A 144,179-nucleotide genomic window follows, 5' to 3' on the forward strand; every position below is an offset into this window, starting at 1 on the left:
GAATAACACAAAACAGAACAAAAGGCAATCAGACAAAACAAGACAAATGTCATGACCAACTGTAATGAAGAAAGTGGGAAAAATGCAAGTTTTAGGTGAATTACATGATCAGGGGTCACTACAGGAAATTCCTTTCATAACTCCCTAATGAAGGGTTTGCGGACCCATTTTCATAGAACTTTTTGTTATGTTTTGGTGTCAGGAATACGCCCCCACATTTATAGACACATACGAGATATATAGATACACCCTGTATATGGCGTAATTTTGATGCTTTCGAGCACCTCAGAGCATTGAAACTTGCTCAAGTTATAAGTAAGAGATTTTACAAAAAAATGACAATGCGATTTTTGACTGAAAATGGCCAAAATTTCACCCGTCATCCCCTTAAAAAGTACTGAAAGATGTGTAGGTACTATCAGAATTTTCAATGATTATTTTCTTCTCCACGACAACTTGCAGGTATTCTGCAGCTTAGTAGACTGGATATGAGGAATAAAATGACTTAAAATTTATAATGTAATGTAATATAAAGGGTATTTTTATGCGGTCTCCCTCATCCCTCCATCCCATCATCCAGCTGGAAATAGTATATTATTCTGAGTGAGACAGTAAGCAGTTTAATGGATTATTCTTCAAAAGGGCTTAGTTTTCCCTTCCTAGTGAAGTGATCAGTGACTGTTTGCAATGACCTCGGTGGGTAGGTTACCCTTTTGACTGTTGGTTTTGAACATATTCTATGTCGTTTATGAAAGGTGAAGTAATTAAAATTTCTCCGCAGTATGTCAGCACTGGCTGTATAAACATTTGGTATGTAGTGTTCAAAGTATTCCTAGAGCATCCCCATTTCTTTCCTGCTAGTCTTTTTAGAAGGGAAAATCTTTTACGAGCTTTTTCAGAAATGTATTTCAAATGGTTGCTCTATGTTAACTTACTATCGAAAATAACTCCAAGATATTTGGATTCATAAGTCCTAGGAAGGTGTTGGCCATTGTATTGGATATTGAATTCTCTTTCTTTTTTACCGAGTGAAAGTATGGAAAGTGAGTTGGCTGTGAAGGAGCTATTATGTTATATTTATGTAGGGAAGCATGTGCTTCAAGTTGTTTTCCTCTCAGAGTAATAATTCTTGAGTTCCATTTTGGGTTTTTACAATTGAAATCACCAGCATGAATGTAGTTTTTTGACATTTCATGAAGCAAATCTATATCATTGTCTAGAAGTTTCAGATTTGGAGAGTAATAGATAGCTCCTAATTGCAAGTTTGAGTTGTTTATTGGAATTTCTATGAATGTAGCTTCAAGATTTGTAAAGTTAGGTGTAGGTATATGACGGTGATATGAAGTTGATTTAACAGCTATAGCAGTGCCACCATAATGTCCTCGAGGTCCATCTGTGCGATATATTGTATAATTTCGGATTGTGAAACGTTGGTTGGCTGTTAGATGCGTCTCATTAATTAAAAATATGTATATGTCAAACTCTTCAAGGAAATCAGTTAGAATATCATAATCTCTTCTTACACCATCGGCATTCCAATAGGCTAGTTTCAGAGGTTTATTCACGGCTGTTTCCAAGATCAAGGATATCTATAAGACCTTCAATTAGTATTCCGATTTTTGTCAAAGTATTATTTTCTGATTTGATTTTTGACATTATACTTTTAAACTTCTGGATATAATTCCTAATATTTTTTGTAAAGTTCCAGATGTCTTGTAAGTCTTCTATTGTTGATGAATTTTCCCTTTGTTAAGCGTATCCTGATTGTGATTACTGTAGGGAGTTGGATTCCTATTTGGAAGACGCGGGAAGTCTTGGTTTCTAAGAATAAAATTATTAATGCTCTGTTCTCTTTTGTTTTGTATTCCCTGAGTATATTTTAGACATTTTGGACAGTTCTTGAAATTAGCTGTATGTTGAGTATTGCAATTTGCGCATTTGGGTATTGCTTCGGAGACTGCATCACAATTATATGTAAAATGTGCATTACCGCATTTCACACATTTTGGTTGGACGAAACAGGTGACAGCTTTGTGTCCAAAACCTCGGCACCTGAAACATTGGATTGGGCCTTGTAAACTTTTATAATCTTCTATGTTTAGTTTCAGATTAAAAAGCCCTGTTAGAGTATGGATGTCAGGGGTTCCTGGAGTTTGATATGTAGTGATAATCCATACTGGTATAGGTAGGGACACTAATTCTCCAGAAATGTCATCTATTATCTTTTTCTTCATTTGTTTGACACTTTGGACCGAAAATTTTTTCAAAACAAGTTCAGTTAGAATTGTATCACTTGATGTTTCTACAGGTAGACCTTTCGTAACTACTTTATGAACTTTAACTTGTCCATTAGGGAAGGTGTAGAATTCATAACTGTTCGCTTTCAAATAATTACCTATGTCATTATAATCGTCATTATTAGCAGCAAAGATTTTTAAGCCCTGTGGGCAGTATTGTGCATTGATTTCTTCTCGTAGAAATTGTTTTAGTTGTTTTGCAAAATCAAAATAATTCACTTTGGTCAATAAAATGATTGGTGGTGTTTCTTAGGTTTGGGTTGAGAAATTGTGTTTTTTGAAACTGCACATGTTGCGGGATTAATATTTCAAAATAATTCACTAAATGGTCAATAAAATGATTGGTGGTGGTTTCTTAGGTTTGGGTTGAAAAATTGTGTTTTTTGAAACTGCACATGTTGCGGGATTAATATTTCAAAATAATTCACTAAATGGTCAATAAAATGATTGGTGGTGGTTTCTTAGGTTTGGGTTGGGAAATTGTGTTTTTTGAAACTGCACATGTTGCGGGATTAATATTTGATGAAGTTGTAGATGTGCCGACGCAGGGTGTAGTGTTACTGATGGTATTACAACAGTCTGTGGGCGTGGCAGTAGTTAGTATTTGAAATTTGTAATGAGTTTGGATAGGTTTAGGATTCTTCATTGATGTTGCTATTTGTTTAGCAGCCTTTGTTTTTAATGTTTTCTTAGCTGGTGTGTATTCATCTGTTGATTTTCTGATTTTCATTTGTTTGATTGTTGAGTCATTGGAAAGAATAGATGGGTTCAGAACAAAATTATCATTATTAGTATTAGGCTGATTACTAATCTCCATATTTTCTGAATCGCAGTTTATTAATGCTATGTCACATAATGTGTTGAGATTATCATTTATTTCACAAGTGTCCAAGCTAGTAGATCTAGGATCTTTCATAGCTATCGCACAAACACAAACAAGGAAGAATTAAGAAAGAAGGAAAATACTTATGTAAAAACTAAGAAACTATAAACACTAATTCACAGGAAAGAATATGCTTCACTTTAGACACAGAACAAACAAACACTTTATCTAATTCAGAAATAACAGTCACTTTATCTAGTCTAGACAAAATATGCATTTGAATCAGACCGCCATTCAGAAAAAAAAAAAAAAACGTTATTCTTGTGAATCTGGAGTATTTTGCTACTTTGGCAGCAGATGTCTCTGATTAAAGGGAAGTGCCATCTATTACAAAAACATTTAACGATGAGTTCGCCAATCGCCATCTCGTGGAAGAAAAAAAAACGATGTTCATCTATTTATTAGTCAAGGATGTGCATTGCCAACATAAGAGGAGACATTGATAGATCTAAAATATTATGTCTAATAGCATCTCCCGTAGTTTTTTAATGTCATTATCTTTTGATTAATGAAAGTAATCGCGTTTCTGTATTTTCACTTATCTAATTTTCTTCCATTTTATCGTTAACGAAATTCCTTCACATTATTAGCGTTGGCAGCATTGTATCTAAGTTATCTTTCTACGTGGCAATTTTAGAGAAGTCGAAGTATCTTTTGTTATACCTTCGTTCTCAAATAGAATTAGTGTTTTGCTTATTTTCTTTGTGACATTTTATTATTCGCTTGCATTTTTCAGTAATACGTGAATTGTGAGATCGTAGAAATAATTTGTTAAACCGTATTGTTTTAGTAGTTGCTGCACTTCGTCTCTTCCTAACCTTCCAAGTAAGTATTTGGTCGATTAATAATATTAATGATTGTTGTCGCTTTCAGACAAAATATTTCGTGGATTATAAGATTGAAATGTACGAAATGATATTTAACAATTACATACATTGTAACATTAAAGGCAGTGGCGCAGTCAGGATTTTAAATATAGACAGCGGAGAGGGTGTTAAAATGAGACACATGCTTGCAAGAACACGACATTGCTTAAATCACGGCCGTTTACAGTCTATATTGTGAAAAAAGGTAAAATTTCAGTATGCGGATTCCTCACTGAATCTGTGTCTCAAAGCTCAAGTCCATACTACACACTAGTGACTAGCAACTAGGTGACTTGTAAACTACACACTAGAGAGCTTTGAACATGTATGCTTTACAGTGACTGTAGTATGCTTGAATCATGGCCTTCTTCACAGACTATTTTTCTAAAAAACCATGATATCACTGATGATAGCACTGAATTAAGAGGGCAGTGCCCTAATGCTGTTTCATTACGAGTTCTGTGGAAAGGATAAGGACCTAATATATTACAATATTTAAAACATCATAAAGAAAATATTAACAATTCCAATATTCAAAGTTAACGTTTTATCTACATTATATTTTTCATTATTTCACTTCCAAAGCATCTTTAGATATCATAACCCCAATTGCTGATGAGGTATCCATGTTTGTTTAGTGGACAAGTCAACAATCAAGCAAGCATTTTCGTTTACTAGCTACTACGAACTTGATTGCTATTCACTACGTAGCTTTGGATCGTAACTTCTGATGTCACATCCGTTTATTTAGTCAACAATCTACTTCACTTCAGCTGAAAATGCAGCTTTGAGACACGGCCTGACAATTGTATCTTAAAATACTAAAAAAAGAGCAGACTTGTCTGCGTTTGTCAAATGTGCATCATCATGTTTACGAAAAGGCACTTTTCAGTGCCAATAATTTATTTTGTGTGCACAAGGTTAGAATTTTTAAGTAAGAGGAAAAGGAAGGATTCCGTGTTCTGAAAGTACCTGTAAATTGCATTCTTTATTGCTGCTTGTATAATAACGTAAATATTAGCCATAAATTGCAAAACAAAAGCTTCACTAGCCCTCCGCCACTTTCCGTGGCTGCGCCAATGGGTAAACGCGAAACTGTTTCTGAATAAATATTTCTGCATCGGTTTGTACAAAAAACCTAAGCTACACCAAAAAAGCCACAATTCGTTTCTTTCTTATTTCTTCATTAGCTTCTGTGATATGTTTATATTTCTAGGTAATATTTGCAATTACCATGGACATGTACCGTATTTGTTTTACATAGGTACACATGAGAGAACTGGTTAAACATTTTGGATATCACCACTGCCTATCTGTATATTGTAATGCACTGTTTTAGCCTTCCCATTTTATAATTACCAGTATAATATGCGAGAGGTCCAGGAGGAATCACTAGGAAAGTGGTCATTTTTCGTATTGTTGCATCCTGGATCTTTCGAGTTTTATATTTGTAAAAAATAGGGGGAAGCTAGAATAGTGCAATAGAGTATAGATCTGGAGGTAAGTGTCGAACTATTTTTATGATGGAAGTATTTGTGGCTCCAAACTGAAAAGTGTTTATCACTATACCAATCAATCTTCTTAATGTATCCAGCTTTTTGCTGACAACATAAAGTCCACTTTAGTCCACTGTAGTCTATTGTTCTTGTTTGTTTGTTGTTTGTTTGTTTTTTGGGGCTAAACAAGTAACAAAGGGGTACCCACAGAAGCTGCATTAACACCAACGCAGTCCCACTATATTTTCCACTGCTTATTTTTATCAGTATATACATCTCACAGAAGCCATTGAAGGAAAAGAAAAATTGTGATTTATTTGGTGTAACTTTCAAATGTTAAAACGACCGAATTCTATATAGCGCCATGGAAAACAACATAGATTTACCAAATAGAGCCTAAAATATTTTATAATTGGCTAATGTAAGTTGTCAATATTCTCAGATAAAACATATATTTTACTAACACAGTAAATAGAAAACACCATAAAATTAGACTGTAATCCAATTTGGCACCTTATTCTGCATTGCATTCGCAGCACTGCAGAATATAATTGCTTCCTAATGTTTTTTTTTCTCTCTCGTACGGAGGAGGGTCCCGAAATCTTGCACTGCAGTCTGAGGTTTATTGTGCGTATCACTTCTATTGTGTGAAAGATTGGGTAGCTGAATGGTTGTGCTCTTGTACAAGTACAGCATGCTGCACCATGAAAAGAACCCGGGCTATGTTATGGATGATGAAGATGATACGTGAATTACTAAGAATTGATTGTCCAGTGTAGGATTGCACAATTACCGTCAGTTTTCTGCTATTTAGTTTCCGGAGAGGAATATCGAATGAAACTAGAACATCGCACAATTCTTTAGAAAATTCTGATTATTTATTCTGACTTTCTGCAATTTGTGTTAACATTACTGACTATGCTGATGATTATTTTTACATCATTCTCGATAGCAAGTTTGCTATTTGCAGCTAGGATGAGTGTGGAAATAAAAGTCTTCATGGAATGGAGAATATCATTATGTGTACCGAATTCAGTGTCACATGTGACTGAATCCTGGAAAATCCTAAAACTTTATGAAGGTTGTGTATTGTGTTTGTAAAGCGAGGAACAGCTGATTGGTTTGTGCAGCTTTCTCTCTCTAAAGCCTTGGGACTCTTCAAGGATTCAAGCTTACTGTCCGTTCTTGAATTGCTCTTGCATGAAAAATATATTCCATCCTACCTTTGCTGTAAATGAGCATGGCAAGTGAACTACAAAATAAATAAAATTCAATTATATTAAAGATAATTCAAAACAAAAATTCAAATTAGTATCAAAAGTGGCAAAAATGGGCAAGAATGTAGTACTAAAATTGAAAAAATTAACCTGAAAACGAAACAAATCCAAAAATGACGAAATTGATCTTAAGAACTGTGAGTCTTACAACCAGAAATCAATCATTAAGATTTATGGATTTATTAACAATGTCTGCAACTTCTTAGATTAAAAGTAACATGCTAGCAATGTCACGCCATGCTGATTATGGTATTGTTCTAACACTGCGGAGATGCCTTCTTTATCTTCTTCTTCTTCTTCTTCTTCTTCTTCTTCTTCTTCTTTCACTACCTCCTTATTGCCACCTAAGCAGCGTGGAGGGGTTGCCCCTGATCCATTTCTTATATTGATCCCGGTCAGCTGCAAGAAGTTTTATTTGTGCAATCGACTTCCCCTTTTTTTCGACCATCTCTTTGATAACTTCTTCCCACATTATTCTTGGCCTCCCTTTCGGGCGACTTCCTTGGGGTTTAGCTTCTGTGAACTGCCTTCCTTCCTTCCTCCATCCTTTGGACGTGTCCATACCACCTCAACTGCTGTTCTTCTATTCTTTTGACTACTGGTTCTTGTTACAATTCCTCTCTAAAGGTATGGTCACACGTCGCTACTTTTGCAGCGATGCAGTACAAAAAACTGCGCAACTCTCGTACTGTGATGTGTGAACAACGGTGCAACCCGAAAAGAAGCGGCTGCCGAACCTGCTGCCCGCTACTTTTCCATGCTGCGCGCAACTTAAAAGTAGTGACGTGTGAACAGGGTTCTCAGGGTTGCAGCCGCAGCATTTTTGATATCGGTTTTGTTGAAACTTTTGCTGCGGTCAGTGTTACCACCCAAATGTGCCAATGACACTTTTATTGTTTGGATGTATTTTAATGTTAAATGTGATGAAAATAAATTATTTGTAACAGTTATTAAATGCACAACACAATCTGAGCATATTTGCTGACGATATAATTCACTTTTCTAATTTTCTGTAGTGTAGTTTCAAACAGGAGGGTTGCCAACATTGATCACGTGAATATGCTGTTGGTTATCATTTAAGTGTAAAGGCGTTTTTAAAAGCTTTATAGTGAAAATAATGCCAATTTCTGAATACTAGTTAGGACAGGAAAGCAAATAATACATAAGTAAGCTTTCGCATGAGTTGATTAATAATGCGAACATAACCACAAAATGCATATTGAGAAGTCAACACGGAGATGGAAACCTGCAGCATGACTGCAGCTGCAAAAGTAGCGCCTTGTGTGTGAACAGACTCGCAACCTCCAGTTGCAACTTTTGCTGCACTCGGGTTGCGCAGCACGAAAAGTAGCGTGCAGCACTCTACTTTAGGCTTACGTGAGAACACGACACGCAACTTTTGCAGCTGCAGTACAAAAGTTGCGCAGCAAAAGTAGCGACGTGTGACTGTACCTTAATGCGTTCATTTCGTATTGGTCTCTCCTGGTTTTACCTGCTATTGTCCTTAGTACCTTCATCTGTACAGCATTCACCCTACTTAATTTTTTTTTGTTAAGACCCACCTCTCTCATCCATATATTAATATTGGTTCTATAATTGCTTTCTGAACCCTAGTCGTTGTTTTCTTTTCCAACTCTGACTTTCCAAATATAAATCAATGAATGCAATTGTCTGTGTAGTCATTTGTCTTGATCTAGGTAGAATGTGAACGCTTGTTTCTGTGATTTATAAGTATGTGTTGTCTTGTCTTAAGCTCTTGTGAAATTAAGGTTTAAACAATGTGTTTAACATAACTGATCATGTTACTGTCTTCGCGCTAAGAGTTGGCGCGTGGAGTAGATAGGCGGGACGAGGGAACTTAACGCTACACTCTGACCTGAAAACTTCGTCCACTTACTTGGCTACACGGGAACGGAACCAACATAAAAGATTCCGTATCTTCGGTGCTGTCGCTATGACTATCATTATCACATTTTTCAAAATTTCTGGAGTATGATATGTCCATGATAATCGTCTGTTTATGTTCCAGCCGTGTATATTAATTCGAATCTCTCAACAAAGCCATTAGCCCCACCGCCCCCATCCTGATGGACAACAATGAGTGTTCTGGACACATTTACGGTAGTCAAAACTCCCGTAACATTTTTGTCGTGCCAGAACTTGGGAAACGTTAAATTGGTAGGCCTATCTATCCGCATTTCGTCCAGATACAAAATCGGTTTTTCCACTTTCCTAAGCTTTCTTATTTGCTGTAGATATCTTCACGTATTCTAATTTACAGTGTTTTCCTCAATTTTTTTGCTGCACACTTCTTCCACCTGAAATCCTTTTTCTTCAGTATTCGTCTTAATGTTGTCTTTCATTTCAAATCAATTTTCTCTTGTAAAAGGGTAGACGTTTGTTGCAGCTTGGTACTATTTTTTACTTGTTATTTAAGACACTGTAATAACTACTAGCTTCTTCAGTGTCGATTGAATTGATGATGGCGAGATGGTATTTGGCGAAATGAAATCAAGGATTCGCCATAGATTACCTGACATTCGCCTTCCGCTTGGGAAAACCTCGGAAAAAACCCAACCAGGTAGTCAGCGCAAACGGGAATCGAACTCACTCCCGAGCACAACTGCAGATCAGCAGGCAAACGCGCTACCTCCTGAGTTACGCCGGTGGCCCTCTTTCTTTTTCAAATAAAAATTCTCAATTATATCTTTTTTTGTCAATCTCTCGTCGAAGTCATCTACATTTGTGTTTCGGTATTCTGGACGTTTACATTTTTTTTCTCCCTCAGGTGTCGACAACGCACTTTCTTCTGTGCAGTCTTTCATTTCATTCCTTATACGCTGTATTGTTCTTGTGGATAGATTAGAGTACTTTTCTACCTTTGCTGTAGGTTTCGTAAGAGGAATGCAAAGGCACAGTTGTTCTTTTTCTTCATCACAGAATTATTTTGCACTTCAATAATATTCCTTTCTTCGCTATAGATTGTCAATCCTTGTTTCCTCTTTGTCGACATATTTACAATAAACAGAAAACTGCTATAAACCTAAATAACAGTATACAATAACATAAATTCTATTAACTATATTATTATCAACACTATTAACACGAAAAGCAAAGGATAACTAAAGCAATACAAGATTTGTGGTATACAGAAAACAATTGTCTTGTTGAAACTAATAAAACGCTACAGTAAAAACCCCACTATTATTTTCACAAAGTCGCAAAGATTCATAGACACGTGCAGTAGATGTTTGTGAAACAGGAATATTGCAGTGAACAGCGAAGTGCGCATGCGCGACTGTTTCCCCTCCTCCCTGTCTAAGTACTTCAGCCGCCTTCTCCTGGCGTGACAACAGTACCTGCATGCATTAGCTATCGCCTCGTTGAATAGTGGCGAATTCTATTGCATAGTTTTACGGTATCTTTTGTTGACTCGCGGGGAAATTTGAATATACTTTTCTGGGGCAAATTGCATAGAGAATTAAACAGAATAATATTTAATTCTACATAATTTTAAGACATTTCCATTATTTCAGAAGATGATACATGATCGAAGCAGCGGAGTGGAGAGAGAGGGATGCCTCACAATATGGTGTCCGTTATAGGATCTGCACAGATATTTCAGGTCTCATACATTGGTTTATATAGAAAAGTACAATGAAAACAAAAGGGAGATGTAATGAATATAGTATCGCCTGGAATTTTACCCTGATGTCTTTCATTACATGTATATAATATCGATTCGAACATCGACCAGACACTCAAATTCGCATTGTTGGTGGTTTGAGTAGCAATCCAGATGCTACAAGAGCGATTCCGAAGATTATTGCTTTCTTGGAAGATCCGTCTATTTTCCCAACGACATCATCTGATATAGCTACAGAAACTGCCAAGCATTACATTCTGCCAAGAGTCCATAGGCCTGCTTATGTAAAAGATGATTGGCCCAGAGCAAAGCTAGAGTCATCGTTTGGTGCATTTATTCGTATACATTTGGAACTGTCACTACAAGATGGCTGTCTGTTATGGGGCTCAGGAGTAGTCCCCCCCCCCCTCCAGTCTTCAAAATCGAGTACTAAATTACTCCATAATGGCCGTCCAGAAATTTTCAATATGAAACGTTTAGGTTGTAGCTAAATATGTTTGGTGGCCTGGTTTTGGTGCATCAGCTGAGAGTATTGTTAAAACCTGTGCAGTTTGTCAGCTGCCACGACCAAAGCTGCCTAAGCAAACTGGCTCATCGTGGGGGAAAAGAACCCAAATTATATATTGGAGTGATAATGAATTGACTGGGCTGTTCCACAAACAAAACTTCCTAGTTTTAGTGGATGGTTTTTCAAGATGGGTGGAAGTTGTGCAGCTTAACTCTGCAAATGCCCAAGCCGTTATTGTGTCACTCAGACGCATTTTAGACACGCATGGATTGCCATCAACAGCAGTCACTGATAATGGCACACAATTTACTTCACTGGAATTCAATACGATCTTACAACGGAATGGAATTAAACATGTCACTACAGCCCCGTACAATCCATCTTCTAATGCATCAGTTGAACGCCAAGTTAGTGAAGTGGAGAACTCGTTGAGGAGGCTCTATCGGTCGTGGGAAGCTGGATTATCAAGATTCTTGCTGAGGCAACACACTGCCACGAATGTCAATGGATCTACACCAGGGGAGCTGCTTATGGGAAGGATCAGATCAAACCAAATGGTTTCCATAATAATAATAATAATAATAATAATAATAATAATAATAATAATAACAATAATAATAATAATATTATTGACAAACTGTCAGTGGAGTGTCAAGCTGCTTCACAATGGGTTGAATAATTATGAATAGTAGGAAGATTATGCACATTACGCTTAACATACAGAAGGCAGTCGAGAATAAACATTGACGGTAATGTAAGTGTTATGCTCTGACCTGGATTCCAACCCACGACATAGTATTGATTTACAATTATCAATATCAAGTGTAGAAAACTCCATGTTTGTGTTGTTTGTTGTTTTCCCTGGTTACCATGGAGCTATTGATCAAGTATTAATGAATGTGTGGAAAAGTGGCACATGGGCAGTATTATATTTCTATATTGTTGCGAGAAAAACATTCTGAGAAATGAGGGCGACAAGCGAGCCATATACGAACACTACGATGGCTTTCCTCCCCATACATGATAATGACATGAGATTTGAGGCTTTCGAATTCGAGTTCAGCTGCCTCTAATAAACCTGAGCACAGGTTGATAACCCGAAAATATTCCCTAGAAAGGAGTCGTTGATGTTTCTAGTAGCCAGAGACATTGCCAGTCCTGGTGTTTGTGATACGACCTGCTTAACAAAATGTGTATCAGCTCTGCCAGAGGTGACATCTGCATGTCATTCCGTCTGTACCGGTATCTATGTTGTTTGCTTTCATCACAATTTGCTGGATGGCAACTTCTTGTTTCCATGGTTAGCTACCCAAGCTGCTCATTTCCAGAACAGATGAAGGTGAACTGATTGGTGCCATCTGTCCGCTCTTAGGTAACAATTCTGTTTTTTTTTTTTTCTTAAGCATTATGGTCACCATACTAGAGATTTTAATAGGTAAACCTGTGGACCGTGTACCCATTAATGCATAGTCTTACTTACAGTCTACATCAAAATCCGTAGCACTTATTTTCTACTTTCCTTCACATTTATTTGCATTTCTGTCTTCCTCCGTGACATGTTTCACTGTTCATCCAGCCAGGATTCAGTCGCGTCACAGACTTAATGGCTTATTTATTGATCATGCTCCAAAGCCTGCTACAGCAATCACGTGACCTTGCGTTGTGGGCTGTGGTTGGGAATCCCGTAGCTGTTTGCTGCATTGCGGGCTTGGCTCTTGAAGTATTTGACAGCTTCTTTGCTATCCAGTGTTTGTAACGCATCTTATTGTGTTTCATAGTAAGTGGGGTTGATATTGGTAAGTTATGTATCCTGCAGCAATTCTTTGCATTCCCTTATTGAAACAATAGTTGCAAGGTCAACTTTATTATCCTTCTTACTTACATTTTGTATAGTTACCATATCTCTTTACCACAGGAATGAGTTACAAACCAGGTCTGTCAAACGCCACAAATCTGCCTCATTTCCTCTGATTCACGATTAGGCCTAGATGTAGCCTAATCATTAAAAACTTGGTAGTTTCCTCATTTCAGATAATATTTAAAAATTTTTGAGTTCATTAAAGATAGCACACTTACTATATTTTTTTTTCTGAGATTTATATTCTGTCAATAAACGAACAACCAAAGTTATCAGTAATTTGTCGGCAGACTGTTGCACGCTTTCAGTAACACAGAAGAGGAAACAGTCTGGATTTGTACACGAAATATACTGTATCTCTCAAAATGTAATTGCTAACATATCTCACTTCACTTGTAAATTGTTCAGTTTAAGTATAGCGTACGTGTAAATTACTTGTGTTCAAGTTCTCATAAAAGCTGTGTGTGTGATGCAGTGAATTCTGGTTCTAGTTTCCTGATTCGTCAGTTTCGTTGCCTTGGCAGCTTCAGCATTCCCCTGCGCACTTCTTTCCAGTCTTGTAACTCTCCACGTTTCCTTGCAGAGTAAGTATAAATATCAGTGCTGAAGTCGTATTTCAAGCTACTGTGAGGATTTTCTTTAATATACAGATATAATTCTAAACCTAATGCATGGACTAAGTGTGATCAAACAAAATTAGACGTAGTCTGTACATTTCATTGTCATAATAGTTAAAGTTCGACTATATTAATTATTTTGTAGTTTTTTTTTTTTCTAATTTTCAGATGTATAATAGTGTTTGCATTTCAATAATGGATTTTAATTTTCTTGTATCATAATTCTTTCACTAAAAGACAGTCGACTAGATTTTGCTGCTTTTGTCGCAGTTGTTGCCTGGTTCTTCTAGGAGTAAAGCATTTAATGTATTAGGCATAATATTTCAACTCTTATTATTATTATTATTATTATTATTATTATTATTATTATTATTATTATTATTATTATTATTATTAATATTAATATTATTACCGGTTCTGTATGGTTGTGAAACTTGAATTCTCACTTTGAGAGAGGAACATAGGTTAAGGGTGCTTGAGAATAAGGTTCTTAGGAAAATATTTGGGGCTAAGCGGGATGAAGTTACAGGAGAATGGAGAAAGTTACACAACACAGAACTGCACGCATTGTATTCTTCACCTTACATAATTAGGAACATAAAATCCAGACGTTTGAGATGGGCAGGGCATGTAGCACGTATGGGCGAATCCAGAAATGCATATGGAGTGTTAGTTGGGAGACCGGAGGGAAAAAGACCTTTGGGGAGGCCGAGGCATAGATGGAAGGATTATATTAAAATGGATTTGAGGGAGGTGGGATATGATGATAGAGACTGGATTAATCTTGCACAGGATAGGGACCGATGGCGGGCTTATGTGAGGGCGGCAATGAACCTTCTGGTTCCTTAAAAGCCATTTGTAAGTAAGTATTATTATTATTATTATTATTATTATTATTATTATTATTATTATTATTATTATTATTATTATTATTATTATTACACAGTACATACAGCAAACTGAAATTGTCGACTAATGATGTGTAGACATTCCAATTATTTATTAACAAACTATTGTTGAAGTTTATTTATGCACCTCCTAGCGGTAGTTTTTATAAACTAAATTTTCTTTTAAGAACTATTCTGCATAAAAAGTCGAGCCTATAATGAAGGTAATTAAGAAGCGAGTATGGATATTTATGAAACGAGCGCAAGCGAGTTTCATAATTTTCATATGAGCTTCTTAATTACCATTATAGGCGAGTTTCATACGACTTTTTATGCTCGACCATATTTCTAACTTCATATTATTAATTTTTGAGCAATGTCCCGTATGTTGTGAGATGTGCGCAGACGCGAAAGTATTGATTTTTTCCGAAGAACAGATGTCCACATTGACCTTGCTAGGCCATAAGAACCTACACAGATAACATTGAAATTAAATTAGACATTGAAAAACGAGATGACAAATTGAATTTATTTGAATATTATTTACAATTAACGCTAATTATTATAGTAACAGAACATAACCTTCTGCGACAGTATTGGATTTCCAGCCTCCGTGACTTTTCGCTAATTCTCTTTCTATTGCATATCCGAGAATAATCGATACTTGCGGTTTTATAATGGTAGAAAGCTGACCTGTCATTGGCTGAACAGTTGTAACCTGAGTCGTCATTGGCTGAAAGACCTGACCTTTAATGAGTAGGTGTACTTTAATGATATGCATTAAAGGTCTGCTACCAGGTGTATAATTACTACATTTCGGCATGGTCGAGCATAAAATCTATTAAATGTATTGAAGTGCGCATGATTCTTAATTCATACAAGAGCTTGTCAATGACATCCCTCATACTTCGAGTCATTGTAAACTGCAGCTGATTTCATCAGTGCTTATAACAACTTTTCTTTCAATTAATCCAGAGATGGGCACCAAGATCGAATTCTACTCTCTCACGGGGAGCCATATGACTTCTCTTCAACCCCTTTCTTCCCCGCTGAACACCGCGCAGCATTGATTCCGTGATGGAAAATACTAAGCGTCCCCGTTTAGAGTTTGGATTCGCTCCCGGTGCCCAGCCCTGAATTAATCAATGCTGATGAGCTCACCGGATATCAAAACTGGTGAATGTGAAGAATTGCAGCTGTCAGGTTTGTGATTGCTTGCCCTGTGTAGGACTTGATGGACGACAGGGGTGCAATAAGAAGTTAACAGAAAATCAGCAATGTTGGCACATTTTGTAATGCCTAACGGGCTTGCCAAAAGATCAAACATATTACACATAGGCTTAATCTAATTAATGGCAAAAAACAGTGTATTAAAACACATAATTACTTTAAGATTTTATGTAATTTCACATTACGTGACATGGATTTTCGAATGCCATTTTGAACTATCCAAATTCGCTTTTTGATAATTGTACAGGCCGTCTCGAACAGGACGGTACCGCTATTTTACTAAGTCCCGGTAATACAATCGTTTCAGTAAAAATATCACTTATAACAATTTTTAAGGTTAAAATATGCTTAAATATTGGTCAGTCATAACCTAAATTCACTTTTCCTTTATCTCTGGATTGCTACACATTACTTTAATGAATGAAAAATGCTTGAATTTTCAGAATTTTTATAGTATAATAGAGTTTATTCTCTGTCTGCCAGGAAGAAAAGCATCCGTAGCAAAGAATATCTTCTATTATGAATATGATAAAATGATCGAAAAATAAATTCCTATCAAGCAGGGTTGAAGTAATTAGAGCTAGTCTATGCTAACTGTAAGACAAAATTGTGACGTGGAGTGTGATAGGTTTTATGACAAGATGCTGAAAGATCGAAATTTGTAACAAAGTACAATGATCTGGAAAACACTCAAGATAATGATCGTGATCAAATGAAGTCCACGTTGTATATGAATCCAAAGTTTTGTGTGTCCTGTCAAAATTGTCGATTTGAAGTTAAAATAATGAATCCTACAATGTCTTTAATTGAATACCAGCCTAGAAGAAGATTGTAACCCTCATTTCTCTTAAGTTGACTTTTTCGTGATTAAGTTGTTAATGATGCGCTATGTGTAATGCTTGTGCTCGTGTTAAAATCAGCACACATGTCTGATTGTCAGCCTTGCTCTAAAAAATTATAAGTATATACAGTACTATGTGCTTTTCCTCATTTTTGAAGAATTTCGCATTTGCTGGTTACAACCTTGTTCTGGGCGGCTATTCAATTTTTGTAAAGGAAGGATGAAATGGAATTCTATTAATATTATTTCTATATTGTAATCCAATTATTATGCAGAAGGATTTTATTAGACAAAATATTTTAATCTTATTTTTTTTTTTTTTTTTAAGAATATAAGCTTTTATACAACCTTTCATAATAGCTTTTTGTCATTTATTTACAGTTATTTTTGATTTCGTGTTGTATTATTTTATTCCGATTTTTATCATTTTATCGTTTTTCATCGTTTCATTTCTTTTTTAATATTTGATTTTGTTTTTAAATTTTTGTTCTTCATTATTTTATTAGGTTTTTTTTCTCTCGTTTTTCCATCATTGCATTTCTTTCCTTATTATTTAGATTTCGTATTTTATTATTCTATTACGTTTCTATTAAGTTATATCGTTTTTAATACTACATTTAGTTTTTATTTACGATCTTTGTCATTTTTTTTTTTTTTTTTCGTTTTCTACTATTTTCTGTCGGTCTTTATTATTTCATTTCGGTTTTTATTACCGTATTCAGTTTTTTATTATTTTCTTTTTCTTGCATTATTTTATTTCGTTTTTTAATATTTTATTTTTGTCCTATTATTTTATTTCGCTTTTTAATATTTTGTTTTTGTCCTATTATGCCCTTTGACACCGGTAGAAAACTTTTTTCCTTTTTAAGTATGTTTTTATTAAAAGTTCCAGGTCAACTTTGACCCTTGATTTTACAAAAATATGATTATACAAATTGAAATATAAATAGGCTATGTTCAAGAAAATTTATTAATAAGACCATCAAGACGGAGGTATTTGTCTGAATTTATGTTATGTCTCTTAGTAAAGGGTTGGCATGAAGAAGTAGCTTATTCCTGTATGTAGTCTGTATATTTTGAATATGGTCAACCAGGGAGGGTATATGAAGTTCATAGTAGAGTTTGACATTGTGCGGGAGGTAGTGTGCACCAGTGATTGTTCTGCAGACAGCTCCTGTAAGATAAATGTTTGTCTAGAATCATTCAGAAAATTATTTTAAATGTACGTTCAAATTCCGAGATTTTTTTCATTATACGCAAGAAATATTTTTGTGTTGTGTTTTTTGTGTTTTATACTATGTAACATCATTTTTGTATCTAGTACACATTTTTCAAGTATTACGATAAATTTTCAATCTCTAGTGTGTTGTAATTTTATCAGTAGCTGTGATAAATTAAAAAAAAAAACGTTTTTTTCGTAAAAAATTCAATTCACTTTCCCCGGAAAATAGTACGTGATGGGGAAATTTGGATTTTAAATTCAGATTTAGGATACACATATTAGTAATATTCACCTATTTTTAGTTCGGAGCAAGACAAGAGGTAAAAATTAAATTCCGAAACAGTGTTTTTAGAAGATTGGATGAGATAGTTCAAATTGTTATTATTTTTTTAATTCTTCTTGGATTTTGATGCAGTATCGGACTTCATGGGTCCCCGACTGCACTATTATGTTGTTCCTTGTGTTGTTAGTTCACAGAATCTCTTCTTCGCACAAATTCGAAGACGTCAATGTCCCTGAAAATGTTTGGAAATTTGTTTGTGCTTCCTTACACTGTATCACAAGACCACCAGTGAGATTATTCGGCATTTCGTACTGTCTGAAGTCCTCTACATTATAGTCCCCAATTCTTTTAATGAAATAATTTGGGCTTCTTTGAAGTCTATTGTAAAACTTCCTTATAATTTTGATAAAAACTGCACGTATATATGGCATAGTGAGTTCTTAATGTATTTGAGATGTTCTAGTAAACCAGTCAGACTCATGAATCAGTATAGAGCTTTGTTTTGTGCAACCTGTAGTGGTTTAAAAGCAATGCTGTTCAAATAGCTCCAGGAAGGTACAGCATTGTTATTCTTGTGGATCTGGAGTATTTTGCCCCTATGGCAGCAGATGTCTCTGGTTCAAGACACTGTACTGCCATCTATTACAGGAACATCGAACGATGTGGTGTGTGAGTCCGCCATCTTGTGGAAGAAAAAAAGCCGATATGCGGCTATTTATTAGTCAATGTGCATTGCCAATATAAGGGCAGATAATAATAGATATATAAAATATTATCACTAATAGCGTCTCCTGTAACATTTTAATGCCTTGCACTTTTGATTAATGAAAAATAATCACGTTTCAGTCCTTCCACTTATCTAGTTTTCTTCCATTTCATCTTTATGGAAATTACTTTACATTATTAGCGTTGGCAGCATTGTATCTAAGTTTTGTGTACGTGGCAATTGTAGGGAAGAGGAAGTTTATGTTATTATTCGTTGTCAAATAGACTAGTGTTTTATTTTCATTCTGACATTTTATTTGTCGCTTTTGTTTTCCAATAATACGTGGATTGTTGTGATATCATATAAATAATTAGTTAAACCGTTTTGTTTTAGTAGTTACTGTATTTTGTGTCTTCCTAACCTTCCAAGTAAGTATTTGGTCGATCTTAATATTAACGATTCTTGCTGTTTTCAGAGAAAATATTTCTTGGATTATAAGATTGAAGTGTACGAAATAATATTTAACAATTTCTTGCATTGTAACGTTAAAGGCAGTGGATTTTAATTAGGGACAGAGGAGAGGGTGCTAAAATGAGACACATGCTTCCAAGAACACGACACTGCTTAAATCAAGGCCGTTTACAGCCTATATTGTGAATCAATCTTCCTTAGGCCTATTTGATTGCCATGACAGGATATTGCTAATACACACAACAAAGCCAAGAAGGTAATTTGCTAGGAGACGTCGTTGCATATAGATCACTTTTACACTAAACCGAACCTTAGTGTATACAACGTATACTAAAACACTAACGTAACCTGTTACGGATTAAGGTAAAGGTAGGTTAGTTTAGGGTTTTACTATATCTTGTAAAAACAAATTTAGGTTCAGTGTAAAAATGGTCTATATGCAAGGACGTCTCGTAGCAAATTACCTCGCTGGTTGTATAATACTGTGAATATTACCCATAAATTGAGAAACAAAAGTTTCATTAGCCAAACCACTCCTCTCCGTGGCTGCGCCAATGGGTAAACGCAAAACTGTGTTTGAATAATTATTTCTGCGTTGATTTCTCGGGGGGGGGGGGAACATCTAAGCTAGGGCTACACCAAAGAAGGCACATTTTTTATTTCATTACCTTATGTGAGATGTTTATATAGTGATTAAATACGTGGTTTTAGTTTGCAGCCACAAATAGGCTACTTTGAACATAAAATTCGTTTCATACATAGGCCTGTTTCCCTATTTATATCCTATTGTAATGCACTGTTTTAGCCCTCCTCCTCTCTTGTTATAGTTACTAATATAATATGCGAGGGGTCCAGGACGAATTACTAGGAAAGTGGTCATTTTTCATATTGTATCCTGGACCTCTTGAGTGTTACATTTGTAAGAAATAGGAGGGGGAAAACTAGAACAGTGCATTAGAATATATAAAGGTAATTTGCTAGGATACGTCGTTGCATATAGACCACTTTTACACTATACCTAACCTTAGTGTATACGACGTATACCAAAACATTAACCAAACCTAACGTAACCTGTCACAGATTAAGGAAAAGGTTAGGTTAGGTTAGGTTAGTGTTTTAGTATATCTTGCGAAAACAAATTTTAGGTTTAGTGTAAAAGTGGTCTACATGCAGCGACGTCTCCTAGCAAATTACCAATATAAGTTACAGGTAAGTGTCAACTATTTTTATGGTGAAAATATTTGTGGCTGCAAATTAAAACCACGTGTTTGTCACTATATACATCACACAGAAGCCAACGAAGAAAAGAAAAATTGTAACTTATTAGGTGTAACTTTCAAATGCTAAAAAAAAACGAATTCTATATAACGTCATGGAAAACAACGTAGACGTAGCAAATGGCGCCTACCGATATTTTATAGCTGGCTAATTTAAGTTGCCAATATTCCCAGATAAAACATATATTTTACTAACACATACTAAATAGAAAATGACATAAAATCACACTATTTCAATTTGCCGTCTCATTCTGCATTGCATTCGCAGCACTGCAGAATATAATTTCTTAAGTCTCTGTCTCTCTCTCTCTCTCTCTCTCTCTCTCTCTCTCTCTCTCTCTCTCTCTCTCTCTGCAGCCTGAGGTTTATTGTGCTTATCACTTCTATTCTGTGAATGATTGGGTAGCCGAATGGCTGTGCTCTTGCACAAGTACAGCATGCTGTATCATGAACAACCAGTCTATGTTATGGATTATGAAGATGATATGTGAATTACTAAGAATTGATTGTCCGCTGTTGCATTGCACAATTACCGTCAGTTTTGTGTTATTTAATTTCCAAGAGGAATATCCAATGAATCTAGAACATCGCACAATTCTTTGAAAAATTCTGATGAGTTACTGTGACTTGTTACAGTTTGTGGTAATGTTACTGACTGTGCTGATGATTACTTTTCAACTTCATTCTCGATAGCAAGTTTGCTATTTGTTGCTAAGATGAGGAGTGTGGAAATAAAACTCATCATGCAATGGAGAATATCGTTATCTGAACAGAATTTACAGAATCCTGGAAAGTCCTGATACTTTATGAAGTTTGTGGGCATTCTATTTGTAAAATAAGAAACAGGTGATTGATTTGTACAGTTTTCTCTCTCTAAATCCTTGGGACTGTTCAAGGAATCAAGCTTATCGTCTGTTCTTGAATTGCTCTTCCATGAAAAATATATTCCATCCTGCCCTAGCTGTAAATGAGGACGGCAAGTGAAGTACAAAATAAAATAAAATTCAATTATGTTAAATTTAAGTGAAAACAAAAATTGAAAGTAATATCAAAAGTCGCAAAAATGGCCAAGAATGTACTACCAAAATTGAAAAAAATTAGCCTAAAAACGAAACAGTCCAAAAGTGACGAAATTGATCTTAAAAACTGTGAGTCTTACAACTAGATATCAATCATTAGGATTTATGTACTTATCAACAAAGTCTGCAAATTCTTAGATTAAAAGTAAAATGTTACCAACGTCAGCCCGTGCTGATTATGGTATTGTTCTAACACTGCTGACAGTGCAACATGTGTAATGAGCAACTGTTGTTTTCCACGGACATGAAATTTGTTGCAACTCTCTATAATTATGTCAAGTTTGTACTGAATTGCAAATAAAGAAAATGAGTAGTAAATGTTAAAGTAACCTAGAAGCGATTCATCTAAAAGTGGAAATGTGTCTAATCTTCTCCCTTCCGTGATATTCTGAGGATAAACATTGGTATTTGTCAGTCAGTGAAGCTGTATTATTTTTCTAATCTAATATTTTGAGAACGAATTTTTACGGTATTGCTAACATATTTGAGCAACACGAATTACTTGATGGACAGATATAACTTTGAAAGCTGCATTGCACCCATTCATTACAGTTTCTGTAAGATCATTGGAGTACGTGTTAACGGAAGTGACTTTTGAATAGTATTTGTAGGTTTCACTGTTTTCTTGCTTTCTGGTGTGCAGGATGGCTAAACCGAATCCTATTCCCGACCTCAAGCAGCGTGTGAAGACCCTGGAGGGACAGGTTCGTCTGCTGCTTCCTCTAATAGAGGAGGTGAGGGTCCTCAAGGAGAGGTTGGACTCGCGGTCCCTGCATGGCCTGGAGGCAAGGAAGGAAGAGGAAAAAGTAGGGAGCAGCAACAACATTGAGGAGCTGAAGGAGGAATTGAAGCTGAGAGAGGGGGAATTAAGAGAAACACAGGCTGAACTGGAAAAGCTGAAAGAAGAATCGGAAAGGGTAAGAGATCCGCTGTTGCCATATTTACAGATACTGCTGAACAACTTATATTAGATCACAGTTAAGGTTTTATTCCACAGAACTATTTGCTACTACCAGACATTCAGAAAATGGGTGACGACGAAAATTGAAAAATATTTAAGACAAATTTGTAGCCATGTATATAATGCGAAAGATAGAATTAGAAATGTTGTGTTGTTTAGTGCAATACATTCAGTAGTTGGTTGTGAGTTATTCTGTTTCTCATCGTACTGCCACCTTACTGACTGAGCTACGTCTGAACCTGATTCCTTTGTGGTTACAGGAGAAAGTAGAGCTGAGGCAGAAATATGAAGGAGAGCACCAGTTGCGGCTCCAGCAGGAAAAAGTAAGTGATGAGCTGTTACCATGGTTACAGTAATTGGACAGTTAAGGGTACATTAAAGGCTGGAGCAGTAAGCACGAAAAACTTTAAAATAGGCAGACATGCAGACGCTAAGGTGTGTTCAAATAGGCACTTAATTGAATGATAAATATGAGTACTACATTATATATCACAATGTAGTGACAGTAATATTACTGGCAATATCTGAAAGCCTTTATCCAAACATTATATGTTGGTAGCTGTTGTGTCATTTCCTGATGCTGTATACCGGCCATCAGCTTGATTCCTTCATGAAACCTGTTGCTTCAAGTCAGACTATCTCCTAACCAGCTGAGCTTTCTCTAATCCAGAATTGTTTATATTACAGAGTTACCAGGATCAGCTGGGGAAGCTGAGACAAGAACTGGAGGCTGGGCGGGAGATGAGGCGCCAGCTGGAAGAAGTAAGTGTGAGCTGTTACCATGGTTACAGTTTGTACGTGTGTATTTATTTACACTGCAAGTGGGCAGCACCCAGTGGCAGTGGTATACACAATATAAACAATACACAATAAAATTACAATTTACAATACAATTATACAATACACAACACAATTATAGGGGAGAGGTGCCTTATTTGTACCATTTTACACATTTTATTTTTTCTAATTTTAACTGACAAATGTTGAATCATTTCAATAGCGACATCTTAATTCCTGGTATGTGGGGAGGATTTTCCTAAAAAGAAAAGTTTACTTCAAGTTAACATAAAGTCATGACGTTCAGTTTTCTAAATGTCTGCAATGCGTACAAATTAGGCAACTGGTTTCCTAAATTGTGCCACATACATCAGGGCATCAAAGTTCTTGCTGAGGATGGTGTGTCCATCAAGCAATAGCAATACTGGCCTTTCTTTGGGAGGATGGACGGAGGAAATGAATTGTTGCATTCATTTGACGAACAATTCAGAGTTGATGTAGCCAGTTTCTGAAACTGTAATAAAAATGACGTGTGGAGCACCAACAGACAGATCATATTCATGGGAGGAACATATTGACCAGATGCACTGGCACATCGTTGTATTCACTCCTTTTTCCGCTCGATATCACACCCACTTCTTTCTTGCCTTTCCTCGCTACGATTTTCTGTGTCTTCTTCTGCACTGTGGAGAAGCCACTTTCGTCCACATTGAAAATTCTCGTGGATGCCAATTTGTATCTTTCACTGTTTTCCAGCAGATCGAAGAATTCATAGACGCGTTCCTTGTTGTACTCTTTCGCTCGAGCCATGGATGTTGCCTCTGTCTGCCTACACAATTTGGGATGCCTCTTCAGATAGGCTGTGCATAATACCATTTCTTCAATGCTTGGTCCTTCTCACGATTGAAATTAAGTGGCAGTCCATTTCTCTGAGCTACATCAAAAGCAAGTTTCCTAACATCTGTTGGAGTTAATCCAAATATCATTTATTCAAACTTTAGAATGTGATTTTCAAGTTCATTTTCAATTTCTGCCGAAAACACTGCGGTTCTTCCAAACGATTTAACATCTCCAATAGCATTTACGTTTTTGTTTTTCGCATGTTTTAGTATTGTAGGCTTAGGCACATTGTACATTCGGGCACATTCATTTATTGCATGATCGCCATTCATATATGCAGCAACAGCAAGATTTTTGCCATTCTGGAATTAATGTAAAATGCAATTATAATTTGTTACAAAGGAAGAAACTTAAAAACGCCAGAACATGAAATGTGGAAATTATTCGATTAAATTCTAAATGCATAATTTATCGTGTTTATGCTATTTTGTCACTAATTTTTATTATTTGTAATGAACGTCTGACATGACTATTTTAAATTCAGAATTGAATGTGTTTTATTTCCTAAAATAAAAATTATAGTATTATATTCATATTAGAATGATTAGAAGTTAATAAATTATAATTGCTGACTTAAATTAGGTATATTTTTCTTCATACGTCACTATAATTTCATACTTACATTTATAATGAAAGTTCCCTATATTGTACCGGTACGTTATAGGAAACTGAAGCCGGTACAAAATACGCAACCTCGCCATGTTTTCTTTGTTAAATTCTTGCTGCTTAACGGTTCCTAACAGAAGTCAGTAACTTAATGACAGTTACAATATATAAATGTAGTTTTAAATAATATATAGCATTGTGGACTTCCACTTGGCTTTCGGAAGTAATTGTTGTAGCCAGGTAGCGCAGAAACTAGATTGAAACTACCTAAACCAAGTTTTCTCACTTCACAACCCACAGCCTTCGTCTCTCATAAAATGACATATTTGTAGATGTAGTTCACAATGTGTGACGTAGATGGCAACACTTATCAAGGAACTAATTTTCAAGACGATGGTACAATTTAGGCAACGGTACAAATTACGCAACTCTCCCCTACAATACTTAATACAGTTATAAGTTATACACAACACAATAAGAATGCTACTATACTACGTTGGCTTCTCTAACCGAGCCGTTATGTCTACCCATGCTTTCTGACCTAGATGTGCTCTATACAGTGACGTTATTCCACTTTTCCTACGTCTGTTCTCCAAAGTGTCCCATTTAAGTTCTTTTATCGTATCGTTTCTGTCCTCTCTTTTACCTTTAACCTTTACGAGGGATTTTACGAGCTCCATTCAGTCTTTGCTTTTTTTAGTAATGATAAAAGGAATATTAGTTATAATATTATTAGTATTATAAAATCATCGTCATCATCATCATCATCATAGTCATGTTTCTAGTCCAGTTATCAGCATCTGAGGTTCTTCTCAACCAGATTTGTTTTTAATTACAGAGTAAGGAGGAAGCACTGCGGGCTCTGCGAGAAGAACTGCAAGCGAAGGGGGAGGAACTGAAGGAAATGGCGGACGAACTGCAAGCGGAGCGCCAGAAGACAGCAGTAAGTGTGAGCTGTTGCCATGGTTACAGTTACTGAGCAATGATTGATACAAACTGTTACAACAGAGATTGCGACCAGCTGCACTTGGAGAGCAAACTTAATTTGAGTTTTCAGACTAGAACTGCCACTACCACCATTATTAGTACTGCCATTACTACTGTCACTATTACTGACATTCATGTTGTTATGGCTACTGTCAGTACTACTGACATTACTGTATTTATGGCTACTGTCACTACTACTGACATTACTGTATTTATGGCTACTGTCACTACTACTCACATTACTGTAGTTATTGCTACTGTCACTACTACTACCATCAGCTTCACTCAGCCTAGTGAACTGTCACCTAGCTGACTGAGCTTCCTCTGACCAGATTGTTTTGTCTGCTGCAGGAGCTCAGAGCTGCGGCTGAGGTCGGGCCCAACCTGCAGCAGAAGGACAGCCAAGGCAGGACTGAGCTACACCGGGCAGCGGAGCGGGGGGACACACACAGGGTGCAGCTGCTCCTGGATGCAGGCAGCCCGGTGAACGCCGAGGATCATTATGGCTGCACGCCCTTGCGGCTGGCTGCAGAGGAAGGCCGCCAGGATGCGTGCAGGGCGCTGCTGGCTGCCGGGGCGCGGCCGGATGTGAAGGGAGGACCATTTGGCTGCACTGCTCTGCATGTGGCTGCACTCAATGGGTACCCTGCAGTGTGTGAGCTGCTGCTGGCAGCTGGGGCGCGGCCCAACGAGCGTGATGATGCAGACCAGTGGACTGCACTGCACTGTGCAGCATGGGGTGGCCGCGCCCCAGTGGTGCAGCTGCTGTTGCAGCATGGCGCTGAGCGGGGGGCGAGGGATAAGCAGGGACGGACGGCCCTGGACCTGGCGTGTGAGAACAGGCGCACAGAAGTGGCGGCCATGCTGCAGGGCTGAGCAGGCGCAGTGCTGCCAACACGACAGCAATACCATTATACCACAGTAATCAGCGGGAATGTGTTGTGTTGGCATCACTGCTCTGCATGTAATGCTGTTACTTCATTGCTCTAGGCTGTCGTTACTCTCGTGTTGTGTGGCTTTGTTGTGGTTGGAGCTTGACACGCCACTGATACCTTGTGAATATTATTATTATTATTATTATTATTATTATTATCATTATTATTATTATTATTATTATTATTATTATTATTATTACTGTAATCAATAGTCGATTGTCTTTATGATTATTGTTCAAATTTCTGTGCTCAGTGTCCAAATAAAATATGTTAAAATTGTTTATGTTGGTATCACTGTTTGTCTAAAGCATACTGGATTGTTGTTATTCTGATACGCCACTGATCCATCAGCATCTCATCTGCACTATTTCAAGCACAGTAAGTATGTCGCCTCGTCCTGTCCGATGACCTTGATACGCCACTGACTGCCGTTACTGCTCCTGTTCCTCACACGCACATCAATACTGCGGCTAATTTTTATGCCTATATTTATTCGCAATATGAGAAGAAAACATTTCCGTTGGCATCACTGTTTCTACACGAACTCGACATCCTCCCCTACAAACTTGTATTAATTAAGTCCATAAAATACGCCACTGATAACTTCAAAGACTGACATGGAAAGAGGATAACTTATCTACTAGGCCTAACAAAGCCCTACCAGTAGTAAACGGCGTTTCCCTGTACATCCCTGTCTACGGAATCAAACATTTACATTTATAATACAGAACATTGAACACCCCTGAGATATTGTTGGCTATTCAGTGATCGTACATAGTTTACATAATTAACATCAGACGTAATTCAGCCTAATTATTGTTTCCATTCACCTCCACTGCCGACGTCAGTATGTGGTACGGACATCCGCTTCTTCCGTGTGTCCCCCTCCCCCCAACTTCCACTGTCAATCGGTGTAGTCCTGATTAACACGAGAATAAATCTGGGATTGAAAAATGACGGTTTTGAAGAAACTTTGTTCTGCAACAAGTTAGCCTGTTCGCAAAATATTAGGCCTATGTTAGACATGGCAACTTCCTATAGCCTACGTATGTTTTCGAGGTAAACTTCCAGTTTGCAATGTGGTACGCCTGTAACTTCTGTTCTATGATATCTCACTAAAGAGTTCCCTTACTTGCTATAATGCTATAAATCGTGTTGAACATGTTTATTATTTAAAAGATACTTATAAACAGAACAGACTACAGTCCGCCACTGCACAGCCCAACACACCGTCCTTCCACCAGCTCCTTCCAGTGGTTGTGGCTTCCTTATTTTCAGTCGTAGCGTACCACGTCTGCATAAGGCCACAAGCGGAGAGAGGAAGACGACGACCAACGAAAGATGTTCATATAAGAGGCTGGATTAAATCGGAAGGCCTACTTACTTACTTACTTACTTTCAAGGGCTTGCTTGTGCAATTTCGTGACGTTGGGTTTCCGCATAATCAGTATGAAGAATTCCGTTAAAAATTTAGGGAAACTGGTTCTGTAGAGAATAAAAGCAGCGACATCAGACAGCGTGTAGAGTACTTACAAATAGCTTTTAAACAACCCGGAGGTTCATTGCAGACCTCACATAAGCCCGCCATCAGTCCCTATCCTCAGCAATATTAATCCAGGCCTTATCATATCCCACCTGTCTCAAATCCAATTTTAATATTATCCTCCCTTCTAAGTCTCGTCCTCCCCAAAAGTCTTTCTCCCCCAGGCTCAGTTGTCCCACTAACTTGTACGCGTTTCAGTATTCGTGCATAGGCCATGGTACGTGCTACATGCTCTGCCCTGTCTAACGTCTGGATTTAATACTCCTAATTATTTTGTTTGAAGATTACAATGCACGTATTTCTGCTTTGCATACCTTTCTCTATTCTGCTGTAACTTTATCCCTCTTATCCCCAAATTTTTTCATAAGCCTTATTCTCAAACATACTTTAAAAAATCCTATCAGAATCACATATTTTTGTTTCTGAGACAAACAAAAATTCTTTTTCGTTCCTCGGTGTATAATCAAACGAGCAATTGTTATGCTGAACAGAAATGCTTCAGTCCTGCATTTCCTTTGCGGCTGGCCTGGTTGCTACGTGAAACCGTTTTCATGTGTCTGACAGTCAGCCCCGCATCCTGATCTAGTACCAACGTCATTCAGAGCGGAATTATTCAGGGCGCCTTAAAGTTAGATAACCCATCTTACGCATGTGAAGGCAGGATGTATCCTTGGAAGGCGGAGTTACGTTAGTCCAGGCCTATGTATGTTTAGTCAGCAGTTCGAAGGGACGTTTGATGCTTATGAGTGAAAGCAATAAAGCATCACTCATGAGGCAACTAAGTCAGGAGATGGTAGGTTATGGTGGACAGGACGATTATGCTGTGTCATGTGAAGTTTAAATCTGAACTTAACCGAAGTCCCAGACCATGAACGAAAACGGGAACAGTTCCCTGAAGAATTGGCTTTCAAAATGGAAAGTTGTTTAGATTTGTAAATATTGACTAGAAAAATATGATTTTTTTTACAAATTTTCAGACTTTTTTTTAAATAAAGTTCAACAATTTAGGACATAAGAAAATTGAATAAAGGTGAATCTACAACATGACAGTGTTAACTGAATTATGTGGTAAACATTTCACGCAGAAGTGCATAATGTGTTGAGGAAAAGGGCGTATAAACGATTAAAAAAATTGAAGAAATCGCGTTTAAACTAACATGTTATTAACAAAAATATACACGTAATATATAGCTTATTAAAAGCTGCTGTAAAACAGTAGTTGACTGTATTAATCGGTTTAATTTACGGCGGTTTACAATTGCTATGGTTACCTAGCGTCTGAATGAGATGAAGGTGATAATGCCAGCCAGATGCACGCCGAACGTTACCCAGCATTTCGTCGTTGATTTTATCAAACCTGCTATGTGACAGACACTACATAATTTTTCAGAAGAGAAAAAATTAATTAAAAATAACCAATGAGCCTACATAAGAATATGAAATAATTTGGTAGAAAACGTTGGTGACTATGCTGAACACAAATGCCATCATAAAGGTTCAGTGTAGTCCTATTGACATTTAATTAATTGTTTCTTCATCAAGGAAAATTATTTTCTGTACTGCCACATAGCAGGGTTCATAAAATCAGCGATCGTTTGTGCTTAGCGGATTGAAGAAAACGTGAGAAAGATCCTCAACCAGGTAACTTGTCTCATCCTGGATTTGAACTCGTGCCTGCTAGTTTCATTGTCACACATACTGTTACTTCACAGCGGTGGACAATATAAAAGCACTCTGGGCAAAGAAATTCACAAAATTCCGATCCCCGCGGAAAGTTGATATCAACCCAAAAAGCGGCAAGGATTTTACATTTTTCCTCCGCCAGCATTTGTACGGAAATACCTCCGGCTAGAAGGATCTGGATGGACGCAGACAATAACGGGTCCTTGATCCCTATCCATAACACCAAGGGTTCAACTCAACTCTCAGTGGATTAGCTTCGAAGACTCCGGAAATGTTCGGATATCCTTCAAAATTTGTCTGTAGACAATTGATAAAAATTAAATCAAGAAATAGCGACGGATTGTCCATATTATATCTGTCCCTTCTTCATAATGAAGTCTCCAATACGGTTGGCGCTCCAACCACCCATTAAGGCTACTCGAAAATGGGCACCATGACCCCAATGTTTTCTTAACCGTCAATATCTGGGAACCAGGCGTCGCAGTAAGGCGTTCTTGACACCCCTGGACGTACTGGGGGAAATAAATTCACAAGTCCGATCCAGGACTAAAGTTGATTTGTCAAAAAAATCAGGCATTTACGTAATAGTTTTCTGTGTAGGGGCAGTTCTTTGACTGCAAACCCAGCATTCTCCAATCTTTCCTATTTTCTGCCTTCCTCTTAGTCTCCGCATATGATCCATATATCTTGATGTCGTCTATCATCCGATATCTTCAGTTCCTTTTCACCCAGTGACCCAATGTTTCTAATATGTTACCTAAAGTTTTTAGTTATATTTCTATTTCTATTCTTTCATTTCTTACAAGATGTCTTCCATCATTTTTATCATGTAGGCTAGTAAGTCTTGTGTTTGCCATAAAGTGCCATCCTTGCTTAGGATGTTTCCATATTAAATCACTGGACACGCATACAAGCACTGTTATATTTTAATTACGAATTCAGTCATGTCTATGAAATAGACCTAGGGCCTACCGGCGGTGTAGATGTAATTTGTTTTGTGGGGAGGGGGGCATAATTTTGTCATGTAGTCCTACAATTTCCATAAAAAATTCGAATTATGGAAACAAATTAAATATATAGCAAGTCCTATTAGACTTTGGACGTAGATTATTTTGAAACATTATTTTAAATCAGTCATGCCGTTTAGCGCACGACGGTGCTTTCCCCTCTGTTCACCCCCTCCACGAAATGTGACGTAAGCAGGGGACCTGCCAGCAGTCGCGGACTATAGCCTGTCAATCACGTCGTGCATCATTGCACCTGGTATAATAACAACCTGTGGCGTTGCTTGAACATGTCCAGTGCTCTGTTTCGCGTCGAGTGGGAGGAAGAATTCATTTTTGAGCTTCATGAAGATAAACCATGTTTTTAATATGTTCTAAAACGTTGAATGTACTATCAAGGTACAATATCAACATAAATTTCAGGAGTAGCCATTACCAAGAATATGGTACTAGTCTGTCAGGTACACAATGGAAAAGAAAACTCCATGAACTAAACAAGACTTTCTATAGTAGCAAAACACGTGACCAGCAGGAAATTTCACCCGTCAATATTCTGCGTGCTAGCTATAGAGTTGCGAAACTGATAGCTGAAAACACCAAGCCCTTTTCAGATGGAGAATTCGCAAAAGGCTTATTTGAAACCGTAGCAGAGGAGATTTGTCCCATTATGATTAATTCATTTAAAATACTTAGCCTAGGAAGAACGATAGTATAGTGTCCAGAATAGCAGAAATCAACTCCGACATAGAAGACCAATTAAGATCTATGATAAAAGGTCTTACGTGGTACGCATTAGCCTTACACGAGTGCACTGATATTAAGCGTACAGCACAATTAGTTATATATTTTAGGTAGACAATGAATTAAATGTATTTGAAGAATTCCTGGATCTACTACTCATAAAGGGACACACGTCAGGTGAAGATATTTTTGAGGCACTGCACATGGTTGCTTGCAAGTATGAACAATCGTGGGAGAAATTGGTATCATTAACAACGGACGGAGCACCCTCTATGATAGGTCACTCTCGTGGATTATTTCTGAATGAAATAGGGATATCTAGAAATTCTGTCAAAATGGTACACTGTATTATTCACAGAGAAGCACTAGGTTCAAAATCAGCAAATTCAGCGAACGTAATGTCAGTAGTGGTAAAAGCTCTTAATTTAATTAAAGCTAATTCACTGCGGCATCGACAATTTCAAGAATATTTACACGACATATGTTGTGATTATGACGATTTAACTTACTACTCCCAAGTCCGGTGGCTAAGCAGGGGTCATATGCTTCATCGCTTCTACAATATTCGTGCGGAAGTAGACCCCTTCTTAAAGGGACACAATATTGCCATCCCCGAAATATCCGATAGCGAGTGGAGTTTGGATCTTGCCTTCTTAATGGATTTGTGTAATCATTTAATTCGGTTAAATAGAGCTCTACAAGGGAAAAACCGCTCCATCGTGGATATGGCAGATGCCAGTAGGTCCTTTATGGGTAAACTGAAGCTATGGTTGCATCAGCTGCAGAAGGCAGAATTACATCATCTTCAATCATTAGTAAACCAAAAGGTTAATTTATTACGAAATACCAACCTGTTCTGGAAATGATTTTTTCTGAGTTTGAAACCAGGTTTCATGACATCAATGAAATGAATGTGGAAATGATAATATTTGAAAATCCATTTGCAGTCAAACCAAAGAAGCTCCACTGAACTGTCAGCTAGAGATCATTGACATGCAGAATAATACACGGATACGAAGCAGTGGAAAACTAGGGATAGAATTATGGAGACTAATTGATAAATATTTGTATCCTAATCTGAAGAATCTCGCCTCTCGTATGTTAGACATGTTTGAAGAAACCCATGTTTGCGAGCAGTTCTTCTCAGTTATGAATAACAATAAGAACAACAGAAGATCGAGGATAAGTGATTCTAACCTAGTTGCAACATTGCGTGTACGTGTTAGTAAATTACAGCCCGATATTGACCGGCTCGCAGCTGCAAAGACCCCCATATCACCACCAGAGAAAACAGAATAATTGTATTGATATGCTATAGTCTTAATATTGTTGTATTACATTTACGTACTACAAATACACATAAAGTTTGTAAACATTATTACGATTCGTACATGACATTGAGTGTCCGCCACTGAAGCCATTCCTTGTAGCATAGCTTGTCAGATCAGAGCAGGTACGGTACCTGGGAAGTACTGGTGGGGGGAGCCTGGGCATTTCTATTTCCCCTTCATCGACACCACTGTTTTAAATGTTAGCCCCTAATTATTGTGAAGTTGTGTGATAAGTAATCCATTAGAAAATGCCCAACTCTGATAAAAAGGAAGTAAACGATAGGCTATGTTTTATATAGGCCTAAAGTTCTTTGGTCGCTACCGTTATGTTCTATGTTTTGTCTTTTTCCTTTGAAGAAATGTATGATCTTGGAAATTGTTACGCACTGAATATTAACAATACTTAGACTGATAAACAATGAACCAAAACCTGTACTATGAAACAGATTAGGGCTTAATTAAACTAACGCTAAACAAATAGATCAATGAACACATAAAACACGAAACAACACGTTCAGTGCTGACTTGAAACTGATTCTGATTCTAAATTCGTTGTTGTAATGTTTTGAAACAGACAAAAAGAGCATTCGTGTAGTGTGATTGTTACAATTGTTTCTATTTTATTAATTCAATTCGCTATAATCTTTCAGTATTTTTCACATTCTGTTGAACATATAAAATACCGGTGCTGGTAACCTGGAATAAGGGTATGACAGTTGGCTCCAACTCCTGAATGAAACTCCGAGAATACAATGAATAACAATAAACACAGAATTCAATTCTGCTATAATCTTTCAGTATTTTTCACATTGTGTTGAACGTATAAAATACCGGTGCTGGTAACCAGGAATAGCGTAGGCCAAACGAAAGTGCACCTCGAATTCTCAACATTTTCTCGTATTAAATGTAATAAAAAAATACATATCCGCGAATAAGTTCTAGATCTATTTAAATAATTATATATAGATGCTATAAATATTTTTTTGTAATTTTTATTTTATTCCATTGTTGTTAATTTTTAAAATACATCTCTGTGCATTTACTTTTCTAGGCCCTAGGGGCTAGATGGAACAACACCGAAATACGAGCTTTGCTCATAAGTAGACTTCGTGGAATTGCCACGAGAATTGTAAGGTTTACTACGCGCGCGGTATAGACTGTATGAGAAGGGGGCGTGCAACGGATGGAGTATGCCTCTGATGTAAACACTGAGCAGTATACTGCTGTTACGATAAAACCTGTATCCTGCATTCAAGAAATATAATGAATGATCATTGAAGTAAGAAATGTCTAAACATATAAATACACAATTATTTTGTAGTAAGATATATTAACTCTTAAAATTTAATGTAATATACTCACATCATCCTTGAATATGTGCATTGCAGTGAAGAGTTACGTACATTTTGAGCGACTGCAAAGTGAACCTCCTCCGATGGTCACTTAAACAGTTTTTGTATTGGGAAAATGTACATTCGACATCACACGATGTCATAGGTGCATATTTGAAGAACGGAAAGTCACTACTTTTTAGTACACCAACTTCAGACGTCTTGTCGTGACCTGATAGTACATCATTTATAATACGAAGTTGTGAATAGACAGAATTTATAGCAATAATGTTTCTCAACTTACATTTCACTTTTTCTGAAATTAGTGAATTTTTATTTTGGATAACGGTTTGTGATACTTCATCCACTATATTAAGGGCTTCTGAGAGTTGTAGTTTAGACGATTCTAACAGGGTGATGCTTTTGGACACGATTTTAAAATCAGAATCAATGAACAGATTATCTTCCAATAGCTCTTCAGAAGGCAATGATTTTACAGCTGCAACAGCGGAACTGTCTGTGCTATCCAATTCATCAATTACCTCCATTATTTTGCCGTAATGTTCTGCATAATAATTAACAGCATCCAACCACGTTTTCCAACGGGTCAAGACTGGCTGCGGGGGTAAGGGTATTCCAGGGGTAATTGTTTGGAACAGCAACACTCTCACTGTAGCTTGTTTGATTGAATTCTTGTCTGCACTGAACAAATGTTAAGCTTTGACTATTCCAACCACGGTAATAAAAAATCAAGTTCTTACATAGGTACACATTAGCTGTAGCTGCTCTATTTGGACCGGTCACATCTCTTAACATGAACTGCTTATACTACGAGACCGGGCGGTCGCTCACCTCCTCTATACTACCGTACATCGGCAACCTGATTGCATGCTGCGTGTGGCAATGCAACGAATTCTACTCATAAGTCTTCCAGTGATCCTAATTGTTTATGTTCCTTATAATTCAGTATATAAAGGCGTACATATCTGTTGTATATACAAAATAACAAATGCTTATATTCACAGTCGAAATTCAGCGCCGCCTGGCATATCCTACAATAATGTAGTCTGCAGCCCTGTATCTAGAACAGGGTTCTGTCACGTGCTGTAATCTACGACAGGGGAGCACAGCTTTACTTGCCTCCCGATGAAGCCATGCTGCGGATTCCATAGCACTTAAAATTCGTCGTCTTCGGCGGGGTTCGAACCCGCATCCTGCTTGTAGCACAGTGACGACGTTCCAGTGTTATTATCTGCAATAAAAGTAACATAGTCCGCCATATTGTTTATTTTCCACGTGTAAGTCTGGCGTTGGGCTGCGGAGGAGTCCTCGTATATTCTAGAATGCCATGTCGGCCAAATTGCGCATTTTATCCCTCTGCACTGCATCAGCGTGCGGGATGAGTTGCTCATTTGTCTTGTTTCTGTGCGGGCTGGGGAGTTTCTATATCCCTGGATGGGAGTCGAATGTGGAAATTTTAGCTGAGGCAGATATAGTTGTGTTTTATATTATTACTACAACTTGTTTATAGCCTATGTGAGATGTAAAAGGGAATTGAATACATGTATTTAACATGAATAATAAATAAAAATAAGGCCTACATCTTTGAAACTCTTTCCTATTGTATGTTCGTTAGGAGAAAGCAGGGGAAGGGGTGCAATAAGAGAGTATGCTACCGAAGCAGTGGTTGTTGTTACACAACTAGACACGCGACTAAGGAAGCAGCGTTGCAACATCTAATAGATTACGTCAGTTAAACGTCCACTTACGGCGGTCTCTGTTGTCCACGTTCACTGGCGGGTTAATAATAATAATAATAATAATAATAATAATAATAATAATAATAGGGCCTAATAATAATAATAATAATAATAATACAGCCGTGAGACGATCTTTCAACGTTGAAAACTCTGTAGTCATAAATCGTCTCCCAAAATCCTACCTGTAGTTGCAGTCATTTCCAAATGTATGGGAATCTATCTCTGTGAATTAAATTATAAAATATTAGTGTTAAACGACGGAATGTAGATTAGTTACGGAAACATGTATGAATCGTCTGAGGGGGAACGATCTGATCTGAGTTTGTATCTCTGAGTTATGGTGTGGGTTTGACCATTGTTGTTGTTGACATCGAATTCCATATCTGCAATACACATAATTTCCTGGCATTCGCTCTGGACACGATAACAAGTTCTTGACTTGTGGTACCAGTCACGTGATTTATCTCTACTGATATCTTATTAATATTTATTTTAAAATGAAGGTCATTACGTTATCTTAGCGTTACATTGCAACTTTATTTAATAATAACATTAATCATAATAATAATCCTTTCTCCTATTTGCTGTGTTCAAACGCCACTTGTATGATCCACTCTTCCTTGCTTGTGTAAGCTGTCTGACAGCTTTATCTGGCTGTTTGTTAACCGGTAGATAAGGAACTATATAACTCCTCAGAAGCAGGGCTGCATCACTACTCATTCTCGATTTCAACCAAGTGGTTTTTGGTTCGAACTTCTTCACTTTTCTCGCCGTGTACAAAGTCTGTGGACGATTGTGTTCGGAATTGACCAGAACTCCGTCACTGTTGGTAGCACCGTTCTTCGTTTCGCTCAGTGTTAACATAACTTCATTTTCAATTCACAAGGTAAGTTCTGGCTGTGTAACAACAGCTTCTTCTTCTTCTTCTTCTTCATATAGGCTAACAACAGTGTGGAACTGACAAAGAATGGCGGCTGGAATTCCTGCTTCTCCCATTTCTCCAGCTCCGAAAATAGAAGCACCAAGTCACAAAGCCACTCTCGATCTCTAAGCAGGACGCTTCGGAAGCATAAAATATTTCAGCTCCGAGAATGTATTTTCCTTTTAATTTCAGTTACCATGGAAACACTGAGCTGTGGACTAAACCTTCTACATATTCATACATTTATTCCTCCAAACATACTCTACATTCCCGCTATTTGAGCAGTTGAAGAATGACGTCACGGAAGGTAGATGCTAATCGGCTCACTGTATCAGCCGTCTGTTGTGTGTTAATAACCGGCCTGCCTCGGAGTCGAACCCGGTGTGCAGAGAAGGAACCCCTCCGAACATTGCCCCCTCCACCAACGCTGTGTACAGGGAAATGTGTCAGAGGCTGGGCTGCTGGAGGTCGATTAATCAAGATTAAATCTAGCATATTTAGAGTGACGCTTGTCCATAAATATTGAAGAAATGTTTATAGTCTGAAATATTGCATACTTTGTGTAACTGTTTGGCAAAAATCTATTTATTTAGTTAAATATTTGCCTCCATGTCATACGAAAATGAAGCTCATATGAAACCATTTAATGGAAAATTTCATATCCTGAATGCTTTCAAAATTCAATATTGTCCTATTATTTGACTAATTCTGGATCAAAAAAATTCAAGAATCCCTCGAGTTTGGAAAAGCATTTCTTAATTTGTTATAACATTTGCAAGACAAATAAGTTCTTAGTCTATGATTGCCACCAAACCAAAAGTGAAAAATTGAAAATGGTGACAGCTTTTGAATATAGAGTTCAGATTTGAGAAGATATATTCTCTAGCGCAGACACATTTATAACATTAATAGTTTTTTTTTAATTTATAATTACTAGCAATTTTTTATTTTCATTTTTAACGTTTTTTTGTCTTTATGTTTCTAAATGTATTTAATAAGACATTTTTGTTTTATTTCGTAAATCTTTTCACGACCCCCTCAGCTCTTTACACGACCCACAGTGTGTCACGACCCCCACTTTGATAACCAGTGTGTGTAGTTTTTAGTGTAACTATGCAAGTAATTGTATGTCTGTAAAGAGTTATTTTTTCAGTTTGCATAGCAAGATAAGAAATTAAATGTTTTGCGGAATCCTGTTAACAAATGCAAGTTAATTGAAGCTAAGGAACGGGCATATTTTAAATATTGTTGTACTCAATCTTGAGGCCTTACTCATATTTGTAGCATATAATAATTAAATAGACAAGTTGGAACCTCATACGTTACACCATAAGACATCAGCCATGTGTTAACTAAGCCAGGAGATAATGGGGTAGGTTGTCCAGTTCATTTCCCCTCCATTGCATACATCGCTGACTAGCTACATATTACACTAGTCAGACTTCAGATGCATACAAACAATTGTTCTTCCTCTGACACATATCGTCAAGTGAGATGTACCGCCTGATAATAGATGCAGCCTACATATCAGCCAGAACCTCAATCAGAGGTGGTAGTTAAATATATCGTTTTATATTATTTAATATAAACTACTTCATCAACGAATCCCGGCTTCACACCACAAAAAATTGCTCTAAATTGATCATGACCAAGTCTCCAGTATTTTTCTGATCAGAAATTGTTCGCCCTATTTTTCTAACATAAATATTAGCCTACTTAAGGTCGATATGCAATAATGCATTTCGTATTCTCTTCAATTTTTTATAAACGTTTTAAATTGATCGGCAAGGAAGCATAACTTAACAGAATAGTTCTTTTTTTAGTCACCTAGCGTGTTTATGTCACGATGAGTTGGCAATGCTGTCATTAAATCGTGTTGTAGGACGATGTTATGTTTGTGAGAAAACAGTAGGCCATATCTGCTCCGAACGTAAGAAAAATTGTTCAGTATTTGTAAGGTAGTCAATAAACATCATTAAATATAGGCCTGCGAAATAAGAATTTAGATCTGTTTGTGACTATCCACCTATGCATGGGAAGGAAGCTAACCTAGCCATGTCACCGTGATATTCTGAAACTAATAGGCTAAAGTACCTAGGCATGCAGATGAGTACAAGTTGTGCACAGCTGAAGCTGTATTTGAGCGAAGGCAAGCTCTTGCAAGGAAGCTGCGTCCTTCACAGCCACAATCCAACTCATTCTTTGCACATTCATTGCATCCTGAAGCGAATATGAACTAGGGTTACGTTTCACTGCAAGGTCACAAGAGAATACAAATTATATTTAAGGATAATTAATGGTTGTTATGGAGTCGTATTTTTTGCTTGGGCTGTGCAGGATGACAAATATTGTTTCAATTGCTGAGCTGAAGGATCTAGTCAAGACGCTGGAGGAGGAAGTCCTGCCACTCGTTGAGGAGGTGAAGAACCTCAATGAGGTGCAGGACGGGATATCCTCAATCGACTTGGAAGCAGGGAAGGAGGACAAAGGAGCGGAGAAGAACAAGGAATCTGAGGGGATGGGAGTTGTGAACACGAAGGAGAAGGAACTGCTAGGCAAACAGGAAGAACTCATAAAACTGCACAAACAATTAGAAAAGGTAAGAGATCGTCAGTTGTCTGTAGTTACCATAGCTACAGCTAGAGGAACGTAAATTAATGACGATTATTTTTTGAGCAGTGGTTAAGGTTTCTTTTGACATATTTTTTACGCAGACTATATTCCATTCAGAGAGTGAGTGACCTGAAAGCTGAAGAGAAGGCAAGACCATATCTGTAGCCATTGAATCTTCTAAATCCTCCCACACCACACACGGGACTGATGCCTGATTCGATTTGCGTTATTTCGTGTTCGAATGAAAGTGAGAGATGAAATAAATTTACTAATATACACGCGATTCATTATTAAGTATCAATTCTGTGGTGTTTGGGTAAAGGGACATAAGTCATAAAAATGAGTTCGGAGATAAATGAAAATTAAACTTGGAACGCTTATTACAAATAATTTCCTACACAAATAAAACACATCAACTGCTAGTATTCTTTGATTTTTTCCACATCCACTTGTATAATTTAACTTGTGTGTTCATCTGGGGAACAAAATTCCACCTGGACAAAAAGTGACTTAGGCCTGTACCCCTTTACCCGAAAGCCACAGAATTATTCCATAAAGCTGATCTACTTATTTTTATTACTTATATGAGGCGTGTAGTTGCAAAACCAGATACATCACATTTTTTCGAAAATGAGTTAATGTTATATTTCATATCTTCATAATCTAGGTCAGGAAGCATGGGTAGACATAACGGCTCGGTTAGAAAAGCCAACGTACTATGGTAGGAACGATCATGATTTTAAAATCAAATGTAGGAAACAGAAAACGGATGTAGGTAAATTCTCATTTTTAAATAGAACTATAAATGATTGGAATGACCTACCTGCAGCGGTCTTTGAGGGCTGTCCTTCCTTAAGGAGATTCAAGAATAACTTAAAAAGTTGTGTATAAAGTGCAAATTAAAATTAACGTGACATTTAATATTTAATTTTTTAAGGTGACATGTATTTATTTAGCCTGACGAATTACTTCCTTGGTTTGAATTGTAAATTATTTAAAAATGGCGTGTAAGAGGGCCTTAGATTAGAAATGATTACCAGATGTAGTTCTGTTTATAAGTATGCATAAGGGTGTAATTATTTGTCTTATTTGAACTGTTGTATCAGTGAAGTGAGGTGAGTCAGTGAAGTTATGGTTTTACAGTGCAGTGAATAGTTCCGATCAGTGATAATTTATAGCGTCAATGAAATGTGTTCTATAGTGTCAGTGAAATGTGTTATAGGGCGTCAGTGAAATTTGTCCTTAAAGTGTCAGTGAAATGCGTCATAGTGCCACTACAGTGAGTGAGATGAGAGTAAAGTGAAAGACTATTGAAACTTATGTAGGGCCTATACATATGTAGGTTGTATTGTAAAATTAGGTTATTTTATGTTTTATTATTAATTGTAATTATTGTGTTAAACTGTATTGTGTATTTTTATTGTATTGTGTATATAATTGTAATGTGTATTGTATAATTGTATTGTGTATTGTTTATATTGTGTGTATCACTGCCACCGGGTGCTTGCCCACTTGCAGTGTAAATAAATACATAAAAATAAATACATACATAATGATTCTACAACTGCTATAGCACTGTAATGCTCCAAAGCCAGATACATCACATGGATTTGTATGATCAAAGAATAGTATTGGTTGCAAATCCTTGGTTCCTTGCAAACGTTTTTCCTTCATACTGAAAAATTATGTTTTAGTGATATATCTGATTTTGCAACTAAACGCTTCATATGAGTTGATCGTTTTCTGTATTTCTCAAAATAATATTTATATATCATGATAATTTTCATTGGTCTAATTAACGTCAACATAGATGGCAATGGGTCTACTAAAAAAATTTTCGTCGTGCACATCCACGCTATACTTTAAATTGGCTTGGAGTGATTTATTAATGAATGTATTCAAGACTAATTTAGGAATATATTAGACGAATTTTTCTCGCACTGAAAACGGATGCTCCCTGGACCAAATCATCCCATTTAATTATCTAAATACAATAGCATTTAAAAACATTTTAAAAGATTTATTCTTGCTCCTTGGTCAAAAATGATCCCGTTCTAATTATTTCAATGCAATTGGAACTAAGAAACGTATTAAAATAATTAATCTTGCACCAAATTCCGATGCGCCCTGGACCAAGTGATGATATTTTAATAACTTCGTAGATTTTTATGTTATTTTATGAAGTTGTTATGACTGATATCCCCGTTAACTGCTTCTTATTTATAATAGTAGGCCATCATACAAGGACTCGCGGTCAAAGGGATGAAGGTCAGTGTTTTGGATGGCCCACAAGCCACGAGTCGTGCTAAAGATGTTGCTTTGCTAATTATTCAGTATGCAGTGTTGTGTACTATATGGAACTCTTACTTAATAAATTCGGCCATATAACTTTGGCAATGCTCACATCGTGTCTCGCAAATTGAAAGGACAGGGACCTCTCAAATTGCAGATTAGATTTCACATGCTTTGTCATCGAACAACAGATGACGGCGTCTTGCATCCTAACGGCAAACACCAGCCAACTCCTCCTCGCCCCGTTCCGTGATCAATTGATCAATCTCAGCCCCCCCCCCTCGCGTATGTGGTACCGGTACCTAAGAAGTTACGTCCAATTTCGGCTTCCCCTTCAAAATTTTCTAGAGCTCCTTCAGGGGAGCAGCGTAACCCGGAGTGAGACTAGTGGCCAACAGGCTTGGAGCTCACATATTTAGTTTTGTACAGCCCCCAACCCCTTGCAAGGACGCGTTTTGCGTACCTTTTAAATTTTCCTCCCAATTCTCCTTCGATTTTTCGATTCGACATAGTGTCTCTCTTCTTTTACAGAGTGGCGTGTTAAAATGTTGAGTTTATTTTCAAAGATATAAGTACTTTTTTCCCGTATGCATGTGGTATGGGAAGGTATCGATGTTTCATCCATACTTTCAAAAGTTCAAAGTCCACCCACGGTGCATTTTTTATACAGGTCACACTCATTTTATAGTGGTTTTCTTTTCATTTGTTTATTGTGTGTGTTATTCCGTATTAGTTCATAATCAGACACTTCTTTCTGTCAAACTTTAACCTAGCTGAGTGACAGCTAGTCTGAACCTGTCTTTATTACAGTTACAGGACGAAGAACTGAAGCAGCTGAGACTGGAACACGAGGAGGAGAAAAGGTTTTTGCTCCAGGAGGAAGAAGTAAGTGATGAGCTGTTACCATGGTTACACTTATCAGAGGCATTCCTGAGCTCTATTCATTCAATGGGTAGTTGTGGTTGTGGTGTTGGTGCTTTTAACAATGCATAATGATCAGCATCATCATTATGATTGTTGTCACTTTGCCTTCATGAAATCTTGTGCTTCTACTCAAACTATCACCACGCTGAGCTTCCGCTGAAATAATTTTCTTGTTACAGTTTAAAGACAGAAAGATAGAAAGACTGGAAAATGATTTGATAGAGTACGAGTACCGGCTGCAACAGAAAATAGTAAGTATTGAACAGTTGCCATGGTTACATTTACTAGAGCGATTCCTTGAAATTCAGTCACTAATTAAATTACATAGTTAAGTACAATTAGTTTAATATGTGACAGAGGTGATCTTATTTGAAATACTGTATAGGCTACCATATCATCATTTTTACCAAAGTCACCATCAGCATCTGTATGGTAATCATCATTGTTACCTGGTTTCTTTTTACAATCTTATGCTTGTAGACAATGTAACTTAACTTCCTCTGAACCAATTCATCTTGATTACAGTGTATAGAGGAAGATGTGGAAAATCTCAGAGAAGAACTGGAAACGGTAAGTGACAAGCTGTTACCATGGTTACAGTTAAGAGAGTGTTTGTGTTGATTTCTTTCACTCACTGAGCACACAGTTTTTCGTGCCAAGTAGATGAACTCTAAGTTCATTTTCCGATCATTATTTCCATAATCGTCGTTGTAGTAGTTTTCCCTGTGAGCCTTTTGAATCAATGAGGAAGAAAATGAGGGGGAAAAGCTGAAAGGAACAAGAGTGCTGATCCTTTCTTTTAGCAGTTGTAGCAGAATGTTTGCAGATTTGAGGCGTTCAGAGCTAAAGTGGATCAGATCCATGAGACATAGTTTTGAGATAATAGGACTTAAAGTTAACTTGCTCTAGTGGATTATCTAATTTCACTAGTAATAATTTTATTGCTCCATTCTCAAATTCTAGATTTATAAAATACTAGTCGTACCCGTGCGCTCCGCTGCACCCGTTAGAAATAAATATAAAGTAATTACATAATTAAAATAGGACATTTGATCCAGGGAATATTCGTGTTTGATAGAAGGATAAATCGTTTAATATGTTACTTAATTTAAATTATATTTAAATAATTAAAATGGAATCATTTTGGTCCAGAGAGCACTCATTTGGTGCAATGACAATTCCTTTAACATGTTTCTTAATTTTTATTACATGCAACCATAGTTTAATGAAGATTGACATCATTTAGATTTAATGTGTATACTTTATTTTACTTGTTAGATGTTTCCATTGCATTATGGTAATAACTTAACTTTAACTCTTGTTTTCTATGTATTCAGTAAATGGCGCTTGGCCCACTATGGTTCTGATCCCTTCAAATAACTTAAATAACTTAAATTATATTATATTATATTATATTATATTATATTATATTATATTATATTATATTATATTATATTATATTATATTATATTATATTATATTATATAAAAAGTGTGTTGATAACGGATGTACCCCGATAAGTAAGTTTTCAATTTGTTATGGGGGGCTCTTGAATCTCAGGAGGAACAAATTTTATTTTACAACAGGGCAACATAATCTGCTTGGCTCATTACCCAAATTTTTTTTGCATTGCATTTAATGCATATGTATTTTATGTATTTTAACTCGATTCAATTGAGCATAGTTAAAATTTGGATTATAAAATAATGAAATGCTAAGCTAACATATTATTACTGCATACTAAATCAATACACTCTCGTTGTTCGTTAATTCTCTGAGATAAACATTATTTTAAGAAATACAGGAAACGAATACACAGAATAGCCTATCAAGTTTTCTGTGCATAAGAAGCTATTTTAATCTTACTGTCCTCAATTCACTCAGAAGTTACTGTAATAACATTATAGCATTATGTCCATACAGAGAAACTACACTTTCCAATGGTGAAATAATAATTAATTACACAAATCGGTTAATTTAGTTTCCGATATTGCTTCATACAAACACAGAAACATTTTCTGTAGGCTATGATTCATAGCTTTCGATTGTTGTAGACCAAGGCCCCTTATAGACGAAGTAATTTGTTTTTTAATTCATTACACGGCCTTAAATGGCAGTTATTTTAATTTTAAAACTCATTTATCTCATTAAATATCAGTCCTATCAAAATTTTTCAAAGAATAAAACTTATCGGAAATGCTTTTTAAATAAATGTTTGTTATGTAACATTTTTAATAAAAATAAATAATAAGCGAGATATTTCGATCTATTTAATTCAGGCCCCCTTATAACCCCCCTTTTAAATAATGTATTTTGAATGCCATAAAGCCTATAATCTAAGTTACAACCAACTTAATTTATATTCCAATTTTCATCGAAATCCGTTCAGCCATTATCGCGTGAAAAGGTAACAAACATACAGATAGACAGACAGACAGACAGACAGACAGACAGACAGACAGACATACAAACAAAAATTTCAAAAAAGCGATTTTCGGTTTCAGGGTGGTCAATTGTATACATATGTTAGGACCAATTATTTTTGGAAAATCGAAAATTACCAAAAAATTTCGGCTACAGATTTATTATTAGTACTAGCCGTACCCGTGCGCTCCGCTGCACCCGTTAGAAATAAATATAAAGTAATTACATAATTAAAATAGGACATTTGATCCAGGGAACGTTCGTGTTTGATAGAAGGATAAATCGTTTAATATGTTACTTAATTTAAATTGCATCCAAACAATTAAAATGCGATCATTTTGGTCCAGAGACACTCATTTGGTGCAATGACAATTCCTTTAACATGTTTCTTAATTGTTATTACATGCAACTATAGTTTAATGAAGATTGACATCATTTAGATTTAATGTGTATATTTTATTTTACTTGTTATAGGTTTCCATTGAATTATGGTAATAACTTAATTTTAACCCTTGTTTTCTACGTATTCAGTAAATGGCGCTTGGCCCACTATGGTTCTGAACCCTTCAAATAACTTAAATTATATTATAAAAAAATTACATATTATATTATATTATATTATATTATATTATATTATATTATATTATATTATATTATATCAGAAGTTACTGTAATAACATTATAGCATTATGTCCATATAGAGAAACTACACTTTCCAATGATGAAATAATAATTAATTATACAAATCGGTTAATTTAGCTTCCGATATTACTTCATTCAAACACAGAAACATTCTCTGTAGGCTATGTTTCATAGGTTTCGATTGTTGCTGTCCAAGGCCCCTTAAAGACGAAGTCATTTGTTTTTTAATTCATTACACGGCCTTAGATGGCAGTTATTCTAATTTTAAAACTCATTTATCTCATTAAATATCAGCCCTATTAAAATTTTTCAAGGAATAAAACTTATCGCAAATTATTTTTAAAGAAACTTTTGTTATGTAACATTTTGCACCAAAATCAATAATAAGCGAGATATTTTGATTTATTTAATTCAGGCCCCCTTATAACCCCCCTTTTAAATAATGTATTTTGAATGCCATATAGCCTAAAATCTAAGTTACAACGAACTTAATTTATATTCCAATTTTCATCGAAATCCGTTCAGCCATTATCGCGTGAAAAGGTAACAAACATACAGATAGACAGACAGACAGACAGACATACAAACAAAAATTTCAAAAAAGCGATTTTCGGTTTCAGGGTGGTTAATTATATATGTTATGACCAATTATTTTTGGAAAATCGAAAATTACCAGAAAAATTTCGGCTACGGATTTATTATTAGTATAGATAGATAAACAATTGTGGTGTTAATTGATGCAACGCTTTGGTGACTTGATCCACTATGCTCAGAACATCGTGAACAAATAATCTGAGCCGAAAGTGACTGGTGTTACCTACCGCGAATGCTTGGAATTAAGACTTGATCCATTACTGCTCAGAAAAAATCCAACTTCAGATAATCCGAAAATGAATTAAACTCAATTTATCCAAATTTGTGACTTGATCCACTTTAGCTCTGAACGCCTCATTTACTGAGGCAACGGAAGTAGTGCAAACAACACATCTCTGAAGAATGTTAAGTCGGCACCTATTTTGTTCCTCATTCGTGCGGCTTGGTTGTAATAGAAGGAAAGAAGTAAATTGATCGAAGCTGTGACTTCCTACAACTACTGCTACAGGATCTTTGGAAACGGACAGGGTGCAGGTATTAGGTTCCAGCTCTTGGGCGTTCAAATATTCAGAATTTTAGAATCAAATGGGTAAATATTCTGCTACCCACGCTCGAGAACCGGGTTCACACACTGACAAGTTCATATGGAATTTGTGATTAACAAAATTTGGAAATATAATTAGAAAATACAACCCACCTTCTAAAAATAATAATCACTTTATCATGACTTACAATCATTCATTTTCTGTATACATAGAAAACGAAGTATAACTAGCCTACTTACTTTGAACCGATTGTGCAGTTACTTTCCGAAAATCGGACAATGTGAATTCGTCACTTATCCGCACACACTACTGAACATTTAGGACATGCTGAGTGTGAATCTTGGAAAATAATAATAACAATAATAATAATAATAATAATAATAATGATACAATTACGAGTAAAATATAAATAAGAATAATGCTTTATGTATTTTTGTATAATTAAGACCGTAAGCCATTCCATGGTAAGAATAAACATGAGTATATAGTATATATTGGACTTTTTTTAGTATATACTCTTCTTAATAAGAATAAAAACATTTGAGTACCTACTCATTTTTGATTACATACTCATAACATGGAAGCATAGTAGAATATACTCAAGTGTCCATCTTGTACAGAATATATACTCAAGCTTGATAAGAATAAAAGCTAGTATATTCTCATATTTATAAGTTCGTTCTCATGTTATTCTGAGTATGGTTTGTAACAGGCTCAATTCTGAATATTTGTTGATTTGTGTTCAGTTTAAAGTTAAATAAAAAAAAAATGGCAGAATTTATGAACGATGTAGTACCTCACGGAAAAAATATAGAAAAAGACGTGAACTTCAGAAGCCTTTAACGCTTCACAAAAGTGAATGTGAAAAAAGGTTAAACACGTATTTGTTATTCATAAAAAAAACATAACCTATAAAAATATGAACAGCTATCAAATTATAAGGTTAGATTGTATTGTTAAATATAATTAACAATTACAGTTTACTTTGTAAAATTTGAATTGCAATATATATATATATATATATATATATATATATATATATATATATATAAAACCCTCTATAATAAAAAACAGAATTAGCATAACTGGAATTCTACAAATGAATTGTAATCTCTATCCAACATCCTGTAATGACGATTTCCCAGTACTATTTTCTTGTTTCCTGTTTATTAATGTCACTTATCTTATTCTCTCTCTCTTTCATGTTTATTTATTTATTCATTTATTTACTTATTTATTTGTTTATTTAATTAATTAATTAATTAGTTTATTTATTTACTTATTTATTTATTTATTTATTTATTTATTTATTTATTTATTTATTTATTTATTTATTTATTTATTTATTTATTTATAAAAAGCAAAACACAAACTACTACAGTATGCGGATAGCATGTGAAAGTCTATAAAAAAAACTGAGCATCACGGTGCAATGTGGTCAAAGAGCATAGGTAACACGAGTACATACTAACTTTTAAACGATCAAAAAGGCTGTAGAGATGAGTATATATTCGGGTTAGGTAGAATGTCTTTATTCTTACGAATATGAGTATATTCTAGTGGTTACGAGTATATAATCACAGGAAGTGCTCATACTCAAAAGTATAAACCTTGAGAAAGTACTTAAGCTTTATTCTTACTACTCATTATCTTTAACTCCACCCAAGGATGGAAAATCTGCAGTCAGCTGGAGGCACTTTAAGAATCGTCTAGAAGCAACTTCGTTATGTTTTCAGACTACGTTGAGCTGTTGCAGGTAAGCCTACCAGCGGCATTTGTATTGCTAGTGATATTACTACCCCTAGTGCTGCCACTTGTACTGCTACTGTGATTGAGTTACTATTGATATTACTACCTTTACCGCTGTTACTACTATTCATATTACTGCCATTACTACTGCTTCTTGTACTGCTACTGTTATTACAACTGATATCAATCATTACTGCTACTGTCAGTTATATTGTTACTACTACTGATATTAGTGTTTCTACTTCTGTCACTCGTACTGTTGCTATTACTATCTACAACTGATATTACTGACATTATTACTACTGCCATCTGTACTGCTACTGTTATTACTACTTTTGTTACTGCCATTTGTACATCCTCGGTTACTGCTACTGATGCTATAGACTACTATTGTTCCTTGTATTGATAGTTACTACTACTGATAATGCTGTCAATAGTATCACTGTCACTTGGTCTACTACTGTTATTACTATTGGTATTACACCCATTAGCGTCGACTGGGATACTTTACACATTTCTAGAAAAATGGTGTATAACAGTTTTAATAATGGCACACACTTCAGTCTACCACACATACGTGCTGTTGTCACATAGAATCAGTTCCACGGAGTTGCTACACATTGTCTGTAATGTGCTGCCTTCTAAACATTTTTCTAGAAATGTGTAAAGTTACCCCCCTTGTGTAAAGTATACCCGGTTGACTACTGATACTTGTAAGACTCATCATGAAGATCCATGGATCATCACGATATTTTACTTATCATTTTAGGAAGACGTGTAGAAAACCATAGGCAGGATGGTGGTCTCAGTTTAGTCTCATTTACATTGACTTCCGGTAAAATTGTGCCTTCCTTGGAGAAGTTCTTTGATGTTGATATGAGGATGGAGAACCAAGCCTTGAGTCTAGTCCAGTGCCGGAAATCTACGTGATTATAGAATAGGATCCTGCTTACAGGTGGTTAGTCTGCCTGGGTGGTCTGCTGATACAGGTGAACTGGGTTGCGTCTTATGTGAAAACCTCTGTCTAAATATTAAGTAAACGTTGGTAGCTGTTGTCTGTATTCCCAATGCTGCATATCGGGCCATCGGCTTTTCTTTCATGGAACATGTTGCTTCTGGTCGTACTGTGACCTAACTAATCGATCTTTCTCTAACCCAGATTTGTTTTTATTACAGAAACACAAGAAAGAGCAAACAGAGCTCACACAAGATATAGACGCCGAGAGACGGATGAACCGACGGGAAGCCGAAGTAAGTGTGATCTGTTGCCTCGTCATTCGTCGTCATCATCATCATCATCATTATCATCATCATCATCATCATCATCTCTATCGAAAAGTTAAAGTGTGATTTATATGGCGCTGCTTTCATTTGCTTTGAACAAGCTTCTTTAATGGCCGCCATTTCGCTGACAAATTTTTTCAAAGAAGCTGCTTATGTCTTTCGCTAGTGTCTTATTTTGAATTTTTAGAGATTAAAGTATAGGCTCTCTGACAAGTTGAACGCGTCCGACCTTAACGCCCCCTGAAAGCGGTAGGTTAGTTGATTTTACCAGCAGCAGCTACAAAAGAAGCGGCGTGCCAGGACTTCAGCGAATGAATCAGAGAGCGGCTGGCAAACAGATCAGCTTTCTGCGCATGCGTGAGACTATCAGATAGCGACCTGATTACAAGCCACATTTTGATAAGACGCACGTGCAACGAGATGTGTCGTGTCTTTGCTCTTATTAATTCTTATTAATTCAACATTAGTAGAACCTAAATATCTCACATCTGCTGGTCTAAAGCATAGCATAAATTTTGGCCCTCGTTTGTACAATGCTTTAACTAAATTACACCCAGAACTTCTAACATGTAACTCACTAACATATAACAAGAAAATTAGAAACGTGTTAATATCTTCAATTTGATTAAATAAATTTATAGCCTAGCCTGTGTATGAATTAATCAACCTATATTATATTTGTATTCTATAATTTTGAAATATATATTAATCCTACTTTTCACGTGCGATATTATTCTTCTCTAGTATTAATATTATATTATATAATTCCATTGCCGATGTAATTATATTTTAGTTCCTATTTTATTTTACCTATTTATTTATATTATTATTATTTTTTATTTTAATATTATATCTGAACTGCGACCGAGCACGAGCGCTGCTCATTCGGTCTCAAATTTTGTTAATACTACTGTATCTTCTTTTTATATTGCTTGTATTATTTTATTTCTATTTCTCTTTGTTTGTTTTGTAATTATATTTCTTTATTCTGTATATTTGAATTTGGGACCTCGATTGCTAGTTACATAAAAGCAGAGGTGTCATTTAGGGACAGCAGGGGGAATTATGCCCCCCCCCCCTCAGAGGTTAAGATTAAAAAGTCATTAACTAGTATTACAAAAGAAAAAAACTGTGAGGATTGCACTTTTAATATTAATAAAACAATATTTCACTTTTCTAAACTCTTAAGGAATAAAGAGGAAATCAGCACCGTCTAATTTTTTACAAACTAGCGAATTTTTCAGTCAGAAATTCGCTCCAGGAATGGGTCAAGGCGGCGACAAACGAAGCAAGGGAGTAGCGTTAAGGGCTGCACAGCGTAAATCTCGCTTAAGTGACACAAAGTCGAGGACTATGACAAGGTTAGAGTGGATTAGGTGATGGGATGGCTAAGGGTACGTACAAGACGGATCCTGGCTGGTAGCTGGTAGTCTGACTGGTTACCTTGCTGGAAGAAATACCTAAACGTTAGGCAATGGGAACGTCCAAGACGAAGAGTGTTCTGTCGATTGCTACCTAGCCTGTTAGCCCGCTGGTAGCTGGCAGAATGGATCTCATTTTTTCCAGCTACCTGCGATCTAAATGCCTTTACTGTGCATCCATCGTGAGAGTCCGTGCACACTTCCCCACGTGCTAAGCGCCTACTGCTACTCATTTCGAAGCGTATAATGGATTATGAAAGATTAATTTCAAATATTTACAATGTTTGGAACCAGGCTCATCCCCACCACAAAACCTAGGCTATATCTTTTTGTGAAATAGTGAGATGAAGTAGAATTTTAAATGGATACAAATAAACATAAATGTAGCCGCTTCACATACTATAAAGGCTCTTGGGGGGCGTAGAGATAATGTTCCATGCTTTCTTGACCTCTGCACTACAATGAGGTGGTGTGAAATGCATATCAATAATGAGTAAATTTCGGAATGAAAAATTGATGTTTTACAGTAGGTGACGATTTTAGAAACTTCAGATAACTATCGGTGCTGACTTTTGGCAATTAATGCAGATTATTTTATCAAAGTTCTGTTTGCGTTCGAATAAACTAAATGAGATATAGTGAAAGGGTTTTATTGTGACAGAAAACGCTTTGCAGAAAACTGGAATTATTTACATTGTTATTTCTGCACTTAAAGTGTCAAAATATCTAAGCTACGTTTAGGAGATCCCGAAGACCAATACAGTCCATCCTGACAATTTTGAAAATTGTTATTTTTAAGACAATTTTGAAAAGCGGAGTAAGTTCAGATACACTGACAAAGAAGCTTCTTTTTGATCACACTGGTTTTCTGCCCAGCGACCAACTAGCCTACGAGCGACGAGCTCAATAACAAGCTAGGCTTCGTCTTGTACGTATCCGTAGAGTGGGTTAGGTGAGGGGATAGCTAAGTGACAGGAGGCAGAGGACTGCAGCAAGGTTAGAGAAGGGAAATGGCATTGCTCTCCCACTTACCTGCATTAAAGCTGTAATACAAAATAAGCATCAAAGTAGAAATTGAATGCTTAAGTTTTTTATTTTATTTTATTTTATTGGGTTATTTTACGACGCTGTATCAACATCTAGGTTATTTAGCGTCTGAATGATATGAAGGTGATAATGCCGGTGAAATGAGTCCGGGGTCCAGCACCGAAAGTTACCCAGCATTTACTCGTATTGGTAAATGCTTAAGTACAGTTGTTCTTTGGTGAATTGTCCGAAGTCAGGTCTGAAACTCACAAGTGAAGCCAAGAAGGCACCAGCTATGAGGCAACTAAGTCGGGAGATAATGGGATAGTGTGGCCAGTTCCTTTCCCCCTTCATTACATACATCGCCGACTAGCTACATATTCCACTAGTCAGACTTCAGATGCATACAAACAATTGTTCTTCCTCTGACACATATCGTTAAATCAGATGTACTGCCTGATAATTATAATAGATGTACATATCAATCATAACCTCAATCAGAGGTTTATGTTTTAGTAAACCAATCAAAAATGGTTGAGCTGTAAAAGTAATTTTGTGTCGCATGACATAACTGCTCACAAGTAGGCCTATATAATTTCCTGAGGATCTTCTTCAGTATTGAAAAATGTCCCGAGTCCTAGGAAGTGAACTCTCTCTAACAGAATGTAATTAGCAATATACCCAGCCTGCTGTGGATTATGTACTGGGGAAGTAGATGATCCGTCCCCCTTTTCTTTTATCTCTAATTGTGAAAATGTTGATTACGTACTGGGAGAACAGGTCTAGATCAGTGGTTCCCAAAGTATGGGTCGCGACGGCCTAGGGTTCAAGTAAAGAGTTGACGGAGGTCGCAAGATGATATATAAAATAAAGCGAAAAAATGCCTCATTAACACACATTTATGTTCTACTTGGAAACATAAACACAACATTGCACGCAACAAAAATAAATATTTCAGTTGTTATAATGTGAAAAATATTGAATGCAATAAGTGTGGCTGTTTTCAGAAAGTAGCTTCTCAAAGACAAAGAGATTTCTCGCTTTTGTTTTGATGGCAGTGATAGACAAGATATTTATTTTGCATAAATGCGAGGTTGTGAATATTACCAAAAATGTACTACCTTCTTTTGCAAGGTCGATGTATTCTTGCATTCTCTTGCTCCAAAACTCTTCAGCGTTCTGTTCTGTAGGCATATTTTCAACATTCCATAATGCAATCATAGTCTTCCGCCCAAGGGCAGGTTTTTCACTGCAAACCCAGCATTCTCCAATATTTCCTATATAAGTTACTACTTTCGTGTTATTCTCCGCAAACGATCCATAAATCTTCATGTCGTCCAAGATCATCTTATATCTTCTTCTCTCACGTATTTTCTCCCGTTCACCATTCCCTCCAGTGCATCCTTCAGTAGGCAGATTCTTCTCAGCCAGTGACCCAGTGAATTCCTTTTCCTCTTCCTGATCAGTTTCAGCATCATTCTTCCTTCACCCACTTTTTGTAGCACAGCTTCATTTCTTATTCTGTCTGTCCATTTCACACACTCCATTCTTCTCCATATCCACATTTCAAATGCTTCAAGTCGGTTCCTTTCACTTTGTGGTAATGTCCATGTTTCTACCCAGTTCAGTGCCAAATTCTACACAAAGCACCTCTATAATCTCTTTCTTAGTTTTTTTCCAGAGGTCCACAGAAGATGCTTCTTTTTCTATTAAAAGCTTTCTTTGCCATTGCTATCCTCCTTTTGACTTCCTGGCAGCAGCTCATGTTACTGCTTATAGTACACCCCAAAGTATTTGAAGCTGTCCACTTGTTTTATTGGCTGATTTCGAATTTTCACATTTCATTTGAATGAGTCTTTCCTGTATAGAATATCAGCCAGTTGAATGCAATTCTCTAAAGTCGGTTTCGTTAACCACCTGCGACTCGTTTTTTTTTTTTCAGTTTCTGCAGTAAGGTACTGAATAATATGTTGTTTAAAAAGTGCAAAAGTAATTGTTTGTCCACAAAAACAAACTCAGTATTTGTCGTACCAAACTGTATGTAGTTAAATGTTTTATGAGTTCTTCAATGCACTGCAATTAAATTTACTTTTGTGAAGTAATGTCGACCAGAATTCAAGTTTCCTTATAAATGTGTTGATTTTATCTCTGGCCGTTGTTACGCTTGTCTACATCTTGGCCTTACAATCTACTAGTATTGGATGTGTCTGAGTGTTTGAAAGATGCAGGCCTATCAGCGAAGAACGACAGTACAAGAAGCCAAAGGAAATTGGAAAATAGCTTTGCATATTCCGATTTCTCGTCTTGAAGGTACCGGTACATTGAAAGTTGTGTGATATCCTCTGGTATTGAGTAAAATTGTCATTTTTTGGTTTCGCTTTTCGAACGGGGTTAAGTAGGCCTATCGGTACAGTAATAGGGAGTCGCAAACAAAAGTCCTGCCCAAAAATGGTTTATGCCACCGAAACGTTTGGGAACCTTTATTTTAGATTATCTATGGTCCATTTATTTTAGAGTTTACCATGGGGTTTACGTATTGGGAGGGTATTTGGTCCATGGCCCAAGCATCAAAACTCAGATTATACAGGGTGATTCATGAGGATTTACCGTCCCTTACGGAGCTTATTTCCGAAGACATTCTGAGCAAAATAAGTCATATAAACATTTGTCTAATCTCAATATTTTCAGAGTTAGGGGAGAGTCGGGTAGTATCGGACATCGGGTAGTATCGGACAGTGCGTTTCTTTCAGCTACCACCATATGGTAGTACCTGAATGACATGGTTACGTTTCTCTATGCGACATCACAGAAACGTAACCATGTCAATCATGTATTATCATCGTGTGGTAGATGAAAGAAACTCACTGTCCGATATTACCCGATGTCCGATACTACACGACTCTCCCCTACACTAATTTGAAGTTGTTTGTAAAATAATTACCATTGTTCTAGAGTTTTAAGGATAAAAGAATTTTCCAGAAAAAGAATGAATTATTCAGGAGTATCATTTCCTTAATTAACTAGTATTCCGAAGCTAAAAATGTGTTGTGAATTCTATAGTTGCTTCGTACAGAATTTTTTTTTTTCCATTAATAACTACAAAATTACATTTTCTTATGCATTTATCACAACAATTCATATAGTGTACATTAAAATGCGTAATGAAACTGTAAAGAATGAAGTTCCTAAAGTCATATGATTCGTAACAATTCTTGTGATAAGTGCGTAAGAATGATGTCATTTTTAGTTAAACATTGAAAAACAAAATCTGTACAACCCATCTGACAACACATTGTTAGCTTCATAACACTAGCCAATTAAAGAAATGATACTTCTGAATAGTTCATTCTCTGTTTGTAATATTCTTTTACCCTTAAAACTAAATAAAAAAAAGTTATTTTACGAACAACTTCAAATTAATGTGACTTTGAAAATATTGAGATTAGGACAAATGTTTATATGACAATTTTGCTCAGAATGTCTTCGGAAATAAGCTCCTTGACGGTAAATCTTCGTGAATCACCCTGTAGGCTATACTGGTAGGCTATGTAGTTGATCTATGACCCATTTCTTATGAGTTCATTATGAAAATCCAGATGTTCCGGGAGATAACCGGTTTATTTTAGAACTAATCTTAATTTTTTTTATCATTTAGACATTTCGCTAGCCCGCGCTACGAGCGTGCTAAACTAGCCCCGGCTATCGACTGATTACTTGTACAGGATTCATATCATATCATATCGCTAACACTGGTTTATGAATACGAAAAACGTTAGTTCGCTGATCATCCACCGGAAGCCCGCGCTAAGAATGTCTATGAATATAACCCTTAACGTTTGCAGCTGTTGTCTGTATGCCGGATGATGTATCGTATACCGGGCAATCAGTTTTCTTCCTTCATGAAACCCGCTGTTTCAAGTCAACGTCACCTAACTGAGCTTTCTGTAACCCACAATTGTTTTTATTACAGAAATACGAGAATCAGCTGGCCAACCTCAGACAAGAACTGGAAGCTGAGCGGGAGATGAGGCGCCAGTTGGAAGATGTAAGTGTGAGCTGTTACCATGGTTACAGTTGCGAGGGGGCTTACGAAGCTCCATGCAGTCACTGCATACGCTATGTCTGTGTTCAGTATAGCCCCATATCAAGTAATAATAATAACAACCATCATCATCATCATGGTAGTCATGTTTCTAGTCAAGTTATCACACATCCACCTGAGTTTCCTCTGAACCAGATTTGTTCTTAATTATAGAGTAAAGAGGAAGAACTTGGATTACTGAGAACAGAAGTTGAAGCAAAAGACAAGGAATTGAAGGATATGGCAGAGGACCTGCTAGCAGAGCGCCAGAGGGATGCTGTAAGTGTCAGCTGTTGCCATAGCTACAGTTACTTACTAGATGATTATCAGTAACGAAAAAAAACACAAACTGTCACAACTCAGATTGCGACCTGCTGTAGCTGGAGAACAAACAATTTCAGTTTTCACAATACTACTACTACTACTACTACTACTACTAATACTACTGCTACTACTACTGCTACTACTACTACTACTGCTACTACTGCTACTGCTGATATTACTATAGTTATCGCTACTGTTACTGACATTACTGTAGTTATCGGTTCTACTACTACTGACATTACTGTAGTTATCGCTACTGTTACTGACATTACTGTAGTTATCGGTTCTACTACTACTGACATTACTGTAGTTATCGCTACTGTTACTGACATTACTGTAGTTATCGCTACTGTTACTGACATTACTGTAGTTATCGGTTCTACTACTACTGACATTACTGTAGTTATCGCTACTGTTACTGACATTACTGTAGTTATCGCTACTGTTACTGACATTACTGTAGTTATCGGTTCTACTACTACTGACATTACTGTAGTTATCGCTACTGTTACTGACATTACTGTAGTTATCGCTACTGTTACTGACATTACTGTAGTTATCGGTTCTACTACTACTGACATTACTGTAGTTATCGCTACTGTTACTGACATTACTGTAGTTATCGCTACTGTTACTGACATTACTGTAGTTATCGGTTCTACTATTACTGACATTACTGTAGTTATCGCTACTGTTACTGACATTACTGTAGTTATCGCTACTGTTACTGACATTACTGTAGTTATCGGTTCTACTACTACTGACATTACTGTAGTTATCGCTACTGTTACTGACATTACTGTAGTTATCGGTTCTACTACTACTGCTGATATTACTGTAGTTATCGGTTCTACTACTACTGACATTACTGTAGTTATCGGTTCTATTACTACTGCTGATATTACTGTAGTTATCGGTTCTACTACTACTGACATTACTGTAGTTATCGGTTCTATTACTACTGCTGATACTACTGTAGTTATCGCTACTGTTACTGACATTACTGTAGTTATTGGTTCTATTACTACTACTGATACTACTGTAGTTATCGGTTCTACTACTACTGTTGATATTACTATAGTTATAGCTACTATTAGTGATATTACTGCAGTTATCGGTTCTATTGCTACTACTGATACTATTGCAACTGTTACTCCTGCTGTCGCTACTGTTATTCTTACTGAAGTTATTGCTGTTATCGCTACTGATATTACTGTAATTATTGATGATATTAAGTTCCTTACTACTGCTAATGTTACTGTAGTTATCGCTACTGTTCCTGATACTAACATTTCTGTAGTTATCGCTATTATTACTAGTGGTGATATTATTGTATCTATTGCTATTTTTGCTGTTACTGACATTACTGCCATTATCCTTACTATTACTACTACTGATATAACTAGTTTTTGCTACTATTACTGCTATCAACATGACTGCAGTTATCACTACTAGTGACATTGCTGTATATGTCGCTACTGTTTTTACAACTGTCACACTAGTCTATGTTTATCGCTACTGGTACATTTATATAGGCCTACGCATTTTTATAACAGGTTTAATTTGCAGTTTTTTTATTGTGTTATTCTGCCCTAGTTTATTATTGGGAACTTATTTCTGTCAAACTGGAACCTAGCTCACTGAAAGTTAGTCTGAACCCGCCTTTGTTACACTTACAGAACAAAGAAATCAAGCAGCTGACACAGGAACACGAGGAGGAGAAAAAGTCGTGGCTCCAGGAGGAGGCAGTAAGTGATGAGCTGTTACCATGGTTACACTTATCAGAGGCATTCCCGAGCTCTTTTCGTTCAATGTGTAGGGTCTACTTGTGGTTATAGTTTTGGTGCTTTTAACATTGCATAATCATCATCATTATGATAGTTGTCACTTTGCCTTCATGAAGTCTTGTGTTTTTACTCAAACTATCACCACGCTGAGCTTCCGCTGAAGTAATTTTCTTGTTACAGTTTAAAGACAGAAAGATGGAAAGACTGGAAAATGATTTGATAGAGTGCGAGTACAGGCTGCAATGCAAAATAGTAAGTGATGAACTGTTTCCAGAGCTATTCCTTGAGATCCAGTTAGTAATTAAATTACATAGTTAAGTACAATCTTAGTTCTATTGCATAGTAATATATGATAGAGGTGCTCTTGTTTTAAATATAGGCTACTATATCATCATTATTACCAATATCATCATCACCATCTGTATCGTAGTCATCATTGTTTCCTGGTTTCCATTTACTCTCTTAAGCATCCAGGCAATGTAACTTCGCTTCCTCTGAATCAGTTTGTTTTGATTGCAGTGTATAGAGGAAGATCTGGCAAATCTCAGAGATGAACTGGAAGAGAAGTGGCGCCAGCAGGAAGCGGTAAGTGATAAGTTGTTACCATGGTTACAGTTAGGAGAGAGTTTCTGTTGATTCCATTCAGTGACTGCACGCATAGTTTTGTGTGCTGAGTAGATCAACATCTTTTTCATTTTCCGATCATTATTTCCATAATCGTTGTTGTAGTGGTTTTCCCTGTGAACCCTGTGACTCAATGAGGAAGAAAATGAGGGGGAAAAGCTAAAAGGAACAAGAGTGCTGGTCCTTGCTCATAGCAGTTGTAGCAGAATGTTTGCAGATTTAATGAATGTCACCAACAACAGAAGAAGTGCAAACAACACATCCCTGAAGAATGTTAAGTCGGCACGAATGTTGTTCTTTACTCGTGCGACTTGGATGTAATAGAAGGGGAGAAGTAAATTGTTCGAAGGTAGGCTATGACTTGCTACAACTACTGCTACAGGATCTTTGAAAACGCACAGATTGTAGGTATTAGGTTCCAGTATGTTGTCTTGAAAATAATTTAGAATTTCAGAGTAAAGCGAATAAATACTCTGATACTCAGGCCGGAGAACCGGGTTCTCACTCTGACAACTTCATCTGCAATTTGTGATGAATGAAATTTGGAAATATAATTACAAATTACAGCCTACGCTTTGCTTCCAAAATTGATAAGCAGTTTATCATGACTTACAATTATTTATTTCCTGTATACATAGAATTTCATACTTACTATCAACGCCGATTGTGCAGTTACTTAATAGAAAATTTGCCAGAGTAAATTCCTGGCACTTAATTGAATGATAAATATGGGTACTCCATTACATATCACAATGTAGCGACAGTAACCGCACTGGCAATATCTGAAAGACGAAAATGGCGATGGCTAAGTGACGGGAGGCCGAGGACAGCGAGAAAGTTTGAATGGGTTAGGTGAGGGGCTAGCTGAAGTGTGATTTATATGGTGCTGCTTGTATTTGCTTTGAACAAGCTTCCTTATTCGCTGGCCAATTTGTCAGAAAAATTTTTTAATGAAGCTGCTTATTTATTTCACTAGCGTCTTATTTCGAATTCCCATTGACTGAAATACGCTCAATGACAAGTTGAACGTGTGCAACATTAATGCTCAGTGAAAGCGATAAGCCGGTTGATTTTACTAGCAGCTTCCAAAGAAATGGGATGTCAGGACTTCAGGGAATGAATCTCTGAACATCTGGCGAATACATCTGCCTTCAGTGCAGGCATTTGCAGTGGTATGGCCTTTGTCTAAGAAGCAAGTGTGGCATGATGTGTTGTCCTTGTCCTGTGCAATTGGGTCTTTCTATACTGGTTCCTTAAAAAGCAAAGTTTATGTCCCCCAAGTTTAACATGAAAAGAAATAGTTCACAAATTTGCTGCTAATGAAAAATATGTCAGAACTGTTATTAAAATATTCCACTCTTATAAACAGTTAAGAAATAAAAGAGGCGATAGGACCGTGTAAATGTTTATGAACTAGCGAATTTTCCAGCCAGATATTCATTCTGGAAAAGCATCAAGGTGCGACAGAAGAAGCTAGGAAGTAGCGTTAAAAGCAGCAACATATAAATCATACTTAAGTGACAGGAGTCCAAGGACAGTGACTAGTATAGAGTTGATTAGATGAGGGAAAAGCTAATCACGAAAATGTGGATTACTTACATGGCGGGCAGGTCTAAACCAATGGTTCTCAAAGAATGGGTCGCGACGCCTTGGGTTGTCATGTTAAGAGCCAAGGGATGGATTATAAAATAAAATAACAATGGCTTATTAACACACATTTATGTTGTATTTGAGGAAGACATTGTGAAATAATTAACGACGATTTTTAAATGCAACCAAACCTGAACTTTAAATTCCCGAACATAAAAGATTCACGTTCTACCACTTCACATCTCAACGGCTCATTTAATACAATAGAATGAATGAATTTTTTGTGTGAAGTGATGTCAACCAGAAATCAAGTTTCCTTGCAAATCTGTTGCTTCTAGCTTGGGCTGTTATTATTATTATTATTATTATTATTATTATTATTATTATTATTATTATTATTATTATTATGTTAACATCTTGGCCTTGCAAACCACAATTCAAAGTGTTTGAAAGATATATCAATAAGGAAGGCACGTCTAAGAAGCAAAATGGAATAAATTGGAAAGTATTATAAATTATCGTATTATTATAAATCTAATAAAATCAATCCAAAGCTTATATGAAGAAACCAAAATAGTAATAAAAGCAGATGAAAAAAGTCAGAAGAAATTTTAATAAATCAAGGAGTTAGACAAGGGTGCAGTCTATCGCCCACTCTTTTTAATATATATATATATATATATAGACGACATTATGAAACAGTGGAAAATGTTAACACTCAAAGGCCTTAGATTGAATAATGACACAAGTATTAACAATTTAATTTTCTCTGACGATTTAATCTTACTACATTATGACGAAGATTTATTGCAATTGGCTGCCCATAAATTAAATGAAATATGTAAAGATTATAATCTCAAAATTTCGATAAATAAAACAAAGGTGAAGGCTTTTAGTGGAAGAAACCCTCTACGCGCAAAAATAATCATTGATGACCAAATGATTGAACAAGTATCCCACTATAAATATTTAGGATGTGATATTAGCTATGGATATGATAAGGATATTGAATATAAAATCAATCAGTTCCAAGCTATTTGTGGCACAATAAATAGAACGTTGAATAATAAAGCCCACAAACAAACAAAATTAAAATTCTATAAAACAATGGCAGTTCCTGCCCTCCTATATGGGAGTGAATCTTGGATTACCACTACTAAACATGAAAGTAATATTCAGGCAGCTGAGATGAAGTTTATAAGGAGAGTAAAGGGGTGTACTAGAATGGACCAGATAAGAAACGAGGATATCCGTGAAGAACTGCAAATCTACTCCATAAATAAAAGATAACTAACAATAAGGAACAATGGAAAGAACATATAGAAAGAATGGCAGAGAGTAGATTACCAAAGAGAATAAAAAACTACTTCTCAAGAGGAAGAAGAGATGTTGGACATCCTCGGAAGAGATGGTCCTATATCTATTAGTGAAGACGGAACAGGCAATTAATGCCTAAACCAGGAAGTGAAGAAGAAGAAGATTAATTATTACTATTATTATTATTAATTGTATATTTTATTAATTGTGTTTATTATTGTCTTTATTGAGTGTAATTTGTTATCATTGCCACCGGGTATATACCCATTGCAGTGTGAATAAATACTTACTGTTACTTACTTACTTACAAATGGCTTTTAAGGAACCCGAAGGTTCATTGCCGCCCTCACATAAGCCCGCCAGCGGTCCCTATCCTGTGCAAGATTAATCCAGTCTCTATCATCACACCCCATCTCCCTCAAATCCATTTTAATATTATCCTCCCATCTACGTCTCGGCCTCCCTAAACGTCTTCTTCCCTCCGGTCTCCCAACTAACACTCTATATGCATTTCTGGATTCGCCCATACGTGCTACATGCCCTGCCCATCTCAAACGTCTCGATTTTATGTTCCTAATTATGTCAGGTGAAGAATACAATGCGTGCAGTTCTGTGTTGTGTAACTTTCTCCATTCTCCTGTAACTTCATCCCGCTTAGCCCCAAATATTTTCCTTAGCACCTTATTCTCAAACACCCTGAACCTATGTTCCTCTCTCAGAGTGAGAGTCCAAGTTTCACAACCATACAGAAGAACCGGTAATATAACTGTTTTATAAATTCTAACTTTCAGATTTTTGGACAGCAGACTGGATGATAAGAGCTTCTCAACCGAATAATAACACGCATTTCCCATATTTATTCTGCGTTTAATTTCCTCCCGAGTGTCATTTATATTTCTTACTGTTGCTCCAAGATATTTGAATTTTTCCACCTCTTCGGAGGATAAATCTCCAATTTTTATATTTGCATTTCGTACAATATTCTGGTCACGAGACATAATCATATACTTTGTCTTTTCGGGATTTACTTCCAGACCGATCGCTCTACTTGCTTCAAGTAAAATTTCCGTGTTTTCCCTAATCGTTTGTGTACATACACATATTCTGGTTTTCCATCTCGCAGGTACGATACATTACAAGTTGGCTGTTATAGACTTGTTTTCAGTAAAATCATTTTTTTTTTTTCGATTGTGTAGGGACTTTTTTTGAGGTTCTATCTGAAAGCCTTTATCCAAACATCATACGTTCGTAGCTGTTGTCTCATTTCCTGATGCTGTATACCGGCCATCAGCTTGATTCCTTCATGAAGTCTGTTGCTTCAAGTCAGACTATCACCTAACTAGCTGAGCTGTCTATAATCCAGAATTGTTTATATTACAGAGTTACCAGGATCAGCTGGGGAAGCTGAGACAAGAACTGGAGGCTGAGCGGGAGATGAGGTGTCAGCTGGAAGAAGTAAGTGTGAGCTGTTACCATGGTTACAGTTACGAGGGAGTTTACCAGCTCCACTCAGTCATTGTACATTTTAATAACGATAAAAACAATAGGCCTAATTGTTATAATATTATTATGATTACTATTATAAAATCATCATCCTCATCATCATCATCATCATCATCATCATCATCATCATAGTCATGTTTCTAGTCCAGTTATCAGCATCTGAGGTTCTTCTCAACCAGATTTGTTTTTAATTACAGAGTAAGGAGGAAGCACTGCGGGCTCTGCGAGAAGAACTGCAAGCGAAGAGGGAGGAACTGAAGAAAACGGCGGACGAACTGCAAGCGGAGCGCCAGAAGACAGCAGTAAGTGTGAGCTGTTGCTATGGTTACAGTTACTGAGCAATGATTGATACAAACTGTTACAACACAGATTGCGACCAGCTGCAGTTGGAGAGAAAACTTAATTTCAGTTTTCAGACTAGAACTGCCACTACCACCATTATTAGTACTGCCATTACTACTGTCACTATTACTGACATTCATGTTGTTATGGCTACTGTCACTACTTCTGACATTACTGCAATTATGGCTACTGTCACTACTACTGACATTACTGTATTTATGGCTACTGTCACTACTACTCACATTACTGTAGTTATGGCTACTGTCACTACTACTGACATTACTGTATTTATGGCTACTGTCACTACTACTCACATTACTGTAGTTATGGCTACTGTCACTACTAGACTACTACCATCAGCTTCACTCAGCCTAGTGAACTGTCACCTAGCTGACTGAGCTTCCTCTGACCAGATTGTTTTGTCTGCTGCAGGAGCTCAGAGCTGCGGCTGAGGTCGGGGCCAACCTGGAGCACAAGGACAGACAAGGCAGGACTGAGCTACACCGGGCAGCGAAGCGAGGGGACACACACAGGGTGCAGCTGCTCCTGGATGCAGGCAGCCCGGTGAACGCCGTGGATCATTATGGCCGCACGCCCTTGTGGCTGGCTGCAGAGCAAGGCCGCCAGGATGCGTGCAGGGCGCTGCTGGCTGCCGGGGCGCGGCTGGATGTGAAGGGAGGACGAACTGGCTGCACTGCTCTGCATGTGGCTGCACTCAATGGGCGCCGTGCAGTGTGTGAGCTGCTGCTGGCAGCTGGGGCGCGGCCCAACGAGCCTGATGATACAAACCAGTGGACTGCACTTCACCGTGCAGCATATAACGGCCACGCCCCAGTGGTGCAGCTGCTGTTGCAGCATTGCGCAGAGCGGGGGGCGAGGGATCGGCAGGAACGGACGGCCCTGGACCTGGCGCGGCAGGGCGGGTACACAGAAGTGGCGGCCATGCTGCAGGACTGAGCAGGCGCAGTGCTGCCAACACGACAGCAATACCATTATACCACAGTAACCAGCGGGAATGTGTTGTGTTGGCATCACTGCTCTGCGTGTAATGCTGATACTTTATTGCTCTAGGCTGTCGTTACTCTCGTGTTGTGTGGCTTTGTTGTGGTTGGAACTTGACACGCCACTGATACCTTGTGAATATTATTATTATTATTATTATTATTATTATTATTATTATTATTATTGTGATCAATAGTGAATTGTCTTTCTTTATTGTTGAAATTGCTGTAGGGTAAACATTGGTAATTTCGTGATAATTTCATGAAAACTAATTTAAAATGCAAATGTGTAAATATATCCTTATTCCGATTTTTTCATCTAAAAGACGATAACTTGCTGTACAAATATGGAGACATAAAAGATGGATACGTTTTTGAATATGTGCAAAAACCACTTTTACAACTTAAGCTGAAAGGTTGATTATTTCGTGATAACCTTGGTAATTTCGTGATATCGCATTGATAATTTCGTGAGAGGTAGAAGAATTGTGGAAAAATTCATTAAAGTCAAATGAAATTCTCATTTATTGTTACAAGACTTCAAACATAGTAATTCCGTCTAATATTCATAGCAAGAAAACATAGAAATACATATCAACACATAATAAGAATGAAATAAAAGTAAAAATTGAAACTGAAAAGGGATCTTCTTTGCCCTGAAAGGGTGAACACTTTTATTACGGACTTTACTATATCCTATATTACTAAGGTAACTCCAAAAGTAATGCATAACATTTGTTTAAAAATTATATTTTTATCCTACAGCTTTGCTATTTTCACAGAATGTAGACGCATCCTTAAGGAACAAAATGTCACTTTTCCACATAATCCCTGTCCCTTTCAACTGCCTTACGTCACCTAGGAACGAGGGCCTGTAGACCAGCACGGTAAAAGTCTGGACCAACACGTCTGAGCCACTCTTTAGCAGCGTGCAAAAGGGAGTCATCTTCTAACCTCGTTTCGCGAAGGGATCCTTCAGTTTACCAAAGAGATGGTAATCGCACGGTGCCAGTTCAGGACTGTAAGGCGGATGTTTCAGTGTTGTCTATCCGAATTTTCTGATCTGGTCTGTGGTCTTGTGACTGACATATGGCTGTGCGTTGTCGTGTAATAGCTTCTCCCAATGTCGTCGAACACGACTCAGTCGAACTTGAAGTTTCTTGAGAGTTGCAACATACCTGTCACAATTAATGGTGGTTCCGTGTGGCATGATGTCCACAAGCAAAAGTCCTTCTGATTCGAAAAACACAGTAGCCATAACGTTTCTTGGCGAAGGTGTACTTTTGAATTTCTATTTCTTTGGTGAATTTGCATGATGCCACTCCATTGTCTGCCTCTGTCTCCGGTCCAAAATGGTGGAGCCATGTTCCATCTTCTGTCACAATTCTTGCAAGTCATCTAGCACTTATCATTGACACTTAGCATGATAACAAATCAAACAGAAGCTACACTGAACCCATTGCGTCTCCGTTTTCTTTTTTGTTATCACATCTTGTCTTCAGATTTCTAAAATTCCTATTGTAATACATTTTATACTATTTTAAAAATTGTAACACTTAATGTTGAACAAAATTTCGCCTCAAACAGCTAAGATTTCTATCAGTAAAGCTAAGCCTATATGGCGACTGCAGATGTAACTTATCTAAAATTTCAAAAACATTTCCTAAAATTTCATGAAGATACAACAAATCTTTGTACCAAATATCATATGCTTACATTTAGTAATAAGCCTTTAATGCAATTACAAACATCCACAAAATTTGTACGCCTGAGAAGTCGACGCAAACTTGCTCTCTCCAAACATAAAAGCTCACTGAAGCAACTACAATAGTCACACAAAGCTTAGCTGTATGTTTCTGGAAACTGGACAACATATGCAATCCCTTGGCGGAAATTTGGATCTCGTAACACCATTGGTTAGTTCACAAAAGAGCAAAAAAAAAAAGTATCACGAAATAACCACTGCCACGAAATTACCAATGTTTACCCTACACAATATCCAAATAAAAATATGTTATAATTGTTTATGTTGGTATCACTGTTTGTCTAAAACATACAGGATTGTTATTGTGATACGCCACTGATCCATCAGCATCTCATCTGGACTATTTCAAGCACAGTAAGTATGTCGCCTCGCCCTGTCCGATGACCTTGATACGCCACTGACTGCCATTATTGCTCCTGTTCCCTACACGCACATCAATACTGCGGCTAATTTTTATGCCTATATTTAATCGCCATATGAGAAGAAAAGCATTTCCGTTGGCATCACTGGTCCTGCACGAACTCGACATCCACGCCTGTAAACTTGTCTTGATTACGTCCATAAAGTACGCCACTGATAACTTCAAAGACTCGACCACGGTTTACCGTCCTGTACTTTGTGACCGCCATATTGTGAAAGGGGTAAGCGCGAAGTTAGAATTTATATCTCCTGATATGGGAAGGGGGGGCAAACTTGCCTACTAGGCCTAAAATACCCCTATCAATATGCAAAGGCGTTTCCATGTACACCCCTGCCTACGAAACCAAACTTTTACACATTTTATAATACAAATTTTATAAAACAGAACACCCCTGAGATATTGTTTGGTATTCAGTGGTCATACATAGCTTACATAGGCCTAATTAACATCAGACGTAATTGAGCCTGATTTATTCTTTCCATTAACCTCCACTGCCGACGTCAGTATCCGGTACGGACATCAGTTTCTTCCGTGTGTGTGGGTTTTTTCCCCCACCCCCACTCTCAATCTGTGTAGCCCTACACAACACGAGAAAATCTGAGAATGAAAAACCACGGTTTTGAAGGAACTTAGTCCTGTAGCTAACAAGTTAGGCCTTATTTGCAAAATATTAGACCTATGTTAGACAAAGTGTCTACCTATAGTCTGCGTAGCATGCAGTTTTACGTCCTGAAATTCTGGGTGTTTCCTAACTTACTTACTTACTGGCTTTTAAGGAACCCGGAGGTTCATTGCCGCCCTCACATAAGCCCGCCATTGGTCCCTATCCTGAGCAAGATTAATCCAGTCTCTACCATCATATCCCACCTCCCTCAAATCCATTTTAATATCTTCCCATCTACGTCTCGGCCTCCCTAAAGGTCTTTTTCCCTCCGGCCTCCCACCTAACACTCTATACGCATTTCTGGATTCGCCCATACGTGCTACGTGCCCTGTCCATCTCAAACGTCTGGATTTAATGTTCCTAATTATGTCAGGTGAAGAATACAATGCGTGCAGTTCTGTGTTGTGTAACTTTCTCCATTCTCCTGTAACTTCATCCCTCTTAGCCCAATATATTTTCTTAAGAGCCATATTCTCGAAACCTCTGTTTCTCTCTCCAAGTTTCACAACCATACTGAGCAACCGGTAAAATAAAGGTTATCCAGTACATTAAATTTTTATCGCAAGTGAATCATAAATCTGTTACTATTGTAAGCTTACTCAATTTCCTAACATCAACAGACTAAACGCCATGTCTCTGTATTTCTGTATGTTGATATTGAATATAGCATGTACAAAACTTAGAAAATGGGTGTGCATAATGACAGGAAAACGTGTTTAACTGATTCAGAAAAATAAAATGAATCAATGAATAATTTCGAGGGAAAAATTGTTCCGGAGCCGGGTATCGAACCCGGGACCTTTGGTTTAACGTACCAACGCTCTACCACTGAGCTACTCGGGAACTCTAACCGACACCGATCCAATTTTTCCCTCTACATCCACAGACCTCAAAGTGGGCTGACAACCGTCAGGCAACCAACTTCGAGTTCACACTAACTCCGTGTGACTTAAATTGCGGTTTTCATGTACATCATTCTTGATTTGCATAATACACGTCACTGTTCGTTAACAGAAAACCGCAATTTAAGTCACACGGAGTTAGTGTGAACTCGAAGTTGGTTGCCTGACGGTTGTCAGCCCACTTTGAGGTCTGTGGATGTAGAGGGAAAAATTGGATCGGTGTCGGTTAGAGTTCCCGAGTAGCTCAGTGGTAGAGCGTTGGTACGTTAAACCAAAGGTCCCGGGTTCGATACCCGGCTCCGGAACAATTTTTCCCTCGAAATTATTCAAATCAACTTTTCATGGAGTTATACCTGAAATCTTGATTTGCAAAATGAATCAATATTTATAATTAACCAAAATTGTATACAATACAAGCAGTGAAGTAATTTGGAAGTAAACATTTACTAAAACATGCTACTGCAAAGTTGTGAGTCACTTGCTGTATTGACGCATAACACGGTCCACATTATTTTGGGCTGTTATTTGTTGTGTTGTACTCATTTAATTCCCTAAAGCTGCTTAGCAAATGGGAAAAGCCAGCCTTTATGCAATTACCCGCATTACAGCTGTGGTGAAGAAGTTGCCTAATAAACAAGGCGATATTCAAGTACAGTAAGTTAGCGATTCACAGAGTCTGATTGTGACGGTTAACATTGGTGACTGACACACCGTGAACATAGAGGCTCTGGTCCTTACTTCGAATGGTTCTGTGTAGGTCTTCCTCAGTATGCGACGCAAAGAGAAAGTATATGACGTGTAATAATTTTTCCAGAAATATACAGTTTTACCATTCGTAACTCGTCTGTCTGTGTACAGCGATTTCTACTAAACTATTGGACGGATTTTGTTCATATTCAGTATCTACGAGTCAATTTATTAGGGAATGATGTACATGAAATATAATAATTTTACTACTAGTCTATCTGTGTACAGCGATTTCTACTAAACTATTGGACGGATTTTGTTCATATTCAGTATCTACGAGTCAATTTATCAGGGAATGATGTACATGAAATATAATAATTTTAGTACTAGTCTCTCTGTGTACAGCGATTTCTACTAAACTATTGGACGGATTTTGTTCATATTCAGTATCTACGAGTCAATTTATCAGGGAATGATGTACATGAAATATAATAATTTTAGTACTAGTCTGTCTGTGTACAGCGATTTCTACTAAACTATTGGACGGATTTTGTTCATATTCAGTATCTACGAGTCAATTTATCAGGGAATGATGTACATGAAATATAATAATTTTAGTACTAGTCTGTCTGTGTACAGCGATTTCTACTAAACTATTGGACGGATTTTGTTCATATTCAGTATCTACGAGTCAATTTATCAGGGAATGATGTACATGAAATATAATAATTTTAGTACTAGTCTGTCTGTGTACAGCGATTTCTACTAAACTATTGGACGGATTTTGTTCATATTCAGTATCTACGAGTCAATTTATCAGAGAATTATGTACATGAAATATAATAATTTTAGTACTAGTCTGTCTGTGTACAGCGATTTCTACTAAACTATTGGACGGATTTTGTTCATATTCAGTATCTACGAGTCAATTTATCAGGGAATGATGTACATGAAATATAATAATTTTAGTACTAGTCTGTCTGTGTACAGCGATTTCTACTAAACTATTGGACGGATTTTGTTCATATTCTGTATCTACGAGTCAATTTATCTTGGAATGATGTGCATAAAAATATAATACACTAATGCAAATTACGTGGTATGTAGTAGATTATTATTGGAATAAAAAATGGGCAATTGTGCTCTAGTTGAAGAATCGTAAAATGGTTTCATTTTTTGTGATTTGTTTTTATATTACATACAATAAACTAACAATGGGACAGATTGCGAATAATAATAATAATAATAATAATAATAATAATAATAATAATAATGGTAATAATAATAATAATAATAATAATAATAATAATAATAACTTTATTGAGTTTTTTAATACAAATTTAATTTTTTTTATTTTATTATTACCTCTTTCGCAAGAAAGCCAAAGCTTGAGGCCGGGAGTGAAAAGGAAAATTAAAAATATACACATTAACCGCATCATGTTAATAAAAAGATATAACCAGAGCTTGTTACAAAATTAAATACTATTAATTACATTACAAAAATGCGAGCAAAATTCTAAAGAATTATGGCCAGTTTGTCCAAGTAATGTTTAATTTTGCTTAATGAATGTTAAATTAACAGTCTGTTTATTTTTAACGCTTTGTTAATGTATTTTCCATTTGTTCAACATAATTTTGTTAAGATAACCAACACTTAACTATAACGTCTGTTAGCACTATTTTAACTACTCAACAGCAGCTGGTAATGATTCTACACATGTAAGGTAATTTTTGATTGGCTAAAATTAATCTTTAAATTCTATATTATAGAGTGAGTCACGAAACTTGCATAAAATGACAACCTGTTATAGTAGGCCACGCTCCATAAACAAACAGTTGACAAATGAAAGTTGTAGGTGCCGTGCTGAGTAATAATTACAAAGTAAGGTTATATTTCCTCATTGCTATGATGCATAGGAAATACGAAAGAAATAAAATAACACTGATGTATTTAAACAGTCCAAAGTATTTTTTAAATGTTATATTACCAGTCATATGCTAAACATTCCCCACAGAGAGACACAAAATATTAATTTCGCAACTTCTGTTCGAACAGCTGTGGAGACATCGGCCATATTTAACTAACTGTTAAGCGAGTTAACTGCCCGAAATCCTACATTTAAAATTAACAAACTGTTAACAATCTGTTAAACCAAACTGGTGTTGAAAACATACAATTTTCTTAATTAACAAACTGTTTAGAGTTTAACAGTCGTTAAATTTTCTAACAATACTTGGAAAAACCGGCCATTAATTTTTTATTTTTACAAATGTTTGCAAAAATAATTTGTTTACAAAATTATTCTCTAATGTTAGATGAGGATAATTATTAGACTTAATAAAAGCAGGCTATTGTATAATCTTTTACCGACATTAGAGGTAATATGCCTCAGACGAGATTCGGTATTACACTTAGGTTCCATTAGTGAGAGAGAAATAGCATAGCAGGGTGTCAAGGTTGTCTACTGGTGGTTGTGGCATGCCTGTGCTATTGTAGCTCGCCACTACCCCGTCAGCGCAACCCTTGCTCTGAAACTGGAGTAACTACTCCGCCTTCAGTATTTGTACTCGTACAATAATACCTTGTGCATATGGCGCTATTATATATTGTGACAGCCACCTCGAGACTCGAACACGCATCCCGCAAGAGTCGCGCGGGAGTCGACACGGGCTCCACGGAGCACTGGGGGGGAGGAGAGGAGAGGAGAAACGGCGGCATTCTGGGCCGCGGGAGAGAGGGGAAGTAGCAGCTGGTGACTGAGCGGAGAAATCCAGTGAAGTCTGGGCGTCTGTGGATTGTTCGCGAGATCGCGAACTCTCCAGAAACTATGGTTTGGGTTATAAAAGAAGAGACGCGAGTGAACTTGAGTAGTAGTTAGTCAGTCAGTCAGTAAGCCAGCGTTGTTACAGGCAGATTTGGACAGTAAGCGAGTTAGTTTTGTGTAGCAGTGAAGCCAGCTTCGAGACCAGAGCGCGACTTGAATTGTGTCCGTAACTATGGAGCCTGAAGTCCGGAGTTCGAGTGCAGTGGACCGCAGTTGGGGAACCTGAGTTCGAAGTTCAGCGGATCGTCTCTGAAGGTCTGGGGTTCGAGATTCTGTGAACGCGAGTGACTGAGCTAGAAGAACTAGCCAAGACAAACGAGCTGTGAACTGAGAACTGACAGTTCTGTGTTGTAAATAGTGCTTTGTGAATATTAGTTAAGATTAACAGTTCATTGTTGTCCGTAATAGTCCAAGTAAATTGTCATTGTCGTCGGTGGAGTGCACTAACGAATACTGTGTTACTGTGTGGAGTGGAAATCCCATTGTTGACGGGAGTGGAATTAAATTGTAGAAAGTGAAGAGTTATTGTTGAGATAATAAAATTACATTGTTGTCTAGTAATAAAAATTTACAATATTTTGATACTGACTGGGAAAAGCTATTCTACATGAAAATTTTGTTAGGTAGATAAGTTAGGTTTTTCTGTGTAATCAAATACTACAAGTAAATAAATATATAATATAATATAATATAATATAATATAATATAATATAATATAATACGGTGTGGTGTGGTGTCTACTCCAAAATCGGCGGAAGTCGCTCAACGCTCGTTTCACCCGAATATTCGTTCAGTGGGCGGTGGATACTCTACATTGACCTTATTCTGTCTTTCCATTTCACACACTCCATTCTTCTCAATATTCACATTTCAAATGCTTCTAGTCGCTTCTCTTCACTTCGTCGTAATGTCCATGTTCCTGCTCCATACAATACCACACCCCACACAAAGCACTTCACTCGTCTCCTTCTTAGTTCTTTCTCCAGAGGTCCGCAGAAGATGTTCCTTTTCCTATTAAAAGCTTCCTTTGTCATTGCTATTCTACTTTTCACTTCCTGGCAGCAGCTCATGTTACTAAAATATTGATGCTGAAAAATTAATATAAGAGGTTTTTACAGAAGTACTCGTTTTCAGCATTGTTGATAACGAAAAACTGTTTTGGGATGCTGTATTGATAGTGTATAGGGATATTTACTACACTGTTTGGTGAATTTTATTCAGATTCAATATTTGAGTTAATTTTTCTGGGAATGACGAACATGAAATACAATTATTATTATTATTATTATTATTATTATTATTATTATTATTATTATTATTATTATTATTATTACACTGAACAACCAATCTAAATAATTTGTTTTCCAATCTGCAGGAAACAGGTGGTTTTGTACAGAGCTGCACAGCATTCTGTGAGGTAAGTTATCGGGAGGACAACTGGCCAACACTCGTCACCACAGTCTACTGGGAGTTGAAATGACGTAAGTTACTGAATAATTTAGCAAAGTAGCTACAGTAACTGATAATCTGTTATTATAATATATACTGCTCTCTTAAATTGACTGAGCATATTGGGAATTCAATCAATGGCTTTCCCAAAACACGCTATGAAATGTTTCATCTTATAAAACAATTTTTGTCTCTGAAAGGATGCTAAAACAAGCGAAATTGTATTAAACTTTTTTGTTGGAAATGCCTCTGAGAATAACCTCCTGAAATTGACATTACTTACGGTCCACCCTGTATAGTGGTTCATTACAATAATTTTGTTTTTCTTACAGAACTCGAACACAAATTTAATTCTATCCACAGATTTATTTAGAATCGGGTTTTGTGTCTGAAATATCGCCAACAAGTGTTCATTGCTTAAATGAGACCTGCTGTCTGAATTGAAGGGTTCAGAACCATAGTGGGCCAAGCGCCATTTACTGGAGACGTAGAAAACAAGGGTTAAAATGAAGTTATTACCATAATTCAATGGAAACATATAGCAAGTAATATAAAGTATACACATTAAAACTAAATGATATGTCAATCTTCATTAAAATATGGTATTCACTTAACTTTAACTCTTGCTTTCTCCGTTTTTAATAAATGGCGCTTGGCCCACTATGGCTCTGAACCCTTCAATTGACACATTTCATTAAAGGAAACTATTTCTTTACGTAGATAAGTAGAGCTTCATAGTGTTTGTGGAACGTTTCGACTGACATTTTTTCTTTTCCAAAATTAATCTCTTCCTAGGGACAGATGACTTGAGTTGTCGTTATAAACATTTTTAACGAATTCGTATTTCATGACACATTATGTCCCATGCGACATAACTAGTTACAGGTAGGTTGCTATCAATGGGCCATTAAAAGAAATCTTATATAATGTCATCGAATGAAGTAATATTTATTTCCTTTTTCAAGTAAACTTAAATATTGCCTTCTGTATTTCACTACGCTACAAATAGAAGTTATAAGTATTCGATGTTAATGAAATATTTGGAAAATGAAGATAAGCATCATCGGCCCAATGAAGGAGACTGGTTTCCTTCATTGGGCCAGGTAGTTTCCATGAATGGGCTGCAGAATAATATTGTTAAATAACAACCCACATCTAAATAAATGCCAATATACAGTATCTTCGGCATTAATAGGAGTAGTGTGTTGGTAATTGGAACCACAGAACATGAATTCGATCTCAAGCAAGACCACTAGGGCACTTTAAAAATCTTCAGATATTTCATTAACACAAGAAAACGAAATACATCATTGTTAGTTTGTAATCAGGCTAAGGCCGTCAGCATTTCTATCTCAAATGATTTACGATCTTACAGAAATAAAAAGAAAACACTTTAGGCCCTATTTGTTCTATAGTGTGATTAAACAAAACTAAAACATTTCAAAATAACCATAGTTTAAAGGCTAATCAAACAAAACAACAATTTATATACACCGAAAACAAATCATATCAAAACAATTGAATAGCATTATTTAACTCTAAACTCTATCCTTCTTCTCTCGTTGGCTGACCAAATAAAAAACTGAAAAAGTTGAAAAAGGACGTGCAACGAAACCCATGAATTCAGTTTTGTTTATAGCAGTTAAAATGAGATAAAACAAAACTTTTATCAAATATTGTCACACTTTAGTCACAGTTTTCGCAATAGAACACTTTGGCTCCTTTTGTAACACCAGCACAATTCTCATGAACCCACTCGTTACATGACAGACAGTGAATCATATCTTCTTTTATGCCATTGCAACAGATGCCACAATACCATGACTCCTTGTTAGAATTACATCTCGTTGAACCATTTGAAGAAAAGTACAGTTTGGTTTGGGCTGACTTCTCCAGTGCAGAATTTTCAAGACGTCTCCTTCTAGTTGTTTGCTTTTTACCACTTCCAGTATCTGCTTGTACGGACTACTCGTGATCATTATCATTTTCTCAGCTTTATTTGCATTTCTTTCGAGAGAAATTTTGTTTGATATAGGAGAGATTTCACCTAAGGAAACTTGCCATTTTGGTACCAATGTTGCTGGATCAACTGGAAGGGATTCTACACTATCTTAATTTCCAGATGCTATTGCTCCCTTCTTCTGGAATCTTGGTATTAGGCCTATTTGGTTCTGGAATTTCTTCATTGACAAGCTCAATTGTACAAGCTTCCATAACGGGAACATAATTTGTTTCAAACTGCATCGCTGCCACAAAATGCCAATTTTGGAACACATCCCAATTGACTCGTCAAACTCCTATTTTTTCAAATTCATTCACTGCAGTCCCTATTGTTGACGCCAGTCCATACGCTTTACCAGGCAGTCGTGGAATATCAAAATGGGTAACAACTTGAGGTTTGCTTATTCAAGTGCTTAAAACACGACACGTCCGGTGACTGCGACCTAAGAGTAGTGTGTCCTGGAAGTGCCAGCATGATGACTCCATTCTCTCGAGCAATATCTAGAGCATCGAGATTTCTGGTGTGAGTTGAATGTCCATCGGGAAGAAGCAAGACTTCTCTTTCCTTTGAAGGAAGGACAGTATCGATGAAATGCCTTAACCACCTCACAAATACATCTTTGTTAATGTGTCCACTTTCAGGATTATCAGCAAAAATTGTTCCAGATGGAGCTCCATTTTCTAACCTTTACCCAGAACGCGAACGTTTGTAGATGGTCAGTGGTGGAACATACTGACACGCAGCACTTGTGCAGCAAATTGGAGTAGTGGTGGAACCTCTTTCTCCACTGCTCTTTTACCTTTGAAGGCGAGCACCTTTCTAGGTTTCTTTTACACAGTTGATAAACCAATCTCAACAACGTTGAATACTCGCGTTGAATCGAGTTGGTTTACATCAACAATTTTCTGAAAGGTGTCAAAAAAGTGCCTTACGCTTTCTTTATCAAACCGCTTAGCTCGAGCAAAAGAGGTCGACTCTGGTTGACGAAAGTTAAGTTAAGGACGTCTCCTCTTAAATGCATAATACCATTTCTTTCCGGCCATTCTCCTTTCTTTACTGAATCTATGAAGGATTTCGTTCCTGTCTACTATATCAAATGCTAGCAAGCGCAGTTCTCTGGATGTAATACCAACATAAATTCATCAGATAATATGAGCAACAAGTTCATTTTCCACTTCTGCGGGAAGGTCGCTATGCTATCTATAATTTTTTTATCTTCAACAGCAAAACAATTCTTGCCCGCTAAATGTCTTTGTAATGTTACCCTGAGCACACTATATGTTCTGGCAGCCTCATTGGGGATCATCAGTGCGGTTTTCGGCGTAATAGATCGACTATTGATCAGATTTTTTGTATTCGGCAGATAATGGAGAAAAAATGGGAGTATAAGGGTACAGTACATCAGTTATTCATAGATTTCAAAAAGGCATATGACTCGGTTAAGAGGGAAGTATTATATGATATTCTTATTGAATTTGGTATTCCCAAGAAACTAGTTCGATTAATTAAAATGTGTCTCAGTGAAACATACAGCAGAGTCCGTATAGGTCAGTTTCTATCTGATCCTTTTCCAATTCACTGCGGGCTAAAGCAGGGAGATGCACTATCACCTTTACTTTTTAACTTCGCTCTAGAATATGCCATTAGGAAAGTTCAGGATAACAGGCAGGGTTTGGAATTGAACGGGCTACATCAGCTTCTTGTCTATGCAGATGACGTGAATATGTTAGGAGGAAATACACAAACGGTTAGGGAAAACACGGAAATTTTACTTGAAGCAAGTAAAGCGATCGGTTTGGAAGTAAATCCCGAAAAGACAAAGTATATGATTATGTCTCGTGACCAGAATATTGTACGAAATGGAAATATAAATATTGGAGATTTATCCTTCGAAGAGGTGGAAAAATTCAAATATCTTGGAGCAACAGTAACAAATATAAATGACACTCGGGAGGAAATTAAACGCAGAATAAATATGGGAAATGCGTGTTATTATTCGGTTGAGAAGCTCTTATCATCCAGTCTGCTGTCCAAAAATCTGAAAGTTAGAATTTATAAAACAGTTATATTACCGGTTCTTCTATATGGCTGTGAAACTTGGACTCTCACTCTGAGAGAGGAACATAGGTTAAGGGTGTTTGAGAATAAGGTGCTTAGGAAAATATTTGGGTCTAAGCGGGATGAAGTTACAGGAGATTGGAGAAAGTTACACAACACAGAACTGCACGCATTGTATTCTTCACCTGACATAATTAGGAACATTAAATCCAGACGTTTGAGATGGGCAGGGCATGTAGCACGTATGGGCGAATCCAGAAATGCATATAGAGTGTTAGTTGGGAGACCGGAGGGAAAAAGACCTTTAGGGAGGCCGAGACGTAGATGGGAGGATAATATTAAAATGGATTTGAGGGAGGTGGGGTATGATGATAGAGACTGGCTTAATCTTGCACAGGATAGGAACCGATGGCGGGCTTATGTGAGGGCGGCAATGAACCTTCGGGTTCCTTAAAAGCCATTTGTAAGTAAGTAAGTAAGCCTCATTGACACCCATGTCATCATTTCGTACTGCAGCTAAAGCACGACTCATATCATCTTCCTGCCACTGACCAAATTTCATTTTTGACAGCATCTAGTAAAGAAAACATATATATTTATAATATATGAATATATAACTAATCATTCGTTTACATTATACACGTATTAAACCAGCTAGCACGGCTCTTTGTTATCTAATTTGAAACAGTAATTACGAAAGTGCGCCCGGGTACGGTTTTCATCATTGGGCCACTAGCCCATTCATAGCAACACGGAGTGGCTCATTGAAGGCAACTGGCACTGCATCGTTTAACATGATCCTGTCTCCTTTCATAGTAACTAAATTTATAATGTAAATATGACTAAATAACGAGAATTCACCGCACTTTCAGACACTGTCTGTAGAAATTGATAAAGTATTAATATTTGACAGAAATGCTTCCTTCATTACATGAGTAAATTAGAAGAATAACAACGTGAAAATCTTACCTTCTTTCACTGCTGCTCTGGGTCTGCGTCCAGCAACTCGCAACTAATATGGCGACACTTTGGCAACCCGAAGTACACTAAACAGCCACCAGAGTGTGCCTTTTGTCAATACATATGGAGATGTCGAGCCGGCCTGGGCCTAGGACTAGTCGCTGTACTGAGAGGCACGGTATGACTAAAACCACTTTTTTCGGTATCAGTAATGCTGCATGCTACTTACTGACGGATTTGTTTTGTTTTCCTGTCCCACATATCTAGAGTCACTCGCTATTCTTTTCCATCCACCATATTGTTACTCATCAGCCTCCATTTAACTCCTAACCTCCAGCCTCTATTGTTTTACTCTCCTCCCCAGCTGTCTGATCAGAGCAAATGCAACTTTTCGTTTTGCAAATGTATTTCACAATGTTACATTTGTTGGGATGAAATTTCTGCACATCTGATGGACTGAATTTTGGTTTTGTTCTTTATTATTTGTATAGCTTAACGAAAATTTTGAATAGCTTAACGAAAATAAGTTTGTAAATTGAACTAATTTGATTCTATATGTTTGCATAGCTTGGCTGATGAATTGTATATGCTTTTAAAATGATTACTAGTCTGTGTAGCTCTACTGATGAATTGTATATAGACCTACTGTAAATTGAATGGTAATATGTATAGCTCAACTGATGAATTGTATATGCTGTAAATTGTATAGTAGTCTGTATAGCTCAACTGATGAATTATTTATGATTATAAATTGAATTAATCTACTTGATATTAATTGCACAAATTTGTATAGCTTAATGAAAGTATGCTTGTAAATTAAATTATTCTGCTTACTTTGTATTGTATATGTTTGTATAGTTTTGGCCGATGAATTGTATATGCTTTAAATTGAATAGTAATCTGTATAGCTCTATTGATAAATTGTTTGTGTTTGTAATTTGAAGTAGTTTGCATGATATGTATTATCAATTTCTGTATATCACAACTAGTTGAATTGTTTATGCCTTAAATTTAATTAACTTACTTGTTTTGTATTATACATATAGCTCAACTGATGAATGATCGCTTGCGTTTGTAAATTTAATAATCTGATTGGCTATGTATTGTATACTTTTAGTAGAGCCATCGATGTAGCTCAGTCGGCAGACTCGCTGGGCTGCTGATCCGGAACTGCGTTCGGGCTTGGGTTGGATCTCCCTTTGGTCTTTGGTTTCTTCCGAGGTTTTCCCCAGAATAGCTCTCTGATATTACTTACCTTCTTCCCGTACATTTTTCAGTCTCGTGTGGAATAATCATAACGTGAAAAACGTGCTGTATAATTATTTATAATTTCTCTTAACTGACAGGCTGATTGGAATGGTGTGTGTGAAATGCTAAGTAGTGAAATGTATGACTATTTGGAGCAGAAATTATAAATAACTTTTTTAAAAGTACGAGATTGTTTCACCGACATATTTTGGAGTGTAATTTGAAACACTGTGATATTATGATGCAATTTCTATTACATGGGCTTGCTATTACTGCATTTGGAATGTAATAATATTAGAACAATATTAAAATATAATTAAATAGTTTTTTAATATTGTAGTAAACTGGGGTAAACTTAATATGCGGGAAAATTTGACCACAAAAAAAGAAAGAATTCATTTCTGATTGTGACCAAGAATAAATTATAAAAATTAAGTTCTTAAGAAACGGGGAAGAAATAATTAACATTAAAAACATATACAGTGCATTTGATATCATGATTTGAATTTTTTGTGATCAAATTTACCCCATTTGTCAAGTTTACCTCAGTTTACTGTAGTTAGAAATTTAATATATTAACTCTATGTATATAACACAGAATCAAATATTGTAAATGGGAAAAATAATAGGCCTATCTCTTATATAGTTATATAATACCGGTACCAATATATTTTAGTTTTACAGAATGAAATATTAGCAGGATAACACTCTTATCATCTATGAATTTTAAGAATTTAATAAGTAAAAAGTAGATTTATTATTTCGCTTTAAGAATGTTTATGTTGGTACACTATACTGATGATATAAGAGAAACATTGGTGGCAGTAGAAGAAGGGAATGTTGGCGAAAATGTGAAAATCAGTGGAAATTATCGCAACAAGAAATCTAATCCAGAAATCTGGCTTGATTAAACATTTTTTTGGGTCAGTCATAAACAGAAATTTTTATGTAGGCAATAGTTTTTGTGAATTTTTTTTATTTTTATATTATTAAAGTTGTCTTATTTTGGACAAAGAAAAAGAGAAAATCTTTGACAAAATATATAAATTTATACTGTATGCTTGTACCTCATGTTCACAGAAATAAATCAAAGTAATTTGTAATATTTTTTCAACCTCATTCACAAAATTCCATTTTTCTCCATTTTATAAAAATAAAGTGTTGGTTGACACGTTTTTCCGTTCGTGTCCTCAATTTCGTTTTTTTTTTATTACAGGTACTTCTTCTTACATACATCTTTGCTCATTACAACTCTATTTTTACATACTTTGTCGTAAAGTCCATTGTAATGCAGGCAACCAAGCATCGCATCATGGATTTTTACATATGGGGACATTTGAAAGCAATTGTGTATTGAATATCTATTAAAAACACTGAAATTCTTCGCCAGTGTTTTGAAGAAAGACGTCAGCAGATACCACAGACACCGGGAATATGGAAGAGAGTAAAACAATCAATGATGCAGCGCTTAGAAGTCTGTATTAGAACTGATGGTGGTTATTTTGAGCACAGTCTATAAAATTATGCATGAACTTTGTGAACAAAGATGTAAAACTAAGTTGTAATAAGCAAATATGCATGCCTGTGATCTAAAAGTCCGGTACCTCTAATTTAAAAAAACAAAGCGTAATTGACTAGACATTACATTACTTTTTCTCTTGCTTTAGGTAATCCATTCACTCCTTAAAGGATATTAGTTAAAACAACCTTTATACCGGGTGTTTCAGAATTCAACCGAAGAAATGCAAGGGGTTGTGGAGAGGTTTTAGATAGGGAACTAGGGTTCTGCGTGTTCAAACTCGCACCTAATTGCGTGAAATATGTTTTGAGCCAGTACACCACTGATTGAACTCTTGGAATAAAAAGAACTACCACAAAGGGACTCGAACTTACTCCCTTTTGATGTATTGAACAGATTCAGTAATGTCTATGACTAATATTCAATGGACTCGTTGTTTAAAATTTCGTGAAGAAATTTATTTGATGTATGATAGCCGGTTCCGCTAATTGCGTGAAGAACTTTTCTTTGAACACCAGCAAAGTTTACACATCAATTTTTTATTAAACGCTGGAAATGCATAACGTATTCTTTATCTGCTTAGCGTAGTGTAAAAGTTACATTTGGACACGAGTGACTGAAGAAATGGCACAACTGAACTCATCGGCGAACTGAAATATTGTACACTGACGTTCAAAGATAGCTGATCCTACTAATCGATAGTGATCGATAATTTGTTGGTGTAAATGTGGATTCTTTAGTTATTACTTTTATGAATAGATGGCGAAGATAATAGTCACTGTTGCCAATCGTAGATAAATATACCAGCATTATAGAATTCAACTTTTCATCCCACTCCGCTGATTGTAAATAGTACTGACTTCGGCTGGAAACCGCTGATATTGTCTATTATAAGAATAATTTATGCTTAATCTACATAATCATTTTCCCTGACACTTTTTAACGTCTCTCAATAATGGTGCCACTTATTGAGAACAAGCGGAACTCTTTCAAAGTTTGTCAATTTTTCATATCTTAGTTCTTACTTATCCCGTGGTGAGAAAGTTCTCTTACACGATCATAAAATCGTAGGTCGGGCACCATTGAACGTCAGTGCACCATATATTTCACTAAAGAAAAATTATAACAATATGGTAGCAACCTTCGTTAACCAAGAAACTAGTAAAGCAAAGTTCATGTTGCACTGACACTATTACCTTGTACGTACTCATATAATTTCAAAATTTTTAAATTAGGTAAAATAATCCTATTTATTTCTAAATCTAATATTAATAGTATGAATAGGTTTGTGCACCCCTGAGTGCGTTCAGGAGTTGAGGCTAGTAAATTTACTGTACTATGCGAGAGGGTCGAATGCAAAGGAGTGGATATTAGAATTGGGTCAACTTCCGCCTTAATATTTCATTACGATTATTTGTATGTATGTGGAATTTCGAAGACAGACAGACAGAAATGTTGAACAGTTGCATTAGAAATTATTTTCAATAACTTATACACATATTTAAAGCTATTCATCACCCTATATTATAATAAACCTTTGTTAATGTTCCTGATCAGCGATATCTACGTAATTTCCGTCTGTAATCTCATTGGCTGAACCGAATGATTTGCCGTTACTACGTGTTGCTGAACGCTGGACTCCATTTAGTCCAACGTACGTCGTAGAGGAGAGCGGACGGTCCTGGGTTTGGTAAGGTGGCTGTTGAGTTTCCAGCTTGTAACAGTGTATCGTTCAGGTGGAGTTGAAGCATAACTTCTAGGTGAAATCTAATTTTTAATTAAGCGAAAATAAATAGAAAGCAATAATAGCTGTAACTTTGAATCGCGTCAGATATTTTCTGTTATTATTTAAACAAAGTTCTTGATAGTTGCGGTAACGATAGTTTAACAGAATAAAATATTAGAAATTATATACGATATGAATAAGCTATTTTAAATATGTTTTTATTTGAAGTAATTTTCCATTACCGAAGAATACGTCCATTTATTGTAGAGAACCACTGGACGCTAGACTATTCCGGAAAATTGTGTTATCTCGACATGCAATATTTTACTCGGGGATCCATTTTGTTAAACGACATTTTCTGCAGCCATATCAGTTTTTTTGTATTCGGACTGAAAACAAAGCGACGCTAGTTAAATACGCCATTGAAGAATGGGGTTCCCGGTATTTCATATTGTTCGGGTAGGATTGTGTTAAATATCTTAGCCTCGAACGTCTTTTTCGACGCATGGAAAGAGGAAGGAAGTAAATTAAATTGATTAAAGAGATTGGTCTTAAATGTTTGAATGTAACTGGAAATTTTATCATGGTTTTTAAATGGTTAAAATGTCCACCATTCTGTGCAAATGGTGAAAGTGCAGTAAAATAGTTGGAAAAATGTATGTAGCATGTAGAAACTAATTTGGTGAAGGTATTCTGAATGTTAGCCATTTTGTGTTCGTGTGTTGGATAAAATTAACCGTAGTGTGTGGAGGTTTAGTAAGTTGTTAAAAAAAAAAAGCTTGGTGATGGAAAAATTACAACCTACTGCACTTCTGCCATTATAAAAATTGCGTCGAAATTTTTTGACTTAAAAATGATTCGTATTTTTTTTTTTTCGTTATTGCTAAATGATAATTCATATAAAATTAAATAGAAATAATAGCCAATCTTTTTTTTTAATTTATGTACTCATCGATTTCTAAATTTGAAATTAACTTAAACGTTTAATTTCTCAAGTTTTTAAATATTTGTCGTCTGTTCCAGGCAGAAAACCACTCACCTATTCAAAGTACAAATATTGGAGCAAAATTAAATATCTTTAGTCGTACTTTCTACAGAAAATGTTTTAATTACTGCAAAATTATTTTCCAGGACGCATTTGACTACTCTCGGTGTACTTCCTGGATGCAATATTGGACGTCTCTAAATTCCCCTCGTCTTCGAGAGATGACGGGCAGCTGAAGCCAAGATGGTTAGCAATTCATGTATAGCTTTCTCTTCACTATATAGAATGAGGGATAAAATACAATCGTGGAATAAAATCGATTAGAACGTTTTAAGCACGTCATAGGAATAGCAGTAGTCCGATGTGGCCAACCAACGTGTTGTAGAATAATGGAACTTAGAAAAACGTTTATATTGAAATAAAGATTTTAGGAAAAATTCACAGGCTGAATTCTTAAGGCACATTTCGGTACGCGCTTCTCCGTTTGCAATTAAAAAAATACAGTATGGGTATCAAATCCCAATTCTCTGGTTTGATTTCTTTGTCGCACCTTCGGCAGCAGGATTCACAAAGGAGTATTTTAACTCTTAAATAAACTTTTCAGGGATCTTAATTTTTTGTTGGTTATTTAATGATGCTGTTTCAACTACTAGGTTATTTAGCGTCGGTGAGATTGGTGATAGCGAGATGAGGTCGAGGATACGCCATAGATCACCTGGCATTCACCTTACGGTTGGAGAAAACCTCGGAAAAACCTTAATTCTCAGCTTTCCCTTCGCCTCATGAGTTCGAGAACAATCGAGACGTTCTACGTCGTTCTGTTCCCCAGAATAGTCTGTAACGTCGAAGTCTTCGTATTTTCTAAGTAACGTCATTGAATATCTTGTCTTGTAGAGAAAGTGGGGTTGTGTCAATGAGTGTACTCTTAAATTTAATTTAGAGAACATTTAATTCTTTATTGATCCATGACATCTTTAACGAAAAGGGTCTGTATACCTGAATGCGTTCAAACGCTGGGTTTGAGTATATCCGCATTTCCGCGCTTCTGAGGAGTTGGAGTAGCCTAAAGTGCCCAGTTGTAATTCGTAGCTACGTTCTCACTACGTGATGAAATTGAGCAATCACATCGTGATAAAAGTGTGTAATCTGGACAAAAACTTGATCAGTGATGACCCGAAAGCCACAGCGTGGTATAGTGGTTACAAAAACATTTAAGAAGTTAACAGGTGGTTCTGCATGTAAACTCTTGTGTGCCTCACTTTTAATTTGTATCTCTTAGTATAAGATTAATTATAGGCTAATGAAATTATTGGAAATGGATTTACTAGTCTGAGACTGTTCTTACTTATACTCAAAGTGCCTACGTGTTTGTTCATAGCACGTACTTCACGTAATTTCCGTCTACAAGGCTCTGGCTGAAGTACGTGGCCTGCCATTAGTGCAGTTGCTGAAATATGTTGGTGCACGTACCCACTGGAGCAGAGCGTGTGATCCGGAATTCAGTAAGGTAAGGACTTGATCATATCTTTAGGCTTGTTTCTTATATTTAAATGTAAATTCTGAATCTTTCATGAAGACAGCTGTTCTCTACAGTAATCTCACTAGAGGTTTTGCTTTATGTAGAGAAAATAAAAACTTCGGTGGGATTTAATTGACTATCACACGATTAAAAGAAAGTATATAAAGATTAGAAGAAATAAATTATTCTGATACAATAAATTAATATTAATTGACTTACTAAAATTCTATTTCACAAATGTTAACGGTAAACAAGTGACGATCGCAAAGCATGTTTTACAATAATGTAAAGAATTTGCAGTTTGAAATGTTGGCAAGCAAAGAAACAAATTATAGGGAGGTGATAAAAACAGAAGTATATAAAGATTAGAAGAAATAAAGTAGGCCTACCATAATACAATAAAACATTAACTTACTAAAATACCAGATTGTCTTAAAATGTATTATTATACCATCTCATTATTATAAGTATTCCGCTAGATGGCAGTAGTGTGCTATGAGCTGTCCTCTTGTTACCAGTTGTCAAGTACAGTGAACTGTATGGACAATTACTGATTCAGTTCCATTTTTATTAAAACAGTTGCATCCCACTTCAATTATCAATATATATTAAACAATCTCTGATACGTGACTATCCATAATCTCATACAGCAGAAGCTAGAACTTAACCTAACTAATATAAGCAAGATAAATGATAGAAAAGTTTTAATTAAAAACGAAATAAACATGAATAATTTTAAATGGTAGAGTTATTGAAAGTACAATGTTGGTAAACAAAGTAACAATGTTAGGGAGCTGATAAAAACAAATGTTAGGGAGGTGATAAAAATTGTAGGTTGAAACACATGGATACATACCGTTTATTGGTCAAAATTAGTATGAAGAAGTAAAAGTGTAAGTCGGAAGAAATTTCAAAATTATAATGTATATTACAAGGATGTCTGATTTAGAAACTCAGAATCTAACAATTTTTTGGTGAATAATGAGCTAGGTTACACCATATGATAGCACGTCTAAAGTCACCAGGATAGTCTAGAAAATGAGGGCACTCTTAGAAACGGGGTGTGAACAATGTCCAAACTATGTCGGCAGCTAGTCCAAATTCTCTTCTGTTCCACAGCATAATTCCGATAGCAGATTTCTACGCCAATAGTACAAAACATCCTCGTTATTTAGTCCATATTTCAGCGCTACAAACGTAAGGAGGGGATTTGTCATTACACGAATAAGGCTTGCTAAACATTTCACCTTCGCCTCTGAGAAAGGGGCTAAGCACCTCTGACTTTCGGTGCTTGGCCCAGTGACCTCAGAACTAAAAGTTATTGGGTCCTGTCTTTTACCTAAATAATCAGTCACCAAGCCCTCCCCAACTTTATCAAAATCTTCGGTATATTCTTATTACAGATAATGCTTAAATATTCCTACTCCTTTTGTACCAGTCATTGATTTGCTCTTTTCGTCTTTCAGATGTTGTCTCTACTTCCGCGCCTGTTACGAAGAAGTCCAAAGGGGAATTTTCAGCTCGCTGATGTAAGTCGTTAGTGATTTATAATGACGCAGTAGAACTTACCATTCAATAATTTTTCCCGTTCTGTAACCAAATGAACATCAGGCTAAATGTGACATGGATTGGTCTTAACAATAAACAACCAATATCACAACTTGAACATTTGGAACCCATATGATTGAGGTGATATATCATAAAATCGGAAGTATAAAGATCTGTCCAAAATTATTTATTTTTTTTTTAGTAAATGTATTTCTACTGACAGAGTTAAGGCCATAAAGCTCTCTCTTCCACTCGGCCAGTATAAGATCAATAGCAATAAAATAGCACAAATACAGGAACATTATACAATTAATAATAATGGCAATAATAATAATAATAATAATAATAATAATAATAATAATAAAATGGAAACAAGTTTACGTAGATGTAATTCTAAAATTGGAACAATTATAGTAATGTGAATTGAATTAATTGTTAAAATAATAACGAAAATTGATATGTTAAAATTAAAAAATTATGTACTTCAAAAAATTATATTTTAGGAAAGCTCACAGTCTAAGCAGTCTATATGACAACCGGGTTTTGAAATTAGTAAATGTCTGACAGCCCCTTAAGGTATGACGTAGGGAGTTCCAATGACGAGAAATTGAAACGGTGAATGAAGAAGAGTATCAGGAAGTGTTATGATGAGGTATACCCAATGTACCGGTGATCTGAGATCAAGTATTTAGGTTATGGTTGGAGCATAAATACACAAGACGACATAACTTGGGATTGAGATGCGCAGAATTTTAAATAGAAGAGAAAGACAGTGTAAAGTTCTGCGATCGTTGAGCCGGAGTCAAGATAAAGATTCGAAAAATTTGAAATGGTATCGTCGGACATTGCGCACGTAACTTATACACACATTATGAACACGTTGTAATTTGTTCGAGAGTCAGTTGCTTATGAAACCAGTTCAAATTTAAATTTTTAAGCGTTGACTTGAATTCAGGTAAATGAATTTGCATCTACTAAAAGATTATCGATGATGAATTAGAAAGCAGTGTTGGTATATCTGCATTATTTCTTATAGACTTGGGTTACGATCTCGGAGACGTGCTACTCTGGCTACAGGTACATACGGCACTGACCGCCGGTGTTTACGCCACTGACGACTCGGTTAAGACACAGTTCCTATCTTCGCTATACTCTATACTTTACAGACGCTGACTTCACAGGACAAACGTCTCTGACCGCTGGTAAGGGCGCCAATGGCCGTTGTGACGTGCGCCATCCTTCGGGACGTGCGCCAATGTCCGTCGTGAATAAGCGCCCCTGACCCTTTGGCTATGCGCCTCTATTCCGCCGGTGTATGCGTCACTGATCACGCGGTTATGAGACACCGACTACAGGTGCATACGCCGATGTCTGCTGACATGGGCCTCTGTCCGCCGGTTTATGCGCCACTGACAGACAGCTATGAGTCACTTATTACTGGCTCAAATGCCTTTGACTTTCGGAGACAGGCCCCCTGTCCGCTGGGTGCTTACATCGTGGTTTAGCAAACAAGGGCGTCCAACCTTTAAGGTGTGTCAATGTTCGCAGTGTGTTTGTGCCGTTGAGCGGATAAGCGCCACAGATTCCTGTCTTCCCTGCCCTTCAGATACGTCGAGGTTATGCGCCACTGGCCTCGCGGCTATAATCCTCTTTTCCTTATCCTTGGACAACGCATTATAAACGGGGTTATGCGCTGCAGAATGCCCGGACATGAACCACTGACTTTCAGGACACGCGCCTCTGCCCCTCGCCACTCACCTGACAACGACAACGCGACTGTAAGCTACTGATCACACAGTTATGAACCACTGATCTCTGGGGTGGACATCGGTACCGTACATGCGTCGCTGACTTTCTGGTTATGAATAACTGACTTCACAGGACAAACGTCTCTGACTGCTGGTAAGGGCGCCAATGGCCGTAGTGACGGCGCCATCCTTCGGGACGTGCGCCAATGTCCGTCGTGAATAAGCGCCCCTGACCCTTTGGCTATGCGCCTCTATTCCGCCGGTGTATGCGTCACTGATCACGCGGTTATGAGACGCCGACTACAGGTGCATACGCCGATGTCTGCTGACATGGGCCTCTGTCCGCCGGTTTATGCGCCACTGACTGACGGCTATGAGCCACTTATTTCTGGTTCAAAGTCTTTGACTTTCGTAGACAGGACCCCTGTCCGCTTGGTGCTTACATCGTTATTAGCAAACAAGGGCGTCCAACCTTTAAGGTGTGTCAAGGTTCGCAGTGTGTTTGCGCCGTTAAGCGGTTAAGTGCCACACATCCTGTCTTCCCTGTCATTCAGAGACGTCGAGGTTATGCGCCACTGACCTTCGGGATATGCGCCTCTGTCCCCTCGTACACGCGCCACTGACCTCGCGGCTATCCACTTCTCTTATCCCTAGACAAGGCATCAGGCGTCGGGGTCATGCCTTTGACTACGACCCGCGCACCTCTGACGTTGGGACGATGAGGCTAAGCGCCTCTGATGATGGCAATACGCGTCTTTGACGATGGGGATACGAACCTTTGATTTGGGGCTACGGGCCGCTGACCTTGTTCGTAAGCGCCGCTGTATCACGGGCTATGCGGCTGAGACCCGGGACTATGTAGCGCCTCTGGTCACGGTGGATGGCGTTTCGCCTCACAAACACCGGGTAAGCGCGGGGTACCCGGGAGAAGCGCATCTAGCATTCGGAACAAGCGCCTCTGGGTTCAAGGACAAGCCCCTCTGGCTCTGGGTCATCGGCTCCACTCCTGGTTCATACGCCTCCTACTCTTTGTGCGCGCGACTCTGACGTGGTGCACGCGACTCTGACATCGACTTTGACATGGTGCACGCGACTCCGATATGGTGCACGACCTCAACTATGCATGTACAAGTCTCGCCCCGCTGACCTTGGGACAACGCGTTTCTGACGATGGTGCTAAGAGCCCCTACACGCCCCCTACGAACAACTGACTTTTGGACTACACGACGTTGCCTTTGCCTTGTATGTCATTAGTGATTTATAACGGAGCAGTAAAACTTATCATTCAATCATTTTTCTCGTTCTGTATCCAAATGAATATCAGGATAAATGTGAGATAAACTGATATTAACAATTTATAACCAATGTCAAATCTTGAACTTTTCGAACCCATAATATGATAGAAGTGAAATAACAGAAAACCCAAAATTATAAAACCAGTTCAAATTGAGATATCTGGGTGTTCACACAAATTCATGTAAACGGATTAGAATCTACTAAAAGATTGTCGATTATGAATTATAAAGCACAGCGTTGTTGTCTACATAATTTTATAGACCTGGCTTGCTTGGGTTACGTTCGACGCTGACCTCGGAGACGTGCTATTCTGACTACAGGTACAGACATAGCCGCTGTCTGTTGACATCTGTTATTACGAGTTTTCTTGACATTTAAAAATGAAATTCACGTGTAAACGTACGCTCTGGGTTACGGTGAAAGACGGCGATAGAGTTGTAACACAATACTTCCTACACAAAATGAACACTGCACATAGTCACTTGTATATCACATATTACGAGTATAATGGGGGAAAAAGTAAAAGCACTTACAAATAAAAAGAGACGAAAACGACGGCAAAAATCCAGTTACATTCCTATGAAAATGGGGGCACTATACTACACGAACTGAAGAGGGAGAACCCGTGTTTGTGCCCCACGGCCGGGGTTTAAGTACCTGTAATAACCTACTTCCCCCAAAAGTTACCCTTTTTAATGCGTTAAAGTCACTTGGGTGGAAGGTCGCGTCCACTTGTGTTCTGCTGCTCTAGAATATTTTCAGTTATCTTAAAGTTTGTTTTGATTAACCGTCACTCTTGGCTAAGTTTTTAATACATAAACCTTCCATTTATAGCGAATAATGAAAACCAAATAAGAAATTTAAATATTAATTTTTAATTATTCGTATTTTAATTTCATTTATTATTTAAATATACAGGATACAGAATATGATTACAAGAGTAGAAATAGAAATAAAATATTACAATCAATATAAAAACAGGATTCAATACTATTAACAAAATTTGAGGACCGAATGAGCAGCGCTCGTGTTCGGTTTCAGTTCAGATATATTATGAATATAATAGGAGTGCAGAAAATAAAATAAGAACTAAAACTAAATTATAGTTACACTGAAATTACATAATATATTTTATTAATATAACAGAAATACAGAAAATAAAATAAAATAGAAACTAAATTAAAATTATAGCTACATTGAAATTACATAATATAATATTAACATAGACAAGAATAATATCGTACATGAATAAAGTAGGACAATTTATGAAAAATATATATTCCAAAATTGTAGAATATAAATATAATATTGGCTGATTAATTCATGCACATAGGCTAGAAATTTATTTGATCAAATTGATAACATTAACACGTTTCTAATTTTCTTGTTACATATTAGAAGCTCTGGGTGTAATTTAGCTAAAGAATTACAGAAGAATTTAAATAAACTTTTGAAAATCAATTGGCCACGTTTCTTTGTCAGTATGACTCAAGGAAAATGTAGAAGAGGTTTATTATTTTATTGTGGGTATAGAGGGAACTTGACGACAAATTTATAGTTCCGTTAAATTTTTAGACAACTACAAAAAATAAATTGGTCAACACTTCACATTTGTCAATGGTAAAAGTGCAGTAGATTAGTCTGTGCATGACAAAACTTTTCTGGCCAATTAGTGAACAGTGTCTTAATGTTAGTCCATGTCTGTGCGGTGTGTCAGTGTTGTAGTTATGGTTGAGCAGTGTTGTTAAAATATTGGTGGTGGAAGTTATTCTAGAAATAGATTTTGAAAATCAGCTGAGTTGTAGATGTGATCCATATCTTCTTCGTAATTAAATGTGTGGTGGTGGTGGTGGTGGTGGTGGTGGTGGTGGTGGTGGTGGTGGTGGTGGTGGTGGTGGTGGTGGTGGAGGAGGAGGAAAATACTTACCATATTGCATTTTTATCATTATGAATTGTGACTTTTAAGTTTTATAGCCCACGTATATGCGACTGTTAAATTTTTTGTTTACGAAAACTTGAGTTTACACTTAATTTTTGCTGGAATATATTATGTATTTATTCTCCCTGCAAATTTGTAAATACCCGGTAGCAGTGGTAACTAATTACACTCAATAATGACAATTAATAATAAACACAATTAATAAAAATATAATTAATAACAATTAATACAAATAATAATTAATAGCAATAATAATAATAATAATAGTAATAATAATAACAATAATAATAATGAGCATCCTAAATTAAATGAAGCACGATCACTTAAAATAACATTTAAAGTAAATCTAATTTGTCTCAACCCTAAGTTCGAATTAAAACCCACGAGTATGATATGTTCATACCTGCACAAGTACTTTTCAGCACTACACTCATTTCGCTGTCAACTCACTCACTGGACTGGAAATACGACACATTTCACTGATACTACCCTGATTTCACTAACTTCAAAAACATTTCTCTGATCAAATACTTCAAACTGCCACTATGAACTATAAATCTTCCCTGACACAACACACTTCTTCACTGTTATAACATTTCAAATAACAAATCATCAATTATACCCTTTAAATAGTGTGTATAATATACTGCCGTCTATTAGTGAAGTCCTTAAGCTTATTTTTAAATTCACTTTTGGTTATAGTAAAGCCTTTAGTAAGTCTGCAGGTAAAGCATTCCAGTCCCTGATAGTACGATTGAGAAAAGAAAACTTTCCAATGTCCGTCCTCTGTCTTCTTTCCCTCAATTTGTATAGGTGGTCAGAAATAAACAAAATCTCACTCAAATTATATTCTAAAATAATACATATTATGTAATAAAAATGTATCTTAAATTGAAATTCAAGATTACCGCTAATCCGACGGGAGCTTCCCATTAGAGAACACATTAATGGAAAATGTACAAAACTGGTTTGTGGTCGAGATGGATGACAAGTTTAATTTCAAAATTTTACATGTTTAGGTAACTTGTGCAAATTTGCTGGTCTACATGTTAATTGTCAGGTGTTACTGCTCTTCATTGGTGGTGATACTGCTAGGTACTGTTCCAAAGATTAAACTTGAAGGAAGTTTCGTTTTATATAGTAAAGTAATGAATTTGATATAAAAAAGGAAGTTTTAATTTGGATCTACATGTACTTACCTCACAAAGGAGATCATTTTCAGCTCTGTACTAAGCTTTGTCACTAAATTTCTTCAAAACTAAAAATTTGTTCCGGAAATATTATTTTGACAGCAATACTGTGGAAGGTGACACAAATAATAGCCATTGTAATTTGAAGGATTAGTGAAAATAAAACTTAAGAGGGTTATTTTTTGTTTATTTATATGTATAATAAATAGTTTTAATTAAACCTAAATATGTTTTTGGCATGAATTGTGACAAATTTCTGAATTTTTTTGCCGATGATTGTTGCCGAGAGATTTTTGCAACTGGAAGAAGAGAATCAGCGCCATGGACCAGATTGCGGCGAACATCATTCTTCATCTCGTAGTGGCAATCGGTGAGTTCAGTTAATAAGTCGTATAATTTCTTAAATCGATTACCATCCTTTTGTAAGAAAGAAAACTATTTAAATGTAAAAATTTTAAACTTTGAAGAAAGAATGGTATAATTTACGTGTTAACATAAATTTGATCTTTATCGTGACAAACTATAACAATTATACTATCAAATAAAACAACGCAAATTTATGAACGTGTGACAGATCTACTTGTTTTACGAGATTGCCTTGTATCTATTTTGTAGTTAACAATTTATTGCAGGAGAGAATGAGATGAACCCGATTCAGGTTTCAAACTGTTATACAGAAACTGTTAATATTGGTAATCTTAGCTGATCTGCATTTAACCAAAATTATTCTTGTAGAGAGATCGAAGTTCAAATTTCTAGCGCTGCTCTGAATTCATAAAATTAGAATTGAGACAAATTACACAAATAAAAATAGATTAACAGAAAGCAATAGTTCTCTTATACTCTAAAAACAGAGAAGCATGGTCCCCTTCAGATTTGGGATATAAATTTAGAAAACCTTTCAAAATGTAAACTAAACCTACTTTATTTATGCTAAAAAGAACTCTGTGTGTTTCGTGTGGAAATTTCACTTCTTTGAAGAAAGGTCTTGCATTCATATTAACTTAAGTTCTAAATCAGTATTAAAATTACGAAACTTTTAATATATAACTGCCATTTAAATGTTTCAAGACGTGTCATAAAAAGGAATAGTCTGCAGCTTGAAATTCCTCAACTGATCTGTTAAATTTCAGTTACCAACAGAATTCAAATAATTTTTATAGGAATTGTTTATTCTTATGTTAGCTTCAGATATTAAAACATTGTTAATGTGACCACTTGATGTTCGAATTGCATTTGGACATTCACGAGTCTGAAATCAGCAGTGGACGTACGTCAGCGAATTTACCACAGACACAGCTAGTTTCCTATTCAAAGGTTATCCATATACTTGCCAAGCTTTTAACTTGAATTCAAATAATATTATTCATTCTTTTGTAGCTATTTAAAATATTAAATATTTTGCATAGAAGATGCACAACATTATACCAATGTACACAAACGTCAGTTGTTAAAAGAGTTCATATTTCCAATTTATTGTAATATTATAGACTTAAATATAATTATTCTAAATGTTTTTCTTTATTTAATAACATAATTGCATCACTTCCCTTGACAGGAAATTACATTACGTATCATAAAACTAGTTTGGTACCAATCTTTCTTAAAAGAATTATCAGATTCATATATACTGTAGGTAATAATAATAATAATAATAATAATAATAATAATAATAATAATAATAATAATAATAATAATAATAAATGTAAATATAACAATAAACATTTCCCTCCAAAAGAAAATCACCTGAACTTCATACTTGAATTATACAGAATGGATGGAAACTTCTGCACCAAAATGAAACTGATAATAGGTCATGAGGAATGATTTCAAAAATGTAAATAAGGTTTTTCTCTAACATTCACCGTTTTAGAGGAAATCGTAATGTTTCTATGAAGCATTTGACAACATCACGGCTACTGCAATAACTCTAAACAAGTGCGACCTGCACTCCTTACTTTCCCTCCCCCTCTGCTGTACTCAGTCGGTGACATATGATGTGCGCTGCGTTGCAAGATTTATTTCAACGATTTTAACTATTCAGTTTAAATTCACGGCTAAACAGTTTGATTTGAGAAAAAAAAAAGATTCAAGACAAATCAATTGTTCAGATTATTTTACCTATCTGCTTGTACAGCAATCAGCCATTTCTCTCGGGCCATTACCGCAATAGAGCGCTGCAAACATTGGGCGAAGACTATTTTTTTTCCTGTTTAACTGTGCTTCATCGAAGGGAAAGGGTAATAAAAGATTTATTATATTTAATATGTAGAATCACCTCATTAATTTTTGGTGCAGTGTTTACCATACACCCTGTATATAACTAAAATCAACTGAATTTCAGGTGTAAGTAGTATTCCTGAAACCTACAGATCTAAGTATTGGCAGGGGAAATCACATAATAAATTGGCACTAGCGCATAATGTGTATTCTAGTGGCAGTTGAGTTATAAAATTAAATAACACGAAAAAGATAAGTGGAGAAAAATAAAATCGAACAATTGCTAAATTTTAAATGACTTAGAATACATTGAACATAACTTACAGTATAATAATATAATACAGCCCACAAATGTTTTAATCAGAATGCGTACAGCGTAAATAGCCACAAAATGCAGGTGTGTGAGTTTTCGAGGCAATATAAAGGTCGTGCTGGCACAATACATTCGTTCACTCTTAATGCATAATTCAGAAATACGTTTACTCTCACTATAACACTTACGAATCAGGTCGCTACTGTGAACATAAATATTCAACATTTTGATGTTCGTTCAGGTAACTGAGAATGAATTTCATTAGAAATAAGAAACTTACAATGAAATACGTAATAGCACAAAAATGTGGGTGTTCTGCAGATATCTTGTTTTAATTTTGCAATGACATTGTCTCAAACTGTTGTTTCACTCTTTATATTTTGTTCATGTACAGAATTCAAAAATATTCTCCTTGTTACCTCAAATCTAGGCGCCGTGCATGACAGAGCAGAGAAGGTAATCCCTTAACAAGAGGATCTTCATGAAGATATCTGGAGCCTCATCGAAACGAAGTTAAGTATCAGATAAGAGATTTTACACTTTTCATTGGGGTTGTGTAGACGAATTTTCAGTCGCCATCAGAATTGACATACAATATATTGAAAGTTTCGGACCAGAGAATACCTTTATCAGATTCGTATTGCAAAAGAGATGGTCTCCATTTTGGTTCTGTCCGATATATCAGGTTAGCCGAAGCAACTGGATCAAATAGAACAGGCAACGCTTCAGACCTTGGGAGAGACAAACCTGATCCCGGAAAGAGTTGAGGAGCGTAGGATGTTATAAGTATAGCGAAAATTCTTTGAGAGAACTAGATGAATTTTTAGACTATAATAATTATAAAAATTGTGAACGAAATTATCTACCAGGTTCCTGAGTAGTTCAAATATTTTTTAAGAAGTCGAGCAATTGGCAGCTTTGATTGTGTAGTTCAGTCTACATAAATAAGAGACTTCATGAATACAATAAGACAGTAAAAGATGACTTCCTAAGATAATTCTAGTCAGGCTAAAGTGTTTTGAAATAACGTATACTTTAAATTATTTTATATTTGAAAATAACTTTTTTCAGTTCATCCTAATTCTTTAAATTTACAACAATGGTAACATTCGCATGTGTGAGAAAGAGATAATTCGTAATACTTTTTATTTAGCTAGACTTCATTTATTTCTGTGTTTTCTCATATTCTGAAGTTAATTCTAAAATTAATGAGTTTGTATTTTATTATGTGACGTGAATTTGATTAATTTTCTCTGAATTTCGATACAAAAATAATCATTATTTTCCATATGTATTAGAGTAAGAATTTATTCTACATAGGCCTATGTGTGATGTGTGTTATTTAATTAAGTTCTAGTTTTATGTAGTAGTATTATTCATAATTTGATCTTACTGATAACTGAATTAAATCTCACTGTTTGTGTTTTAATATGATAGTTATTTTTAATTATTTGAAATTTTCAGTTTTTAATCGCGGAAAATAAGTTCATAATAAATCACTGTTTATTATGTTAACGTGAAAATATCATTCCTATATTCTGAAATACATGGTCTATAATTGAATTTTTAGATTCTTGTGACAGTTGAATTCTACTTTTTCTCTTTCAGTTTCTCGGGTACAACCTTGTCTTCATATTTATGTACTGCATTAACTGTGAATTGTTACAATATATTAAATTTAATATAATATAGTATATTATATTTTCTTCTTCTGAATCCATGTAGCAAATATATCTTCTTCTTTCCCTTTTGCCTTACCGCGTTGGGTCTGCCTCCATTTATCTTTTCCTTGCCATCATCTCAATATTATCCATATAATCATCCTTGGTCTTCCCTACCCTCTTCACCCTTCCGTCTTTGCCTCCATTACTTTGGTTTTCCCCTCCTCCCATTCGCACCATGTGTCCATACCACTTTAGATGTTTTCTTCTTAAAGAAAATATATTTTAATATAATAACCTGAAAGTGATCGTTATGATTTTAAATTGATTACACTGAAATATAGTTCAAATGTTTGTATGGTATTGTGAGAAAAAATATCATAATTTGTGACTTGTAAGCACATTACTTTAAGATTTTCATAATTCTCTATAGAATTTCAATTTTTTAATGTTTTAATTTTCAGGGCTCTGGAGAGATGTTTATAAACAGAACAAATCACCTCATATAATCAATACTTTTTTCCAGCTGGCCCACATGAATAATTATTGAAACAAATTTCATTTGAGTGTTGCATGCTTCTGTTAGTCTTCATTAAGTAGTGGGAACATAAATCTCAAGTTCACGGAAAAATAGAAAATGTTTACTTACTTTCAGTACACAAATAATGCCGTAATGCAAATAATATTTAGCCTTCGACTAAATTGTGACACAGATCTTAGAAACGTCATGTACCTTAAGTATTGACAACTTTTCTCTTAGGAAATACATTCAAATTCTCTCTGTGAATTATTAATATTCGGATAAATGTGTATTGTCAAATCTTAAATTCGTTTGAAATCTTTTAGAAAAGGAAAAAAATGTAATTCATGCAACTCAAAAACTGCTGAATTAAAATTTTCATTCGAAAGTTATTCACATGTAAAAATTTTATACGTTATGATTATTATTTAGGACGCTCGTGCCAAAGATAGTATCTACATTTTGATTGTGATTTCCCAAGAATTGATCGATTTAAATCTTGATATTAAAGATAATGTTACGTTATCTATTTCTCTCTTCTGTGAAACTTGTACCCTTCTTAAAAAATCGTAGGAATGCGAAGTGTGTAGTGAAGTGAAACGGTGAATAGGATGTGATGCGAAATGGGGGAAGTGAAATAGTGAATAAAAGGCGAAAAGAAATGAAGAAACTGAAGAAAGAATTGAGAAACTGAAGAAAAATTGAGAAAACTGAAGAATAGTCGATGAAACAGAAGATATGGAAGAAACTGATCGTAAAGCAAGGATATAAATTCTATGAAGATGGAAGAAAATAAAATGCAATTAACAAAGCAGCGTAATCTTAAGTGCGAAGAGGGGTACAAGGATTCTTTTTAAACAACCAATCGCGGAAATTTGTGGACAGTTCCCTGGGAAGTCACATTCACAGTGTGGAACTGAACTAAGTTCCAAAGTTCTTCTGTATGTTTTTAACTCGTAGTTTCTTACCGGAACATAGGTACCCCTAGCGGAGGTTTCAGTACCTCCAAGATCGAAGTTCCTTTACACAAACAAAATTCCAATTCCAATCATGGAGGTTATTGATGAAAAATCAGTCTTTTACCATGTAAACGTAATTTAAATGCTGGAACTCACTAACATTTGAAAACTTCTCGGACAAAATATAGTTTCGCAGAAAGTACTGAGAATCATGTTCCCAATTAAAATACTAAAATTTAACAAATGCTTTGATTTAGAATTACTGTCGAATATTTAAGATATAATTGTCCTTTTCTTACATTTTTAGTATTAAGTTAGATTGGTATTAATCTACAGAATGCAATTCTCAATATTTCCTAAAGATTTCTTCCTGTAATTTTTATATTGTCTGTATATTTTTGGCTTTATTTAATTGTATTTTTGTGTGTTGATATTAAATGATTAACATTACGGTATATAATTTTATTTATGTAAATGTTATTAATTTGCTTTAATATTAGATCACTCTTAATGTCTGAATTATTTTTTATTATATTAGTTTTAATGTATAATTATCTCATTACGTAATTGTTTTCAGGATGGAGTACGAGTTAATATCAAGTTATTCCTAACAAAAATTTCTTATTTAATCTTAGAATGTTATTATTTGACGAATGTTGAAGTTTTTTTCACTGAAATGCCACGTTCATTTCTACCTCAACATTTTGTATTATATAAATATGTTCCTAGAAATATTGCAAATATTAAATCTTAATTTGTATTTACTATTAGCATAATTGTTACTAGGCAACCCAGCCCGTTCACTTCCTCAATCTGAAACCTACGTACGTTTTGTACTATAATATTATGTATGAACTTGTTTCAAAGTGATAAATTAAACATTTATAGCACTTTCATAATTATATTCCTGTAGAGGAAATTTTTTTCGTTACTGAACGGATCGCAGTTATGTTTGATTTCTGTAAGAGACTGTCCTCATAGATTTAACAGAACTGAACTCCTGGCCTTTTCTCTGATTCATAATTTAATTTGTGTTGCAGATACTACGGCTCGTGATGGAAGCAGTAGGATGCAAATGGTTGTGAATCTCTCATCGCTTCTGCGTAAAGATTAAAACTAAAAAGTAAATCCATAGAACATGAAATGAATGTATGTAGACAGTTTTAAAATATATAACTGTGAATATAGTGGTCAAGGTTGTGTTCATTTTTCTCAGTAGTTTATATTCCTTTCACCTGAAGTCACATGAGAATCATATATCTGCCTGAGAATACAGTGTGAGAACTTGGAAAAATCGTGATACGTTGTAAGCAGAAATATTGGTACAATAAAGCAAGCGTGGTCTGGAACTTCATCTTTATTCACCACAAATTCCTCTTACACTCTATTGATTTTAAACCTGGTTTGCCTGAAGGTACAACACAACTGTTATAACACAGTATTAATCAAAGATTATGAAAAACTTGTCCCTATTACAAAGTAAATTTTTAAACATTTCAAATAGGCCTACATCGGACATGATATAGCTACAAAAATTGTAAAATATATCAAGGTTACAAATTCGTAGTATATTATAACATGTACAAAAGAGCATTAGGAGTTTAAATATTAGAAATTAGTATATTAAAGGAATAATTATTTTATTTTACCTTCGTGTTAAACGTCAATTTACGTACGAAGTAAATAAATATAAACCACAATAAATACTGTATGTACTTGACGAGAAATTGCTTTCAGAGTGGCGAGGAATACTTCTCGCATTTTTGTACATTTCAGTAGGATTTACTCGATTTGAAATGCATATCTTGCTTAGGAATATCGTTTATACAGGGTGTCTCTAACCTTTAGGGTCAAAATTATACAGATGATAGAAGACTCAAAACTGAGCATTTTGACATCAGGAACCAGTGGTCGGAAATGGATATTTCGGAGCCACGAGATCTTGAAAGTGTATGTGAGGGACGTTTCTGTAAGCTGCTTTAATCTTCATAACAAACAACTGCCTGACGCTTCCATGGTGATATTTGTTACTGCTTACCAAATTTCATGCGTCGTTGGAATGCATGTATTGAAACGGGTGGTCGCCACTTTCAACAACTTCTCCAAACTCTAAGTTGTTGCTGTGAAATGTATATATTGTTTTGGAAATGAAACATTAAATATCTTGCGGTTTGCAACAGCATGTTGTAACACTGTCCACTTCATATTCATGATCACCTGGGCAACAGATTCTTACTGCCTGCCTCGTTGTACAACAGACACCCCTGATCTCAAAGTTCTCTACTATTTGTATAATTTTGACCCTAAATATTGGAGACACCCTGTATAACCACTTGCATGTGTTAAAATGAACTACGTTTTAAGTACCTAGTTGACTAGTTTCAGCTTAAGTCAGCCATCATTAGAACTAGCCATATGTTAAAATGTAATGCAGAATTTAGTTGTATTCTGTTGGTTTGGTGGGAACACTGTTGGCAGCGAAACCACGTGATTTGTGGTGAAGACTGAGTAGGCAGTTCCTAGAAGTGCTTTGTTCTGTAAACTCGTGACATTGTTGAACTGCTTTCATGTTTTTTCTCTAGACATAACTTGAATAGAAATCTGAGTGTACAGACACGAAATAGAGCTTTCTACTTTGTCAAAATGTAATGCAAATATTGTGGCATAATTATGCTTTGTAAGTAATGAACGTATGAACCAATACAAACTATAATAAACACACGAAAGTTTCTAATAAAGAATTCATTTCAATATTTCATAGATAAAGGAATCGATGTTTCTTTCAATCGATATTCCTTACGTGAGTCAGCAGCCTGTAGGAAGTCATAACCTCAGAAACTTAAATTTAACAGTTCAAATATTTCTTATGAAAATATCCTGACAGTAACTCACCAGCAAACCAACATAGACGAATTCTAGAATAGAGCTGAATCTTGCAAAAACTTGTTCATTGCGGACTTAATGTTTCTCATCCTGCTGGAGCAGTACAAGTTACATTTACTCCGTGATGAAGCGTTGTGTAACAAGTACCCTTCCATTTTTAACTCCCTGTACATTCCGAAATATACTAACTTACAATTGGGATCATCTTTCTTTCTCTGTTTAACCTTGGGGAGGAACATTTTTTACCGCGTACTAGACGTCTCTCATTGCAAGTCATGGGATCGGACCACCGCAGAGACAGCACAGGACAATTACAAGACAAACACCCAGTCCTGTGGATTGAAGATAAATTTATCCACGCCAGGAATCAAAACTTGTACCTCTTGCTTGGGAAGCGCGCAGACTATCCAATTAGGATTAAGTTTGAACAAATTTTTACAGTTCATGTTGTTATTCACCGAAAAAAAACAAAACTCCTAAAATTTCTCTCACTGGAACTGTGCTTCTCGTGCCCAACTGTTAGTTACTGTAGGCCATATTACAATATTGATAATGCCGTAGAAATGTAAAGTTATCCAACTCTAAATTGACAAGTTCCTCGTGTAATGTTCTTTTCCTTTGATGTAGGCTACACACAATGCACTAGAAGCAATGGCAAGTGATCTGCAATAACAAACATTAGTTGCAGCAGCTCGACTCTGGTTCCAATCCCTGTTATATTTCTTGACCCCACTGGCAATCAAGGTGGTATTCTCCCTTGTAAATGTAAAATGAAATGTAAGTTTACTGTGTATTACATTGTTGACAAAATGTGGCACATGAAACAATACGGTGTGAATTCTCTCTCAAAATTATTTTCAAGCTTGTGAATTTCGGTTGCAAATATAACTACTCAAATTAAACTTAAACCCAAAACACATTTTCTCCAGTAAGACCATGTTTAAAGTAGTTTGGAAATCGTACCGATAAAATTTTGTATTACTGATGGAGTTGAGCAGAATCAATCTATCTATCTGTCTGTCTGTCTGTCTGTCTGTCTGTCTGTCTGTCTGTCTGTCTGTCTGTCTGTCTGTGTCTAATCTTTTCCAAAAATGAGTACTTGAATTTGTGTCTTTCACCCAAGTGTCCTAATGTAGGGGTGGCCGAAGATGGAAGTGTTTTTGTCGCCGTAGGCGTTGGTAGAGGCGATTATACAATTTAACATTGAAATGAATGTACAGGGTGGAAATGAAATAATCCTGCAGAATTCAGAGCGAATAGATCATGTATGTAACAAAACTAGTAATACCATTTTGGTGGAAAGTCCACAGTTTCCTCGGAAAAAAAATATATTTTTCCCAAATGTTTCTCTTATTGGGTTACTATTGCAAGTATGATCGTGATTTTTGTCTATATCGATGAAAAATGTAACGAAGGATCATTTATCCCTCTGGCGTATTTCAATAGAGTGGACGGTTTTATTGTAAATTAAATTTCAAAGGCACTAGTTTCAAGCCACTCACCATTGCAACACTATAACTAGAAAGGGAGATGGCAGTTCACTAAGGTAGACAGACCTGAGTTTGTTGACCTCTTACATGTGTATTACAAGAGGAGTGGGCAGTGTGTTAGCGGCGATGTTGCCAGACTGCTGAAACTCTCAACTCAATTTTCTAATTAACCGTGCATTTAATCACAAAACGTAATATAGGTTTACTATTCAATCTTTCAATAAACATAACGAATCAAGTTGAAATAAAGCGCAAAACATACTTTATCCCTTTGAATCTGCAGGATTATTTCACTTCCACCCTGTATAAATCAGTCTCTTGTCATATAATGTGTAGGAATTGTCTGCCGAAAGAAAATATAACATTGAAACATAATTAAACAATATTGTATCGGATATACTTGTACATGGATTAAGAAGTGGCGTCCTAAGAATAGCTCTTTCTAGTTGACACCTACATTGCAAGAACGAAGCGGGTGACGTCACCATAGCACAATATCCAGCGCTGCTACTGCAGTTACAGCGCTTCACATTTTGGGCATCTTGTCCTGTTCACAGTCGTCTTCTATCCTAATATATTTTGAGTTTTCTTTTTGTTATTCTTATACAGTTTTTTGTGGTTGTGGTTAATAAAGCTTTTGTTATGGAAAACCAGTGTTCAACAATTAATTTCTTCACACAAACAAACCTGGGATATCATGTTTGCAGAGTGTGACATTTTCAAAGCAGTGCAGTGGAGCATTTTCAGTGTAGCCACGTTTCAATCTATGTTTTTGTGTTTATGGGCGCACTACCTCTTAGCCACACATCATCTGTCCTGTACAGGAAGCTAGTCAGTGTTGACAGCGTAGTCTCATGGTAGACACTTCATTCTCTTACTGTCTGTCTGATCGCACACTACTGTCATCTTACACAAAAAAACCTGCCATTATATCAACAGCTTACCTATACACTTCGCAGCAATTTCAGTTACATATCGAATCCTAATGTCTAGTGCATTAGAACTACCGAACATCACAAAGTTGGAAACTGTAGGCTCCGAATGAGCATGAACCTCGTCCGAGTACAATGTGATGCATATCTTCCAGGCGCACAAGTAGATCGACGACTTCATCTCTTCAAGGAATCAAGGAGGCGATTTCTGAAATCAGGGGATTCTCCAAGGAGTGCTCGTAACTGTTATCAACTGAAAATTTCAACACGTAATATTCCCAAAATGCTCACTTTTATTATGGAGATTGTACTCGCCAATACATCATTATAATAATATGTATCATTATAAAATTTAGTTCACTGAAAAAAATGCAAAACCAAATTGTAAGTATATATAGGGTGCCACAAAAATCAATTTGCCATACAGATGTTCAATGTGTCAGCCCTTATTTTTAATATAATTTATATAACGACGTACAATAGATTTACAAGTACGTGATATGTAAACTTTATCATCATTAACACTGTAAAATGAGTGTTCACTAATGGTAAATCTCCTAATAATACGGTAACAATATTGAGAGGAAACTAATTTTGGGGACTTTCTGTATATAATTTAACAGGCCAAGTTGTTAGTGTTCCGTAACATTGCGACCTACTGAACATATTGTGATAAGTGGCTTAATGTAGTGTATTGTTCTGAAGTGAAAAGAGAGAATACTGACTGCCAACCTGTGGGGTTTCGTTGTCTTCCTATATTTCTTTGTTTTAAGTTTGGTATATAGAAACTAATGTAAAATTTCAAATGCTATCTCACTTTGTGTGTGTTGTAATTTCTTAGCTTTAGCTTGTATAATCAATAATTATGTGAGGTAACCTGTATTACGTAATACTATCAGAGATACAGGCCGAAATAACACGGTCCGGAACGAAATTAATTCCAAGGCGTTATATTAATTTGCATAAATCTGAAATATTTCCGATTGTTTGCCTACCTACGAGCTACAAGTAATAGCAAAGATATTACCATAATAATAACATAATAAAAATATTATATTACTAATAATGTTACATTTTTTCATCCCGTCCCTTATCGCCCGGACGATAGAGCTCACGTACTTGTCCTGTCATCTGGTATCCTCAGGGGTAGGATCTTCTCTGGTCAGGAAGTATGATCACTTATTTGTTTTATTGTCCAGAAGCTTCTATCCCGTTGTTTCTCAAGGGACAAAAACTCAATAACGTCGCACGTAATTTTCCCACATCACCTACTTCAAAGTCCGTTGTTCCTCAATCTGTATGCTTTAGAAACGATTCCTTATGCAATTTTTTAGTCTTTCTCGACACATTTACATATTTATCATATATCAGTTTACAGCTGATACATCCCGTGCACACTTTCAATTTTCTCACATATTCACCAAAGCTATACTTTACGAAATCCTCCCTATTACCTGGAAAAAGTATTCCTTTGTGGTTTCTTAAAGGGTGGAATTAAAGATATACGTGAAACATTATAACCGTATATTAAAACATCAGAACTGTTCGTCTATGAATCGTATAGTTTCGATGTACGAAGTAAGTCGGCAACCTTATAGCAAACAAAACAACAACCGCATTTTACAGAATAAAAAACACATTAGCTACTTAATCTACGACACCACATCGATTAGCCGCTTCCTAAATCGTACATGGGGCGGGGCGTGCGGATGAGTTTGTACCTAAACGTTATCATACATATAGACGCAATTTATGCTCTGATTTTTTTATTAACTTTTATTCGCGTTATTCGTAATTGTTACGCGAGCTCTGTGGTAAAGTGTTGGGTATAAAACACTTAGTTTTTGTATTTTAAGTGTTCGAATCCTACCTAAACCACGAAAGTATATTTTATATTTTATTTATAAGTAACTACAGAAAAGCGCGCGCGCGCCAAAAAAACAGCCAACCGAATTGTATAGCTCAGGGATAAAATAAATGGTACGAATTCCATAAGGAAAGCCATTAATATGAACCATAGTTTTATTTAAATATTTTATTACATTTCTAGCAATGAATATTTCAATCGACATATTTTATTAATGGAACATCGTGTAATTTCATTAATATTATCAATTATATTAATTACACATGTGGAATAAAGACGTCTCGACCCTAGAACGGTGTACCTAGAACACCTAGAACACTGAAAGATCAGCCATTTAACCACATCGGTGCACTGCTTCTTCATTGCTATATGAGGCACGCTGGTAAGTTTCTACCTAAACGTTATTGTACATATAGACACTATTATTCGCTCATTTTGTGATTAACTTTTATTTGGTTACTATTCAACTGTTATGTTAGCCCCGTGGTGAAGTCTGGGGCATGAAGTGTAGTGTTTTTCGTATTTTAAAGGTTCGAATCCCATCAAATCCATAAAAATATATTTTTTCCCTACATTTGTAATAAGTAACTACTAAGAAAGGCCCTAAAAAAGCAAATTTTTGGTTGTATATTCGCAATTCAAGGCTAAAATAAATAATACTTAATGCATAAAGATGGTTATATTAATTCTAAATTTTTCAAGCATGTATTATACAATTTTATATACTTGCAACGAGAATGGTTATATTTTACATCAAGTACATCATATAAATCTATTTACATTGTTATGTTAATTATATATACGAATTAGAGGCGTATCGAACCTGGAACAATTCACCTAGAACACTGAAAGATAAGGCATTTAACCACTTAAGCTACAACAGCACATCGGCCAACTGCTTTTTCACTGCTACATGAGGCGTGCTGCTATGTTTGTACCTACACGTCATCATTTGTATATACAAGCAACTGTTCATTCATATTGTCATTAAGATTCATTCGCGCTTTCCGCAGTTGCTTCGATAGCTCCGTGATAAAACGTCTGGCTCAGAATGCTGTGTTGTCTGTTCTGAGAGTTCGGAACGTGCGTAAAACAAAACAAAAATTTTATTGTTTTATAAATTTTTAAACAATTAATAATAGGAAAGCGCACACGGCGCACGATATGTGTGGAATTTAGATCGCTGCCCGGCATCGTCGTATTTAGCCTAGCGTGTTAAAGCGTGGTCTGTTTAGTTCATTCTAAATTTCACCGGTTCGAAACCTGGTAGGCAATAAAAAAAAAGTAATTTTTTTATTAGTAATATATTTAATGGATAATTGAAAAATCAATCCTCTCGCAGAATAAGAGCAAAATTTAGATCCACGACCAGCATATCTTTCATTAGCTGAGAACGCTAATGTCTGGCTTGTTTAGTTCATTCTGAATTTCATTGGTTCGAAACCTGGTATAGAATAAAAAAGTAAATTTTTATTATTTATATATGTATTAAATAATTGAAAATCAATCGCCTCACACAATAAGAGCAAAGTTTAGACGTTTAACGGGCATCGCCTTCCTTAGCCGAGATCGCTAAGGCACGCCTTGTTCAGTTTGTTGTAAATATCATAGGTTCGAATCCTGGTACATAAAAAATTGAACTTTTTTTTATTATTTACATATATTAACGAATAATTGAAAATCAATTGCCTCGCACGATAAGAGCAAAATTTAAACTTACGCCCAGTATCGCCTTTCTTAGCCGAGAACGCTAAGGTATGGTTTGTTCAATACGTTCTGTTTGTTTCTAGTTTCACGGGTTCGAATCCTACTGAAACCGATATTAACAAATACACCAAAACTTTTATTATCCAAAAATCACACCTCAGTTTCCAGAATCACGCCCCTGCCGGCCGAAGGCCGGCAGGGGCGTGATTCTGGAAACTGAGGTGTGTTTTTAGATAATAAGACACCCAACTGAGTGGGTGTGTATACATATTTTTATATAGGTATATGTATACACACCCACCTAGTGGGGTGTCTTATTATCTAAAAATCACACCTCAGTTGCAAGAGGTTTCGTTTTTAGATAACTACACAACAAAATTTTCAGTATGTTATTGGTTTCACTAGGACTCGAACCCGTGAAACTAGAAACAAAGACAACGTGTTTAATAAACCATGCCTTAGCGTTCTCAGCTAAGAAAGGCGATATTGGTCGAGGGTCTAACTTTTGTTCTTATCCTGCGAGGCGATTGATTTTCAATTATTCATTAAATATATAAGTAATAAAAAATGTTATTATAGTCTTTTTTTTATTTCACACCAGGTTTTGAACCTATGAAATTGAAAATGAAATGAACAAGCCATGCCTTAGCGTTCTCGGCTAAGGAAAGCGATGCTGGTTGAGGGTCTAAATTTTGCTCTTATCCTGTGAGGCGATTGATTTTCAATTACACTTTAAATATATAAGTAATAAAAAATTTACTTTATTTTCAATTCAATGCGAGGTTTCGAACCGGTGAAACACAGGTTAAACTGAACAAACTATGCCTTAGCGTTCTCAGCTAACAAAGGCGATGCTGATCGAGGATCTAAATTTTGTTCTTATTCTGCATTGGAATTGGCTTTTTACTATTATTTAAATGTGAATTAAGTTGTAACAAAACGTTCTTTTTGTTAGACGGTACAAGGTTTCGAACCGGTGAAAGTACCAACGAAGGATATCGTCCATGCTTTAATACGCTTGGCTGGAGCAGACGATGCCGGCTATCGTTCTAAATTTTGCACATATCGTGCAAAGTGAGCGTTCTTCTATTATTAGTTATATAAGAATTTATTAAAATTTTACTTGGATGTAGAGAGGTTTCGAACTCTAACAACACACAACACAGCTTTCATAAACACACACTTTACCACGGAGCTATCGAAGCAACTGTCAAAAGCGCGAATGAATCTTAATGACAATATGAACGAACAGTTGCTTGTGCATACATATGATAACGTGTAGGTAGAAACATAGCAGCACGCCTCATGTAGCAGGGAAAAAGCAGTTGGCCGATGTGTTGTCGTAGCTTAAGTGGTTAAATGTCTTGTCTTTCAGTGTTATAGATGAAATGTTCCAGGTTCGATACGCTTCTAATCCACATATATAATAATATGAATGGATTTATGTGATATTGTTGATATAAAATATAACTATTCTCGCTACAAGTATATAAAACTCAAAAATACCTGCATGAAAAATGTAGAATTAAGATAACTATTTTTCTGCATTAAGTATTATTTATTTTAGCCCTGAATTGCGAATATACAACCAAAAATTTGCTTTTTTAGGGCCTTTTTTGTAGTTACTTATTAAAAATATAGGAAAAAATATATATTTTTGTGGATTTGATGGCATTCGAACATTTAAAATACGAAAACACTACATTTCATGTCCTAGAATTTACCACGGAGCTAACATGACTGTTGAGAAATAGCCTACCCAAATTAAAGTTAATAATATAATAAATTTAATTGATACTGTTGTGTTAAAATATAAAATTAAAGTATTTACTCTATAAAATTATGCGATATTTGTGTGTTGTTTTTAATAAATTTACTGTAATTGCGATTAAGAAATATTATACTGCATTATTTGAAATTTTGTGTTTTTTATTCTGTAAAATGCGGTTTTTGTTTAGGTCTAAGCTATAAGGTTGCCGCGTTACTTCGTACATCCAAACTATACGATTCATAGACGAACAGTTCTGATGTTTTAATATACGATTATAATGTTTAACGTATATCTTTAATTCAACCCTTTAAGAAACCACAAAGGAATACTTTTTCCAGGTAATACGGAGGATTTCGTAACGTATAGCTTTGGTGAATATGTGAGAAAATTGAAAGTGTGCACGGGATTTATCAGCTGTAAACTGATATATGATAAATATGTAAATGTGTCGAGAAAGACTAAAAAACTGCATAAGGAATCGTTTCTAAAGCATACAGATTGAGGAACAACGGACTTTGAAGTAGATGATGTGGGAAAATTACGTGCGACGTTATTGGGTTTTTGTCCCTTGATAAACAACAAGATAGAAGCTGCTGGAGAAGAAGACAAATAAGTAGTCATAATTCTGGACCAGAGAAGATCCTAGTCCTGAGGATACCAGATGACAGGACAAGTAAGTGAGGTCTATCGTCGGGGCGATAAGAGACGGGATGCAAAAAATGTACCATTATTAGTAATATAATATTTTTATTATGTTATTATTATGGCAATATCTTTGCTATTAGTTGTAGCTCATAGGTAGGTAGACAATCGCAAATATTTCAGATTTATGCAAATTAATATAACGCCTTGGAATTAATTTCGTTCCGCACCGTGTTATTTTGGCCTGTATCTCTGATACTATTACGTAATACAGGTTACCTCAAATAATTATTGATTATACAATCTAAAGTTAAGAAATTACAACACACACACAAAGTGAGATATGATTCCAAATTTTACATTAGTGTCCACATACCAAACTTAAAACAAAGAAATATAGGAAGACAACGAAACCCCACAGATTGGCAGTCAGTGTTCTCTCTTTTCACTTCAGAACAATACATTACATTGAGCCACTTATCCCAATGTGTTCACTAGGTCGCAATGTTACGGAACACTAACAACTTGGCCTGTTAAATTATATACAGAATGTCCCCAAATTAGTTTCCTCTCAATATTGCTATCACACTAATAGGAGATTTACCATGCGTGAACATTCATTTTACAGTATTAATGATGATAAATTTTACATATCACGTATGTACTTGTAAATCTGTTGCACGTCGTTATATAAATTATATTAAAAATAACGGCTGACACATTGAACATCTGTAGGGGAAATTTACTTTTGTGACAGCCTGTACACTTACCATTTGGTTTTGCATTGTTTTCATTGAACTCAATTTTATTATTATAAATATTATTATAATGATGTATCGGCGAGTACAATCCCCGTAATAAAAGTGAGCATTTTGGGAGTATTACGTGTTGTAATTTTCGGTTGATAACAGTCACGCAATTGTTCTTTTTATATTGCTCTTCTTATTGATGTGCTGTAGTCTGAGCACTCCTTGGCAGCGTCCTCTCTGGCCCTCATGAGGAGAAACCCTGATTCCAGAAATCGCCTCCTTGATTCCTTGAAGAGATGAAGTCGTCGAGCTACTTGTGCGCCTGGAAGATATGCATCACATTGTACTCGGACGAGGTCCATGTTCATTCTGGAGCCTACAGTTTCTAATGTTATGATTTTCGATAGTTCTAATGAACTAGACATTAGGATTCGATATGTAACTGAAATTGCTGCGAAGTGTATAGGTAAGCTGTTGATATAACGGCTGGTTTTCTTGTGTAGGATGCTGGTAGTCTGCGATCAGACAGACAGAAAGAGAATGAAGTGTCTACCATGAGACTGCGCTGTCAACACTGACTAGCCTCCTGTACAGGAAAGATGTGTGGCTAAGAGGTAGTGCGCCCAAAAACACAAATACATAGTTTGAAATGTGGCTACACTGAAAATGCTCCACTGCACGGCTTTGAAAATGTCACACTCTGTAAACATGATATCCCAGGTTTGTTTGTGTAAAATAATAATTTGAACACTGGTTTTCCATAACAAAAGCTTTATTAACCACAATCACAAAAAAGCTGTACAAGAATAACAAAAAGAAAATACAAAATATATTAGAATAGAAGACAACTTTGAACATGACGCGCTGTAACTGGAGTAGCAGCGCTGGATATTCTGTGCTATGGTGTACGTCACCCGCCTGCGTTCTTGCAGTGTAGGTGTCAACTAGAAAGAGCTATTCTTAGGACATCTGTGTACAAGTATATCTAATACAATATTGTTTAATTATATTTTAATGTTATATTTTCTTCCGGCAGACAATTCCTACACATATTATGTAACAAGAGACTGATTTATACAGGGTGGAAGTGCAATAATCCTGCAGATTGAAAGAGAGAAAATATGTTTTGCTTTTAAGTTGGAGTTGAGTTGTTAAATTTGTAACCGAAGTCCACAAGCTTGAAAATAATTTTGAGAGAGAATTCACATCGTATTGTTTCATGTGCTACTTTTGTCAACAATGTAATACACAGTAAATTTACATTTCATTTTACATTTACAAGGGAAAATGCCACCTTGATTGCCAGTGGGGTCAAGGGATATAACAGGGATTCGAACCAGAGTCGAGCTGCTGCAACTAATGTTTGTTGTTGCATATCACTTGCCATTGCTTCTAGTGCATTGTGTGTAGCCTACATCGAAGGAAAACACAGTACTCGAGCAACTTGTCAATTTAGAGTTGAATATATTTACATTTCTATGGCATTACCGATATTGTAATATGGCCTGCAGTAACTAACAGTTGGGCACGAGAAGCACAGTTCCAGTGAGAGAAATTTTAGGAGTTTTGTTTTTTGTCGGTGAATAACAACATGAACTGTAAAAATTTGTTCAAACTTAATCCTAATTGGATAGACTGCGCGCTTCCCAAGCAAGAGGTCCAAGGTTTGATTCCTGGCGTGGATAAATTTATCTTCAATCCACGGGACTGGGTGTTTGTCTTGTAATTGTCCTGTGCTGCCTCTGCGGTGGTCCGATCCCATGACTTGCAATGAGAGACGTCTAGTACACGGTCAAAAAATGTTCCTCCCCAAGGTTAAACAGAGAAACAAAAATGATCCCAATTGTAAGTATATTTCGGAATGTACAGGGAGTTAAAAATGGAAGGGGACTTGTTACACAACGCTTCATCACGGAGCAAATGTAACTTGTACTGCTCCAGCAAGATGAGAAACAATAGGTCCGCAATGAACAAGTCCTCGCACGATTCAGCTCTATTCTTGAATTCGTCTATGTTGGCTTGCTGGTGAGGTACTGTCAGGATATTTTCATAAGAAATATTTGAACTGTTAAGTTTAAGTTTCTGAGGTTATGATTTTTTACAGGCTCGTAACTTACCTAAGGAGTATCGGTTGAAAGTAACACCGATTCCTTTATCTACGAAATATTGAAATGAATTCTTTATTTGAAACTTTCGTGTGTTTTATTATAGTTTGTATTGGTTTATACGTTCATTACTTACAAAGCATAATTATGCCACAATATTTGCATTACATTTTGACAAAGTAGAAAGCTCTATTTCGTGTTTGTACACTCAGACTTATATTCAAGTTATGTCTAGAGAAAAAACATGAAAGCAGTTCAACAGTGTGACGAGTTTACAGAACAATGCTCTTCGAGGAGTTGCCTACTCAGTCTTCACCACAAATCACGTGGTTTCGCTGCCAACAGTGTTCCCACCAAACCAACAGAATACAACTAAATTCTGCATTACATTTTAACATATGTCTAGTTCTAAAGATGGCTGACATAAGCTGAAACTAGTCAACTAGGTACTTAAAACTTAGTTCATTTTAACACATAAAAGTGGTTATTCAGGCTGTCTGCAACCTTTAAGGTCAAAATTATACAAATGGTAGAAGACTTTGAGATCAGGGCTGTCTGTTGTACAATGAGGCAGGCAGGTAAGAATCTGTTGCCCAGGTAACATGAATATTAAGTGGACAGTGTTACAACCACATTCTCTTGCAAAGAACAAGATATTTAATGTTTCATTTCCAAAACAACTTAGAGTTTGGAGCAATTGTTGAAAGTGGAGACCACCCGTTTCAATACATGCACTACAACGGCGCATGAAATTTTATAACCAATAACAAATATCACCATGGAAGCGCCAGGCAGTTGTTTGTTATGAAAATTAAAGCAGCTTACAGAAACGTCCCTTACATACACTTTCAAGATCTCGTGGCGCCCGAAATATCCATTTCCGACCACTGGATCCTGATGTCAAAATACTCAGTTTAGAGTTCTCTATCATCTGTATAATTTTGACCCTAAAGGGTAGACACATCCTGTATAAATTATATTCGTAGGCAAGATATACATTTTAAATTGAGTAAATCCTACTGAATGTGCAAAAATACCAGAAGCATTCCTCGCCACTCTGAAAGCAATTTCTCGTTAAGTAGGCTACATGTTTATTGTAGATATTTCTTTAATTCATATGTAAATTGACGTTTGTGTTCACGCTAATTTTTAACATGGATGTAAAATAAAATAATTATTCCTTTAATATACTAATTTCTAATATTTAAACTCCTAATGCTCTTTTGTACTTTTTATAATATACTACGAATTTGTAACCTTTATATATTTTACAATATTTGTAGGTATATTATGTCCGATGAAATTTGAATTATTTAAAAATTTACTATGTAACAGGGACAAGTTTTTCATAATCTCTGATTAATACTGTGTGCTATAAAAGTTGTGTTTTATCTTCAGGCAAACCAGGTTTAAGATCAATAGAGTGTAAGAGGAATTTGTGGTGAATAAAGATGAAGTTCCAGACCACGCTTGCTTTATTGTACCATTATTTCTGCTTACATCGTATCAAGGATTTTCCAAGTTCTCACACCGTATTCTCAGGCAGATATAGGATTCTCATGTGACTTCAGGTGAAAGGAATATAAATTAGTGAGAAAAATGAACACAGCCTTCACCACTATATTCACAGTTAAATATTTTAAAGCTGTATGTATACATTCATTTCATGTTCTATGGATTTACTTTTTAGTTTTAATCTTTGCGCAGAAGCGATGAGAGATTCACAACCATTTGCATCCTACTGCATCCATCACGAGCCGAAGTATCTGCAACACAAATTAAATTATGAATCAGAAAAAAAGACGAGCAGTTCAGTTCTGTTAAATCTATGAGGACAGTCTCTTACAAAAATCAAACATAACTGCGATCCGTTTAGTAACGAGGGTTGTCATGGGTAACGAAAAAAATTAGGCCTACCTCTAAAGGAATAAAAATTATTAAAGTGCTATAAATTTTTAATTTATCACTTTGAAACAAGTTCATACATAATATTATAGTACAAAACGTACGTAGATTTCAGATTGAGGAAGTGAACGGGCTAGGTTGCTTAGTAACAGTTGTGCTAATAGTAAATAAAAATTAAGATTTAATATTTGCAAGATTTCTAGGAACATATTTATATAATACAAAATGTTGCGGTAGAAATGAACGTGGCATTGCAGTGAAAAACATCAACATTCGTCAGCTAATAACATTCCAAGATAAAAGAAGAAATTTGTGTTAGGAATAACTTGATATTAACTCGTACTCCATCCTGAAAACAATTACGTAATGAGATAATTATACATTAAAACTAATACAACAAAAAATAATCCAGATATTTAGAGTGACCTATTATTGTAGCAAATTAATAACATTTACATAAATTTAATTATATAACGTTAATAACAATTTAATATCAACACAAAAATACAATTAAATAAAGCCAAAAATATACAGACAATATAACAATCACAGAAGGAAACCTTTAAGAAAACTTATGAATATATCACTGGCTCGCAGTCCTATAGAGTAATACCAAACTAACTTAATCCTAAAAATGTAAGAAAAGGACTTATATTTTAACTATTCGTCAGTAATTCTAAATCAAAACTTTTGTTAAATTTTAACGTTTTAGTTGGGAACATGATTCTCAGTCATTTCTGTAAAACTATGATTTGTCCGAAAAGTTTTCAAATCTCATTGAGTTCCATCATTTAAATTAAGTTTTTATGAAAAGAGCCTGAATTTTTCATCAATATCCTCCACGACTGGAATTGGAATTTTGTTTATGTAAAGGAACTTCGATCTTTGAGGTACTGAAACCTCCGCTAGGGTTACTTATGTTCCGGCAACGAAATTATGATTTAAATAAACACAAAAGAACTTTGGAACTTAATTCAGTTCCACACTGTGAATGTGACTTCCCAGAGAACTGTCCACAAATTTCCGCGATTGGTTGTTTAAAAAGAATCCTTGCACCCCTCTTCGCACTTAAGTTTACGCTGCTTTGTTAATTGCATGTTATTTTCTTCCATCTTCATAGATTTTTAGGCCTATATCCTTAAGTTACGATTAATTTCTTCGATATCTTTTGTTTCATTGATATTCTTAAGTTTTCTCAATTCTTTCTTCACTTTCTCAATTCTTTCTTCAGTTTTCTCAATTCTTTCTTCATTCTTCACTTCACTTCTTTTAATTTCGTTTCGCCTTTTATTCACTATTTCACTTCCCCCATTTCGCATCACATCCTATTCACTGTTTCACTTCACTACACACTTCGCATTCCTACGATTTTTTAAGAAGGGTACAAGTTTCATAACAGAGAGAATTAAATAGATAACGTAACATTATCTTTAATAGCAAGATTGGCATCGAGCCTTCTTGGGAAATCACAATCGATATTTCGACACAAACTTTGGCATCAGCGTTCTAAGTAATACATGACGACGTACAAAATTTTTACTTATGAATAACTTTCGAATTCAAGTTTAATACAGTAGTTTTTGAGTTACATGAATTATATTTTTCCTTTTCTAAAAGATTTCAAGCAAATTATTATACTGTATTAAAATTTGACAATACACATTTATCTGAATATTAATAATTCACAGAGAGAATTTGAATGTGTTTCGTAAGAGAAAAGTTAACAATATGATATGGTACATGACGATTCTAAGATCTGCATCACAATTTAGTCGAGGGCTAAATATTCTTTGCATTACGGCAATATTTGTGTACTGAAAGTACGTAAACATTTTCTACTTTTTCGCGAACATGAGATTCATGTTCCCACTACTTAATGAAGACTAACAGAAGTATGCAACACTCAAATGAAATTTTTTTAATTAATTATATTCATGTGGGCCAGCTGGAAAAGAAGTGTTGATTATATGAAACGACTTATTTTAATTATAAACATCTCTCCAGAACCCTGCAAATTAAAACATTCAAAAATTTGAAATGCTATAAAGAATATGAAAATCTTAACGAATGTGCTTACAAGTCACAAATTACGCATTTTTTCCTTGCAAGACCATACAAACATTAGAACTATATTCCAGTGTAATCAATTGAAAGTCATAACGATCACTTTCAGGTTATCATATTAAAATATATTTTATTTAAGAAGAAAACAACTAAAGTGGTATGGACACATGGTGCGAATGGGAGAAGAACGAAAACCAAACAAGTAATGGAGGCAATGAGGAAGGGAGAAGAGGGAAGGGAAAACCAACGACGATATGCATGGAGAATATTGAGATGGCAAGGAAAAGAGGGAAAGGAATTGGGAACTGAGAAGAATGGCGAAAGATAGGAAAGAATGGAGGCAGACCCGATGGCGTAAGGCAAAAGGGAAAGAAGTATATATTTGCTACTTGGATATATAATATAATATTATAATTCACAGTTAATGCAGTACATAGAACATATGAAGAAGAGGTTGTACCCGAGGAAACTGGCGTAGAAGCTGAAAGAGAAAATGTAGAATTCAACGAGTCACAGGACCCTAACAATTCAATTATAGACCATGTATTTCAGAATATGGGAATGATGTTTTCACCTTTACATAATGAACAATGATTTATTATGAACTTATTTTCCGCGATTAAAAACTGAAAATTTCAAATAATTAAAAGTAACTACCATATTGAAACACAAACCCAGTGAGATTTAATTCAGTTCTCAGTAAGAAAAAATTACGTAAATCTAGAACTTACTTCAATAACATACATCACACATATATAGAATAATACAAATTCTTATTCTAATTAATACATATGGAAGAAATTATTTTTATGTCGAAATTACGAGATAATTAATCATATTCACGTCACATAATAAAATACAAACTCATTAATTTTAGAATTAACTTCAGAATATGAGAAAACACAAACAAATGAAGTCCAGCTAAATAAAAAAATATTACGAATTATCTCTTTCTCATACATGCAAATGTTACCATTGTTGTAAATTTAAAGAATTAGGAGGAGCTGAAAAAAGTTATTTTCAAATATAAAATAATTTCAAGTAAACATTATTTCAAAACACTTTTGCCTCACTAGAATTATCTTAGGAAGTCATCTTTTACTGTCTTATTGTGTTCATGAAGTCTCTTGTTTATGTAGACTGAACTACACAATCAAAGCTGCGAAATGATAGAGTTCTTAAAAAGTATTTGAACTATTCAGGAGCCTGATAAATAATTTCGTTCACAATTTTTATAATTATTATAGTCTAAAAATTCATCTAGTTCTCTCAAAGAATTTTCGCTATACTCATTGCATCCTACGTTGCTCAACTACTTTCCGGGATCAGGTTCGTCTCTCCCAAGGTCTGAAGTGTTGCCTGTTCTATTTGATCCAGTTGTTTCGGCCAGCCTGATATATCGGAGAGAACCAAAATGGAGTCCATTTCTTTTGGAATACGAATCTGATAAAGGTATTCTCTGGTCCGAAACTTTCAATATATTGTATGTCGATTCTGATGGCAACTGAAAATTCGTCTACATAACCACAATGAAAAGTGTAAAATCTCTTATCCGATACTTAACTTCGTGTCAATGCGGCTCCAGATATCTTCCTGAAGATCCTCTTGTTAAGGGATTACCTTCTCTGCTCTGTAATGCACGCCGCCTAGATTTGAGGTAACAAGGAGAATATTTTAGAATTCTGTACATGAACAAAATATAAAGAGTGAAAGAACAGTTTGAGACAATGTCATTGCAAAATTAAAACAAGATATCTGCAGAACACCCATATGTTTTGTACTATTACGTATTTCACTGTAAGTTTCATATTTCTAATGAAATTCATTCTCAGTTACCTGAACGAACGTAAAAAAGCTGAATATTTATGTTCACAGTAGCGACCTGATTCTTAAGTTTTATAGTGAGAGTAAACGTATTTCAGAATTATGCATTAAGAGTCAACGAATGTATTGTGCCAGCGCCATCTTTATATTGCCCCGAAAACTCACACGCCTGCATTTTGTACGCAATCTGATTAAAACATTCGTGGGCTGTATTATATTATACTGTAAGTTATGTTCAATGTATTCTAAGTCATTTAAAATTTACCAATTGTTCGATTTTATTTTTCTCCACTAATCTTTTCGTGTTATTTAATTTTATAACTCAACTGCCACTAGAATACACATTTATTAAAGAATACGGGTTCCCTCCATTATCTAGCATATACGCTAGTGCCAAATAATTTATTATGTGATTTCCCCTGCCAATACTTAAATCTGAGGTTTCAGGAATATTACTAGTTACACCTGAAATTCTGTTCATATTAGTTATATACAGGGTGTATGGTAACCACTGCACCAAAATTTAAACAGCTGATTCTACGTGTTAAATATAACAAAACTTTTATTGTACTTTTCCTTCAATGAAGCACCGTTAAAAAAAGGAAAAAAAATAGTCTTTGCCCAATGTTTGCAGCGCTCTATTGCGGTAATGGCCCGAGAGAAATGGCTGATTGCTATACAAGCAGATAGGTAAAAATAATCTGAACAGTTAATGTCTTGAATTTTCATTTCTCAAATTAAACCATTTAGTCGTGAATTTAAACTCAATAATAGTTGAAATCGTTGAAACAAACCTTCCAAAGTAGCGCATATCGCGTCACCGACTTAGAGCAGAGAAGGAGAGGAAGGTAAGGAGTGCAGACCGCGCTTGCTTAGAGTTATTGCAGCAGCCGTGATGTTGCCATATACTTCATAGAAACATTACGATTTCCTCTAAAACAGTGAATGTTAGAGAAAAACCTTATTTACATTTTTGAAATCTCTACCTCACGATCTATTATCACTATCATTTTGGTGCAGAAGTTTCCATCCATCCCGTATAATTAAAGTATAAAGTTGTGAATTAATTTTCTTTTGGAGGAAAATATTTTTTGTTACATTTACATCAATTATTATTACATACAGTATATATGAACCTGACAATTCTTTTAAGAAAGATTGGTAGCCTACCAAACTACACTCAGGGACAAAAAAAAAAAAACCGGACACTTTAATATTTGCTGGTATTTTGCAAAACATTATCTTCTCATACAATATTATGGTAGCCATCTGTTGTTATGGAGACGTGTATACATTGTTGATTGTTTTTTGTTTTATAAACAAGCCATTACAACCAAATATGCCAATTTTGCTTTCGGAGTCTCAGCTATAACAATTTTGTCTCAACCATTTTGTGCTTCTTATCGTTATCATTCGTTATTTCTTTATTTTTACATTTTCTGAGTTTAAGTGGGGTTGTAACATTTGTCTTAAAACAAGATGCGACCTGAAGATGTGGCTCGAGCTGTAGCCCTTTACGATGATGGACGCAGTGTACGTTACATTGCAAATGTTATGAATATGGCTAGAAGCACAACCCATGATGCCATAAAACGGTATAGAGAGACCCAGGTTCGGGTCGTCCAAGAGCTACAAATCCAAATGAAGACAGGTATATGGTGTTGAGAGTTCTTAGGGAGCGCAACCTGCCAGCTACTAGTGTAGCCCAGCAATTTGTTAACATGCATGGACGCCCAATTTCGGCCAAAAGAGTTAGAAGGAGGTTGAAAGCAAGTGGACTGATATCAAGTAGACCTGCAACTGGTCCCAGACTTCTCAGGATACATCGAGTTGAACGACTGCGTTTTGCAAATTATCACAGGGATTGGAGAAATGGACAGTGGAGCTGTGTTCTGTTCACCGATGAGTCCCGTTTCAATCTGTGCTCACCTGATGGACGTGAAAGAGTTTGGAGAAGGAGGGGAGAACGATTTTCACAGTGTTGCATTTCCGAAAATGTGCCATATGGAGGTGGTGGAGTGATGGTTTGGGCAGGAGTGTGTACGGATGCTCGTACAGAGTTGGTTTTTGTTGAAAATGGAAGACTAACAGCTGATAGGTATATAAATGAATGTTTGGCTGATCATGTTGTGCCATTTGGCCAATTTGTAGGCGATAATTTTGTTTTAATGCATGATAATGCACGGCCGCATATTGCCCATGCGGTCGGAGATTATCTCCAAGAAGTGGGAATCCATGTTCTTCCATGGCCAGCAAGGAGTGCAGACATGAACCCAACTGAAAACGTGTGGGACATGCTGGGACGGCGTGTTAAGAATAGACGACCGAGACCAGAATCATTACAAGAGTTGAGGAGAGCACTTGGCGAAGAATGGGAACTTATTCCTCAAGAAGACATTGCTAACCAAATTGAGAGCATGCCAAGACGTATGGATGCAGTTATTCAAGCCAGAGGGGGTAATACCCGTTACTAAAAAGAGTTTTTAATGTTTAAGGCACCATAAAATGAAAAAGCAGTTAGACCAAACGATGCCATAGTTATACGCCCTTTGTAATTTTTTGTAAATTTTCTCATCAGAGATTTTTTTTCAAATGTTGTCGTATAAGGTGCTAAATGAAACATTATTTTGTTTAAATGGGTTTTGTTTCATTTTGAAATAATTGGTAACAAAATACAAGGAAATGTAGAATGTCCGGGTTTTTTTGTCCCCGAGTGTAGTTTTATGATAAGTATTTTGCTGTCAAGAGAAGTGATGTAATTACGTTATTAAATTAATAAAATACATTCAGAATAATTATATTTAAGTCTATAGTATTACAATAAATTGGATATATCATGAACTCTCCTTTTAGCAATTTAAGTTTGTGTACATTGATGTAATGTTGTGCACCTTCTGTGTAACAACGAACTTTATATTTTAAATAGCTACAAAAGAATGAACACTATTATTTGAATTGAAGTTAAAAGCTTGGCAAGTATATGGATAAGCTTTGAAAAGGAAAGTAGCTGGTGCCCGTGGTTAATTCGCTGATCTAAGTCCACTGCTGATTTCAGACTCGTGAATTTCCAGATGTAATTCGAACATCAAGTGGCCACATTAACAATGCTTTAATATCTGGAGCTAACATAAGAATAAATAATTCCTATAAAAATTATTTGAATTCTTTTGGTAACTGAAATTAACAGTTCAGTTGAGGAATTTCAAGCTGCAGACTATTCCTTTTTATGACACGCCTTCAAACATTTATACGGCAGTTATGTATTATAAGTTTCGTAATTACAGTACTGACTTAGAACTTAAGTTAATATGAATGCAAGACCTTTCTTCAAAGGAGTGAAATTTCCACACCAAACACACCGACTTCTTTTTAGCATAAATAGAGTAGGTTTATTTTACATTTTGAAATGTTTTCTGAATTTATATCCCCAATCTGAAGGTATCATGCTTCTCTGTTTCTAGAGTATAAGAAAACTATTGTTTTCTCTTAACCTCTTTTTATTTGTGTAATTTGTTTCAATTCCAATTTTACGAATTCACAGCAGTGCTAGAAATTTGAACTTCTATCTTTCTACAAGAATAATTATGGTTAAATGCACATCAGCTAAGATTACCAATATTAACAGTTTCTGTGTAACTGTTTGAAACCTGAATCGGGTTCATCTCATTCTCTCCTGCTATAAATTGTTAATTAAAGAATAGATGCAAGGCAATCTCGTAAAACAAGCAGACTTATCATTTTCATAAATCTGCGATGTTTTATTTGATAGTGCAATTGTTATAGTGGGTGACTATGAAGATCAAATTTATGTTAACACCTAAATTATATACCATTCCTTTTTCAAAGTTTAAAGTTTTCACATTTAAATAGTTTTTTTCTTACAAAAAGATGGTAATCGATTTAAGAACTTATGCTATTCATAGACATTTTGCAGCACGCGCTACGAGCGTACTAAGCTAGCCCCGGCTATCCACTAGTTACTTGTACAGAATTCAAATCATATCCTATCGCTAACACTGGTTTATGAATACGAAAAACGCTGGTCATCCACCGAAAGCCCGCACTAAAAATGTCTATGAATACGGCCCTATGTGACCTATTAACTGAACTCACCGATTGCCACTACGAGATGAAGAATGATGTTCGCCGCAATCTGGTCCATGGCGCTGATCCCCTTCTTCTAGTTGCAAAAATCTCTCGGCAACAATCATCGGCAAAAAAATTAAGAAATTTGTCACAATTCATGCTAAAAACATATTTAGATTTAATTAAAACTATTTATTATACATATAAATACACAAAAATAACCCTCGTAAGTTTTATTTTCACTAATCCTTCACATTACAATGGCTATTATTTGTGTTACCTTCCACAGTATTGCTGTCAAAATAATATTTCCGGAACAAATTATTAGGTTTAGAGAAATTTAGTGACAGAACTTAGCACAGAGCTGAAAATGATCTCCTTTGTGAGGTAAGTACATGTAGATCCAAATTAAAACTTCCTTTTTTATATCAAATTCATTACTTTACTATATAAAACGAAACTTCCTTGACGTTTAATCTTTGGAACAGTACCTAGCAGTATCACCACCCAATGAAGAGTAGTAACACCTGACAATTAACATGTAGACCAGAAAATTTGTACAAGATACCGAAACATATAAAATTTTGAAATGAAAACTTGTCATCCATCTCGACCACAAACCAGTTTTGTACATTTTCCATTAATGTGTTCTCTAATGGGAAGCTCCCGTCTGATTAGCGGTAATATTGAATTTCAATTTAAGATACATTTTTATTACATAATATGTATTATTTTAGAATATAATTTGAATCAGATTTTGTTTATTTCTGACCACCCATACAAATTGAGGGAAAGAAGACAGAGGACGGACACTGGAAAGTTTTCTTTTCTCAATCGTACTATCAGGGACTGGAATGCTTTACCTGCAGACTTACTAAAGGCTTTACCAATAACCAAAAATGTATTTAAAAAATAGGCTCAAGGACTTTACTAATAGACGGCAGTATATTATACACACTACTTAAAGGGTGTAATTGATGATTTGTTATTTGAAGTGTTATATCAGTCAAGAAGTGTGTTGTGTCAGGGAAGTTTTATAGTTCATAGTGGCAGTGTGAAGTATTTGAACAGAGAAATGTTTTTGAAGTTAGTGAAATCAGGGTAGTATCAGTGAAATGTGTCGTAGTTCCAGAGAGTTGACAGTGAAATGAGTGTAGTGCTGAATGGTACTTGTGCATGTATGAACATATCATACTCGTGGGTTTTAATTCGAACTTAGGATTGAGATCGTGCTTCATTTAATTTAGGATGCTCATTATTATTACTATTATTATTATTATTATTATTATTACTATTATTATTATTATTATTATTATTATTATTATTATTGCTATTAATTATTGTTAGTAGCAATTGTTATTAATTATATTTTGTATTAATTGTGTTTATTATTAATTGTCATTATTGAGTTACCGCTGCTACCAGGTATTTACAAATTTGCAGTGAGAATAAATACATAATATATTCCAGCAAAAATTAAGTGTAAACTCAAGTTTTCGTAAACAAAAAATTTTACAGTCGCATATACGTGGGCTATAAAACTTAAAAGTCACATTTCATAATGATAAAAGTGCAATATGGTAAGTATTTTCCCCCTCCACCACCACCACCACCACCAAACATTTAATTACCATGAAGATATGGATCACATTTACAACTCAGCTGATTTTCAAAATCTATTTCTAGAATAACTTCCACCACCAATATTTTAACAACACTGCTCAACCGTAACTACAACACTGACACACCGCACAGACATGGACTAACATTAAGACACTGTTCACTAATTGGCCAGAAAAGTTTTGTCATGCACAGACTAATCTACTGCACTTTTACCATTGACAAATGTGAAGTGTTGACCAATTTATTTTTTGTAGTTGTCTAAAAAGTTAACGGAACTATAAATTTGTCGTCAAGTTCTCTCTATACCCACAATGAAATAATAAACCTCTTCTGCATTTTCCTTGAGTCATACTGACAAAGAAACGTGGCCAATTGATTTTCAAAAGTTTATTTAAATTCTTCTGTAATTCTTTAGCTAAATTACACCCAGAGCTTCTAATATGTAACAAGAAAATTAGAAACGTGTTAATGTTTTCAATTTGATCAAATAAATTTCTAGCCTATGTGCATGAATTAATCAGCCAATATTATATTTATATTCTATAATTTCGGCATATATATTTTTCATAAGTTGTCGTACTTTATTCATGTACGATATTATTCTTGTCTATGTTAATATTATATTATGTAATTTCATTGTAGCTTTAATTTTAAGTTTAGTTTCAATTTTATTTTATTTTCTGTATTTCTGTTATATTAATATATTATATTAGGCCTACATTATGTAATTTCAGTGTAGCTATAATTTTAATTTAGTTCATATTTTATTTTATTTTCTGTATTTCTGTTATATTAATATAATATATTATGTAATTTCAGTCTAGCTATAATTTAGTTTTAGTTCTTATTTTATTTTCTGTGCGCCTATTATATTCATAATATATCTGAACTGAAACCGAACACGAGCGCTGCTCATTCGGTCCTCAAATTTTGTTAATCGTATTGAATCCTCTTTTTATATTGATTGTAATATTTTATTTCTATTTCTACTCTTGTAATTATATCCTGTATCCTGTATATTTAAATAATAAATTAAATTAAAATACGAATAATTAAAAAAATAAGTTATTTAAATTTCATATTTGGTTTTCATTATTCGCTATAAACACGGGTTCCCCCTCTTCAGTTCGCGCAGTCTTGTGCCCCCATTTTCATAGGAACGTAACTGGATTTTTGCCTTAGTTTTCTTCTCTTTTTATTAATAAGTGCTTTTACTTCCCCCCCCTTTTTTCTCGTAACATGCGATATACAAGTGACTATGTGCAGTGTTCATTTTGTGTAGGAAGTATTGTGTTACAACTCTATCGCCGTCTTTGACCGTAACTCAGAGCGTACGTTTACACGTGAATTTCATTTTTAAATGTCAAGAAAACTCGTAATAATAGATTCAGCAGACAGCGGCTATGTCTGTACCTGTAGTCAGAGTAGCACGTCTCCGAGGTCAGCGTCGAACGTAACCCAAGCAAGCCAGGTCTGTAAAATTATGTAGGCACAACAACGCTGTGCTTTATAATTCATAATCGACAATCTTTTAGTAGGTTCTAATCCGTTTACATGAATTCGTGTGAACACCCAGATATGTCAATTTGAACTGGTTTTATAATTTTGGGTTTTATGTTATTTTACTTCTATCATATTATGGGTCCGAAAAGTTGAAGATCAAACATTGGTTATAAATTGTTAATACCAGTTTATCTCACATTTACCCTGATATTCATTTGGATACAGAACGAGAAAAATGATTGAATGATAAGTTTTACTGCTCCGTTATGAATCACTAATGACATACAAGGCAAAGGCAACGTCGTGTAGTCCAAAAGTCAGTTGTTCGTAGGGGGCGTGTAGGGGCTCTTAGCAGCATCGTCAGAAACGCGTTGTCCCAAGGTCAGCGGGGCGAGACTTGTACATGCATAGTTGAGGTCGTGCACCACGTCAGAGTCGCGTGCACCATGTCAGAGTCGATGTCAGAGTCGCGTGCACCATGTCAGAGTCGCGTGCACCACGTCAGCGTTGCGTACACCACGTCAGCGTCGCGCACAAAGAGTAGGAGGCGTATGAACCAGGAGTGGAGCCGATGACCCAGAGCCAGAGGGGCTTGTCCTTGAACCCAGAGGCGCTTGTTCCGAATGCTAGATGCGCTTCTCCCGGGTACCCCGCGCTTACCCGGTGTTTGTGAGGCGAAACGCCATCCACCGTGACCAGAGGCGCTACATAGTCCCGGGTCTCAGCCGCATAGCCCGTGATACAGCGGCGCTTACGAACAAGGTCAGCGGCCCGTAGCCCCAAGTCAAAGGTTCGTATCCCCATCGTCAAAGACGCGTATTGCCATCGTCAGAGGCGCTTAGCCTCATCGTCCCAACGTCAGAGGTGCGCGGGTCGTAGTCAAAGGCATGACCCCGACGCCTGATGCCTTGTCTAGGGATAAGAGAAGTGGATAGGCGCGAGGTCAGTGGCGCGTGTACCAGGGGACAGAGGCGCATATCCCAAGGTCAGTGGCGCATAACCTCGACGTCTCTGAAGGACAGGGAAGACAGGATGTGTGGCACTTAACCGCTTAACGGCGCAAACACACTGCGAACCTTGACACACCTTAAAGGTTGGACGCCCTTGTTTGCTAATAACGATGTAAGCACCAAGCGGACAGGGGTCCTGTCTACGAAAGTCAAAGACTTTGAACCAGAAATAAGTGGCTCATAGCCGTCAGTCAGTGGCGCATAAACCGGCGGACAGAGGCCCATGTCAGCAGACATCGGCGTATGCACCTGTAGTCGGTGTCTCATAACCGCGTGATCAGTGACGCATACACCGGCGGAATAGAGGCGCATAGCCAAAGGGTCAGGGGCGCTTATTCACGACGGACATTGGCGCACGTCCCGAAGGATGGCGCACGTCACTACGGCCATTGGCGCCCTTACCAGCAGTCAGAGACGTTTGTCCTGTGAAGTCAGTTATTCATAACCAGAAAGTCAGCGACGCATGTACGGTACCGATGTCCACCCCAGAGATCAGTGGTTCATAACTGTGTGATCAGTAGCTTACAGTCGCATTGTCATTGTCAGGTGAGTGGCGAGGGGCAGAGGCGCGTGTCCTGAAGGTCAGTGGTTCTTGTCCAGGCATTCTGCAGCGCATAACCCCGTCTGTAATGCGTTGTCCAAAGATAAGGAAAAGAGGATTATAGCCGCTAGGCCAGTGGCGCATAACCTCGACGTCTCTGAAGGACAGGGAAGACAGGAATCTGTGGCGCTTATCCGCTCAACGGCACAAACACACTGCGAACAGTGGCACACCTTAAAGTTTGGACGCCTTTGTTTTCTAAACCACGATGTAAGCACCCAGCGGACAGGGGGCCTGTCTCCGAAAGTCAAAGGCATTTGAGCCAGTAATAAGTGGCTCATAGCCGTCAGTCAGTGGCCATACACCGGCGGACAGAGGCCCATGTCAGCAGACAGCGGCGTATGTACCTATCGTCAGTGTCTCATAACCGCGTGATCAGTGACGCATACACCGGCGGAATAGAGGTGCATAGCCAAAGGGTCAGGGGCGCTTATTCACGACGGACATTGGCGCACTTACCAGCAGTCAGAGACGTTTGTCCTGTGAAGTCAGCGTCTGTAAAGTATAGAGTATAACGAAGACAGGAACTGTGTCTTAACCGAGTCGTGAGTGGCGTATGTACCTGTAGCAGGAGTAGCACGTCTCCGAGATCGTAACCCAAGTCTATAAGAAATAATGTAGATATAGCAACACCGCTTTTTAATTCATCATCGAAAATCTTTTGGTAGATGCAAATTCATTTACCTGAATTCAATTCAACGCGCAGGTATCTAAATTTGAACTGGTTTCATAAGCAACTAACCCTCGAACATATTACAACGTGTTCATAATGTGTAAGATAAGTGTGCAATGTCCGACGTACCATTTTACCATTTTTCGAATTGTTATCATGGCTCCGGCTCAACGATCGCAGAATTTTACACTGTCTTTCTCTTCTATTTCAAATTCTGCGCACCTCAACCCCAAGTTATCTGTCGTCTCGTCTCGCGTATTTATGCTCCAACCATAACCTAAATACTTGATCTCAGATCACCGGTACATTGGGTATACCTCATTACAACACTTCCCGATACTCTTCTTCATTCACAGTTTCAATTTCTCGACATTGGAACTCCCTACCTCATACCTTATTGGGCTGTCAAACATTTACTAATTTTAAAACCCGGTTGTCAAATAGACTGCTTAGACTGTGAGCTTTCCTAAAATATAATTTTTTGTAGTATATGATTTCTATTTTTAACATAACTTATCAATTTTCTTTATTATTTTAACAATTAATTCAATTCACATTACTATAATTGTTCCATTCTTAGAATTACATGTAACTATACTTGTTTCCATTTTATTATTATTATTATTATTATTATTATTATTATTATTATTATTATTATTTTATATTGTTCCTGTATTTCTGCTATTTTATTGCTATTGTTCTAATACAAGCTGAGTGGAAGAGAAGAATTTATGGCCCTATCTCTCCGAGTAGAAATAAATCTATTAAATAAATAATTTTGGATAGAACTTTATACTTCCGATTTTATGACATATCACCTCAATCATATGGGTTCTAAATGTTCAGGTTGTGATATTGGTTATTTATTGTTAAGACCAATCCATCTCACATTTACCCTGATGTTCACTTTTTTACAGAACGAGAAGAGTTATTGAATGATAAGTTCTGCTGCGCCATTATAAATCACTAACGACTTACATCAGCGAGGTGAAAAGCTTCCCTTTGGGCTTCTTCGTAATAGGCGCGGAAGTAGAGACAACATCTGAAAGATGAAAAGATCAAAAATCAATGACTGGTACAAAAAGAATAGGAATATTACAGCATTATCAGTTATAAGAATATACCGAAGATTTTTATAAGGTTGGGGAGGGTTTGGCGACTGATTATTTAGGTAAAAGGGCCAGTGACTGAGGTCACTGGGTCAAGCACCAGAAGTCAGAGGTGCTTAGCCCCTTTCTCAGAGGCGAAGGTGAACTGTCTAGCAAGCCTTATTCCCGTAATGACAAATCCCCTCCTTACGTTTGTAGCGCTGAAATATGGACTAAATAACGAGGATGTTTTGTACTATTGGCGTAGAAATCTGCTAGTCGAAATTATGCTGTGAAACAAGAGAATTCGGACTAGCTGTCGACATAGCTTGGACATTGTTCACATCCCGTTTCTAAGAGTGCCCTCATTTTCTGGACTATTCTGGTGACTTTAGACATGCTATCATATGGTGTAACCTAGCTCATTATTCACCAAAAAATTGTTATATTCTGAGTTAATAAATCTGACATATCCTTGCAATATACATTATAATTTTGCAATTTATGCCGACTTACATTTTTACTACGTCATATTAATTTTGACCAATAAACGTTATGCATCCATGTGTTTCAACCTGCAATTTTTATCACCTCCCTAACATTTGTTTTCATCAGATCCCTAACATTGTTTCTTTGTTTACCAACATTGTACTTTCAGTAACTCTACCCTTTAAAATTATTCATGTTTATTTCGTCTTCAATTAAAACTTTTCTATCATCTTGTTTATATTAGTTAGGTTAAGTTGTAGCTTCTGCTGTATGAGATTATGGATAGTCACGTATCAGAGATTGATTAATATATATTGATAATTGAAGTGGGATGCAACGGTTTTAATAAAAATGGAACTGAATCGGTAATCGTTCAAAGTTCACTGTACTTGACACATCTGGTAACAAGAGAACAGCTCATAGCATACTACTGCCATCTAGCGGAAAACTTATAATAATGAGATGATATAATAATACATTTTAAGACAATTTAATATTTTAGTAAATGTTTCATTGTATTAGAGTAGGCCTGCTTTATTTCTCCTAATCTGTATATACTTCTGTTTTTATCACCTCCCTACAATTAGTTTCTTTTAATCGTATGATAGTCAAATCCAACCGAAGTTTTTTGATTTTCTCTAGATGAAGCAAAACCTCTAGTGAGATTACTGTAGAGAAGAGCAGTCTTCATGAAAGATTCATAATTTACATTTAAATACTAGAAACAAGCCTAAAGATATGATCAAGTCCTTACCTTACTGAATTCCGGATCACACGCTCTGCTCCACTGGGTACGTGCACCGACACATTTCAGAAACTGCACTAATGGCAGGTCACGTACTTCAGCCAGAGCCTTGTAGACGGAAATTACGTGAAGTACGTGCTATGAACAAACACGTAGACACTGAGTATTAGTAAGAACTGAATCTCGGACTAGCAAATTCATTTACAATAATATCATAATTAATCTCACACTAAGTAATATGTCCTACGGAATAATATTTTGGGGAAATTCTGTAGATAGTAAAAATATATTCTTATTTCAAAAAAGAGCCATTAGAATAATAGTTGGAGCAAAGGCTAAAGAATCATGTAGATTATTTTTTAAAAAATTAGAGATTCTAACCTTAATAAATCAATACATATACTCTAATAAATTTCCTCTTATGTAATAAAGAAAAATTTCCAACTAACTCAGCCATACATAGTATAAATACCCGCTGAAGGAATGATTTTCATACGCCATCATCAAATTTATCATGCTTTCAAAGGGGAGTACGTTACATGGCGATAAAAATGTTCAATAGTCTTCCTGAAGACATTAAGAATCATAGCCAAAACCCTGCATTATTTAAGGTAAAACTAAAAAATTACTTAACATCTCACACTTTCTATTCTGTAGATGAATTCTTGACATTTCACAGTACTGTGTAAATATTATAATACTATTAAACGGTAAACATATTACATTGTATAAAATATTATTTTTATTAAGATATTAATTCTGTACATATTCCATATTTGCATTTTATATGGATTGCATTTCATTGTTAAACGTAAGAATTGGACATGTTCTTTATTCTATGCTATAAAGCAAATGTAAGAATATTATGGAACGAATAAAAAAAAATACAAGTTAAAAGAGAGGCACACAAGAGTTTACATGCAGAACCACTTGTTAACTTCTTAAATGTTTTTGTAACCACTGTACCACGCTGTGGTTTCGGGTGGCCACGGATCAAGTTTTTGTCCAGATTACACACGTTTATCACGTGATTGCTCAATTTCATCACTTAGTGAGAACGTAGCTACGAATTACAACTGGGCACTTTAGGCTACTTAACTCCTCACAAGTCCGGAAATGAAACCCATCGTTTGAACGCATTCAGGTATTCAAGCCCTTTCCGTTAAAGATGTCGTGGATCAACAAAGAATTAAATGTTCTCTAAATTAAATTTAAGAGTACACGCATTGACACAACCCCCAAGACAAGATATTCAATGACGTTACTTAGAAAATACGAAGACTTCGACGTTACAGACTATTCTGGGGAACAGAACGACGCAGGGCAATTCTGAACGTCTCGATTGTTCTCGAAGGGGAAGCTTAGAACTAAGATCCCAGAAAAGTTTAAGAGTTAAAATACTCCTTTGTGAATCCTGCTGCCGAAGGTGCAACAAAGAAATCATACTAGAGAACTGGGGTTTGATACCCATACTGTATTCTTTAATTGCAAACGGAGAAGCCGGCGCGTACTGAAATGTACTACCGTGAATTTTCCCTGAAGTCTTATTTCAAAATGAAGGTTTTTTAAAGTCCCATTATTCTACAACACGTTGGTTGGCCATATCAGATTACTGCTATTCCTATGACGTGCTTCAAACATTTTAATCGATTTTATTTTATCCCTCATTCAATATAGTGAAGAGAAAGCTGTACATGAATTGCTAACGATCTTGGTTTCAGCTGCCCATCATCTCTCGAAGATAAGGGGCATTCAGAGTCGTCCAATATTGCATCCACGAAACACCAAAAGTAGTCAAATGCGTCCTGGATAATAATTTTGCAATAATTAAAATATTTTCTGTAGAAAGTAAGACTAAAGACCTTTAATTTTGTTCCATAATTTGTACTTCAAATAGGTCAGTGGTTTCCTGCCTGGAATCGACGACAAATATTGAAAAACACAAGAAATTAAAAATTTTAATTTCATTTCAATTTTAGAAATCGATGAATACATAACTTAAATAAGAAAAAGATTGACTATCATTTATATTTAATTTTATGTGCATTATCATTTATCAAGGAAAAAAATACGAATCATCTTTAAGACAAAAAAAAAAATTTGAACGTAATTTTTATAATGGCAGAAGTGCAGTAGGTTGTAATTTCTCCATCACCAAGTTTTTTTTTTTTTAACAACTTACTAAACCTCCACATACTACGGTTAATTTTACCCAACACACGAACACAAAATGGCCGAAATTCAGAGTACCTTCACCAAATTAGTTTCTACATGCTACATACATTTTTCCTACTATTTTGCTGCACTTTTACCATTTGCACAAAATGGTGGACATTGTAACCATTTAAGAACCACGATAAAATTTACAATTGCATTGAAACATTTAAGACGAATCTCTTTAATCAATTTAATTTACTTGCTTCCTCTTTCCATGCGTCGAAAAAGTCGTTCGAGGCTAAGATATTTACCAGAATCCTACCCGAACAGTACGAAGTACAAGCCTATAACGTATATTCTATAATAGCATATTTAACTAGCGTCGCTTTGCTTTCAGTCCGAATACAAGAAAACTAATATGGCTGCAGAAAATGTCGTTTAACAAAATGGAGTCCACGAGTAAAATATTGCATGTCGAGGTAACACGATTTTCCAGAATATTCTAGGGTCTAGTGGTTCTCTAGAATGAAAGCACCTAGTCTTCTGGAATGAGAAATTACTTAAGTGATGAGAAATTACGACATTCGAACTAGCTTATTTATTTGGCAAAGATTTTAAATATTTCCATTCTAAACTATCGTTACTGAGACTATCACGAATTTCATTTAACTTACTGCAAGAGAAAATATCTGACGTGATTCAAAGTTACAGCTATAATTGCCTTCTATTTATTTTTATTTAATTGAAAATTAGATTTCACTTTGAAATAATGCTTTAACTCCACCTGAACGAAACACAGTTACAAGTTGGAAATTCAACAGCCACCTTACCAAACCCAGGACCATCCGCTCTGCTCTACGACGTGCGTTGGACTAAATGGAGTCCAGCGTTCAGCAACACGTAGTAACGGCAAATCATTCGGTTCAGCCAATGAGATTGCAGACGGAAATTACGTAGATATCGCTGTTCAGAAACTTTAACAAACGTTTCGTATAATATAGGATGATGAATAGCTTTAAATGTGTGTATAAGTTGTTGAAAATAATTTCTAATGCAACTATTTAACATTTCTGTCTGTCTGCCTTCGAAATTCCATATACGTACAAATAATCGTAATGAAATATTAAGGCGGCAGTTGACCCAATTCTAATATCCACTCCTTTGCATTCGACCCTCTCGCATAATACAGAAATTTACTAGCCCCAACACCTGAACGCACTCAGGGGTGCACAAACCTATCCATACTATTAATATTAGATTTAGAAATAAATAGGATTACTTTTAATTTAAACATTTGAAATTATATGAGTACGTACAAGGTAGCTAATAGTGTCAGTGCAACATGAACTTTGCTTTACTGTGTTCTTAGTTAACAAAGATTGCTACCATATTGTTATAATTTTTCTTTGGTGAAATATAAGGAACACTGACGTCCAAAGGTACCCGATCTACGATTTTATGATTGTGTAAGCGAACTTTGTAACCACGAGATAAGTAAGAACCAAAGATATGAATTTTTTTTTTTTTTTTTTTTAAATTCGTCAACTTTTGGATACAGTATCGAAATCTTGGGTGATCTCCCGACTGTTCCTAATTATTTTTACTTATTGCTGAGAGGTAGTTCATTTATGATGCTGCACTCCCGTCATAACCAGGATGAACAGCGTGAAAACAAATTTGACAGATAACTATGAGAAGAGGAACAAAGGTGTACGATGTCTTGTGTAGTACTGAGGGTTATAAGTTCCTAGTTTTGATACATACACATTTTTGTGGGAATGTGCCTGTTTATAAAATGTTTCAGCGAATCTCCTAATGATAACTGGGATACTTTCCACTTTTAGATCTTGATGTATCTCTTCGTTTCTTGTGTACCACCCGCTGTTATGAATTACACGTAATACTTTATTTTGTACAACTCGAATGGGATCTAATGTTGTCTTAGGTGCGTATCCCCAAAAGATATGAAAAATGGACAAACTTTGAAATAATTCTTCTAGTTCTCAATAGGTGGCACCATTATTGAGAGATGTTAAAAAAGTGTCAGTAAAATGATTTTGTAGATTAAGGAAAATTTTTCCTTCTAATAGGAAATATCAGCGGTTTCCAGCTAAACTCAGTACTGTTTTACAATCAGTAGAGTGAAATGAAAAATTGAATTCTATAACACTGACTATTATCTTCGCCATCTATTCATAGAAGTAATAACTAAAGAATCCACATTTACACCAACAAATTATCGATCACTATCGATTAGTCGGATCAGATATCTTTGAAAGTGAGTGTACATTTTTTCAGATTCACTGGAACTGTTTTCAAGAACATCTAAAATACTAATATGTCCATTGTGACTTATTATATTATGCTCTCTTATTTGCATATATGTACACATTCCACTTCTGGCGGAAATTTCTGATGAAGCAAGCGAGGAAATTATAACTGAAACTACCTTTCATCTCAGACCATAGCCCCCTAGTGTAACAAATGTTCTTACAGTGTTCAGATTGAACAACAGTTATTATTAAACATCCTACAATATTAGCACATTCTCAGCTGTGATCTTTTTTATCTAGCTCGGTGTTTTTGTTTTCCATTCATTGTAGAACCCGGTACCGAGATAATAGTCTAATGACTTTTCGCCTATCTGTAATAAATAGTGGAGATCTCTAGAATCACAGCCCACAAAATCCAAAAACTTGTTTTTTGGCAATTAAGCAAAAACTTACATCTCACTAATTACCATTTGGCAGAATTATTTTAAATATGCCGTCTATTACTTTACTTACTTACTTACTTACTTACTTACTTACTTACTAGCTTTTAAGGAACCCGGAGGTTCATTGCCGCCCTCACATAAGCCCGTCATTGGTCCCTATCCTGAGCAAGATTAATCCATTCTCTATCATCATATCCCACCTCCCTCAAATCCGTTTTAATATTATCTTCCCATCTACGTCTCGGCCTCCCCAAAGGTCTTTTTCCCTCCGGCCTCCCAACTAACACTCTATATGCATTTATGGATTCGCCCATACGTGCTACATGCCCTGTCCATCTCAAACGTCTGGATTTAATGTTCCTAATTATGTCAGGTGAAGAATACAATGCGTGCAGTTCTGCGTTGTGTAACTTTCTCCATTCTCCTGTAACTTCATCCCTCTTAGCCCCAAATATTTTCCTAAGCACCTTATTCTCAAATACCCTTAACCTATGTTCCTCTCTCAAAGTGAGAGTCCAAGTTTCACAACCATACAGAACAACCGGTAATATAACTGTTTTATAAATTCTAACTTTCAGATTTTTCGACAGCAGACTGGAGACTGTATGATAAAAGTTTCTCAACCGAATAATAACAGGCATTTCCCATATTTATTTTGTGTTTAATTTCCTCACGAGTATCATTTATATTTGTTACTGTTGCTCCCAGATATTTGAACTGCTCCACCTCTTCAAAAGATAAATTTCCAATTTTTATATTTCATGCCGTCTATTATAATTCTAAATATTAATAACTGTTTTATAGTAAAATAGTTTGTTCTATATAAGTTTATTAATTGTTAAACAATAAATAATTCTTTGGATATTGTGAGTTATGACTCCAAAGGCCAACCATGGCTCCTCTTAAGGTTTTGTTTACTTCTGTAAAACCAGAAGAAAGGAGGTACTTAAATACAGAAATTGTAAATGAACTTAATTATGTAGAAAAATTAAATGTTTATTGAAAAATCCTCAGCATGATTTTTATGTAGGTTTCTATGGCGACGGACTTAATTGATACTTTCGTTGCCAGATGGTGCAACACATTAATAATGCCGCTACCTCTTGTGGGGGTGTTGAACACTACGTAATGACGTCCCTGTAACGAAATTTCTGAGTTACTTTTCCAAAAGTAAAAGCCCATTCACAATGAAAATTAAACATAACCGTAACATAAACACAAAAGTTTGCGCCCAGGCTACCAAATGGAATCATTCGCAATGATTCACATAAGCATTGACATAAACATTACCGTAAGATGTTAATAAGGAAGTTTGCAAACTCCAAACTTTCATGCTTATAGTTACGTGATTTTCAAACAAAACACAATCATGGAGCGCTGAAGTATACGACAGAATATGAGGAAATGGCGTCGTTGTTATGTTTCCATGGTTACCAAGTATGTTTGCTGTTATGTTTGTATTCCCATCGTGAATGATCTTGATTTTACCGTAACGTTTATGTTCTTAAGTTAACGCTTACGTTATGTTTAATTTTAATTGTGAATGGGCTTTAAGCTATAGGCCTAACAGCGAGTAACTAATTATTTCGTGTCTTAATTATTTTTTAACGTTACAATTAAGTATTAGTATTTAGTATTTATTTAGTTAACTTCATGGAGATGAGGCCATGAGGAATGCTGGCACAGGCTTCGGGAGCCCACATTTGACATGAAGAACTCTGATCCAATCTTCGTCATGAGTCATGACATTCCCCGCAACACTGCATGTAGTTTCTTCCTTTTCGTCATTTTTCTTAGTTGTCTTTCTTGAGCTTTTGGGGAACAATTATCCTGATAGGGGGCGTTTCCAACGCACTAGGCTCCTGACTCCACTCTTCAACTTTTCATTATTTTTCCCTTCTAGATATGTCTTGTAAGGACTGGATGTCAAAACTACATTTCTTTTTTTTCGGCGTTGACTCACTTCTCGCTTCTTTCTGGCATCCGGAATTGGGCTGAGCTACTGAATTGTTCCCATTACAACAGTGGCATCATTAGGCCTATCAGAATACTGAGCATGCGCAGTGCGTTATACCTCGAACTTGGAATACTGAGCATGCGCAGTGCGTTATACCTCGAACTTGGAATACTGAGCATGCGCAGTGCGTTATACCTCGAACTTGGAATACTGAACATGCGCAGTGTGTTATAACTGTAACTTGGAATACTGAGCATGCGCAGTGTGTTATAACTCGAACTTGGAATACTGAGCATGCGCAGTGTGTTATAACTGTAACTTGGAATACTGAGCATGCGCAGTGTGTTATAACTCGAACTTGGAATACTGAGCATGCGCAGTGTGTTATAACTCGAACTTGGAATACTGAGCATGCGCAGTGTGTTATAACTCGAACTTGGAATACTGAGCATGCGCAGTGTGTTATAACTCGAACTTGGAATACTGAGCATGCGCAGTGTGTTATAACTGTAACTTGGAATACTGAGCATGCGCAGTGTGTTATAACTCGAACTTGGAATACTGAGCATGCGCAGTGTGTTATAACTGTAACTTCGAATACTGAGCATGCGCAGTGTGTTATAACTGTAACTTGGAATACTGAGCATGCGCAGTGCGTTATAACTGTAACTTGGAATACTGAGCATGCGCAGTGTGTTATAACTCGAACTTGGGATACTGAGCATGCGCAGAGCGTTATAACTGTAACTTGGAATACTGAGCATGCGCAGAGCGTTATAACTCGAACTTGGAATACTGAGCATGCGCAGTGCGTTATAACTGTAACTTGGAATACTGAGCATGTGCAGTGCGTTATAACTGTAACTTGGAATACTGAGCATGCGCAGTGTGTTATAACTGTAACTTGGAATACTGAGCATGCGCAGTGCGTTATAACTGTAACTTGGAATACTGAGCATGCGCAGAGCGTTATAACTCGAACTTGGAATACTGAGCATGCGCAGTGTGTTATAACTGTAACTTGGAATACTGAGCATGCGCAGTGTGTTATAACTGTAACTTGGAATACTGAGCATGCGCAGTGTGTTATAACTGTAACTTGGAATACTGAGCATGCGCAGTGCGTTATAACTGTAACTTGGAATACTGAGCATGCGCAGAGCGTTATAACTCGAACTTGGAATACTGAGCATGCGCAGTGTGTTATAACTGTAACTTGGAATACTGAGCATGCGCAGTGTGTTATAACTGTAACTTGGAATACTGAGCATGCGCAGAGCGTTATAACTGTAACTTGGAATACTGAGCATGCGCAGAGCGTTATAACTCGAACTTGGAATACTGAGCATGCGCAGTGCGTTATAACTGTAACTTGGAATACTGAGCATGCGCAGTGCGTTATAACTGTAACTTGGGATATTGAGCATGCGCAGAGCGTTATAACTGTAACTTGGAATACTGAGCATGCGCAGTGTGTTATAACTGTAACTTGGAATACTGAGCATGCGCAGTGCGTTATAACTGTAACTTGGAATACTGAGCATGCGCAGTGTGTTATAACTGTAACTTGGAATACTGAGCATGCGCAGTGCGTTATAACTGTAACTTGGAATACTGAGCATGCGCAGTGCGTTATAACTGTAACTTGGAATACTGAGCATGCGCAGTGTGTTATAACTGTAACTTGGAATACTGAGCATGCGCAGAGCGTTATAACTCGAACTTGGAATACTGAGCATGCGCAGTGTGTTATAACTGTAACTTGGAATACTGAGCATGCGCAGTGCGTTATAACTGTAACTTGGAATACTGAGCATGCGCAGTGTGTTATAACTCGAACTTGGGATACTGAGCATGCGCAGAGCGTTATAACTGTAACTTGGAATACTGAGCATGCGCAGAGCGTTATAACTCGAACTTGGAATACTGAGCATGCGCAGTGCGTTATAACTGTAACTTGGAATACTGAGCATGCGCAGTGCGTTATAACTGTAACTTGGAATACTGAACATGCGCAGTGCATTATAACTGGAACTTGGAATACTTAGCATGCGCAGTGCGTTATAACTGTAACTTGGAATACTGAGCATGCGCAGTGCGTTATAACTGTAACTTGGGATACTGAGCATGCGCAGAGCGTTATAACTGTAACTTGGAATACTGAGCATGCGCAGAGCGTTATAACTCGAACTTGGAATACTGAGCATGCGCAGTGCGTTATAACTGTAACTTGGAATACTGAGCATGCGCAGTGCGTTATAACTGTAACTTGGAATACTGAGCATGCGCAGTGCGTTATAACTGTAACTTGGAATACTGAGCATGCGCAGTGTGTTATAACTGTAACTTGGAATACTGAGCATGCGCAGAGCGTTCTAACTCGAACTTGGAATACTGAGCATGCGCAGTGTGTTATAACTGTAACTTGGAATACTGAGCATGCGCAGTGTGTTATAACTGTAACTTGGAATACTGAGCATGCGCAGAGCGTTATAACTGTAACTTGGAATACTGAGCATGCGCAGTGTGTTATAACTGTAACTTGGAATACTGACTATTAATATTTGAGGAGAAAAATTCGCTCCGGCGCACAGTGATCTAAAATCCATATTTAGGAGGACAAATGCAGAAAAAGGACATGTAAAAAATGAAATCAAACCCTTAAATCATTTTTCCTATATAACTGAGTAACACTCAATTGATTATCTTAATCAGCGGAGGTGGCTGCATAGCGAGATAAGAGGCCGGTAACATGCCACATTTCGTCACCCAGCATTCTTACTCAGCAAGCGCCGCGAGTCTGCCGTTTTCTTTGTGCTGTAACTCTGTTGTAAGTGGTCGATTCCATTCATATTTGGTACCAACATGTCAAGTAATTCCTTAGGTATGTAACACTGTTTGTTTTTGTTACATTTAATGTTATTATAGCTTGTCAAATTAGCATGAATGGACACGGGACAAAATATAAATATAACCATTGAGTGCAGACTTTGCTAAGGTACAGAAAAAAAAAAAAACCCTTTGGTTCGCCCAAAAATGATTTTTTTTTTCACTTCCTCCACTATTTATCTCTATTTTAAATCCAGTCTTAAGGTGCGCAGATTTGCACAAGTAATAATTTATGAGCACTATTCTTTCGAGGTGCAGTAGTGGCATTTTTCTCGGTTGCAGTTATTTCAATATCTGTGAACCCAATCTGCTTCCGCAGTATAATTCAGGGAATTCAAGATGACAGCTTGTTAATTATGTACCGAATAAGCTTCCTGAGTTTCCAAAAGGTGCAATAGTACCTAAAATGTTACATTCCCCCCCCCCCATAAGATTTTGTCTAAATTCAGCCCCCTGTAAGGGGCACGTCTGTTCATACCAACGTAAACAGAGTTTGTACACAAAACAAATGTAGTAAATGTAACTACTGTATAAAATTTCATAAAAATCTGTTAGATAGGACAAAAGTTAATAATATTGTCTAATTGCGCACCCCTATAAGGGGTAGTTCCCCTTATACCAACGTAACGAGAGCTTGTATACAAAACATACATGCTACCTGTAACTACTTTGTAAAATTTCTTAAAAATCTGTTAAATAGGAGAAAAGTTACTAATTTTGTCTAATTGCGTCCCCTATAAGGGGTAGTTCCCCTTATACGAACGTAATCAGAGCTTGTATACAAAACATATATACTACTTGTAACTGCTTTGTAATATTTCATAAAAATCTGTTAAATAGGAGAAAAGTTACTAATTTTGTCTAATTGCGCCCCCTATAAGGGGTAGATCCCCTTATACCAACGTAACGAGAGCTTGTATACAAAACATATATGCTACTTGTAACTGCTTTGTAAAATTTCATAAATATCTGTTAAATAGGAGAAAAGTTACTAATTTTGTCTAATTGCGCCCCCTATAAGGGGTAGATCCCCTTACACGAACGTAATCAGAGCTTGCATACAAAACATAAGCTTATATGCTACTTGTAACTGCTTTGTAAAATTTCATAAAAATCTGTTAAATAGGAGAAAAGTTACTAATTTTGTCTAATTGCGCCCCCTATAAGGGGTGGTTCCCCTTAAACCAACGTAACAAGAGCTTGTATACAAAACATATATGCTACCTGTAACTACTGTGTAAAATTTCATAAGAATCTCTTAGGTAGCTGAAAAGTTATTAATATGTCCCGCTAAATTTGCATTCTAGACCACTGTGCGGCGCCGGGGATTGAACCCGGGTCCTTGGGTCTACGTACCAAGCGCTCTGACCACTGACCTACAACGAATTCAAACCACTGCACAGGACCAAACCTTCCTCCCTCAATATTTCCTTTTGGCCTGACTCCAAGTTAGGCAAATATGTTGACGTACATGTCATGGGCAGAGCATGCAGCACGCACCATGGTCTATGGATGAATCCAGAAATGCTTACAAGTTAGTGGGCGAACTCAGCCTGGGGGGGGGGGGAAGAGTTTGGGGGGACGAGACGTAGAAGGCAGGATAATATTAAAATGGATTTGAGAGAGGTGGGATATGATAAGAAGGACTGGATTAATCTTGCTCAGGATAGGCACCGATGGCGGGCTTATGTGAGGGCGGCAATGAACCTCCGGGTTGTCTAAAAGCTATTTGTAAGTAAGTAGGCTACACGCTGTTTGTTGTCGCTGCTTTTATTGTCTACAGAACCAGTTTCCATAAATTTTTAACGGAATTCTTCATACTGATTATATGAAAACTCAACGTCACGAAATTGCACAAGCAAGCCTTTGAAAGTAAAGGCTGGTTCACAATAAACCGGGAACGAGAACCAGAATGAAAACGAGAAGCAGAGGACGTGAATATGAAATTGTTTGATTCACAATACACCGAGAACGTAGACGACTATGCATATCGATATACATGTCAATAACGATATGTAAAGTCGATATTACGCATTCTGATGTTATTTGTGTATAATTGACCAATGGCGTTCTCTCATGAGTACAAGGCAGCCAACATAAACACAGGTTAACCAACTTCGAAATTTCAACTGAAACATTTCATTAGGTACGGTACTATAAATATGCCCATGCATTTTTATTATCACAACCTATTTTAAGTCTACCTTAACGTAAAATAATTAGAGAAGAAATATTTGTAATAGAACAAAAATGAACACAACAGTAGTTATTGAATTGAAGCATGAATATGTAGTGTGTAATACAACCAATACAGGAATAAAATATGATTCACTTACGATCGGTGTTCAAAGATGCAGCTATTGAAAGCCACGTACTCTCCTTCATTTTCTCATCTTTATACGAGGTGCGCCGCTTATCGTAAACGTGAGGATTTTCCTGAACACTCAATATTAGAATCTCATCAAATAAAACTTGCTCCATGATGCACAGCACAGAACAAAATAATGCATAGGTTATGTCACGGTCTTCTTGCTACAAAATATATGGCGACAAAATAACTTTTAGATGGCAAAAAATTAATCTAGTGGGCTGTGATCGGAAACGTGAACGCCAAAGTTGAAACTTGGCCAACTCTCCGTTCCCGATCCCGGGCTCCGGCAAGCTTTTCGTTAATTGTGAACGCTCACATTTAAATGTACACATTTTAACAATTTATTTAGCGTTTTCGTTTTCGTTCCGATTCTCGTTTCCGATTTATTGTGAACCCGCCTTTAGTCGTCGTTACCAGCAACATGGTTTAGGCATTACGATTTATTCCAGCCTCTCATCTGAACATCTTTCGTTGGTCTTCGTCTTCCTCTCTCCGCTTGTGGTCTTATGCAGACGTGGTACGCTACGACTGAAAATAAGGAAGCCACAACCACTGGAAGGAGCTGGTGGAAGGACGGTGTGTTGGGCTGTGCAGTGGCGGACTGTAGACTGTAGGCTGTTCTGTATATAAGTATGTTTTAAAAAATAAACATGTTCAACACCATTTATAGCAGAGGTCTCCGAAAAGCGTATCGTCATTCGTGCTCTCGATGCTGCCCGCCGAACACAGTGTGCTGTAAGGCTAGAGAAGGGGGAGAGACTCGCATCTCAACAGATGGGAGCGGTCAGTGGGGGATCGCGGCAATGGTCTGCTTATGTGTACAAATAATAACATCAAAAGAATAAGAAATATCATACGTTTGTATATTATTTTGACATTCTATGAAGCTGGAGCCCCGTCTGTTGCTATAGACACAAGCCATTGCAAATTCAACCTCTTCTGTTCTATGGTGCCTTTCAGTGCCTGGAAAAGATTTTCTCCAGTTGTATTTTGTAATTACATCTAGAAGACATTCAGGCACAGTAAAATGTTCATTAACTCCTCGGATGAAAATGGCTAGGTGAGCTTTGTCATTTCTATCTGTGCAATTCAAGTTAGTAAACTACAAACTGGTTAATTAAGATAGTTTTGACTTCAGATTCAATTGCATTTACAATCTTGAAATTCCTTCTCTGAACTGTAATTGGAAACAATTTAA

The 144,179-nt window shown here is 36.2% G+C and overlaps 2 protein-coding genes across 14 annotated transcripts in view; both read left to right on the forward strand.

Annotated features, from left to right (window-relative positions):
• Positions 1-524, forward strand: part of KLHL18 (Kelch like family member 18) — a 51,393-nt gene extending 50,869 nt beyond the window's left edge. For all 3 annotated transcript variants that reach the window (XM_069844616.1, XM_069844617.1, XM_069844618.1), the window contains exon 10: positions 1-524. This exon is cut by the window's left edge and continues 2,512 nt beyond it. The gene's annotated coding sequence lies outside the window, so the exon portion shown is untranslated.
• A 3,079-nt stretch (positions 525-3,603) lies between these two features.
• Positions 3,604-67,033, forward strand: LOC138712887 (M protein, serotype 2.1-like). 11 transcript variants are annotated; one of them, XM_069844637.1, is made up of 18 exons: positions 3,604-4,005; positions 13,323-13,415; positions 15,441-15,538; positions 22,088-22,361; positions 22,666-22,728; positions 23,093-23,167; positions 42,641-42,715; positions 42,934-43,005; positions 43,280-43,324; positions 49,885-49,959; positions 56,410-56,484; positions 56,695-56,799; positions 58,524-58,592; positions 58,812-58,883; positions 59,151-59,216; positions 63,543-63,617; positions 63,863-63,967; positions 64,440-67,033. In XM_069844637.1, the coding sequence occupies exons 4-18, from the start codon at positions 22,089-22,091 to the stop codon at positions 64,962-64,964; spliced, it is 1,770 nt and encodes a 589-aa protein (XP_069700738.1). In that variant the 5' UTR covers positions 3,604-4,005; positions 13,323-13,415; positions 15,441-15,538; position 22,088; the 3' UTR covers positions 64,965-67,033. The 11 variants fall into 11 exon arrangements, with proteins under 11 accessions (XP_069700738.1, XP_069700740.1, XP_069700734.1 ...); XM_069844633.1 differs by lacking the exon at positions 15,441-15,538 and having other exon boundaries at positions 3,606-4,005; XM_069844636.1 differs by lacking the exons at positions 3,604-4,005; positions 15,441-15,538 and adding an exon at positions 4,018-10,444.
• The last annotated feature ends 77,146 nt before the right edge of the window (positions 67,034-144,179 follow it).

This window comes from Periplaneta americana, chromosome 2 (genome assembly GCF_040183065.1).
Source record: "Periplaneta americana isolate PAMFEO1 chromosome 2, P.americana_PAMFEO1_priV1, whole genome shotgun sequence".
Lineage (NCBI taxonomy): Eukaryota > Metazoa > Arthropoda > Insecta > Blattodea > Blattidae > Periplaneta > Periplaneta americana.

Excerpts from the sequence above, each read along its gene's own strand:
- LOC138712887 (XM_069844637.1), top strand. The coding sequence starts at position 22,089 with ATGGCTAAACCGAATCCTATTCCCGACCTCAAGCAGCGTGTGAAGACC. Across the intron at positions 22,362-22,665 it reads TGAAAGAAGAATCGGAAAGG|GAGAAAGTAGAGCTGAGGCA; the intron begins GTAAGAGATCCG and ends TTGTGGTTACAG. Across the intron at positions 58,593-58,811 it reads CGTGGCTCCAGGAGGAGGCA|TTTAAAGACAGAAAGATGGA; the intron begins GTAAGTGATGAG and ends TTCTTGTTACAG.